Source organism: Lathyrus oleraceus, chromosome 3, assembly GCF_024323335.1.
Source record: "Lathyrus oleraceus cultivar Zhongwan6 chromosome 3, CAAS_Psat_ZW6_1.0, whole genome shotgun sequence".
Taxonomy (NCBI): Eukaryota; Viridiplantae; Streptophyta; class Magnoliopsida; order Fabales; family Fabaceae; genus Lathyrus; species Lathyrus oleraceus.
In genome coordinates, this window is record NC_066581.1 from 426669860 (window position 1) to 426814038 (window position 144179).

Sequence of the window (144179 nt, forward strand, 5' to 3'; positions counted from 1 at the left end):
GAACTTGTATTGTCACAGAAAATGGGAATACGTTCAAGTTTGAGGTTAAAATCCAATAGTTGTTGCTTAATCCATAGGATTTGAGCACAACAATTACCGGCGGCAACGTATTCCACTTCAGCGGTTGACAAAGCAACTGAAACCTGTTTCTTGCTATGCCAACTAACCAGAGAATTTGAAAATAAGTGACAAGTGCCACTGGTGCTTTTCCTATCCGATTTGCAACCGGCAAAATCGGAATCGGAGAAACCTACCAATGAACAATCATTACCTTTAGAATACCATAGTCCATACTTCGGAGTACCGGATAGGTATCGAAGTATTCGTTTGACAGCTTTTAGATGGGATTCCTTGGGACATGATTGATATCTTGTGCACATGCATACGCTAAACATAATATCGAGACGAGAAGCAGTAAGATAGAGAAGTGATCCAATCATACCTCTATATCGTTTTACATCTACGTCCTTACCGTCTTCATCTTTGTTCAGGTTTGTACAAGTTGGCATGGGGGTGTCAATGGCCTTAGCTTTTGCCATGTCAAATCTCTTGATAAGGTCCAAACAATACTTTGTTTGGCTCACGAAAGTTCCTTCTTTGAGGTGTTTAATTTGCAAACCGAGAAAGTATGTGAGCTCCCCCATCATGCTCATCTCGAATTCGCCCTGCATAAGGTCTGAAAATTCTCTCACAAGATTCATGTTAGTAGACCCAAATATAATATCATCTACATAGATTTGTACTAATATCAAGTGCTTTCCTTGACGTTTAATGAAGAGAGTTGTGTCAACCTTTCCTCTTGAGTAACCTTGATCGAGTAAAAATTTTCTTAGTCGCTCATACCAAGCTCTAGGAGCTTGTTTGAGACCGTATAAGGCCCTTTTTAGTTTATAAACATGATCAGGATACTCATGAGATTCAAAACCCGGAGGTTGTGCGACGTAAACTTCTTCATTTATGTGACCGTTAAGGAACGCACTCTTAACATCCATTTGGAATAGTTTAAAGTCTTTCGCACAAGCGAAGGCAAGGAGAAGACGTATAGCCTCGAGTCTGGAAACCGGCGCATAAGTTTCCTCATAGTCGATGCCTTCCTCTTGGTTATACCCTTGCGCGACTAAACGCACCTTGTTACGGGTTATTACTCCGTTTTCGTCCAACTTGTTCCTAAACACCCATCGGGTGCCGATTACTCGATGATCTCGCGGAGGAGGGACAAGGTCCCAAACCTCATTTCTAGTGAACTGATTAAGTTCCTCCTGCATTGACAAAAACCAGTGTTCATCGAGTAGGGCTTCTTTAGGGTTTTTAGGTTCCATTTGCGAAACGAAAGGGAAGTGATAACAGAAATTACTTAGCTTAGATCGAGTCGTAACACCCTTTGAGATATCTCCGAGAATGTTGTCAATTGGATGGTCTTTGGAAGACTTCCAAGCTTGAGGGAGATCATCGTTTGAAGGCGGATGAGCTACCTCGGTTTCCTCATGGTGTACATCTTTATCGTCCTCAATTTTGACTATGTCGGGTTGATCAATCCCCGGCTCTCCACCTTTGAGTATGTCTTCAGTAGATGTACCTGCACCATGAAAACCACTACCCTTTCCGACGTTTCTCGGATTGGATTCATAAAAAGTGACATGTACATACTCTTCTACAGCAAGTAATCGTTTGTTGTATATTCTATATGCTTTACTCGATTGAGAGCATCCGAGGAAGATACCTTCGTCGGCCTTGGAATCAAATTTGCCCAAGTTTTCCTTTCCATTATTTAATACAAAACATTTGCAACCGAAAACATGTAAGTGAGAAACATTTGGCTTTCGCCCTTTTAAAAGCTCATACGGTGTTTTATTTAGAATGGGGCGAATGAGCACCTTATTCAAAACATAACAAGCCGTACTAAAGGCGTCGGCCCAAAAATATTTCGGTAAACCACTTTCGTTGATCATTGTTCTTCCCAATTCTTCTAAAATTCGATTTTTACGCTCCACAACCCCGTTTTGTTAAGGAGTACGTGGAGCGGAGAAGTTATGATTGATACCATGATTACCGCAATATTCTTCAAATAAATGATTTTCGAACTCAGACACATGGTCGCTTCTAATTGCAACAATGTTTGTATTTAATTTATTTTGGGAAAGCTTAGCAAATCTTTCAAAGGCGGCGAATGTATCGCTCTTGCTTACTGTCGCAACCTGAAAAATACAGTGCGCGAAAAAACAACCGGCGAAAGAAAATGACAGAAGAGTCGCCACTGTGCATTATTCATCCCAAAGGAGGGAAAGGAAACGCTCGAAGTAAACCTGAAAAAGGAAAGGACAAGACGGGGTCTCGCAACCAAATCTTGGGTTCGGGAGTCGGTTATGCGAAGGGAAGGTATTAGCACCCCTACGCATCCGTAGTACTCTACGGGATCCACTTTTGTAGTTCTTGTCTAAAGGGTGTGGGTTTATCTAATGTGTTAATTACTAAAAAAAGGGGGTTAAATGAAAATGACTCGCGCGGATGTCGCATCCACCGCATACGTATCTCATCTGAGTATGAGAATGAGAGTCTTCGTAGCTCGGCTACCTAGGGGTTAAGGGTAATTGTGCTCGCTAAGACATCGCGTCTTATGCCTATGTATCTCATCTGACCTGAGAATCAGAGCAAAACGTAGTTCGGCTAACTATGGGGTTATGGATTGGGTTTTGGACGAACGACGTCACTACGCAATCTACCGGATGCTCGACCTTTGGAGACTTACTCGCCTGTAGTAGAAGGAGTTAACGTGTTGCTTTGGGTTTTAGGGTTTGGGATGCTCAAGGGCAAAAAGGCAGTCCTTGACGAAGGAACCGCGCTACCTGCAGGGATACGAACACATACAAAACAAACATGTATAAAGTAAATGTGCCAACAAGGGGCTCAGAAGTAAATAAACAAAAGAAAACAAATGCCTCCTATCGAGGTCTTCCAGCTAAGAAAGCGATAAACTGCGGAAAAGAGGTAAAAGTACCACACGGATAAAGATCCGAAGTAACAACAATTAAAGGAGTAAGAAACCCAGGGATCTCCCAAGCTAATGCCATCAAAGAAAGGTGAGTCAGTACAGGTAATCGGAATGAACCTCCAGGGGGTATCCCACAAATAAAGTGGGAAAACCACGCAAACCATCTCTGCAAGAGTCTGTGAGCCCTCACAAAAACTCAACAAAAGGGTTAGTGAAACACGATAAGCATTTTTTCATGGATAACAGTATGGTTTCAGAAACCTCAAACCCTGTGGCATACATTTCAGAAATCATGTGATTAAACATTCAAGGCATAGGTTTCACCCATTCATGCATAATTAAACCCGTGGGCAAAAACATAATGAAATTCATCCATCATACCTCATACATTCAGATGATCCAAATTAAGAGCATAAAATCATGGGAATGAGGCAAACCTGATGGGAGAGACCGGTTGAAATCAAATGGCACGGCTGGGTTTGCAAGGCAATGTTAGGGTTTGCGTGAGATGAAAGTGTGTGAGTCAGATTGAATTTTTCAGAGCTGCCTGGGGGTTGCTCTGAGTTCTCTGTCAGGTTTCTCTTCAGGTTTTGTCCAGGGTTTTGTTCCAAGGAAACCTCAGAGTATTTTGCTTCTCTTCCTTTTTCTGTCTGATCTCCCTCTTTTATAACCTGATTTTCATGGCTTTTTGGGCTCAAATGAGAGAGGTCCAAGTCCAAGTTTTTCTATTATATTTTATTTATTTTTTTATTATTATTTTTATTTATTTATTTTTTGTAAAAAATTATTTATTTATTTATTTTCGTTTTTTTTTTTTTTTAATTTTAAAAAAAATTCTTGGATCTAATTCTGATTGACATGATGAAATTCAATATGAAATGCTAAATGAATGCATGAATGAGGAGGGCAAATTTTGGGGTGTTACAGCTGCCCTTATTCAATCATCAGCTAACCCGAGTAGGATGAAAGCGAACAGCTTATCAGACAAACGGGGTGAGCTGTGATTGAATACCAAAGACAGACCGAAAATTTGCGCTCCGAGAACACCACAAAAACGCGGAAATACATCGCGCTGTTTATTTTTCTTCCGATCCTCTAGCTGAATCTGAATCAGTCTTCTGACTTAATCTGGAGTTTCGATCCTCTGGCTGAACCTATACTCAATTTAGTCCTCTGGTTGGATATTAATTTTGATCCTCAGGCTGGATACGATTTTGATCTTCTGGCTAGATCTTCTTCGATCTTCTGGCTAGATCTCCTTCGTTTCGATTCTCTGGCTGAATCTATTTCCTTTGATTCTCTGGCTGAATCTACTTCGACCTTCTGGCTAGATCTGAATTGTTTCGATTTTCGATCTTCTGGCTAGATCTTCTTTGTTTCGATTCTCTGGCTGAATCTACTTCGATCTTCTGGCTAGATCTGGATTGTTTTGATGATAAATTCCCATCATTAGGATCCCGCATCTGAGGCATGCGCTGGTTGACCCTCTTTTGAAATCTACACCCAACCTTCATATTAGATATGCAGCTTCGAGAATATTCCACTTTTGGGCTTCGTACATATTCTTCGGGCTAGAACATGTTGTAACGACTCCTCAATTAGACTTGGGCTTGCTGGGGAAATAAAGCTTGTAGGCGACTTTACTGGGGAATCTTCAAATTGAGCCTTAGGCTGGCTTACTGGAACACGATTCTCAGGCTGAATCTTCGAAATGACCCTCAGGCTGGATCACTGGAACACGATTCTCAGGCTGAATCTTTAAAACGACCCTCAGGCTGGATCACTCACGCTTGATCCTCTGGCTGGATCTCATGACCTTGGTTGTAAAGTAATTCTTCAGTCTGCTTGGAAGAACCTGTTTATCAACTTATGTGTATGCTTGATATGATATGCATGCAAATGCAAATGTTATGCATGGTGTAAAAAGAAATCTGCTTGGGGAAGCAAACTCCGGTAGGGAACAGATCGCTGTATCAATCCTTGAATGTTCTGTGGGGAATGATCCGTCTCCCGGGACCAATGAGCCACCAAAAATAAATTGGCTTCTTGAAAAGTTGACCTTGCGGGGGGAGTATCAACTATGGAAACTTTGTTCGGCGAGGCTCTGTGAGGAGAGTCTGTGGGGAAAACACTTCTTGGGGAAATGTCGTAGGAAACGACCTTTGCTGGGGATATGAACTTGCTAATCGCCCTCAAGCTGGGGATTAACAAATCTATTAAAAATAATCTGCTGGGGAATGAGATGAACACTGGGAACACCACCCTCTCATCTGTTGGTTATGCAACCACTCCGCTGTTGCTAGGAAGATACAGTCTGACACTGTCAACTCCGCTGGGGATATATAGTCTGGATACTGTCAACTCTGCTGGGGAACATGCTCTGCTGAGGAGAGACTTTGTCAATCGCTTGGGGATGAGGATTCATGACTTGGCATCCGGTTCCTGTGACCTGCAACCAAAAATACACGTATGCCTCGGGGGAATTACTCGGTTTGAATTCACCGTCCGGGATTAAGCACATTCAAAGCAATTCTAAATGTTTTCCTGTGCAAATCATCTGCAAAAGCCACCATTATGTTCATATGCAATATGTTTTATCAAAAATTCGGACATTTTTGCAAACAAACTGATAAATGAAAAATAAAGAGGCTTTTTAACTGAATTATTCGACTCTTACTGGGGAGAAAATTTGTGCCAGGAATAGGCGAGGGTATCAGGAAGCTGATCCCTGAAAAGAGGTGATCGCTATAAAAAGAGAACTATCCTAATGGCAATGGGGATACGGGGTCCCACCGAGTTTCGACTCTGCTATGGCTCGTATGTCCTCAAGACGCTTTGCTCATCTTGCTTTCTGAAGTGGATGATTAGTCGATCTTTAACCTTCAAAGATTGCCGGATTGAATAAAACGGTGATATAACACTGATGAACTCAGATCACAGTCATTCGCTTATTCCCTAACTTTTGCCTGGATCGCCCCCTTTTCGGGTTTTCAATCCACCGGGATACCCATTTTTGCCTGAGCCGCCCTTTTGGGTTTTCGACTCACCGGGTGTACTCTTTTTTTATATCCCTAATTTTTGCCCGAACCTCTTTATTCTTTTTTTTTGGTTCGTCGGGATGCCCTTTTTTTGCCTGGACTATTCTTTTTATCGTCCAGCGGGTCTATTTTATGCGAAGTATTTTTTTTTAACTGCGTCTGAGTTAATAGGGGACAGGAATCCTTCGCCATCCATGGTTGTTAGCATCAAAGCTCCGCCATAGAAAATCCTTTTAACCACGTACGGACCCTCATAGTTCCGTGTCCATTTGCCCCTGTGATCTGTGTTGGGAGGAAGAAATCTTTAGAGTACCAATTCACCGACTTGATACCCCCGAGGGCGCACTTTCTGACCAAATGCTTTCTTCATTCGTCTCTGACCGAGATACGTCAATTCTGGGTACGTAGTTCCAGCATAGCACCATTTCCCGTTGGTTTGATTGATGACCAAAGTTGAATCCCCGTATACATCCAGGGTTTTAATCTGTATATTGACGGCTTCCTCAAGTCTTAGGATACAAGCTTCGTATTCGGCTTCATTGTTGGTGCAGGGAAAAGTTATTCTGGCACCAAATGGCATATGAACCCCCTTTCGGTGTGACCAACACTACACCAACTCCGCGACCATTGACGTGGACCGCCCCATCAAACATCATAACCCATTTGGATTCAGGGTCAGGCCCCTCCTCCGGGAGTGGTTCCTCTCAATCTTTCGATTTGAGAAACATGATGTCCTCATCAGGAAAGTCAAACCTCATAGGTTGGTAATCATCAATCGGTTGCTCTGCAAGATAGTCTGACAAGACACTTCCCTTGATGGTTTTTTGTGAAGTGTATTGGATGTCATACTCTGTCAGTATCATTTGTCACCTAGTAACCTTTCCGGTAAGTGCTGGCTTTTCAAAAATATACTTGACTGGATCCATTTTTGATATCAATAGAGTCGTGTGAGTCAACATATACTGTCTTAGTCGGCGAGCAGCCCGTGCCTCACCACAAACCAACAACTCTTCATCACATAACCCTTCTCCACCATTTCACATCACCGTCATCCTCATCAATATAACAACCACGACATCACCAGTAAACCGTTGTTGAAGCCACTACACAACCCATAAACAAGCTCCACATAACACAAACTCCCTCCTTCTAACACCACTGTACCACTTCGAAAAAACTCAGCTCTCACCACCACGAACTTCCAATAGAACAAACCATTTTTTTCTCCATTGAAACACTATAGCAACTGTGTTCTTCTTTGTCGATGCGATCACCACTCACCACACGTACATCACCGGAAGCACCGTTGTCGGAAAACTTACCTCAAAACCATATCCACCTCCGCTAGATTTTTCAATTGAAAATAAGTGAGAGAGAAGTTTAAAAAACAATCACGTTTTGCTTTCTTGTTAAATTCTAATATTGTGGTTGTTTATTCATGAAACACTTGAGAGAGGAGGAGTTTAGTTTTTAAAATAAAAAAGAGAAAATATTGTTGTTGTTGTTAACAGACCCACCAAGAAAAAGAGGAAAATTCTTTTATTTTAACTTTTTTCACTCCCTGACCACATGTCACCATTGGATTGGTGGTTTTTTATTTTGAAAAAAAATCAAAATACCTCTCTCTGCCAAGTGAACCACTCTTTCCTTTCTCTTTTTGGATTGATTTTCTTTATATATATATATATATATATATATATATATATATATATATATATATATATATATATATATATATATATATATATATATATATATATATATATAGTAATAATAATAATATTTATTATTATTATTATTATTATTATTATTATTATTATTTATTAGTATTGGTTTAATTGGGATTTGGATTGGGCATATGCCCATATTTTCCTTTTACACCCTTATATCATGTTTACAATCTTGTTCTATGTTATTTTATTTTTTATTTGATTATAATTAATGTTTTAATTAATTGATTGATTAAGTTTAGTGAATTATTAAGTTTAATGGTTAATTAGTTTCTTTGATTAATTATTCCATCACTTTCATTACGTTTCGATTTTAGAGCTTAAATTCAATTTAACTTTGAGAAACTCGCTTGGACGCATAGATTTTGTTGCTGACTTTTTATCGGATGATTCCTACATGAATCCACTTTAAGCTAAAATAACATAGAGCTAAATTCATAATTTTTTTAATTTGGTTTATTTTACCTCCGTAAAGTTTTGAACATAATTCATCAAATTGTTGTTTGGTTCATTGCGTCGCGATTTCGAAGCTTAAATTCATTTTAGCTTTCAGAAACCACTTAGACACATATATTTTATTGACCGACTTCTTATAGAGTGATTCCTACATGAATTCACCTTAAGCTATTTTAACATATTGCTAAATTCACTACTTTAAATTTTATCTTATTTTACCTTTGTAAGTGTTGTACATAATTCATCTAATTGTTGTTGTGCGGTTCATTGCGTTGCAATTTCGAAGCTTAAATTCAATTTAGCTTTCAGAAATTGCTTAAACACATATATTTTGTTGCTCGGCTTCTTATAGGGTGATTCCTACATGAATATACTTTAAGTTAACTTAACATAAAGCTAAATTCATTATTTTAGACTTCGATTTATTTCTGATTCTTTATCTTTCTCTTGTGTATTTTTACATTGAGTTCCTTGTCTGTTTACAATTTGTTTCTTGGTGTTGTATTGTTAATCTCTTTATTATATCCACATTCAACAAATTTAACCCCCATTCCTGTGGCATGTAATAATTTTACCATTTTCCTTTATTTCATTGTTATTAGTTGATTGTTTATTCAAGATTAAAGTCAACCACTTTCAGAAAAGAACAAAAATAACGCTTGATCCAACGTCGAGCCTTTTCTCAAATAAAAAAAGAAAGAATGCAACACGAGTACTTGATCCAATGTCAAGTATCTTTTCAAATCAAACCATTTTTACTACCAAACTTTAAATCATTTCATCTTGTTTGAATTCAACGCAAATAAAAACCTAGATCAACATTGAGCGTCTTTTCCAAATTCAAACCACTTACTTAATCATACTTAAACACCATTTCAAAGGATGAAAATGTAGATGGTCTAGAGCTTTCGATACCTCTCCTCGATTATTTGGATACAATTTCCCTTACTCAATCATTCAAGCAATCATCGTCCATTAAAAAACTTCTAATTTGATTCAAGTTTAAGCAATTTATTTTTTGTAATAAATTGGACAAAAAAGGAAGTGGTCTAAAGTCTTCTATTCCCTTCCCTAAATACTTGGATACAAGTTCTGTTACTCGATCATTCGAGTATTTGCCTTTCATCCATAATACATTAACATATTCAATCATTTTTGCATTTAAGGATGAAAAGGGAGTTGGTCTAAAGCCTTCTTTGCCTCTTCTCGAATACTTGGATACAAGTTGACTTACTCAATCATTCGAGTAATCGTCATCCAACAAAATACTCAACCAATCTAACTTGTTTTCCTCCCTTGCACGACTTCGAAAATATTTTGTAGAAACATGTATGTTTTGTCCATATCGACGTGAAACAAACAAAGGCATCCGCCTCCAAGAGCGAGCAACAAGTGTCGCAACCTGAAAAATACAGTGCGCAAAAAAAAAACAACCGGCGAAAGAAAATGACAGAAGAGTCGCCACCGTGCGTTATTCATCCCAAAGGAGGGAAAGGAAACGCTCGAAGTAAACCTGAAAAAGGAAAGGACAAGACGGGGTCTTGCAACCAAATCTTGGGTTCGGGAGTCGGTTATGCGAAGGGAAGGTATTAGCACCCCTACGCATCCGTAGTACTCTACGGGATCCACTTTTGTAGTTCTTGTCTAAAGGGTATGGGTTTATCTAATGTGTTATTTACTAAAAGGGGGGTTAAATGAAAATGACTCGCGCGGATGTCGCATCCACTGCATACGTATCTCATCTGAATATGAGAATCAGAGTCTTCGTAGCTCGGCTACCTAGGGGTTAAGGGTAATTGTGCTCGCTAAGACATCGCGTCTTATGCCTACGTATCTCATCTGGCCTGAGAATCAGAGCAAAACATAGTTCGGCTAACTATGGGGTTATGGATTGGGTTTTGGACGAACGACATCACTACGCAATCTACCGGATGCTCGACCTTTGGAGACTTACTCGCCTGTAGTAGAAGAAGTTAACGTGTTGCTTTGGGTTTTAGGGTTTGGGATGCTCAAGGGCAAAAAGGCAGTCCTTGACGAAGGAACCGCGCTACCTGCAGGGATACGAACACATACGAAACAAACATGTATAAAGTAAATGTGCCAACAAGGGGCTCAGAAGTAAATAAACAAAAGAAAACAAATGCCTCCTATCGAGGTCTTCCAGCTAAGAAAGCGATAAAATGCGGAAAAGAGGTAAAAGTACCACACGGATAAAGATCCGAAGTAACAGCAATTAAAGGAGTAAGAAACCCAAGGATCTCCTAAGCTAATGCCATCAAAGAAAGGTGAGTCAGTATAGGTAATCGGAATGAACCTCCAGGGGGTATCCCACAAATAAAGTGGGAAAACCACGCAAACCATCTCTGCAAGAGTCTGTGAGCCCTCACAAAAACTCAACAAAAGGGTTAGTGAAACACGATAAGCATTTTTCTCATGGATAACAGTATGGTTTCAGAAACCTCAAACCCTGTGGCATACATTTCAGAAATCATGTGATTAAACATTCAAGACATAGGTTTCACCCATTCATGCATAATTAAACCCGTGGGCAAAAACATAATAAAATTCATCCATCATACCTCATACATTCAGATGATCCAAATTAAGAGCATAAAATCATGGGAATGAGGCAAACCTGATGGGAGAGACCGGTTGAAATCAAATGGCACGGCAGGGTTTGCAAGACAATGTTAGGGTTTGCGTGAGATGAAAGTGTGTGAGTCAGATTGAATTTTTCAGAGCTGCCTGGGGGTTGCTCTGAGTTCTCTGTCAGGTTTCTCTTCGGGTTTTGTCCAGGGTTTTGTTCCAAGGAAACCTCAGAGTATTTTGCTTCTCTTCCTTCTTCTGTCTGATCTCCCTCTTTTATAACCTGATTTTCATGGATTTGTGGGCTCAAATGAGAGAGGTCCAAGTCCAAGTTTTTTCTATTATATTATATTTATTTATTTATTATTATTTTTATTTATTTATTTATTTTTGTAAAAAATTATTATTATTATTATATTTTTATTTTCTTTTTTTTTCTTTTTTTTTTCTTCTTTTTTTTTTTTTTCTTTTTTTTTTCTTGGATCTAATTCTGATTGACATGATGAAATGCAATATGAAATTCTAAATGAATGCATGAATGAGGAGGGCAAATTTTGGGGTGTTACAGCTGCCCCTATCCAATCATCAGCTAACCCGAGTAGGATGAAAGCGAACAGCTTATCAGACAAACGGGGTGAGCTGTGATTGAATACCAAAGACAGACCGAAAATTTGCGCTCCGAGAACACCACAAAAACGCGGAAATACACCGCGCTGTTTATTTTTCTTCCGATCCTCTGGCTGGATCTGAATCAGTCTTCTGACTTAATCTGGAGTTTCGATCCTCTGGCTGAACCTATACTCAATTTAGTCCTCTGGTTGGATATTAATTTTGATCCTCGGGCTGGATACGATTTTGATCTTCTGGCTAGATCTTCTTCGATCTTCTGGCTAGATCTCCTTCGTTTCGATTCTCTGGCTGAATCTATTTCCTTTGATTCTCTGGCTGAATCTACTTCGATCTTCTGACTAGATCTGAATTGTTGCGATTTTCGATCTTTTGGCTAGATCTTCTTTGTTTCTATTCTCTGGCTGAATCTACTTCGATCTTCTGGCTAGATCTGGATTGTTTTGATGATAAATTCCCATCATTAGGATCCTGCATCTGAGGCATGCGCTGGTTGACCCTCTTTTGAAATCTACACCCAACCTTCATATTAGATATGCAGCTTCGAGAATATTCCACTTTTGGGCTTCGTACATATTCTTCGGGCTAGAACATGTTGTAACTGTAACACCCTTCTAAAGTACCCCAAATATTTAATTAAACAACATATAAAACTCAGAGTAATTATGCAGTCAAGGGTGTCACACACAAACACTGCGCACCATTCAACAATATAACGGTCATGCTCCTTTATTAATTCAAAACATAACATTTGCATAAAACGCAGCGGATATAAATCTCATCATTCATGTAAAACATTACATGTAAAATGGTTCACAACCAACAATAAAACATTTAAAACAAGTTAAAACATCCCATCCCGATGTTACATCTATCAGAGCACGACCCACTAAGGAGACTACACTAGACTCCAAGCATTAGCTTCTACTCAACTCATTGCTCGTTACCTGAAAAATAGTTGTAAGGGTGAGTTCCTCAATCGATATAATAAGCATTATAAATTATCATGTCATGTTAAGTAAATAACACATTTCATCACCCAAATCAGATTACACATTCAGCAACGACAATATCAACTCAATCATACTCATACTCAATGTCAACACAACCACAAGTATAATATTGGAATACATCCATTCATATTATACGTCATACATACATTATGCAATGAGACTCCACACATGCGGTACCGACTATTCTTGAACATATAGTTCAAGCTCACCGATCAAATCCAAATACGGCTACTAAGCTCACTAGTCCCACTCATTTGAGACCTAGTGACTCACTCACTAATTCCTCACCATGGGAATTAGCTACAGCCCCAAAAGCTATGCTATGCACACTAATCATCTAGCATGCAAACATCAACAACAAATCCACAATGATTCACTCACTAATTCCTCACCATGGGAATTAGCTACAGCCCCAAGGCTATGCTATGCACGCTAATCATCTAGCAATGCAACGTCAACAACAATCCATAATGGACACATGCTCACACTCTAAGCCATACAACAGCCCATTCACAAATACATGCATAATATATACATTCACAACATTATGCATATCATCATACATCATCAACACATTTGTCAAAACATCATATCATCTCAAATAATTGAACACAGTATTAGCACACTCTACTAACACCTATACTGCTCAAAACAGCGGGAAATAATCCCTACCATATCACACACTGATATAGGCAACCACCAATTAGGCACACAACATTTAAATTAACAATTTTTCCATACTGCAACAGTGTTAACCGGTTAACGCCCTGGGTTAACCGGTTAACGCAGGCAAAACACGCTTACTGCCCAAAACTTATCAGTGTTAACCGGTTAACGCCCTGGGTTAACCGGTTAACGCAGGCAAAACAGCACCAATTCTCAATTCCTAACAGTGTTAACCGGTTAACACCCTGGGTTAACCGGTTAACGCAGACAAAACAGCAGTTCCTGCGCTAACACAAAGCAGAATGCAGAGTTCTCCGCATTTTCCGCCGTTGGAGGACTTCCGGACCTCCGATTCCAATTCCGTAAAAAGCTATACGTTAGGGAATTTACAACACACTCAATTACAGGTTCAATTTCAGTTTTTACACAACATATCCATCACAGTTTTCAGCATTCAACAAATCCCAATTAGGGTCAATTCAACGGTCTATCACTACCCATTACATGCTAACCCATAATCCCCATTAAACGACGATAAACCCCCTTTACCTGGTTAATCCGGCAAATCTTTGAGCTCCAAGCTCTTCTCTTCTCCAACCTTTTCTCTCTGGTTCTTTCTCTTGCTCTGCCTCTTCAGCCGCTTCTCTGAGTTTCACGTGAAAACCTTATTTTCCAAAATGAACTCTTTTTACTTATTCCAGCTTATATATTTTCAAATAATTATTATTCCAATAATAATAATAATAATTCAATAATTCCAAATTAATAATAATAATAATCCAATTATCTAATTAAATTAATAAATATATTATTAACTTAATTTAAATAATTACCATATTATTATCGGGGTGTTACAACTCTCCCCCACTAAAAGAGTTTTCGTCCTCGAAAACATACCTCAAGCGAACAACTCTGGGTAAGACTCCTTCATCTTACTCTCCAGTTCCCAAGTCACATTGCCACCTGCTGGTCCTCCCCAAGCTACCTTCACCAAGGCAATCTCTTTACCCCGCAACTGCTTCGACTCTCGATCCTCGATCCTCATAGGCGATGTTTCAACAGTCAGGTTATCTCTCACCTGTACATCATCTATTTGGACTACATGCGACGGATCATGAATGTACCTCCTCAGCTGAGACACATGAAAAACCTCATGCAAATTCGCAAGCGACGGCGGTAAAGCGATACGATAGGCTACCTCCCCTATCCTCTCCAAAATCTGATAAGGACCAATAAATCGAGGTGTCAACTTTTTTGACTTCAAAGCTCGACCAACCCCAGTGATCGGAGTAACACGAAGAAACACATGATTTCCCTCTTGAAATTCAAGTGACTTCCTCCTCTTGTCATGATAACTCTTCTGACGACTCTGAGCAATTCTCATCTTCTCCTGAATCATCTTAATCTTTTCCGTAGTTTGTTGAACAATCTCCGGCCCAACCACAGCACTCTCACCGGACTCATGCCAACATAAAGGTGTCCGACATCTCCTACCATACAAAGCTTCAAACGGTGCCATACCAATGCTCGAATGAAAACTATTGTTGTAGGTAAACTCAATCAAAGGCAAATAACAATCCCAAGCACCTCCCTTTTCCAAAACACAAGCCCTCAAAAGATCCTCTAGTGACTGAATCGTCCTCTCAGTCTGACCATCAGTCTGCGGATGATATGCAGAACTCAATCTCAGCTTAGTTCCCAAAGCCCTCTGCAAACCTTCCCAAAACTTCGATGTAAATCTAGGATCTCTGTCCGAAATAATACTCGACGGAATACCATGCAAACTTACAATCTTCTCAATATACAACTCGGCTAATCTCTCTAACGAATAATCCATTCTGATCGGAATGAAATGAGCCGACTTTGTCAATCTGTCAACAATCACCCAAATAGCTTCATAATTCTTACTTGTCCTTGGTAAGCCAGAAACAAAATCCATACTGATACTATCCCACTTCCACTCTGGAATAGCCAACGGTTGCATTATCCCAGACGGCTTCTGATGCTCAATCTTTGACTTCTGACAAGTCAAACAGGAATAAACAAAACTCGCAATTTCTTTCTTCATTCCCGGCCACCAAAATAACTTTTTCAAATCATGATACATCTTCGTAGCTCCCGGATGAATACTCAGGCCACTACGATGTCCTTCTTCAAGAATACTCTTCTTAAGTTCGATAACATCCGGAATACACACCCGATTACCAAATTTCAAAACATCATTCTCATCAACTCTGAATTAACCACCTTGACCTTGATTCACTAGAGTCAACTTATCAACCAAAAGCACATCGGATTTCTGACCCTCTCTAATCTCATCCAGAATACCACTCGTTAACTTCAACATTATCAATTTAACACTATTGTGAGTACTCTCACACACCAAACTCAAGTCTCTAAACTGCTCAATTAGATCCCATTCTCTAACCATTAACATAGACATACGCAACGATTTCCGACTCAATGCATCAGCCACTACGTTTGCTTTACCCGGATGGTAATTCAAACCAAAGTCATAATCCTTCAGAAATTCTAACCATCTCCTCTGTCTCATATTCAGCTCTTTCTGATCAAACAAATACTTTAAACTTTTATGGTCACTGAAAACCTCAAATCTTGACCCATACAAGTAATGCCTCCATAATTTCAAAACAAATACCACAGCTGCCAACTCTAAATCATGTGTCGGATAGTTCCTCTCATGAACCCTCAGCTGTCTCGAAGCATAAGCTATAACCTGCTTATTCTGCATCAACACACCACCCAAACCCAACAATGAAGCATCACAGTAAACTTCAAATGATTCCGACGAACTCGGTAATATCAGAATAGGAGCAGTAGTTAACCTTCTCTTTAACTCTTGGAAACCTTCTTCACATTTTGAGTCCCAAACAAATGCTTGCCCCTTTCTAGTCAACATCGTCAATGGTAACGCCAACTTAGAAAATCCCTCAATGAACTTCCTATAATAACCAGCCAAACCAAGGAAACTTCGAATCTCAGCAACAGACTTCGGAGCTTCCCACTTAGATACCGCTTCTATCTTAGAAGGATCAACAGCAACGCCACCTCTTGAAATCACATGACCAAGAAAACTCACCTCTCCTAACCAAAATTCACACTTGGACAATTTAGCAAATAACTTCTTTTCTCGTAGAACCCCCAAAACCACTCTCAAATGTTCAGCATGCTCTTCTTCAGATTTCGAATACACCAAAATATCATCAATAAACACTACAACAAACTTGTCTAGGTACGGATGGAAAATCCTATTCATGTACTCCATAAATACTCCAGGCGCATTAGTCACACCAAAAGGCATTACAGAATACTCATAATGTCCATACCTTGTTCTGAAAGCAGTCTTCTGAATATCCTCGGTTTTCACACGGATCTGATGATACCCAGATCTCAAATCTATTTTGCTGAACACACTTGCACCAACCAACTGATCCATCAAATCATCAATCCTCGGCAAAGGATACCGATTCTTGATCGTCACTTTATTCAGTTGCCTGTAGTCCACACACAACCTCATAGTACCTTCTTTCTTCTTAACCAATAGCACTGGTGCACCCCACGGTGACACACTCGGACGAATAAATTTCTTATCCAACAGATCTTCCAACTGACTCTTCAATTCAGTTAACTCAACAGCAGACATACGGTACAGAGCCATCGATATCGGTCTAGTACCAGGTACCAAATCAATCGAGAACTCAACTTCACGCTCTGGCGGTAATTCATTCACTTCTTCTGGAAACACATCAGGAAAATCACACACCACGGCTAGATCACAAATCGCCAGTTTACCTTTAGCCCCTAAAGTCGCTAACAGCATAAACAACTCTGCCCCATCTACTACTGCCTCATTCACCTGCCTCGCTGATAGAAACAAACTTTTTCCTTCCTCAACTTCAGGAAATATCACAGTCTTATCAAAACAATTAATAGAAACTCGGTTAAGCACCAACCAGTTCATACCCAAGATAACATCAATCTGCACTAACGGAAGACACACAAGGTCTATCCCAAAGTCTCTACCAAAAATACTCAAAGGACAACTCAAACAAACTGAAGTAGTAGTCACTGAACCCTTCGCAGGAGTATCAATCACCATACTACCATACATCTCAGATATCTCTAACTTAAGTTTCACAGCACAATCCAAAGATATAAAGGAATGAGTAGCACCGGTGTCAATAATAGCTACAAGAGGAAAACCATTTATATAACACGTACCTCTGATCAAACGATCATCCGTAGAAGTCTCAGAACCCGATAAGGCAAAGACCTTGCCTCCTGACTGATTCTCCTTCTTCGGCTTAGGACACTGTGGACTGATATGACCCACCTCTCCACAGTTGAAACAAGTTACAGTCTTCAACCGGCACTCTACAGCCAAATGACCACCTTTGCCACACTTGAAACACCTCATCTCAGCACTGGTACACTCATGGACACGATGTCCAGCCCGACCACATCTATAACACTTAGCAGGGGCGCTAGAGTCTCCCCCACTAGGCCTCTTCATCCCACTCTGCTTCTGGAAACCTTTGCCAGCTGCATACGGTTTTCCACGATCATTCTGATTCTTGCTTTTCCTATCAACTCTCTGTTGATAGCTCTCTGCTCTGGCTTTGGAATCCTGTTCAAAAATCCTGCAACAGTCAACCAAGTCAGAAAACACTCTGATCCGTTGGTATCCAATAGCCTGTTTGATCTCGGGACGCAACCCGTTCTCAAACTTCACACATTTTGAAAATTCTCCAGCAGCCTCATTATAGGGAGTGTAATACTTCGACAGCTCTGTGAACTTAGCAGCATACTCCGTAACAGACTTGTTACCCTGCTTCAACTCTAAGAACTCTATCTCTTTCTTTCCTCTGACATCTTCTGGAAAGTACTTCCTCAAGAATCTCTCTCTGAACACAGCCCAAGTGATCTCAGCATTCCCAGCAGATTCCAACTCAGTGTGGGTAGCAACCCACCAATCATCTGCTTCTTCCGACAGCATATGCGTACCGAACCTGACCTTCTGGTTATCGGCACACTCAGTCACTCGGAAGATCCTCTCAATCTCCTTCAACCACTTCTGAGCGCCATCTGGATCGTATGCTCCCTTGAACATTGGAGGATTGTTCTTCTGGAACTCACTCAATTGACGAGCAGCTCCCATTCCCACAACATTCGGATTTCCTCCAAGTACTCCAGCTAGCATACCCAGAGCCTCAGCAATCGCAGCATCATCTCTACCTCTTCCAGCCATCTCTATTCTGAAAACCCAACAAGCTAAAACAATAAGTACTGATAGGGTTACACAACACCTATCCCGTACAGGGGAAACAGAATAATTACGACTCGACTCGACCGACTATGCTCTGATACCACTAATGTAACACCCTTCTAAAATACCCCAAATATTTAATTAAACAACATATAAAACTCAGAGTAATTATGCAGTCAAGGGTGTCACACACAAACACTGCGCACCATTCAACAATATAACGGTCATGCTCCTTTATTAATTCAAAACATAACATTTGCATAAAACGCAGCGGATATAAATCTCATCATTCATGTAAAACATTACATGTAAAATGGTTCACAACCAACAATAAAACATTTAAAACAAGTTAAAACATCCCATCCCGATGTTACATCTATCAGAGCACGACCCACTAAGGAGACTACACTAGACTCCAAGCATTAGCTTCTACTCAACTCATTGCTCGTTACCTGAAAAATAGTTGTAAGGGTGAGTTCCTCAATCGATATAATAAGCATTATAAATTATCATGTCATGTTAAGTAAATAACACATTTCATCACCCAAATCAGATTACACATTCAGCAACGACAATATCAACTCAATCATACTCATACTCAATGTCAACACAACCACAAGTATAATATTGGAATACATCCATTCATATTATACGTCATACATACATTATGCAATGAGACTCCACACATGCGGTACCGACTATTCTTGAACATATAGTTCAAGCTCACCGATCAAATCCAGATACGGCTACTAAGCTCACTAGTCCCACTCATTTGAGACCTAGTGACTCACTCACTAATTCCTCACCATGGGAATTAGCTACAGCCCCAAAGGCTATGCTATGCACACTAATCATCTAGCATGCAAACATCAACAACAAATCCACAATGATTCACTCACTAATTCCTCACCATGGGAATTAGCTACATCCCCAAGGCTATGCTATGCACGCTAATCATCTAGCAATGCAACGTCAACAACAATCCATAATGGACACATGCTCACACTCTAAGCCATACAACAGCCCATTCACAAATACATGCATAATATATACATTCACAACATTATGCATATCATCATACATCATCAACACATTTGTCAAAACATCATATCATCTCAAATAATTGAACACAGTATTAGCACACTCTACTAACACCTATACTGCTCAAAACAGCGGGAAATAATCCCTACCATATCACACACTGATATAGGCAACCACCAATTAGGCACACAACATTTAAATTAACAATTTTTCCATACTGCAACAGTGTTAACCGGTTAACGCCCTGGGTTAACCGGTTAACGCAGGCAAAACACGCTTACTGCCCAAAACTTATCAGTGTTAACCGGTTAACGCCCTGGGTTAACCGGTTAACGCAGGCAAAACAGCACCAATTCTCAATTCGTAACAGTGTTAACCGGTTAACACCCTGGGTTAACCGGTTAATGCAGACAAAACAGCAGTTCCTGCGGTAACACAAAGCAGAATGCAGAGTTCTCCGCATTTTCCGCCGTTGGAGGACTTCCGGACCTCCGATTCCAATTCCGTAAAAAGCTATACGTTAGGGAATTTACAACACACTCAATTACAGGTTCAATTTCAGTTTTTACACAACATATCCATCACAGTTTTCAGCATTCAACAAATCCCAATTAGGGTCAATTCAACGGTCTATCACTACCCATTACATGCTAACCCATAATCCCCATTAAACGACGATAAACCCCCCTTACCTGGTTAATCCGACAAATCTTTGAGCTCCAAGCTCTTCTCTTCTCCAACCTTTGCTCTCTGGTTCTTTCTCTTGCTCTGCCTCTTCAGCCGCTTCTCTGAGTTTCACGTGAAAACCTTATTTTCCAAAATGAACTCTTTTTACTTATTCCAGCTTATATATTTTCAAATAATTATTATTCCAATAATAATAATAATTCAATAATTCCAAATTAATAATAATAATAATCCAATTATCTAATTAAATTAATAAATATATTATTAACTTAATTTAAATAATTACCATATTATTATCGGGGTGTTACAGTAACGACTCCTCAATTAGACTTGGGCTTGCTGGGGAAATAAAGCTTGTAGGCGACTTTACTGGGGAATCTTCAAATTGAGCCTTAGGCTGGCTTAATGGAACACGATTCTCAGGCTGAATCTTCGAAATGACCCTCAGGCTGGATCACTGGAACACGATTCTCAGGCTGAATCTTCGAAATGACCCTCAGGCTGGATCACTGGAAAACGATTCTCAGGCTGAATCTTTAAAACGACCCTCAGGCTGGATCACTCACGCTTGATCCTCTGGCTGGATCTCATGACCTTGGTTGTAAAGTAATTCTTCAGTCTGCTTGGAAGAACCTGTTTATCAGCTTATGTGTATGCTTGATATGATATGCATGCAAATGCAAATGTTTTGCATGGTGTAAAAAAAAATATGCTTGGGGAAGCAAACTCCGGTAGGGAACAGATCGCTGTATCAATCCTTGAATGCTCTGTGGGGAATGATCCGTCTGCTGGGACCAATGAGCCACCAAAAATAAATTGGTTGCTTGAAAAGTTGACCTTGCGGGGGGAGTATCAACTATGGAAACTTTGTTCGGCGAGGCTCTGTGAGGAGAGTCTGTGGGGAAAACACTTCCTGGGGAAATGTCGTAGGAAACGACCTTTGCTGGGGATATGAACTTGCTAATCGCCCTCAAGCTGGGGATTAACAAATCTGTTAAAAATAATCTGCTGGGGAATGAGATGAACACTGGGAACACCACCCTCTCATCTGTTGGTTATGCAACCACTCCGCTGTTGCTAGGAAGATACAGTCTGACACTGTCGACTCCGTTGGGGATATATAGTCTGGATACTGTCAACTCTGTTGGGGAACATGCTCTACTGAGGAGAGACTTTGCCAACCGCTTGGGGATGAGGATTCATGACTTGGCATCCGGTTCCTGTGACCTGCAACCAAAAATACACGTATGCCTCGTGGGAATTACTCGGTTTGAATTCACCGTCTGGGATTAAGTACATTCAAAGCAATTTTAAATGTTTTCCTGTGCAAATCATCTGCAAAAGCCACCATTATGTTCATATGCAATATGTTTTATCAAAAATTCGGACATTTTTGCAAACAAACTGATAAATGAAAAATAAAGAGGCTCTTTAACTGAATTATTCGACTCTTACTGGGGAGAAAATTTGTGCCAGGAATAGGCGAGGGTATCAGGAAGCTGATCCCTGAAAAGAGGTGATCGCTATAAAAAGAGAACTATCCTAATGGCAATGGGGATACGGGGTCCCACCGAGTTTCGACTCTGCTATGGCTCGTATGTCCTCAAGACGCTCTGCTCCTCTTGCTTTCTGAAGTGGATGATTAGTCGATCTTTAACCTTCGAAGATTGCCGGATTGAATGAAACAGTGATATAACACTAATGAACTCAGATCACAGTCATTCGCTTATTCCCTAACTTTTTCCTGGATCTCCCCCTTTTCGGGTTTTCAATCCACCGGGATACCCATTTTTGCCTGAGCCGCCCTTTTGGGTTTTCGACTCACCGGGTGTACTCTTTTTTATATCCCTAATTTTTGCCCGAACCTCTTTATTCTTTTTTTTTCTTTGGTTCGTCGGGATGCCCTTTTTTTGCCTGGACTATTCTTTTTATCGTCCAGCGGGTCTATTTTATGCGAAGTATTTTTTTTTAACTGCGACTGAGTTAATAGGGGACGGGAATCCTTCACCATCCATGGTTGTTAGCATCAAAGCTCCGCCATAGAAAATCCTTTTAACCACGTACGGACCCTCATAGTTCGGTGTTCATTTGCTCCTGTGATCTGTGTTGGGAGGAAGAAATCTTTTTAGTACCAATTCACCGACTTGATACCCCTGAGGGCGCACTTTCTGACCAAATGCTTTCTTCATTCGTCTCTGACCGAGATACGTCAATTCTGGGTACGTAGTTCCAGCATAGCACCTTAATCATCGAAGACAAGGTAAGTAAAGCATCAGCAAATTGGTTTTTCTTCAAAAGAAAGTCAACAATCTTCTCGTGTAGTCTCTATAAGGAGCCAGATGAGGTTGAGGTGTATACCATTTCCCGTTGGCTTGATTGATGACCAAAGTTGAATCCCCGTATACATCCAGGGTTTTAATTTGTATATTGACGGCTTCCTCAAGTCTTAGGATACAAGCTTCGTATTCGGCTTCATTGTTGGTGCAGGGAAAAGTTATTCTAGCACCAAATGGCATATGAACCCCCTTCCGGTGTGATCAACACTATACCAACTCCGCGACCATTGACGTGGACCGCCCCATCAAACATCATAACCCATTTGGATTCAGGGTCAGGCCCCTCCTCCGGGAGTGGTTCCTCTCAATCTTTCGATTTGAGAAACATGATGTCCTCATCAGGAAAGTCAAACCTCATAGGTTGGTAATCATCAATCGGTTGCTCTGCAAGATAGTCTGACAAGACACTTCCCTTGATGGCTTTTTGTGAAGTGTATTGGATGTCATACTCTGTCAGTATCATTTGTCACCTAGTAACCTTTCCAGTAAGTGCTGGCTTTTCAAAAATATACTTGACTGGATCCATTTTTGATATCAATAGAGTCGTGTGAGTCAACATATACTGTCTTAGTCGGCGAGCAGCCCATGCCAAAGCGCGCCAAGTTTTCTCGAGCAATGAGTATCTTTGTTCACAGTCGGTAAACTTTTGCTAAGGTAGTATATTGCATGCTCTTTTCGACCTGACTCGTCATGCTGACCGAGCACACAACCCATTGACCTTTCTAACACAATCAAGTACATGATCAATGGTCTTTCCTCTCGGCCTGTAGACCTGCCCCGATCTTGATCTCTTTCTTGTCGTCTGCGGTACCGATGTTGACGGTCTCAATCACCTCCTGTTAAGGTGTAATAGCTCGGTCCTCCTGTTTCAACAATCTGGCTAACCCTTCAGGCAATTCACAATCTTCCTCAACCCCTTCTTCGGCTTAATAGATAGGATTGTCGAAGTCATACTTGGCCATAGCAGTGTCGTTAGTAGTGAGATCCGGGTGGTCCGCTCTGCATGATGGAGGATCATGCTTTACCTTAGAATGAGAGATTTTTTTTTTTGGAAAGAAAGAAAAAACGAAAAAAGAAACATTGCCATTTTTTTTGTAAAAGTAAAAAAACTGAAAGAAAGAGAACACAAAATTGTTTGCAAAAGCCGTCCTTTATGATGATAAAAATAATTGCGAAATGTAACTAAATGGATGGCCCTACAAATGAGCCGTTACACCTTGGGCAAAGTGTAAGACTTTATTATGCATGTAATAAAGGAAAACAATAAAAATCACTCTTTCAGTAGAGTAACCCGGACGGTTTTTTCAGACGACCAATTGTCGAGCTTTTCTCCCGGGACACACGGGCGAATCCAGCTATCTAATTCAAAGTCGCTGTCAGCCTTGTCTTCATCTGCAGCATTGACGATGTGGGGAGAAACCAAACCCCCGCTGGAGAGAGTACCGGTTTCATTCTTCTGAGATCCCGGAGCATACCCCAATCCAAACTTGTCTTCTTTGATGACTGGCTCCACAAATTTGCCCCAGCCTTGGGCATTACCAGCTTTAACCACTTCGACAGCTTGCTTGTATGAAGAGATAGAAGTCCCGACCTTCTCAAACTCAGGTGAAAAGACAGCTTCGGGCGCGACCTCATTGATGTTTATGGCTTCGAAGCCCTGACATAGCATCTCGTGCATCTCGCCGTCCATCTCTACATACTTAAATGTAGATAGGTGGCTAACAAAAATATCCTCTTCACCACAGACAGTGACGACCTGACCTTCTAGTTCATGTTTGAGCTTATGGTGGAGGGTAGAAGTAACAGCACCGGCAACATGAATCCAAGGCCGACCTAGCAGACAGCTATAGGCAGGCTGGATATCCATCACATAAAGGTACTCTTGAATACCTGCGGTCCAATCTTAACTGGCAACTCAACTTCGCCAAAGACAGCTCTCTTAGAGCCATCAAAAGCCCTCACAACTAAGTTACTTGGCCTCAGGATGGTGTCATCGCAATCCAACTTCGTTAAGGCTTTCTTTGGAAGAACATTCAGAGAAAAGCGTGTATCAACCAAAACATGGGAAAGCATCACCCCTTTGCACTCCATTGTGATATGCAAGGCTTTGTTGTGATTCCTGCCCTCAGATGTCAGGTCATTATCGGTGAAACCTAGCCCCCGGCTAGCGTTTACATTGGACACTACCGACTCTAGCTGGTTAATAGTTATCTCTGTGGGAACATAAGCCATATTCAGTACTTTCAACAAGGCTGCTCTGTGCGCCTCAGAGCACAGCAATAGTGAGAGAATGGAGATCTTTGAGGGTGTCTGATTTAGCTGGTCGACTACTTTGTAGTCACTTTTCTTGATAATCCTCATAAACTCATCCACTTCCTTCTCGAATGCGGTCTTAGGAGGATCTTCCTCAGTAGTAACCTCTTCGGCGGCCATCTGTTTCCCTTTAGCCTTGGCAGCTGCCTCGGCTTCAGTATTCGCGCGTAATGTTGATGGAGCAAATAGGCGTCCACTACGAGTGAAGCCACCAACCCCTCCAACATTGTCTACAGCGGAGCTACCAATGTCAATGTCTTCTTCATTAACTTTCTGCCCCTGGCAGTAGATATCAGCCCCATAGTGCCACGGGATAGCACTGTCTTTCTCATACGGAACGGGTCCTGGTATTGTGATGGTGATCGGACCAACCAAAGTCGGTTGAGGGCTGTCAGAGTAAATTGCAACTGGTGCTGAACTTTCGATGTTCACCGCTGCTGGTTCTGTACTTTCTGGGAAATATATTGTTGTCGGAGCGAGTCTCTCGGGAACATTTATTTCTTCAGGAGTGAAATAAAACGTCACCGTCGATACATCATTCTTCACTGGACGGGCCTGATCGAACTGAAGACAACCTTCATCTATCAGTTGCTGAATACCCCTTCTCAAACTGTCACATCCGTTTTCGGCAGCTTGACAATTTCTGCATTCTTCCCCAGAGCCCGGGAAAATATGTCCTTTCAGAAGTCGGTCTTTAACCACCGATAGCGAAGTCTTCACCTTAGTCACATCAGAAACCAAATTCAAAGTTTCCCCACTATCAACAGCATTAATCCTCTGCCCGCCGTGAGCCGGCATCGGGTTCTGGATAACATTAGGCACCTGAGCAAAATTGATAGCCTGGGCATCTCTCAAATCTTGTACCTTTAACTGGAGAGCCTTGCAATTATCTGTAGTATGGCCAGGTGCGTTGGAGTGAAAAGCACATTTGGCGTTGACATCATAACCTCTAGGAAAATTATTGGGATCGATTGGTGGGGCCAGAGTTCTCAATGTAACCAGATTCATGTCAATCAGCTTGGGAAGTAATACTGAATAAGGCATTGGGATTGGCTCGATGACCCGGTCCGTCTGCCTCGGACGTTGTTGATAATGTCTCTACTGACCCGGATTACCTCCTTGTTGTTGATTGTTGTACCTGGGTTGTTGTTGCGGATGATATTGCGGTTGAGGAACAGGTGTTGGAATAGTGACTGCGGCCACTTGATCTTGATAATAATTAGGGCGTCCTCTACCCCTGCCTCTGCCGGCATACACAACGCTTGCCTCGCCTTCTTTTCTTCGCTGACAGTTACCAGCAAACGGTCTCTTGGGACCTGATGAGTTGGAAGCACTATTGTCTTGAATTCGGCCCATCTTCAACAGACTCTCGATTCTTTCTCCAGCAATTACTATTTCTGCAAAGCTGATTGACGGGCAAGCAGCCAATCTCTCAATATAATTGCCTTGAAGAGTGTTCATGAACATGTCCGCCATCTCCCTTTCAGACATAGGGGGTTGGACGGACGCAGCAATCTGTCTCCAACGCTGAGCATACTCTCTAAAGGTTTCCTTGGCAGTCTGAGACATACCTTGCAACAAGGTCCAATTTGGAGCCATGTCCAAGTTGTATTGATATTGCTTGACGAAAGCCTCTGCCAAGTCTTTCCAGCTCTTGATGGTAGTACGAGACAAATGAGAATACCATTCACAAGAAGCTCCAGTTAGGCTGTCTTGGAAATAGTACATCCACAGCTTTTCATCTTCCGTGTGAGCTCCCAACCTTCCCAGATAAGATTGGAGATGAGTGCGTGGGCAAGAAGCCTCGTTGTATTTCTCAAAAGTAGGGGGTTTGAACTTGTGAGGAATCCTTACTCCCTGAACCAGACCAAGATTTGTGACATCAAAGCCTAAGGAACTTTGAGACTCCAAAGATTTGAGCTTCTCAACAAGCTCATCCATACGGCGAGTGGTCTCGAGGGCCTCGTCGTGCAAAGAAAATTGATCATACTGACAATCTTCAGTAACGGGGCGCCCGTTAATCCGAATTCCTTAATTCACATTGTACCTTCCGCCAATACCATTTCCAACATTCCCTGTGTTGCCAACATTACCCGGGTTTCCATCAGCATTTGTGTTACCCGCGTTACCAGTATTCACAGGGTTATCAGCGTTCCCAGGGTTACCAGGGTTTCCCTCAGCATTTGGTATCTCCACCTCCGGATCGGGTCTCGGTTGCTCAACCAATTCCCTCAGCTTTTCCTGGCCTTCTGCCATACCAGTCATCAATGTCATGAACTGATCCATCCTTTCACGCATATCAGCCAGCTCTTTCTGTACTTGGTCCATCGCTAGCTGTGGACGATTTTCCTTTGTCGGGTACCTGTGGACTCGCTTGGGACCAATAACTGCCTGATACAGGAACAAACATTAGACACTGCGGTGACACCTGCAAAACAGACAAGGGTTAATATGCATGGTATGCAATGCATTGCTTGTTCAGTTTTAAGGCACCCCCATTTTGAAAGGGAATACCCTGCAAATGAATAAGCATGAGATGTTGGATGCAAATATGCAGATGATGTTATGCAATGCAAAGGCATGTCAATCAGAATTGATGGATCCGCTTGAACATCTGTCAGGTTGCACTACCTGGAGAGAAATTCACTGAGGAATATAATACAAGACCAAAACTCTGCTCCAGAAAACCGGGTTGGTTGGAGGTTAAGGTTTCCTGAATTTAGCCCGCCCCTCACTGGTAGGTTCTAAGAACAGAAGTTCGTCAGCTTTAGCCCTTCAGTCGCGAATAATACGTTTACCACTGAAGGTTTGGTATTATTACGGGACAAAAGACCTCCATTGACTCCCCTCAACAGGACATCCTAATAGAAAGTTCCCAGTCTCGGGATCCTCGGATTGAGCAGCGAGAATGCGCCCACCAGAGCTAACATAATCACGTCTCGGAGGAGGGGCCTCGACTGAGTTCTCGGGAAATGGTCACCAGAGTCTACGATTTCTAGAGGAACATCCTGCCGTTACGGAACACCCGTAAGACATAATATATCCAAAAGAAACCTCGTCTGGGTGTGGTTCTTCACGAACGACTTAACGTAGCAACACGCCACGCAAGCCTCATGATTATCCACTCTAAAACATGTGTGTACACTCAAGCCTGGGTAATGGGTTTATCTCTCATAGAACACCCCATCCCAACAAACAAACAAACAGATCCAACAGATACAACAGATGCATGCAAGCAGGTAAGCAAATAAATGTACAAAAGCATGAACACCCAATAAACAAGAAATCACACAAGCTAGGAGGGACTCGCTTAGGAAAGATGGACCAGCAAGAGGTCAACTTCTTAGTGTCCCCAGAAGAGTCGCCAGCTGTCGCAACATGAAAAATACAGTTCGCGAAAAAACAACCGGCGAAAGAAAATGACAGAAGAGTCGCCACCGTGCGTTATTCATCCCAAAGGAGGGAAAGTAAACGCTCGAAGTAAACTTGAAAAAGGAAAGGACAAGACGGGGTCTCGCAACCAAATCTTGGGTTCGGGAGTCGGTTATGCGAAGGGAAGGTATTAGCACCCCTACGCATCCGTAGTACTCTACGGGATCCACTTTTGTAGTTCTTGTCTAAAGGGTGTGGGTTTATCTAATGTGTTAATTACTAAAAAAAAGGGGTTAAATGAAAATGACTCGCGCGGATGTCGCATCCACTGCATACGTATCTCATCTGAGTATGAGAATCAGAGTCTTCGTAGCTCGGCTACCTAGGGGTTAAGGGTAATTGTGCTCGCTAAGACATCGCGTCTTATGCCTATGTATCTCATCTGGCCTGAGAATCAGAGCAAAACGTAGTTCGACTAACTATGGGGTTATGGATTGGGTTTTGGACGAACGACGTCACTACGCAATCTACCGGATGCTCGACCTTTGGAGACTTACTCGCCTGTAGTAGAAGGAGTTAACGTGTTGCTTTGGGTTTTAGGGTTTGGGATGCTCAAGGGCAAAAAGGCAGTCCTTGACGAAGGAACCGCGCTACCTGCAGGGATACGAACACATACAAAACAAACATGTATAAAGTAAATGTGCCAACAAGGGGCTCAGAAGTAAATAAACAAAAGAAAACAAATGCCTCCTATCGAGGTCTTCCAGCTAAGAAAGCAATAAACTGCGGAAAAGAGGTAAAAGTACCACACGGATAAAGATCCGAAGTAACAACAATTAAAGGAGTAAGAAACCCAGGGATCTCCCAAGCTAATGCCATCAAAGAAAGGTGAGTCAGTACAGGTAATCGGAATGAACCTCCAGGGGGTATCCCACAAATAAAGTGGGAAAACCACGCAAACCATCTCTGCAAGAGTCTGTGAACCCTCACAAAAACTCAACAAAAGGGTTAGTGAAACACGATAAGCATTTTTTTCATGGATAACGGTATGGTTTCAGAAACCTCAAACCCTGTGGCATACATTTCAGAAATCATGTGATTAAACATTCAAGGCATAGGTTTCACCCATTCATGCATGATTAAACCTGTGGGCAAAAACATAATGAAATTCATCCATCATACCTCATACATTCAGATGATCCAAATTCAGAGCATAAAATCATGGGAATGAGGCAAACCTGATGGGAGAGACCGGTTGAAATCAAATGGCACGGTTGGGTTTGCAAGGCAATGTTAGGGTTTGCGTGAGATGAAAGTGTGTGAGTCAGATTGAATTTTTCAGAGCTGCCTGGGGGTTGCTCTGAGTTCTCTGTCAGGTTTCTCTTCAGGTTTTGTCCAGGGTTTTGTTCCAAGGAAACCTCAGAGTATTTTGCTTCTCTTCCTTTTTCTGTCTGATCTCCCTCTTTTATAACCTGATTTTCATGGCTTTGTGGGCTCAAATGAGAGAGGTCCAAGTCCAAGTTTTTCTATTATATTTTATTTATTTTTTTATTATTATTTTTATTTATTTATTTATTTATTGTAAAAAAAAATTATTTTTTTTTCATTTTTTTTTTTTTAAAATTTTAAAAAAAATTCTTGGATCTAATTCTGATTGACATGATGAAATGCAATATGAAATGCTAAATGAATGCATGAATGAGGAGGGCAAATTTTGGGGTGTTACACTTACTAAAAAGATAGTCCAACAAAATCTAGAAAAGTCGTCCACTATTACGAAACCGTAATAATTTCCTCCTAGACTTTTAATCCTAGACGGCCCAAACAAGTCCATATGAAGAAGTTCGAGAGGTCTCGTTGTTGAAACGATATTTTTGGATTTAAATGAGATTCTCGTTTGCTTCCCTTTTTGACAAGCATCACAAAGGTGATCCTTGGTGAACTTTATTTTGGGGAGACCTAAGACTAGGTCTTTTGAGACTATTTTGTTTAGTAAGTCAAAGTTAACATGTGCTAAACTCCTATGCCATAACCATGAATCTTCATTCATTGTTACAAGGCATTTGTCACTTGTTAACGATACTTCGTTTAAGTCAAGCATATAGACATTATTCACACGCAGGCCATTAAACATACTCTTCTTATCATCATTATGTACAATTTTGCAACAATCTTTTGAAAACGATACATTGTATCCTTTGTCACATAATTGACTGATGCTAAGTAGATTGTGTTTAAGACCTTCGACAAGCAATACATCAGAAATAGTAGTGGAAGAAGGATTACCTACACTACCTTTACCAAGTATTGCTCCACGGTTGTTGTCACCATAGGTTAAATATCCCTTCTTCTTAGCCACGAAGTCAATGAAGAGTGAAATGTCTCCTGACATGTGCCTTGAGCATCCACTGTCGAGAACCCATCTTCTCTCGGTAGTCTCGAGGCATTATACCTATGGAAATGTAATTAACAAGAGAAGGTACCTAATGGCTTATTGGGTCCTGAATGGTGAGGAACGAAATGGTTGCATTTGGGCAGCCATTGATAAATGCCTTTAGGAACTAAAAATCTCCTAAACCTACATTTAGCAATGGAGTGGCCTTTCTTGCAACAATAAAGACAAGAGAAATTTACATTTTGATTGCTTTTGCTATCTTCATCCTTTATAACATATTTATATTTTTGATATGGATTAACCATACTTTTTCGAAAGTTTGATTTGTCGATAGCAAAGGTAATCTTGGGCTCAAGAGCCTTGTCAAGTTTGGCCTTTAGGTTTCTTACCTCACCTTGCCAAATATAACAAGTATCACACCCAAAGTTGATCATCCTACTTCTAAGGTCCTCACAACTTGTTTTTGTGCTTTCCACTATGGAAGCTTTAAGTGCCTCAAGTTTCCTTTCGAATTCTTGAATTTTATGTTCCAAATGAGAAAAAAAATTCTTATTTGAGGCAAGCCTTTTAAAGGCCTCTTTCGCTTCACGGTGTAAAGTATCAAAAGCAATTTGCAATTTATGATGAGACATACTAGAGGATTTTTCATATTTAGCATGTCGTACCTGTTTCTTTTTGTTCTTTTGATGAGCAGAGAGACATAGGTTTGCATTTTCATCTTCATCACTAGAACTTTCATCATCGGAGGAGTCGCTATCGCTTTCCCAAGCTATGTATGCTCTCCTTGGCTTTGATGATTTCTTGTGTGATTTGTATGATTCCTTTTCCTTTGTCTTCTTGTTCATCGGACAGTCCGGTTTGTAATGACCCGGCTTTCCACAAGTATAGCACGGCCCTCTAGTCATTTTACCTTTTGAGTCATTATTTTTAGAGTACCTAGATTGTTTCTGGAAGTTTACCAAGTTCTTCTCAGAGTGTTGGATGTCGTTCTTTCTCACGTAACGATTGTAGCGTTTAACGAACAGCCCCATATCTTCACTCTTGTCCTCTTCTTCTTCGTCGCTCGATGAATAATCACTTTGCTCTTTTGCTTGAGACTTCGAGGAGGAAGTCTTTAGAGCTATAGATTTCTTTTCACTCACCTTTGCTTTGTCTTTCTTATCTTTCTTTTCGTGTTGTTCTAGGCTCAAGAGAACTTGTTCGTGCTCTTGTAGTTTTCCAAATAATGTTGTCAAGTCTAATGTGGTAAGATCATTTGCTTCTTTGATGGCGGTCACTTTCGGCTGCCATTCCCTGTTAAGACATCTCAAGATCTTATTAGTAGCAACATCATTGGAAACCGGCCTACCAAGTGAATGTAATCGATTGATAAGATGAGTAAATCTCTTTTGCATGTCAGCAATGGTTTCCCCTTGCTCCATGAAAAAGAGATCAAACTCTTGTGTTAGTGTGTTGATTCTTGCCAACTTAACATTGTTCGTCCCCTCATGGGCAACTTGTAGTGAATCCCACATGGCCTTAGCAGTAGGGCAATGGGATACACGATAGTATTCATCTACACCTAATGAGGAGATTAGGATATTTTTGGCTTTCCAATAATAATTGTATTTCTTTTCATCATCATCGGTCCATTGTGCTTCGGGCTTAGGCACCAATTCATTGTTCTCATTGGTCATGGTTATTTCAATTGGACCATTGAGAATAACGTTCCATATTTTTCTATCTATGGAATTTATGTGCACCCGCATACAGTCTTTCCAATAACTATAATTTTCACCATTGAAAACGGGAGCTCTATTATAAGCCCCTTTAGGTTCGTTAGCCATTTTCTATCAAAGTTATATTTTGAAGCACGGAGTGAACCGGAGCTCCTGATACCACTTGTTAGACTATGGCACGGATCTAAAAGGGGGGGGGGGGGGGGGGGTTGAATAGATCCCAATTAAAAACTTGAGTCGGCGCTACCAATTTAAAATTGTTTTTTAAAAATTTGTTTTAAGTGCGGAAGCGGCCAAGGAAAATTTTAGTCTAAAACAAACCGTTATTGGAAAACCGGATATGCGTCAAGCCTATGGATTAGAGATAATGTGAAATACGAATCACTACACTTTTTGCACAATCAATGATTTGTTTCACTTACTAGGATTCCTAGTTCCAATGATCCAAATACCAAATTAAACTAGATACACACTTAAGAGAGTTTTGGTTTAGGAAAATTATCAAACACTTGGTGTGCAAAAACACTCCAAGTGATATTTGTGTTGAGTAAGTGATTCCAATTAATCCAGTACAATATCCTATTGTACTTTGGATTCAAAAAACAGAGTTTTAACCTCTTACTCAATTAATATCAATGTTTGATAAAAGTGCTTATACTAAAATCACTTAATTTTTAAGCTGAAAATCAATTATGCAGAAAATTAAAGAAGACACAGATTTGATGAGGCAGTTCCCCCGCCGTCCTCGTTTCGGGGTACGTCTGCCCTCAATTCTAAAACTAGAATTGAGATGATTTAATAGATATCACCTGTTGAATTTAACCGTTTATACAAGGATTGCAAAGCACATATACAACAGAACTCTCAAGATGTTGAATGTAGCTTCCACTCCTTGATCCTTGATTCAAGATGAATCAAGCCCTTCGATTGTTGTTGATAGACCTCCGATTCCAGCCCCTTTGTTGAAAAACCTTCCGTTCTTCAAACCCTCGGCCCGGCTGATCTCAACCACAACAAATCGAACCTGAATTCTTCCCTTCAATATCACTGAATCCGCTACTAGACTGATGAAGACTTCCTCTTCTCAATCACCTTAGCTCAGCTGAATATTGATGAAGCAATTCGTCCAAAAAACCCCAAACACAAACCGGTCTTGGAGGACAAAACCCTAACGGTTTTATTCAATAAAAAACCTGCCACAAGCTTCAACCCGAACCGGATTCCCCAATCTCGGCTTCGAACCTTATCACCTTTAACCAATCACACAGCACTTCAAAAATGGTTGTGTGTAGTTGATGTGTTGTGAGATGTTGAAGATGAAGATGATGAATCTTGGACACCTATTTCACTTTTTCTTGTTTCTTTGAACACTTGAAATCAAATTTACAAATGTTAGTTGATAAAAGTAAGTTGACTTCTATTTATAGTAACCAACTTACCAACCAGAAATAACAGCTTTTCAAACAGTGGAAAATAATCAGAAAACTGAGTTTACGCACGAGTGGTCGACCATAGGTCGGCGTGCGCTGGCCCGTGGGAAATGCGCCGACCCCTATGGTTGACTCAAGTATTCCATGAGCTGACCCGTGGCCAACTGCACTATGCCATGCGCCGACCTGTGGTCGACTCAAGCAACCATGCGCTGACCAGTCACCAACTGGTCTGTGTTATGCGCTGACCCGTGGGGAAAGCGCCGACCCCTATGGTCGACTCAAGGCCTGCAAATCTGCAAAAACTTGTATTTTTGTGGTTTTCATGCATTTCGTCATGATCACATTTTATCCACATATGTTTTATGAAATATAGCTGTTTTAGATAAGCATAGAGAAGGATATGATAGGTGATATGTTGCATTTGTTTGTAGTCGTGGAATCGACAATGCCGATTCATCCATGATGGTCATTTGTCATCATCGAAACTTGTGATTGTATGTTGTCTGACAAATTGCCCTTACATATGGGTGCTTACAGAAGATAATGGAGTAGTCCCATAGGTACAAATTCTTCAGATCCACATCGGCTTTGACTGTGGCATTGCATATGTGTTTGCCTAAGCATGGTTTTTCATTACAGTTGGCGTGAACGATATAGCTTTCGAGTCAATCAGATCTTGTACTTTATGCTTGAAGACATTACGATTCTCGATCGAGTGCCCTGGCGTCCCAGAGTGATGCTCACAGCTAACATTCATGTCATACCCGGGAGGAAGGGGTATTGGAGGAGCCTTGGCTTCTCTTAACTGAACCAATGAATCCCTGAGCAAATAAGCTAGTAGATGATCATACGGCATGGGAATTGGGTCGAACTTCCTGGGAGGCCTCCTTGGTCCTTTAGAATCAATCAAATCTTGCACTAGGTTCTTTAGAGCTTTGCAATCCTCAGTTGTGTGCCCAGGTGCTCTAGAATGGATTACACACATGGCATTTACATCATAGCCATGAGGAAGAGGTGTTGGAGTAGGCCCTGGTTCTCGCAGTCGTGCCAATGAGTGCATAAGCAATAGAGAGAGAAGTCTATTTTATGACATATGAACGTGATCCATGTGCCTCTTTGACTTCTTTGTCTTTCTCTGACCCTGATGAGCACAACTCCTTTGCTAATTGGGATATTTATTCTGCATGGGGTTGCTCTGCTTGGGTCGGGGAACAGGAAGTAATTGCTGACCTGGAGCCTCTAAAGATTCAGGTTGTGGATAGAATCCATGAGGTAACTCTTGGTGTGGATTAGAATCAGGCGCGTTAACAGGAGGGATCACCTCTAGTACAACAACTGGCCTATGATAGCTCAACAGTGCATTTATGAGATCCAAAGCACGGCCAGACTGACTCTTCAGTTCGTTGTGTTCCAAGCATAAAGCTTCATGGCTTTCCAGCAACTCGTCCATGGTAACTCGAGACATACTTCTGGCTTGAATAGATATTGGGTAATCAGCTTGATTGTAGCAGGTTCTGGACAAAGGCCAAACAAAAGTGAGTCTTCTGGAATAGGCCTGACGAAATGCAATTATGAATGCAACATGTTTTTATGTTTCCCAAAGGAATGCATATGATGAATGATATGATGAAATGGCATGGAACATCATGGATCCAAGGGTTTACAGCATCTTGGAAAATCTGATCATGAAGCTCAAGGTAGGTTGAAGGTTTATTTCCCTGCAAGAGATAACCATGTTGTAATACCCCAAAATTTACCCTACATTTTTTCTGGAAGCATGGGATTATGTTTCACACTTCATTAGCATCATACTAGGTCATACTCATTGCATACTGCATTAGTGACTTGGAAATCAGGTTTTGATTGATCACTCATTAACAGAAGGAGCCCACACAAAGCAATATTGAGAATTGGACTTCATTCTCTAAGTATACAAGTCTCAAGGGTCTCAGGGGGCTCCAGGCATCTCATTATGGTCCTCAGTTCATTAGTGAAGGATTCAGAGCTATCAGAGTGTTCATCTGGATTTAATCAGGAAATTAGGGTTTCATCGCTACTTGCAACAGGAAATTTTTGGTTGGAGGTAGAGGATCTCATCTATGTCATGATTGGAGAGGTATCTTGGCCTAGGAAGACTCACAATTATCTCAGAAAGATCCATTGGCAAGCAGTGCAATCTGTTCCCGATCAATTTTGCCCTAAAACTAGGGTTTGGTATAAAATCAGTTTATTTCTGATTCTTTGGGTGAAACTCTTTTCCATGGCCCTACATATGTCCACAAGGGTCTACATACAAAAAAATCAGCTTTTTATTTGAGCCAGAAGTGCTTCAATTGATCACTGGAATCGGGAATCAGACAGTTTGGGAAAAGTCAATTGTAGGGCCAGAAAAGTCAACTCCTGACTTTTTGAGAGTGGAATCTCAAAATTCATGCCTAGGGGAGCCTACATGTGAAATTTAATCAAATTTGGATCATGGATTCATCATTTAATCAGGAATTGGAAAAGTTACTTAATTTGGAAATGGTTGACTTTCCATTTAGGGCAAGTTTTTATGATTTTTGCACTCACTTTAAGCCCATTTTCCATCAAGATAAAAGATCCATTTGAAAATTTCTCCAACATGAAAGTGGTTCCTTTTGTTCCAAGCTTTCTATAAATATAAAGTTTGCTCCATTTGGATCAAAATTGAGAAAGTTATGCTTGGTCAAAGTAGGGCATATTTTTTAGGACACTTAGAAAAATTTCTAAGTCTAAAAATCTTCAAAGTTTGTCAAAACTTTCTGGTCACAAGTCAGATTTCATTTCTCATCAAAGGCAAGGTCACAAGTCAGATTTCATTTCTCATCAAGTTCTTGAAGGGAGGTTCTTAAAGCACCAAGGCAACACCATTTCCTTCTAGCCTCTCCATAATCAAGAAGCAGTGGACTAGACTTCCACTAGGTAACACTTTTGTTCCTTTTCCATGGCCATCTATTGATACATCCATGCTTGCTTCATTACTATTTACCATGCTAATCATGTACTTATGCTTGCTTCTGAAGCCCTAAGTACGAGGCCATGTTCATGATGTTGATTTATGTTGTTAATTTCTGCTCATGCCCGTGTTCATATTGACACCTTATTATCAACTTTTCTCCATGATTAAGCTACCATTTCACCTAAAACAAGTTACCATGTTAATCCTTGCATTTTATACTTGAGAGCTGGGCTTTATTTCGTGTTTTTTGATGCACTATGGTGGTCGCATTTTGGTGTTGAAGTTAAGAGAAACCCACTGCATTGCCCGCGTTTTTGCATGAAAATGGCGCTATGGTTTTGGTTCCATGAAGAAGACGATCACGTGTCGTATTGAGAACCGCTGGATCTAGCGTGTATGTTTTAATCTGGTCCATCCGCTTGTTTTTATCTTTTAGTGTTTTAAATAAAAGTGACCAATTGATGTTATGTTCACATGGCCTTTCTAAATAAAACGTTATTTAAGTTGTCACACCTGATTTAAGTTTATTTTGGACTGTGGGCCTGCGCTGTTTGCTTTCCACACCCTGCGTTTCTGGCCCATTAGCACATCATTTATTTCCAGTTCAGTCCAAATGCTAATGCACCCCCTTTTCATATCCTTTTTTTATATTCCCATTTTTATTTCTGTTTTGATTTTAATTATTTAAAATAATTTCTTTGTTCATAAAAATATTCAAAAATATTTTCAATATTGCTTGATGCATTATTTAATTTTATTTAATTTTTATTTTCGCATTTAGTTAGTATTAATATTTTATTTTAATTATTCATACCAAGTGGTCCATTTTAGCATACATTTGTTTCTTGATTTTATTTTTATAACTTCAAATTATTTTTAGCTTCTGATTTTTGGGATGAAGGTTGACCACTGCCCCATGGTCAACCTGACCTTTTCTTGGATTTTTATTTCACATTTTCTATTTATTCTTGATTTATGTTTAACCTAGTTTTGTTGGTTGACTTTTGGTTTGACCTCTGTTTTATTTCAATTAATTCATGCATTAATTTTCATTATTTTTAAAATATTTTTGGGGGATAATGATGTCCTGACCCCACCTTACTTAGTTTAATTTTTCATAATTTTCTTGATTAATTTGCTATTTATTTGATATTTTTTAAGTTGACCTGAATTTTCAGTTGACTTCTTTATGATCAATGTTTGACTTAGGGATTGCTTATGGCAATTGAAGAGATCTTTTGATCCTCCCTTGTTCATCTCATATGCCATGTATTAGAGGCCTTTTATCTTGACTTTATTTGATCCTTACCTCATTTCCTGATTAAATTAATTCAGTGAACCCTTTTGTGCATCTTTTCATCTGTCTGATTCATCTGTTATCTGTTATACTTGTTTCTTTCATCCATGCTCACTATTGCTTGATTGTTTGACATGTTCATACCTCTCATGCCTTGTTTAATGCTCCATTATTTCATTCTTTGATTCTTTGATTTGATTATACACCTGTTACTTATCTGATTTGATTGATAACTGTTGCCTACTTGTATGATGATTGAGGCATATATTCTTATTGTTTGATTGCCATGAACCATCCCCATTCATAACAAATGTACCACTCTCCCATAAAGTGTATAATATTTATTCTTTCATTCTTTATTCATCTGTTAATACAAGAATTAAAACGAACATCCGATAATCATTTCAAAATAAGATCAAAAGCTCGATCCGACGTCGAGTAATCATTTTCAAAACTTAACAGAACCAGCACCAATTCATCCATCCTCTTGTAAGTCGATTGCCTCAGGCATCGTCATCTACATGTAAGTCGATTGCCTCAGGCATCGCCATCTACCTGTAAGTCGATTTCCTCAGGAATCGCCATCTACCCTTATCCGTGGCTCCTCTCCTTGCTCCCTCCGTCGACTCTTGTTCTGTTTAGGTAGCACCTATTAGGTAGAACCCTTTGTATGATAACATAGGTAGAATTCCCTTATTCTTTGCATGATAACATTAGGTAGATGTTCCTCCTTTGTAAATCCTAACACATAGGTCCACATTGCATGACAACTCTAGGGCAGAGCTTCCCCACTTTTAGACCTTCCGTGCTTCTCCGATCTTGTGGCATGTCAGTCCGTTCTATTGCAAAGAGGTAACTGCCTAAGACTCGATTCAGCGAGCTGCGACACCTACTGCTAGAACGTTGAACACATTGCCTACTTTCCTTTGACACAGCTGGTGTCCTCCTTTGTAAGTCCATGTTTAGATGGCAAACCTTAACCCCTAGTTAGCCGAACTACGACAACTCTGATTCTCATGTTCAGATGAGATACGTAGGCACGAGATGTGATGCCTTGCCGAGTTTGACTGACGACTAACAACTAATCCTTGTTTGCTTTCGCCCTTGTTGCGATCCTTTTTCTCTCGCCCTCCTTGTGATCGAGACCTTCCCTTTCTCTTGCCCTAGTTGCAATCGAGACCCTTGTTCCCGTAGTTAGCTGAACTACATTTTGCTCTGATTCTCATTCCAGATGAGATACGTAGGCATAAGATGTGATGTCTTATCGAGCACACTTCTCTTTCACCCATAGGTAGCCGAGCTACGAAGGCTCTGATTCTCATACTCAAATGAGATACGTAGGCAGTGGATGCTACATCCTTGCGAGTCATTTTCTCTTGACCTTCTTTTAGCAGATAGTACTTTAGATATACCTACACCCTTTAGACGAGAACAACAAGAGTGGATCCCGTAGAGTACTACGGATGCGTAGGGGTGCTAATACCTTCCCTTCGCATAATCGACTCCCGAATCCTAGATTTGGTTGCGAGACCTTGTATTTTCCTCTCTTCAGGTTTTCTTCGATCGTTTCCTTTTCCTCCTTTGGGATAAATAACGAACGGTGGCGACTCTTCTGTCTTTCCTCGCCGGTTGTTTTTTCGCAGTTGCGACAGCTGGAGACTCTGTTGGGGACCTGGTTTCCCTATGCGAGTCCCTCCTAGCTTTTGTGACTTTCTTGTTTGTTGGGTGTTTATTCTTTTGTACAGTTATTTACTTTCAGCATTTATCTGCTTTATCTTATTGCATTATGTACATATGATTGTTATATCTGTTGGATCTGTTGGGTTGGTTGTTTGTTGGGGTGGGTTGTTCTATGAGAGATAAGCCCACTACCCAGGCTTGAGCGTACACACAGGTTTTAGAGTGGATAGTCATGAGGCTTGCGTAGCATGTTGCTACGTTAAGTCATTCATGAGACCCACACCCAGACGAGGTTTCTTTTGGATATATTTTGTCCTACGGGTGTTCCGTAACGACAGGATGTTCCTTTAGAAATTGTCGACTCTGGTGACCATTTCTCGAGGACTCAGTCGAGGCACTCTTTCGAGATACGATTATGTTAGCTCTGGTGGGCGCATTCTCGCTGCTCAATCCGAGGACCCAAGGCTGGGAATTTTCTTTTAGGATGTCCTATTGAGGGGAGTCAGTGGAGGTCTTTCGTCTCGTAATAATGCAGAACCTTCAGCGGGAAACGTATTATTCTCGACTGAAGGGCTAGAAGCTGACAAACTTCTGTTCTTAGAACCTACCAGTGAGGGGCGGGCTAAATTCAGGAAACCTTAACCTTCAACCAACCCGGTTTTCTGGTATTCTTGTTGGAGCAGAGCTTTGATCTCTTATATGTTCCTCAGTGGTTTTCTCTTCAGACAGTGCGACCTGATAGTTGTTCAAGCAGATACAGCAATCCTGATTCCCATGTCACTGCATTGCATCACATCATTTTGCATTCACATCATTTAACACATGTTTATCTATTTCTAGGGGTTTATATCTTCTTCTTGATTCTAGTCGGGGTTTTCTGGTTCTCCTAAGATGGATATTGGCAGAAAAAGACATGTCGCATACAAATTTCCTGTGGTTTGTTTGGATCCCATTCAATAGCTGATGAAGTTAATGGATCATGATTCTCTAGAAAGATTCCGGAAGGATTACGGGTTGATTCTAAGTTTCGTTACGGTTCTCTCCAAAGATCAACACGATGCTCTCTTTACATTGCTGCAGTTTTATGACCCTCCATTGAGGTGTTTTACATTCCCAGATTATATCTTGGTCCCTACTTTGGAGGAGGTTGCCAGTTTTCTCAGAGTTCCTATCAAGCCGCAGTTGCTATTCTACAGTTCTGAGTTTCTGCCCGATTTCAGCATGGTTGCTTCAGCCACATATTTAGGGAATTATTTATTGCATCTTGGTCTCAGAAGTTTATCCACGGCTCGATCTTCTTACTTTTTATCTGATGTGAAACTGGAATCAAGGGGTAGAATACCCTTTGGAATTGATAAACATGTCATTGCATTTGCATATTCATTAGCATGTCTCACATAACAGGTACCGTCGCAGTGTTCTCATTTTGTTTGTGTAAGACCCCAATTTTGACCCTAAGATCCCTCATGGCATCATAACATTGCATTTGCATTTCCTCAAGGATCTTTAGCATCTTGGTTCCCTTTGCCTTTGGGTGGGACTCCTTGTGATTGGTTTGAGATCACCAAGCATGCTTGAATTATACATCATTTTTTCTCTTACTTTTGTTTACTAACCAAAAGCACAAAAATGTGTCACTAACATCTTTTGTTTGAAGCTTGAGTATCATCCAAGACACTTTGTGGGTTCTATTTAGATGATCAGTCAACACAAGGGAATGGCTTGAGATACTTCCAACAGGTTCAAATGGGGTCTATTCGTCAGTCAAAACGTTAATCTTGAAGGAGCAAAAGTTTGTTCATGAGCTGTCATGCTCGCTGGGCGAGCAGAATGGGTCGCCTAGCGAGTCCCAAGAAAAGCCACCAGAATCACCTACGCTCAGAGGAATTTCTTGAACTGTCATGCTCGCTAGGCGAAGCCCACGTGTTAAAAAAAACGAAAAACGAAAAAAATAATAATAATAATAATAAATATATATATATATATATATATATATATATATATATATATATATATATATATATATATATATATATATATATATATATATATATATATATATATATATATATATATATATATATATATATATATATATATATATATATATATATATATATATATATATATATATATATATATATATATATATATATATATATATATATATATATATATATATAATATATATATATATATATATATATATATATATATATATATATATATATATATATATATATATATATAAAGATAATAAATAAATAAATAAAATATAACAGAAAATTTTTGGACTTGGGCCTCTCTCATTTGAGCCCACAGGTCCACAAAAATCAGGTTATAAATTCAGAGTTTCAGTGAAACAAAAGGCAATTCTATTCCTATTACCCTGGCAGGAAAAAGATAGTGAGAGAAGAGCTAACAGAGTTCAGAGCAACCTCCAGAGACTGAAGGGAACTCATCGACAAAGAACCAATTCCCTCTCATATAAACCCTCAGATTGCTTTGCAAACCCAACCGGGCAATTCAATTTCATTCGATCTCTCCAGTCAGGTTTGCCTTATTCCCATTACTTTATGCTTTTAATTTGAATGCTCTGAATGTATGAGGTATTATGGATGAATTTGATACCCTTTTGATGCATGTGTTTGACAAGAGGTTTAGGCCTCCTACCCTTGGTTGCTTTTTGTGAGCTTTTTGTGAATTTTAATGGCATGATTCATGTGGTTACATTTTGATTTGGGGGCAACTCTTGATTACCCTATCTTGTTTCTCTACCCTGTTTGTTGAGTTTTGTTTTGTGAGGGCTCATATGACTCTTGCAGAGATGGCTTGCCTGGTGTTCCACTTTATTTGTGGGATACCACCTGGAGGTTTATTCCGATTACCTGTACTGACTCGCTTTCTTTGATGGTGTTTAGCTTGGAAGAGTCTTTGGGTTTCTTATTTATCTAATTGCTGTTACTTCAGATCTTTATCCGTACGGTAGATCTCTCAATCCCTTTCCTTTTCCCGCATGTTACCGATTTCTTAGGTTTCGTATAGCCTCTCGTGGCATGTCATTTAAGGTAGCGCGGTTCCTTCATCTAAGACTACCTTTTTGCATGAGCATCCCTAAACACCCAAAACTCATTGATTTTTCTTCTCCTAAGAACACGTTATCTCCTTCTACTACAGGCGAGTAAGTCTCCAAAGGTCGAGCATCTGGTAGATTGCGTAGTAACGTCATTCACCCCAAAACACAACACTTACCCCGTAGTTAGTCGAACTACGTTTGGCTCTGATTTTCATCCCAGATGAGATACGTAGGCATAAGACGCGATATCTTAGCGAGCACACTTCCCCTTAACCCATAGGTAGCCGAGCTACGAAGACTCTGATTCTCAGATTCGAATGAGATACGTATGCAGTGGATGCGACATCCGTGCGAGTTTCTTTTGACCCTTCTTTTACTAAGTAGTACATTAGATAAACATACACGTTTTTCTCATCCCTTCAATCATGTTTGCACAAATAAATTTTCAAAAAAAAATAATAACCTTTGCAACAAATGTGAAAAGGGCTCCCTAGGAGTACCTAGGATTCTTTGGGTGCCTAACACCTTCCCATTGCATAACCAACCCCCTTACCCAGATCTCTGACATTTTTACTAGTTTTTGATTCGATAAAACTTTTAGGTTTTTGTTCGCTTTCTAACCATTCCTTTGGATAAATAGAAGTGCGGTGGCGACTCGACTTGTATGATTTACCTTGGATTTAGTCAATATCTCTAATGGTAACGAATACCCCGCTACAGAAAAGTGGCGACTCTGCTGGGGACATGAAATCCTAGTGGGTTTTACCTACTTTTCATATTTGTTGTATTGTATTGTATATTTTTTTTGTGACATATTTTTGTGCAATTTGGGATTATTGTATTGTGTGTAATGATTGAATTGCTTGAATATTAATTCCTTGTATGCTTGGTGATCTTTGTGAGATGAGTTCTATACCCGAACTCGAGTGCAGTTAGGATAGGAGAATGGCATAGTCTTGTCGACTTGTGTGGAGTTATTCCTTAGCAAGTTGACTTGCAAGTCCATTCACTTGGTGGAGGTCATGTTGGGATCAATAATGTCACACAAGTAAGTTGTGGTTAGACATTACTCTTTCCAATATAGACCTTAGAAGCCAAGGACCTTAGTTTACCAAGCCCATCTTGGCCTATTCTTAGGATGTAGTGCGAAAGTCGTTCAAGTGTAAGATTTGATACGATTGTTACGCGATACTACACTCATAAGAGTCTCTCTTGAGAATATTTTTGGAATACGAGTAGTCGTTTCTCCGATAATATCCAAAAGATGGGATGATGACTATGGGAACCTCTTGTAGAACATGTTTGGCAGGTTTAAACCATAGTACATTCCCTTTGGGTGGTTCTTAACCTAAACTCCATGCTCGTGACTTGCAACAAACCCTTGATTCATGGTTGATCCGTTCAGGTATCCTTAATATCAATGGAACTTGGGTGTTGATAAGGTGTAAACCATAATCCACCAAAATGGATGGTTGATATTAAGGATAACATGATCCATCCCATGACCTTTGTTTAGTGTGCTTTGCTTGATCCTTGAGTGTGATTGTTGCATTCATGCACCCATTTGCATTCATATCATCAAAATAATGAGAAAATTTTCAAGGAACTTAAGAGGTCTATTTGCAAAATTTTCAGACATGGAAAGACAAAGAAGGAATACAAAGAAGTACAGTTTCAGACAACCAGACTTGAAAGAGTTAAGGAATTTGACATCTTATGTATTAGATCCCTTGGGTTTTAAAGCTCGTTTTGGGAAGCTTCTTCCTCTTCTAACTACTCAGGTGGATGAAGGATTGGTGAGTGTATTGGTGCAGTTGTATGATCCCTTGTACCGTTGCTTCACGTTTCCGGATTTTCAGCTTTTGCCTACACTTGAGGAGTATGCTTATCTTGTGGGTATACCTATTCTAGATCAGTTGCCGTTCAGTGGCTTGGAAAGGGTTCCCACTTCTCAAGAGATAGCAGACATGTTACACATAGATGATTCTCTGGTTGATGCTCATATGACTACCAAAAGGGGAATTCAAGATCTCCCTTTTGAGTTCCTCATCGCTCAAGCTACTATGTATGGGAAGGCCATGAGTGAGGACGCCTTTGAGGCCATATTTGTACTTCTCATCTATGGGCTAGTGTTATTCCCCAACATCGACAAGTTTGTGGATGTGAACGCTATTAGGATTTTCTCTACTCTTAATCCCGTTCCGACTCTGTTGGGCGATACCTACTTCTCTTTGCATATGAGGAATGCAAAGGGTAGTGGCGCCATTGTGTGTTGTTTGCCTCTGTTGTATAAGTGGTTTATTTCTCACTTACCTCAGACGGTCGCTTTCAAGGAGAACAAGGAATGTCTACGGTGGTCCACGAGACTTATGTCTCTCACTAATGATGATATCTCTTGGTATAACCATGTGTATGATGGTGTGCGCATTATTGACTCTTGTGGCGAATTCTCCAATGTACCTCTTCTTGGTACATGTGGTGGGATTAACTACAATCTTGTTTTGGCACGTCGGCAGCTTGGGTTCCCCTTAAAGGATAAACCCAATAACATTCTGTTAGAGGGTGTATTCTTTCAGGATGGTAAAGATCCCTAAGGCTTGAAAGCTAGGATGGTCCGCGCTTGGCGCAAGATTCATAGGAAAGGAAGCAAAGAGTTGGGTCCTAAGAATTGCATCGCTTTGGAGCCTTACACTGTTTGGGTTAGGAAGAGGGCGTCTGAGTATCTCATGCCTTACGAGTATCCGAGACCTACACCTATGATTATGGCTGGGCCTTCAACCCTCCCTAATCAAGGAGTCGAGGAGTTGAGAGATGAAGACCGTGCACGTGCCTGGATCCGTGAACGTGAAGAGTTGCTTCAGCAGATTAAGGAAAAGGATGCGTTGATTGAGTTTCTTGAGCATCAGGTTATTGATGACCCTGATGATGTATGGACTTCTCTACTTCCTCGGTCTTCTAAGTTCTGGAAGAGGAAGTATGATCGACTCGCCAAAGAGAAGGCCGATATGGAGGCAGCCTACGAGAGGGAGGTGAAGAGGCTTCGCGCATCTTATCTTCCTGTGTCCCGAGCTTTAGATGATTATTTCTAGGGATCCATAGGATGATTATTTTCCTTTTCTCTTGTACATGATTGACGATGCTGCACTTCTTTTCCCTGATATTATTTGATGAGATATTTTCATATGTGATAAAATGCTTAATATTTCCAGAATTTGCAAATAAAACTCAAAAGTTCCTTTGAAATAAAAAACAAATCATATGCACAAAAATTGCATGCATCATATGCATAAGCAGGTTTTGTTTCCGGTCCCTTGCCCTGTGGTCTAACTCTGTGTCCTTCATTTATTTTGAAGACAAGCTGACTCACCGGTACTACACTAGAGCCAACATTTCAAGACTGATGGATCACTTAGAGCAAGAGAACCGCGAGCTGAAAGAGGAAGTGGCCAGATTGACTGCCCTAATGGAGTCACTCATGGCTGCCCAGAGCCAGTCTTCTCTGACACCTTCAACTCCTCCCCAGAGGACAGTTATCTCCGAGATTGTCTCCTTTACTGTGCCCGCTGCCAGTGCACACTTTGTTCCAACAGCCATACCAATCGGGTTCCCGTGGGGGATGCCTCCCAATTTCATGCCTGAGGGTCCTGTTCCCACCTTTGCTTCTCTGCCGGCATCTAGCCCGGTCCTTGCCGTTCCTCCTCCTGTCGTGCATACTTTGCCCAGGGTAGACGACACCATCTATCATTCTGAGCCGTCTGAGGGTCCAGATGTTTATGAGAAGACGGATGCTATGAACAATCAATTTCTTGAGCTTCGCAAGGAATTGAAAACTCTCAGAGGGAAGGATCTTTTCGGCAAGTCTGCTGCCAAACTCTGCTTGGTTCCAAATGTGAAGATCCCTGTGAAATTCAAGGTCCCTGATTTTGAAAAGTAAAAAGGAAATACTTGTCCTCTCAGCCACCTGGTCATGTATGCCAGGAAGATGTCGACTCAAACCGATAATGACCAACTACTCATCCACTACTTTCAGGACAGTCTGTCCGGTGCCGCTTTGCATTGGTACATGGGTTTAGACAGCGCGAACATCCGATCCTTCAATGATCTCGGCGAAGCCTTCGTCAAGCAGTACAAGTACAACGTGGATATGGCTCCCGATAGAGATCAATTGAGAGCCATGTCCCAGAAGGATAAAGAAACATTTAAGGAGTACGCCCAGAGGTGGCGAGAGGTGGCAGCACAGATCGTGCCTCCGCTAGAAGAGAAAGAGATGACTAAGATCTTTTTGAAGACTTTAAGTTCTTTTTATTATGAGCGGATGATTGCTAGCGCTCCTTCTGACTTCACCGAGATGGTGAATATGGGGATGCGTCTAGAAGAAGGGGTCCGCGAAGGACGGTTAACCAGAGAAGAAGGCTCTTCTGCCAAACGTTATGGGGCGTTTGCAAAGAAGAAAGATGGAGAGGCACATGTTGTGATCTCCCATGAGAAACCAAGAAGACCCTCTGTGAGGAGGAAGACTGTGCGTCCCGCCGGTAACCAGCACCAGGTGGCTCATATAGCACCTATTTTCAGAGACAATCAACAGTATCAGCAACATAGTAACAATCAGCAACCACATTCGCAATATCAGCAACAACAGCACTGACCGCAGCAGCAGGCCTACCAGCCTCGAAATAGTAATCAAACCAACACGAGTTACGAGAGGAAAAGGGTCACCTTTGATCCTATTCCTATGACGTACGCAGAGTTATATCCCTCTTTGATAGAAAGGAAGCTGATTACTCCGAGAGACCCACCGGCTATACCTGCTAACCCCCAGTGATGGTATAAGCCTGAGTTAGATTATGTTTACCATTCTGGTGCTCCCGGCCACGACGTGGAGAATTGTTACCCTTTGAATACCAAGGTTCAAGACCTTGTGAGGTGTGGTATTCTATGTTTTGAGGACGTATGCCCTAATATGAAGAAGAACCCATTGCCCGAACATGGGAAATCTGTCAACATGGTCCAGGGTTGCCCTGGCAAATACAAGGTCAAGTATGTCAGTCATATTCAACAGTCTCTGGTCTAGATGCATCATTTGTTGTGTGACTACAGTCATTATGAGCATGACCGTGATAGATGTCGAGTCTGCTCTGTTAACCAATTGGGTTGTTGCCAGGTGCGCAAGGATGTTCAGGAAATGCTGGACAAAGGAGTCATTGAGATCCTTCAAAACAGGAATGTTGATGAAAATGAGCCCGAGGTCAACGTGATTTCCCCAGTGTTCCGGATACCCGAGCCTGTTATCATCAAGTACAATGGTAGCAAGCAGAAGGCTTCTCCCGCTCTGATCATTAAGCCTGCTGGTCCTGTGCCTTACTCTTCTGAAAAGGCAGTTCCCTATCGCTACAACACCGTAGCAGTAGAGAATGGAAAGAGGTGTCCTTGCCCTCTTCTTCTGTTGTGAATATTGTCGATGTTAGTGGTTTGACCCGTAGTGGCCGTGTATTTTCAGCACCGTCGAAGCCTCAAATTAATGCTGATTTTGTTGAACGCCCGATCGGGAACTCTGTGAATTCTCCGAATCCGGCACTTGCTGTTAAGCCCTCCTCCGTACTGAAAACTCCTACTTCTGTTGGCCCGAGTGGCAATGTGAAAGAAGACTGTGATGAGATGCTGAGACTCATCAAGAAAAGCGAGTACAATGTTGTAGACCAGCTTCTACAAACGCCATCCAAAATATCCCTGTTATCTTTGCTTCTGAATTCAGAACCACATAGAGAGGCTCTTCAGAAAGTTTTGGATGTGGCATATGTGGATCACGATGTCACTTTGGAGCAATTCGATAGCATTGTTGCAAACATTACTGCTTGTAACAACCTGAGCTTTTGTGACTCTGATCTTCCCAGGGAGGGAAGAGACCACAACTTGGCATTACATATATCTATGGGTTGTAGAGACGATGCCATGTCCAATGTATTGGTGGACACTAGGTCATCATTGAATGTATTGCCAAAGTCCACTCTCTCAAAACTATCATATCAAGGGCCTCCCATGAGGCAGAGTGGACTAGTTGTGAAGGCTTTCGATGGGTCTCGTAAGACTGTGATTGGGGAAGTTGATCTCCCAATCAAGATTGGACCAAGTGATTTCCAAATTACCTTCCAGGTTATGGACATTCACCCATCGTATAGTTGTCTCTTAGGCAGACCATGGATTCACGAGGCAGGTGCCGTGACGTCTACCCTACACCAGAAATTGAAATTCGTGAAAAACAAGAAGCTGGTGGTGGTAGGAGGAGAAAGGGCTCTCCTGGTTAGCCATTTGTCTTCCTTCTCTTATATAGATGTTGAGGTTGAAGTTAGAACTCCTTTCCAAGCTTTATATATTGTTGAGCCTATTGAGAAGAGAACTCCTTCATTTGCTTCCTACAAAGATGCAAAGCTGGCCATTGAGCGTGGTGCAACCACTGTGTCGCATTACGCGAAAAACCGGCGGGAAAACAAAACAACAGAGCCGCCACCGTGTGTTATTTATCCCAAAAGAGGGAAAGGAAACGCTCGAAGTAAACCTGGAAAGAACATGGTCTCGCGACCAAAGAGAATGGGATCGGAGTCGGTTATGCGAAGGGAAGGTATTAGCACCCCTACGCATATGTCGTACTCGACGGGATCCACGCACAAAAGGAAGGAAAATGGTTGCTAAAACATTGCTCAAAACATCAAACACAGACTGGCCGAAAGAGACACAGAAAACAACAGAAACTGACTCGGCAGGATATCACATCCTAGGCCTACGTAGTCTATCAGGCATAGACGTCAGAGTCAACGTAGTTCGGACGGGGGAAAACATGCTCGCTAGGATGTCGCATCCTATGCATACGTATCTTCTCGGACTAAGAAGAATCAGAGCACTCGTAGCTCGGCTCACGCACACAAACAAAACCACACAGGCAAACGTGGAATCTGAATGCCAATCGCTGGACTTACATCAGACTCCGAACCAAACACACCCACACTGGAAACCAAATGCCACTCGCTGGACTTACATCGGACTCCAAGCACACAACAATAGGGTACGGAATGCCAATCGCTGGTCTTACATCCATCTCCTAACACACACAAGAGACAAAACAAAAAACGGGCGCCCGGAGAGATCAGCTCATCTCCTGCCTACGTACCTCATCTGGTATGAGGATCAGGGCGACGTAGTTCCCCTACGCAGGGACACAGGACTAGCCTAACCAGATAACAAAGGGAGACACAACTAGGGAGACTAACTCGAGCCTAGATGTTATCATGCAAAATCATCCCTAAGTCAAGGTTGCTATCTAACTTGCACAGGGAGCAAGCTATCCTATACAGCACAGGCAGAAGCAAACAATCACAAATAGCACACACTATATACACACAAAGTGGGGCTCAAACAAGGGTTAGGCTGCAAAAGCAAGCCAACTGTAATCAGGTGATGTTAGCTCTTAACCCTAACATTGAGAGTTAGGGTGAAGCAGATGAAATAGGAAGTGAAGATAAGACTTCACAGCTCTTATCCCTGGTCTAGGAGAGCCTCAGACAATGAAGTGTGGGTTCAGAAAATGGGAACCCTTCTACACTTATGACACTGACTCAACTGTACAACTGTACAAGGATCTTGGGTTAATGTCCACAATGCATCAACACCAGTTATGTGAGCAAAGGGATGACTCAACAAGAATAGCAGGAGATGGACTGCACATCTCTTGTATCTGCCAATTGCCTTATCTAAGGTCTTTGATATGTACAGGGACAAAGACAAACAAGCACAAGCATTGCCTCTTAAGGAGGACTTCAGACAAATGCCTGGCCAAGTAACAGACCAGGTCTTCCAGACTACATGGAGTTAGAGTCATTATACCTCAATGCTCAAGCTATCAAGCAAAGCAAAAGCAAGTTCACAAAGGAACTATAGCAACTAAGGTACCTGAAAACAATCCAACATAATCAGTATTCAACTCAAACAAAAGCAAACAGACAATTACAAGTCCACAGCCCAAACAGATAACAAGCATCAATGCACAAAGGTGCAAGCCACAAGGCCTAAGCATAAGTCTCAATGCCTACAAAACAAACTCAAGATTAGTCATAAACAAGCAATAAACCAACTCCAATTGAGTGCACATCACCAAGTATAAGCAATTGTGCTCTTTGACCTGAAACAAAGCTCAAACATTAAGCACTAACCACTAGGACATGGCCTAGGGTCAAAATGGGAGCAATAAACCAAAACAGAACATGAAAATTATCAAGAATCAAGATTAATCAATTAAGAAACAAATCCAAGTGGTCTCATGTTCATATCATTCACCAAGATCCTTTCATGAGGCAAAGAGTACAAAGCATGCAATTTCAAAGCTCATACAATCAAACAGAATGATTCAAATCAAATCAACTCAAAAACATTTCAATAAATCCCCAAAAACTTCATGGCTAAACAACATTCATAACATGATCTACACACCAAATTTCAAGTCATTTGGACAAAGGGAAGCAAGTCAATTAAAATCCATAAGTCAAAGCATGTTCAAACAAGCTCATACAAGGCACCAAATCATGCATCAACTTCAAGCAAGCATAAAACAGAATTGGCATAAGATAAATGAACCAAATCAAAGCCATGACAAATTTCAATGTGTCTAGAATACATGTGCAAAATTTCAAGTCCATCCAATAAACAACAAGAATTTCACAAATCAAATAAGATCATGACTCACAAAAAGTCCACCATTGGTCAAATAGAAAGGAAATTCTCAAACAAATTGGAAATGCCCTCAAAAAATCCACAAAAATTCACACTCAAATTTAACATCCAGAAGAATCAACATACCAAAACTCATATCATTTCAAGTTCATATGGCATGGTAAATAAATTCCACAAATTGGACAAGCAATGGTGTGACACACATTGTCACACCTCCAATGATCAGGTCATATTTCACAAACCAGATATGCAAAAATCACAAACTCTATACCAAAATGCTCCTAAAGGTGTCTAGTTTATGCATACAAAATTTCAGCTCCATTGGATTAAGCATCATCATTCACAATCAAAATGGTAAGCAAGGTGCAAGCAAACACATGTTCACATGAACCCTGGGTAATTTAAAAATACACACGTGCACAATTTTGGTAAAAATCATCATAAAATAGTAGACATGGCAAGGAGCATCATGGAAAAAATCTCATATTAATTGGATTAATATTTTGTGAGATATGAATTTTCTAATGTGAGGAAAAAATAAAAATGACATGAACCAAGGCATATAGAACATGTGAGCATATGTGAAGAAAAATGCCAAGCCAAAATGAGAATGCCACCGCCCGGAATCGAAGGGGCTCACAATTCAAATCTGGCGCGTTTACAAGTGAAACGCGCCGTTTCACTAATACAGGTGGCAAGGTTTAATTGGCACATGGGCGAAAAACAATGAAAAGCATGCAAACACACGGCCAGGCAGATCAAACACGCATCTGGAATCAAATTTTTAGGGTTCTTCACACAGTTCATACGTTCTTCATCATCAAGAACTTTTCATCACCAAAATTGAAAATGAATACATCAATAGCTTCATCTTGCATCACACATCAACAATACAACAATAATTTGACCTAATTCGAACTATTAAACACGGATCGAGCAGAATAAGATTTGAACATCAAACTTAAAATTCACATATCTTTCTCATTTCTTGATGAAAATCAAAACCACAAAGCTCAGTGTACTCATGGATAGAAGGTCTACAAAATGCACATCACAATTACATGAATCAAGAGTATCGAATTCCAACCTCTATGAAGATGTAGATCTGGAATCGTGATTTTTTGGCCTGGTGATATGCAAACAGAACTTCCTTGATGCTTAGGTTGATGAATGGAAGGAGGATCGTGGCTCAGTTGTGCTTGATGATGCTCTAATTCTGAACTGCCATTGATGAAGCTCACTTGAACAGTCCTTGAAACAGCTCGACAGTGATGATTTCTTGCTTGCAGAAGCTCCAACAATGCCTGTGAATGATGGATCCTTGAAGAACAATGCCAGTTCTATGAAAAGATTTGCAGAAAAATGGAGAGGAAAAGTTGAGAGAATTTGCAATTTTTCAATCTAGATCTGAAATGAATGAATGTTAATTGCATTTTCTGTTAGAATTATCTATTTATATATGCTGCTAATCAACTTCCTAATCTCACTTAGCCAAAAATGCAAGGATTAATGAAATGAAGTGTTTATGGTAAACTTGCCATTCACCCCTCATGTGCATGGAATGCTGCTACAGTGCACGAGTTATGAGCCAAACACACTCCAAATATCATTTTGAGCCAAATGCCAATGTTGGAATGCATGGAAAATGCTTAGTTTTCAAATTCACTTTTTTCCCTCCAAAATTCAAATTCAAGCCAAGTGAAAAATGCGATTTTTGTGTGATGATTTTTAATGAAATGTAATGAATGATTATGATAGAGCATGTTAAAAGGAGATTGTAGCAAAAAACCCCACTCCATTTGGCCAATTGGTGCAAAAGTTATCCAAGTTTGAAGTTCAAAATTTCTTGATAATGATTTGATCATAACTTGCCAACCACACATGAGAAATGGATGTTCTTGGACTTTTTGGAAAGGTGAGAGCAAGATCTTCAACTTTCATGTTGGACAAAATTTCATCTGAAGCTCGTATGATGATGTAAATTTGAGGAGAAGACCTTTCTATTTTTGGCAGTTTGAAATTACAAGTCACTTACTATTTTTGGAAACTTTTCATCTGACCTCAAATTCTCCAATGTTGATCTTTGACATGTCAAATAAGACTTGTATGGACATGAATGAGGTCTTTCCAACCATCTCCCACCTTCAAATCCATGATTTCAGGCACAGTTGACCACAGTTGACTTTCTAGGGTTTCAGATGACATACAGCTTGACTGTTGATCTTTGATCATCCAATCCTTGGCCAAACTACTTCAAAATGATCCCTAGGTCATATGAACATGTTGGACCAACCATAGGGCTTTTCTTCAATAGGAATTGCACTTGCTTGCTTGCTCAACTGATCCTCCTAACCAGTCTTGACTTAATGACTTGCACTTGGGCAAATGGACAATGCAATGCTATGCAGTGGACTATGTAATGTTAATGACCTAATGATGAAAATGGATGTACAAAATGGGAGGTGCAAATTTGAGGTGCTACAGCTGCCCCTATTCAATCAACTAGGAACCCGAACGGATGAGAGCAACGGCTGTCAGACTTTCAGGGTAAACAGGGATTGAATACCGAAGAACCGTAGAAATTTGCACACTGCGGGGATCCACCAACGGAAACGTCCACTGGGATCTGATATTTATTACTGGGGATTTGATTTTTTTTCCTCAAAGGTACAATCACATTCAGACATCGAAAGACGATGAATGGGGAAGGAAATCACAACTAGATGCCAACGGACAACTAGGAAAAACTCGACGTTTATCGAAACCAACGGAGAGGTAACAAACATCAACGGATGACTGAGGACAATACATCTAGATGTCAACGGACAACTAGGAAAAACTCGACGTTTATCGAAACCAACGGAGAGGTAACAGACATCAACGGATGAACTGGGAAAGATACAATCATACGTCAATGGGCGTAATGGGAAAAACTCGTCGTTTACCAAAACCAACGGAGAGGTAACTCTACTGGGGACGACCAGGAAAAACTCGAAGTTTACCAAGACCAACGGAGAGGTAACCAGACATCAACGGATGAATGGGAAGACTCGACCAGACGTCAACGGACGAAAGGGAGAAGCTCGACGTTTATCGACACCAACGGAGAAGGAGAAAACACTTCACTAAGGAAGGGGTACAACAACCGGAAACTGAATAGGACGTCCACCGACGACTCTACTGGGGATTCTGGCTGGGAAGCAACCAGACATTAACGAATGACTGGGGAATAGGATACACAATCAGACGTCAACGGACGAATGAGAAAAACTCAACGTTTACCGAGACCAACGGAGAGGTAACCCCTATTGGTGAAATATATCACCAACAACCGTCAACAGACGATCGGGAAAAACTCGACGTTTATCGAAACCAACGGAGAGGTAACTCTGGGGGGAATCAACAGGCATTAATTAATGATCTGTGGGGAATAAGCAACTATACGTCATCGGACGCATAGGAAAAACTCAATGTTTACCGAAACCAACGGAGAGGTAACCCATATTGGGGATAATGAACACAACCAAATCATCAACGGATGATCGGGAAAAACTCAACGTTTATCAAAACCAACGGAGAGGTAACTCACTGGGGATCAAGGTCACGACAGGGAGCAGACAGGAAGGAACACCAAGGATACCGGGTTGTAGGCATAAAACAGGTGGCCGACCAAAGCGTGAATTGGTTTGTATTCCAAAACACTCATCATCCTGAAGAGGGCTAGAAAAGCAATCTTGTTAGAGGATGGACATTCGATTCCACAAGGAATACGAATCTTACTCAGTTGGGGAAACGAACAAAAGGTTCAACCAAAGAGCGCATGAGATATATTATCTATAGCCGTCAAAACGTAGATAACATACTCGCATGGAAGATTATCCATAACCGGGTTGTAGGTTGTTAAAGGATAAATCGACCGACATCATCCTGAAGAGAGCGAAAGCAAACTTGTTAAAGGATGGACATTCGATTCCACAAGGAATACGAATCTTACTCTGATGATGAAAACAATCAAAAGACTGACCAAAGAGCGTATGAGGTATATTATTTATAGCTGTCAAAACGTAGATAACATACTCGCATGGAAGATTATCCATAACCGGGTTGTAGGTTGTTAAAGGATAAATCGACCGACATCATCCTGAAGAGAGCGAAAGCAAACTTGTTAAAGGATGGACATTCGATTCCACAAGGAATACGAATCTTACTCTGATGGTGAAAACAATCAAAAGACTGACCAAAGAGCGCATGAGGTATATTATCTATAGCCGTCAAAACGTAGATAACATACTCGCATGGAAGATTATCCATAACCGGGTTGTAGGTTGTTAAAGGATAAATCGACCGACATCATCCTGAAGAGAGCGAAAGCAAACTTGTTAAAGGATGGACATTCGATTCCACAAGGAATACGAATCTTACTCTGATGGTGAAACAATCAAAAGACTGACCAAAGAGCGCATGAGGTATATTATCTATAGCCGTCAAAACATAGATAACATACTCGCATGGAAGATTATCCTAACCGGGTTGTAGGTTGTTAAATGGATAAATCGACCGACAAGAAAGGCATCGGGATACCAGGGCTAGGTATGCAAAGATGACCAATCAAAAGGGAAACCGCAAACATTACCAGCAAATGGCGAATGAAAGAGGACCCGCTGGGGATAAAATTGCTTACTCGGAGCAAATACCCACAAGGAAGGGAAAAGGAATATCAATACCAAAAACTAGATAGTGATAACCGCAAAGAGGGGATTACATCTACCGGTTTGTAGGCAGAAAACCACAGAAAAGTAACTGTCATCACTAGGATGAGCACAAAGGGTTAACTCCACAAAGGGGAGAATAGAGGATTCACATCTACCGGTTAGTAGGTAGAAGACCACAAAGATCGGACTTACAACTACCGGGTAGTAGGTAGAAGACCGCAAAATCCGCCAACAACCAGAATGAACCACAAAGGTTGCCTCTGTTAGGGGATGAAAGTGGGATTTATAACTACCGGTTTGTAGGTAGAAAACCACAAAGATCGGACTTACAACTACCGGTTCGTAGGTAGAAGCCAACAAGTTCCGCTGAGGATAAGATGAATGAGTGTCGGTTAGTGAGCAACTATTCATTTACACCACAGGGAAGCACAAGGGACAACCATAAGGAAGCAAGTTTAGGATCGATCCAAAAAGGCAGACTGAATCAAGACTCATCCTAATGAGGAAAGAGCTCAATAGGGAAAACCCATCCCGTTATGTGTGGGGAGGGAACGGAAACAACCTTCATCCACGAGGATATAACTCAGTGGGGATCGCAGAAGGAAATGACATATATTTTCTGCTTAAGGGGTCAACTCTATATGGAGAGATCAGACACACCCACATCTGCTAGGGGAGAATCCACTGGGGAGATCTGTATCACCAATTAGCAGGAGACAACCATCAACAGATACACGGCAACAGATGCCCCATGAGTATCTGAATGTTATGATTATGCATGTATGCATTATGCATGAGGAATGTATGATGAATGCTGACAAACAGACATGTTAACACACAGAGGCCCAGGAATCAACCGTCCGGTACTACACTTCCAGAGGGAAAGCCAAGATCACCAGAGAGACAAGAAATCCTGCTGGAGACAGGGATATCAGGGAACAACATCATCCTGCAGGGGAGGAAGGTCACAATAGGCTTCCGGAGGGATCATCAATCACAACCGGATGAAAGAGTTCAATATACAGGCAGACATGCCACAACCCCAACTCATGCTGGAGATCAGAGATACCAAGAAGAAACCAGATCTCTAATGAAGATAGATAGGCATTGATAAGGTTCATCATGCCAACAACTCCGTTGAGGAATCTATCCAAGGGAATGCCGGGTTACTGGGATGTCAAACCACCAAATACCGAATCTTCCAAAGAAAACCACCCATGTCGGGGAGAGGAGAAGACTGCTCTGCTGGAGAGACGAAAGTCGAAGTCTTCAATAAACACTCTGCTTGGGAACTGCCCCACAAAAGCGTTCCCACAGTAAACTTTGCTGGGGATGCCCCACGGTAGGGCTCAAACAGCACTCTACTGGGTATACACCACAATAGAGCTGATAGGGAATTGGAGGAAGAGTGTTGCACTGCCGGGGCCATGAAGATGAACAACTTCAACCAACACTGCATTGAGCAACCTCGCTGAGGAAAAACCATAAGAGGTTCTACAGGAAAAAGATACAGTTATGCTCGAGATACGAACAAATGTCTTACCTGTTGGTAATCATACCACCCTTGGGAGAGCACTGCGGATCTCCTAAGTATCCTTCCATCATTGTGAATGTTCACTTTGTTTAAGAACAATTTGTGAAAAATTTGTTTATTTTGAAAACAATGATACTTTATCAATTAAAACATGCAAAACATTTGTTGAGTTGAAAAAAATAAGAGTGCAAATAATTGGATAAAAGCTCAAATTGATGTGATGGAATGGTAGTCCGCAAATGGCGAGACTCCATAGATCTGTACAAGTTTGAAATCGGTGATATATATTGGAGAGGGCTACATTGAACATAATGACCTTTTCTCTACCATTCCGAATTTCGATGTATCCGGAGCTTCAGTCGACGACGAATCGAGAATTCCTGGCGGATGACAGATGTAGAACACAGTCTTGTCAAGATGCAGTTACTTGCCAAATCCCTAATTTTTGCCTAGATTGCCCCAGTGTGAGGTGATCAATCTAGCGGGATGCAAATTCTTTTTTCAATGTCTCTAACTTTTGCCTGGATCGTCCTTTCGGGTTTTCAATCCACCGAGACGCTCCTTTTTGCCTAAGTCGCCCTTTGGGGTGTTCGACTTAGCGAGCTATTCTGCTTCTTTTATTTTTTATTTTAGGCGAGGTATTTCTTGACTGCATCTGGATTCACAGGACGAGTGAACTTCTCCATCCATTGTTGTAAGTGTCAAAGCACCGCCTGAAAAGGCTCTCTTGACAACATATGGACATTCATAGCTTAGGGTTCACTTGCCCCTGGAATCGGGCGCGAGAGACAAGACTTTCTTGAGCACCAGGTCACCTTCTCGGAACACACGAGGCTTGACCTTCTTATCGAATGCTTTTTCATTCTCTGCTGATGTAACTGACCATGACACATGGCAGTTAATCTCTTCTTTTCGATCGGATTCACTTGGTCGTAACGACTCTGAATCCATTCAGCATCAGTCAACTTGGGACTTTGAGGGTGCTACTTTTCTTTTGTTTCTTTCTTTCTTTTTCTTTCTTTTGATTTGTATTTCTTTTGATTTTTGATTTCTTTTGTTTCTGCACCCTCCTCTTTTTTCCTCTTTTTTTTCTTTGTTTTTTTTCTTAATGCCCCAGTTGGCTATTCTGCTGATTCTCGAGATGCAGCTGAGTGATCTTCTTTTCTTGCTCAAGAAGTCGGGAAATACCGTCAGGAATCCCTTAAACATCATCTTCTTCCGCTTCGAATACAGGGAATTCAAAATTGGGAGATGACGTCGGATCACTATGTTCAATGGGTTTAAGAAACAACCTACATAACGATTTTGAGTATAAAAAGCACTTTGAAAATCAAACAAGACAATCTTTATGCAGATGAAAGGATTGCTTTTATTCTTGTTTTTAGGGTTTTTTGTGATCACCAATTTCATGCAAAAAGCAAAAAGGGAAAACAAATGGAAAAACAAATGTTTTAACATGAATTTATTTGAATGAAAATATCATTGCACAAAATGTTGTCAACAATGTCATCACTTCTCCTTTTGGCATGGGAGAAGGGTTTTTAAACAAAGTGATTATTTCTCTGACTTATGAACAACTGTAGGAACGCCCACAGCGACCCAATTGTGATAGATCCCACCAGGGATGACAAATGTCAGAATCCTTTGCACCAGCAGCTTCTGCTTTTGAACAACCCGTTGTTGAAGACTTCAGAAGAAAAGCCACCGCCAGCCCGAGGCTTGTTATCTTCAAGCTTGATTAACCCTGGGACCTAAGTCCTCGAAGCTCAGAATACCTGATCTCACAAGGTCCTGCACCTTATTCTTAAACTAAAAGCAGCTTTCCACATCATGACCAGGAGCACCCGAATGATACACACAATGCTGATCAGGCCTATACCACCACCGAGGGTTGACGGGTACAGCCGGCGGGTCTCTGGGAGTAATCAAGTTCCGCTCTATCAAAGAGGGATACAACTCTGTGTATGACATAGGGATCGGATCAAAAATGATCTTCTTCCTCTCATTACTTGTACTGGCTTGATTACCACTGTGAGGCTGGTAAGCCTGCTGCTGAGGACGATGTTGTTGATGCTGATATTGCTGAGCTGGTCTTCTCTGCTGTTGTTGAGTTTGAGTTGCTGGAATAGTCACAGCAGCAGCCTGACGATACTGTCCTCTGTTCACACTCCTCCGACGGTGCACAACATTCGTTTCACTCTCTCCCCTTTTGGGTGCCCCAGAGTATGTCCTCTTAGAATTCGAAGATGAAGAGCCAGGATCTTGTATCTTTCCTGCTTTGATGAGACTCTCAGTCCTCTCTCCACAAACAACAACATCAGAAAAGCTACTGAACGGGCAACTCCCCATGCGGTCCATGAACACACCCTGCAAGGTCCCGATGAACATGTCAGTCAGCTCTCTCTCCAACATCGGAGGTTGCACTCTTGCGGCTAGCTCACGCCATCTCTGGGCGTACTCTTTGAAGCTTTCCCCAGTCTTCTGACACAAGCTCTGCAGTTGGGTTTGGCTCGGCGCCATATCCATGTTATGCTTGTATTGCCTCAGAAAGGCTTCACCCAGATCTTTCCAGCTTCTGACTGATTCTTTTTTCAGATCCATGTACCAGTCCAAAGACGCTCCAGACAAACTGTCTTGGAAAAAGTACATCCACATCTTCTCATCGTCAGTGTAAGCGGAGATCTTTCTGTAGTACGCCTGCACATGGGTGCGAGGACAGGAAGTGCCATTATATATGTCAAATGAGGGTGCTTTGAATTTGTAGGGGATCCTCAACCCATCAACCAGTCCCATATCGGTTACATCGAACCCAAGGGAGTTCTGACATTCCATGGCACGGACTTTCTCGGCAAGGGCATCCACTTTTCTATCCCTCTCTCCGGTTCTCACAACTTCATCATCCTCACTGAGCAGAGTGAACATGTCCTCTTGTCTATCAACAAGCGGAGCAGGATGACGAACAGGAGCTCGGGTAGCTCTGACATTAACAGTCTCTGCAGCAAGAGGCTGTCCATTGATTCTTATCCCCCTCAACTCATCACCCACAGCATAGTCATTGGCGGGAGTAGCAGCATTAACATTCTCATGAACTGGGATGCCCACCGACGACGCTCGATTGGACTGCGGAACCACTGTCTCTTGTCTCTGAACCAGGGCCCGGAGTTCTTCCTGACCTTGCGCAACCCCTTGCATCATCGTCATGAACTGGGCCATATTCGCCCTCATCTCAGCCAACTCCGTCTGAACTTGGTCCATAATCCTCTGATGATTGAGTCTGGTTGAGTAACGATGCGGTCGACGGTCAGCAATCCTGTCTCAGTCAGGAACCAAAGTGAGAAGTCTCTCCAAACATGTTTGTAATGCAAGGATGCTATATGCATGATATGCATGATATGGGTATTATTTTCTATCATGAATGATCCTAAGAAAGGATATGCGTATGCGAGTTAACTTTTTCTGTTTTTTCATGCATTATTTTTTTTGAAAAATAAACATGCTATGATGCAAATGATGTGATCATGACTGGTCAGGCTGTGCATCTCAAGGCACAGGATCAGAGCTTCGGCTTGAACTCTGGTATCACAAAAACCATCTGAAACCCAAAGTCATCCAAGACCCAAAGTCAGAACCAAATCGCCATCTGAGCGAGTACCCACAAATTCAGCCCAGGGATCCGAAATAAACGGAACCCTCTGATCTATACCAGGGTCGAACCTTCGGCGTCCAGAAATAAAGGTCCATAAATCCGGCTGAACCAAAGTCACCAACAGGAACACAAGTCACCAACAAGTCACCGATAAGTCACCAACTGTACCTGTAATAATGATCATCCCTCCCCACTCACGGGTGTCATCTAGGCCGGGGTAAGGTCGAGAGAAACGCAGGATAAACAACCCTTTCAAGAATATCATTTTGTGCACACCCGATGTATGCACCGATAATACCCTATCAGAGTCTGAACTGCTCGTGATATCAATGTTCCGCTAAGTGGCGCATACCACCCGCTTCCCATGAATCACTCTATTCCTAGGTTTCCTAGATTTCACTCATAGCCTGGGTATTGGGCCTTTTACCTCGAGTAACTCCCACCCCAAACAGAGAGACACCACAGCACAGCCAGATGAACAGATGATGAATAATGAATGCAAACATAAATGCAAACAATAAATGTAAACAATGAATAAATGAATGCAATAAATAACAGCAAACAGCAACCAAAACCCTAACCTAGAGAGCGCTAGGAGAGACTCGCTTAGGGAAGATGGACCAGCAAGAGGTTAACTTCACTTTATCCCCAGCAGAGTCGCCAGCTGTCGCATTACGCGAAAAACCGGCGGGAAAACAAAACAACAGAGCCGCCACCGTGCGTTATTTATCCCAAAAGAGGGAAAGGAAACGCTCGAAGTAAACCTGGAAAGAACATGGTCTCGCGACCAAAGAGAATGGGATCGGGAGTCGGTTATGCGAAGGGAAGGTATTAGCACCCCTACGCATCCGTCGTACTCGACGGGATCCACGCACAAAAGGAAGGAAAATGGTTGCTAAAACATTGCTCAAAACATCAAACACACACTGGCCGAAAGAGACACAGAAAACAACAGAAACTGACTCGGCAGGATATCACATCCTGGGCCTACGTAGTCTATCAGGCATAGACGTCAAAGTCAACGTAGTTCGGACGGGGGAAAACATGCTCGCTAGGATGTCGCATCCTATGCATACGTATCTTCTCGGACTAAGAAGAATCAGAGCACTTGTAGCTCGGCTCACGCACACAAACAAAACCACACAGGCAAACATGGAATCCGAATGCCAATCGTTGGACTTACATCAGACTCCGAACCAAACACACCCACACTGGAAACCAAATGCCACTTGCTGGACTTACATCGGACTCCAAGCACACAACAATAGGGTACGGAATGCCAATCGCTGGTCTTACATCCATCTCCTAACACACACAAGAGACAAAACAAAAAACGGGCGCCCGGAGAGATCAGCTCATCTCCTGCCTACGCACCTCATCTGGTATGAGGATCAGGGCGACGTAGTTCCCCTACGCAGGGACACAGGACTAGCCTAACCAGATAACAAAGGGAGACACAACTAGGGAGACTAACTCGAGCCTAGATGTTATCATGCAAAATCATCCCTAAGTCAAGGTTGTTATCTAACTTGCACAGGGAGCAAGCTATCCTATACAGCACAGGCAGAAGCAAACAATCACAAATAGCACACACTATATACACACAAAGTGGGGCTCAAACAAGGGTTAGGCTGCAAAAGCAAGCCAACTGTAATCAGGTGATGTTAGCTCTTAACCCTAACATTGAGAGTTAGGGTGAAGCAGATGAAATAGGAAGTAAAGATAAGACTTCACAGCTCTTATCCCTGGTCTGGGAGAGCCTCAGACAATGAAGTGTGGGTTCAGAAAATGGGAACCCTTCTAAACTTATGACACTGACTCAATTGTACAACTGTACAAGGATCTTGGATTAATGTCCACAATGCATCAACACCAGTTGTGTGAGCAAAGGGATGACTCAACAAGAATAGCAGGAGATGGACTGCACATCTCTTGTATCTGCCAATTGCCTTATCGAAGGTCTTTGATATGTACAGGGATAAAGATAAACAAGCACAAGCATTGCCTCTTAAGGAGGACTTCAGACAGGTGCCTGGCCAAGTAACAGACCAGGTCTTCCAGACTACATGGAGTTAGAGTCATTATACCTCAATGCTCAAGCTATCAAGCAAAGCAAAAGCAAGTTCACAAAGGAACTATAGCAACTAAGGTACCTGAAAACAATCCAACATAATCAGTATTCAACTCAAACAAAAGCAAACAGACAATTACAAGTCCACAACCCAAACAGATAACAAGCATCAATGCACAAAGGTGCAAGCCACAAGGCCTAAGCATAAGTCTCAATGCCTACAAAACAAACTCAAGATTAGTCATAAACAAGCAATAAACCAACTCCAATTGAGTGCACATCACCAAGTATAAGCAATTGTGCTCTTTGACCTGAAACAAAGCTCAAACATTAAGCACTAACCACTAGGACATGGCCTAGGGTCAAAATGGGAGCAATAAACCAAAACAGAACATGAAAATTATCAAGAATCAAGATTAATCAATTAAGAAACAAATCCAAGTGGTCTCATGTTCATATCATTCACCAAGATCCTTTCATGAGGCAAAGAGTACAAAGCATGCAATTTCAAAGCTCATACAATCAAACAGAATGATTCAAATCAAATCAACTCAAAAACATTTCAATAAATCCCCAAAAACTTCATGGCTAAACAGCATTCATAACATGATCTACACACCAAATTTCAAGTCATTTGGACAAAGGTAAGCAAGTCAATTAAAATCCATAAGTCAAAGCATGTTCAAACAAGCTCATACAAGGCACCAAATCATGCATCAACTTCAAGCAAGCATAAAACAGAATTGGCATAAGATAAATGAACCAAATCAAAGCCATGACAAACTTCAATGTGTCTAGAATACATGTGCAAATTTTCAAGTCCATCCAATAAACAACAAGAATTTCACAAATCAAATAAGATCATGACTCACAAAAAGTCCACCATTGGTCAAACAGAAAGGAAATTCTCAAACAAATTGGAAATGCCCTCTAAAATTCCACAAAAATTCACACTCAAACTTAACATCCAGAAGAATCGACATGCCAAAATTCAGATCATTTCAAGTTAATATGGCATGGTAAATAAATTCCACAAATTGGACAAGAAATGGTGTGACACACATTGTCACACCTCCGATGATCAGGTCATATTTCACAAACCAGAAATGCAAAAATCACAAACTCTATACCAAAATGCTCCTAAAGGCGTCTAGTTTATGCATACAAAATTTCAGCTCCATTGGATTAAGCATCATCATTTCACAATCAAAATGGTAAGCAAGGTGCAAGCAAACACATGTTCACATAAACCCTAGGTAATTTAAAAATACACACGTGCACAATTTTGGTAAAAATCATCATAAAATAGTAGACATGGCAAGGAACATCATGGAAAAAATCTCATATTAATTGGATTAATATTTTGTGAGATATGAATTTTCTAATGTGAGGAAAAAATAAAAATGACATGAACCAAGGCATATAGAACATGTGAGCATATGTGAAGAAAAATGCCAAGCCAAAATGAGAATGCCACCGCCCGGAATCGAAGGGGCTCACAATTCAAATCTGGTGCGTTTACAAGTGAAACGCGCCGTTTCACTAATACAGGTGGCAAGGTTTAATTGGCACATGGGCGAAAAACAATGAAAAGCATGCAAACACACGGCCAGGCAGATCAAACACGCATCTGGAATCAAATTTTTAGGGTTCTTCACACAGTTCATACGTTCTTCATCATCAAGAACTTTTCATCACCAAAATTGAAAATGAATACATCAATAGCTTCATCTTGCATCACACATCAACAATACAACAATAATTTGACCTAATTTGAACTATTAAACACGGATCGAGCAGAATAAGATTTGAACATCAAACTTAAAATTCACATATCTTTCTCATTTCTTGATGAAAATCAAAACCACAAAGCTCAGTGTACTCATGGATAGAAGGTCTACAAAATGCACATCACAATTACATGAATCAAGAGTATCGAATTCCAACCTCTATGAAGATGCAGATCTGGAATCGTGATTTTTTGGCCTGGCGATATGCAAACAGAACTTCCTTGATGCTTAGGTTGATGAATGGAAGGAGGATCGTGGCTCAGTTGTGCTTGATGATGCTCTAATTCTAAACTGCCATTGATGAAGCTCACTTGAACAGTCCTTGAAACAGCTCGACAGTGATGATTTCTTGCTTGCAGAAGCTCCAACAATGCCTGTGAATGATGGATCCTTGAAGAACAATGCCAGTTCTATGAAAAGATTTGCAGAAAAATGGAGAGGAAAAGTTGAGAGAATTTGCAATTTTTCAATCTAGATCTGAAATGAATGAATGTTAATTGCATTTTCTGTTAGAATTATCTATTTATATATGCTGCTAATCAACTTCCTAATCTCACTTAGCCAAAAATGCAAGGATTAATGAAATGAAGTGTTTATGCTAAACTTGCCATTCACCCCTCATGTGCATGGAATGCTGCTACAGTGCACGAGTTATGAGCCAAACACACTCCAAATATCATTTTGAGCCAAATGCCAATGTTGGAATGCATGGAAAATGCTTAGTTTTCAAATTCACTTTTTTCCCTCCAAAATTCAAATTCAAGCCAAGTGAAAAATGCGATTTTTGTGTGATGATTTTTAATGAAATGTAATGAATGATTATGATAGAGCATGTTAAAAGGAGATTGTAGCAAAAAACCCCACTCCATTTGGCCAATTGGTGCAAAAGTTATCCAAGTTTGAAGTTCAAAATTTCTTGACAATGATTTGATCATAACTTGCCAACCACACATGAGAAATGGATGTTCTTGGACTTTTTGGAAAGGTGAGAGCAAGATCTTCAACTTTCATGTTGGACAAAATTTCATTTGAAGCTCGTATGATGATTTAAATTTGAGGAGAAGACCTTTCCATTTTTGGCAGTTTGAAATTACAGGTCACTTACTATTTTTGGAAACTTTTCATCTGACCTCAAATTCTCCAATGTTGATCTTTGACATGTCAAATGAGACTTGTATGGACATGAATGAGGCCTTTCCAACCATCTCCCACCTTCAAATCCATGATTTCAGGCACAGTTGACCACAGTTGACTTTCTAGGGTTTCAGATGACATACAGCTTGACTGTTGATCTTTGATCATCCAATCCTTGGCCAAACTACTTCAAAATGATCCCTAGGTCATATGAACATGTTGGACCAACCATAGGGCTTTGCTTCAATAGGAATTGCACTTGCTTGCTTGCTTGCTCAACTGATCCTCCTAACCAGTCTTGACCTAATGACTTGCACTTGGGCAAATGGACAATGCAATGCTATGCAGTGGACTATGTAATGTTAATGACCTAATGATGAAAATGGATGTACAAAATGGGAGGTGCAAATTTGAGGTGCTACACACTGGTTTAGGAAAAATGATTGAGTTAGAAGACAACGAGTCCCGGGCTGGCATAGGTTTTTCTTCTGGTACTTTCAACAAGCAAGGGTTATTCAAGAGTGGAGGTTTCATCCACACTGGTCTAGATGAGGAGGCTGCTACCGTTTTAGAAGAAGATACAAAGGATTCTGGAAACTTTATCATCCCTGGTGGGGTCTGCAACAATTGGGTCGTTGTGGATATTCCAACAGTTGTCCATAAGTCAACGTAATAATCACTTTGTTTAAAAAACCTTCTCCCATGCCAAAGGGAGGAGTGATGACATTGTTGGCGCATAAATGCAATGATATTTTCATTCAATAAATTCATGTTAAACGTTTTTTTTTTCCATTTATTTTCCCTTTTTGCTTTTGCATGAAATTGGTGATCACATAAAACCCTAAATAAGAATAAAATCGATCTTTTCATATGCATAATGATTTGCCTTGTTTGAATTCTAAAGCTTGTCATATCCAAAATCATTATGCAGGTTGATTTCTAGACCCATTGAACATAATGACCCAACACCATCTCCCAATTTTGAATTCCCTGTATTTGAGGCAGAGGAAGATGATGTTGAAGAGATTCCTGATGAGATCACCCGGCTACTTGAGCATGAAGAGAAGATCATTCAGCCGCATCTTGAGAATCTGGAAACAGTCAACTTGGGGTCTGAAGATTGTGTGCGAGAGGTAAAGATTGGGGCACTTCTGGAAGAATCTGTTAAGAAGGGGTTGATTAAGTTGCTACGAGAGTATGTTGACGCCTTTGCCTGGTCATATGAAGACATGCCTGGTCTAGATACTGATATTGTGCAACATTTCCTACCTCTAAAGCCTGAGTGCATGCCTGTAAAGCAGAAGCTCAGAAGAACTCATCCTGATATGGCAGTGAAGATCAAAGAGGAAGTTCAGAAGCAAATTGATGTGGGGTTCCTGGTGACTTCTATATATCCTCAATGGGTGGCCAATATTGTGCCCGTGCCTAAGAAAGATGGAAAAGTCCGGATGTGTGTAGACTATAGAGACTTGAATAAAGCTAGTCCGGAAGATGATTTCCCTCTACCACATATTGATATGTTGGTAAGCTAAATTCAATGTCTTCTCATTTATGGATGGATTTTCCAGATATAATCAGATTAAAATGGCACCCAAGGATATGGAGAAGACAACATTCATCACACCTTGGGGAACATTCTGTTATCGAGTGATACCCTTCGATTTGAAGAATGCCAGAGCCACGTATCAACGAGTTATGACCACCTTGTTTTATGATATGATGCATAAGGAGATTGAGGTATATGTTGACGATATGATCGCTAAGTCAAGCTCGAAGGCGGTACTCCCGGTGGAGGTGGAGATCCCGTCAATAAGAGTCTTGATGGAGGCCAAGTTGACTGATGCTGAATGGGTTCAGAGTCGTTATGACCAGCTGAACTTGATAGAAGAAAAAAGATTGACTGCCATGTGCCACGGTCAGTTATATCAGCAGAGGATGAAGAAAGCTTTTGATAAGAAGGTCAAGCCTCGTGTGTTCCGAGAAGGTGACCTTGTGCTCAAGAAAGTCTTGTCTTTCGCGCCCGATTCCAGGGGCAAGTGGACTCCAAACTATGAAGGTCCATATGTTGTTAACAGAGCCTTTTCAGGCGGTGCTTTGATACTTACAACTATGGATGGGGAGGATTTCACTCGTCCTGTGAATTCAGATGCAGTCAAGAAATACTTCGCCTAAAAATAAAAACTGAGTAGCTCGCTAAGTTGAAAACCCGAAAGGGCGGCTTAGGCAAAAATGAGCGTCTCGGTGGATTGAAAACCCGAAAGGGCGGTCCAAGAAAAAGTTAGAGACATGAAAAATGAATATAGGTATCCCGCTAGATTGAGTACCTCATCCTGGGGCAATCTAGGCAAAAATTAGGGATTTGGCAAGTAACTGCATCCTGACAAGACTTTGTTCTACAATTGTCATCCGTCAGAGATCCTTGCTTATTATCAGCCAAAGCTTCAAATACATCGGATTCAGAATTGGTGGAGAAATGGTCATTATGTTCAATGTAGCCCTTTTCCAATATATATCACCAATTTCAAATTTGTAAAGATCTATGGAGTCTTGCCATTCACAGACTACCATTCTATCAAATAAATTTGAGCCTTTTATCCAATTATTGGCACTCTTATCTGTTTCTATTCAACAAATATTTTGCATGTTTTGATTAAGAAAATATCATTGTTTTAAACGATCAAATTTTTTATAATTTGTTTTTTAAACAAAGTGAACATTCACAATGACGAAAGGATACTTAGGAGATCCTCAGTGCTCTCCCAAGGGTGGTACGATCCCCAACAGGGTAAGATTTTTGTCCATATTCCTGGCATGACTGTATCTCCTCCCTCCGGAACCCCTTGTGGTTTATCCTACCAAGTGGATTGCTTGTTGAGAGTCACCTCGCTTCCCTTCAGCAGAGTAGCAATCTTTCTTCCTCAGCAGCTTGGATCTCTTTGGGCAAGAGCGGTATTTGGTGGTTGATCCCGATAAATCCTTTATCTCCTCGGATAGATTCCCCAGTAGAGTTGTTGGTGTGGTGGACCTTGTCTGTGATAACTCTCGTCCCTAGCTGGAATGATTGATGATTCATCCCTTGCAGAGTTCTTTGCTTCCTGGTATCTCTGATCCCCAGCAGATTGGATACTCCCCGGTGAACTTGGCTTTCTCTCTTGAGATGTAGTACCGGGTGGTTGATTCCTGGACCTGGTTGTGTTAGATATGTTTGTCTGTCAGCATACATCATACATAAACCAGGCATATTCATGCATAATTATAACATTCAGATATTCATGTTGCATTATTTGCCATATATCGTTGTTTGTTGTCTCCTGCTATTTGGTGATATACTTCCCCGAGCAGATGTGTGTGTCTGATCTCTCCATATAGAGTCAGCTCCATAAGCAGAAAGCGTCTATCCTTTCTTCCATATTCCCCACCGGGTTATATCCTCGTGGATGTTGATTGTTTTTGTTCCTTCCCAACACATATACTGGGATGGTTTTCCCCATTGAGTTATATCCTCACCGGGACAAGTCTTGATTTGGTGTGCCTATCTAGTTTGATCCTAGATCGGTCTCTTGAGACTCTTTTCCTGTTTCCCCGTGGTAAATGAATAATTGCTCAATAATTAGTAATTATTATCCCCGACGGAGTTTGTGTTTCTCTACCCTCATACCGGTAGTTGTAAACCCTATTTCTTCCCTTTTTGCAGAGTAACTATTTTTGCTCATCTTTAATTGGTGACAGTTATCTTCATCCAATATCCGGTGATGATATCCCCTCATCTGCTTGGATAATTGCCCTAATTACGCAATTTATCCCCAGCGGGTCATCTCTCGTCTACCTTGTTATTGTTGGTAACGATTGTTTCTCCCCTGAATTGGTCATCATTATATACCTAGTTTCGGTATCCCGATGCCTTTTCTTTTCGGTCGATTTATCCTTTATTAACCCAGTAACCGGTTGTGGATAATCGTCCATGCGAGTATATTATCTACGTTCTGACGGTAATAGATAGTATATCTCATGCACTCTCGGGTCTGAAGCCTTTTGTTCTTCCCCAGTTGAGTAAGATTCGTATCCCCTTTGTGGAGTCGAATATCCATCCTGTAATCGAGCTTGCTTTTAGCCCTCTTTTGGATGATGAGTGTTTTGGGAATATTCCCCAATTCACGCCTTGGTTGTTCACCTATTATATGCCCAGTAACCGGTATTCCTGGTGTTCCTTCCTCTCTGCTCCCTATTATGACTTTTTGTCCCCTGTGGAGTCAGAATCCCTGAGTTGAAGTATACCCTTTAGGTTTTCCTCATATGTTTTGAAGTCTTGATATCTCTCACCCTTATACCGGTCTTAGATATTCATTCTTCCCGAGCATGTTGTATCTCTCACCCTCATACCTGGCGTTCAGATCACATGTCTCTTTGAGCTTATTACCCAGTAACCGGTAATACCTCGTCCCGCTGCTTCCCCAGGAGTGTCCTTGTGGACATCCCCAGCGAAGTCCCTTAGTGGATTGTCTTCATCCGGATTTTATCCGAAGTATCCGTTGTGGATAGTTTTTTGCTGTATTGGCATATTCCCCAATACATGCATCTTCAAGTCAGCTCGAGTCTTTCCATTGGATCTTTTCCCTTTGGAATTCTGTTCCCCAAGCTTTGAGTCGTGACCTGCTCGTGCATTTGTATCCCTTTTCTATCCCCAGGAGAGTCCCTAGGATCTTGGTCCCATGGAGTGAATTACTCATATGGATTATCAATGGCTTCTGATTTCTTTGCTTTTATGGACACATATCTCCACAGAGTGCTACCATTTTTCATACCTACATTTGCATCATGACGTCTCATAGGGACCAAAATTCGTCTCTTTGTTATTATTTAAGCCCATTCTACCCCGTCGAGACGAAGATTTCACTTCTCCGACTAGAATGACCTTAAATAGGGGCATCTGTAAGACCCCAATTTTGACCCTAAGATCCCTCATGGCATCATAACATTTCATTTGCATTTCCTCAAGGATCTTTAGCATCTTGGTTCCCTTTGCCTTTGGGTGGGACTCCTTGTGATTGGTTTGAGATCACCAAGCATGCTTCAATTATACATTATTTTTTCTCTTACTTTTGTTTACTAACCAAAAGCACAAAAATGTGTCACTAACATCTTTTGTTCGAAGCTTGAGTATCATCTAAGACACTTTGTGGGTTCTATTTAGATGATCAGTCAACACAAGAGAATGGTTTGAGATACTTCCAACAGGTTCAAATGGGGTCTATTCGTCAGTCAAAACATTAATCTTGAAGGAGCAAAAGTTTGTTCATGAGCTGTCATGCTCACTAGGAGAGCAGAATGGGTCGCCTAGCGAGTCCCAAGAAAAGCCACCAGAATCACCTACGCTTAGAGGAATTTCTTGAACTGTCATGCTCGCTAGGCGAAGCCCACGTGTTAAAAAAAATGAAAAACGAAAAAAAAAAACATATATATATATATAAAAAAAATTAAAAAAAAATTAATAATAATAAAATAAAAAATAAATAAATAAATAAATAAATAAAAAATAAATAAATAAAATATAACAGAAAATTTTTGGACTTGGGCCTCTCTCATTTGAGCCCACAGGTCCACAAAAATCAGGTTATAAATTCAGAGTTTCAGTGAAACAAAAGGCAATTCTATTCCTATTACCCTGGCAGGAAAAAGATAGTGAGAGAAGAGCTAACAGAGTTCAGAGCAACCTCTAGAGACTGAAGGGAACTCATCGGCAAAGAACCAATTCCCTCTCATATAAACCCTCAGATTGCTTTGCAAACCCAACCGGGCAATTCAATTTCATTCGATCTCTCCAGTCAGGTTTGCCTTATTCCCATTACTTTATGCTTTTAATTTGAATGCTCTGAATGTATAAGGTATTATGGGTGAATTTGATACCCTTTTGATGCATATGTTTGACAAGAGGTTTAGGCCTCCTACCCTTGGTTGCTTTTTGTGAGCTTTTTGTGAATTTTAATGGCATGATTCATGTGGTTACATTTTAATTTGGGGGCAACTCTTGATTACCCTATCTTGTTTCTCTAACCTGTTTGTTGAGTTTTGTTTTGTGAGGGCTCATATGACTCTTGCAGAGATAGCTTGCCTGGTGTTCCACTTTATTTGTGGGATACCACCTGGAGGTTTATTCCGATTACCTGTACTGACTCGCTTTCTTTGATGGTGTTTAGCTTGGAAGAGTCTTTGGGTTTCTTATTTATCTAATTGTTGTTACTTCGGATCTTTATCCGTACGGTAGATCTCTCGGTCCCTTTACTTTTCCCGCATGTTACCGATTTCTTAGATTTCGTATAGCCTCTCGTGGCATGTCATTTAAGGTAGCGCGGTTCCTTCATCTAGGACTGCCTTTTTGCATGAGCATCCCTAAACACCCCAAACTCATTGATTTTTCTTCTCCTAAGAACACGTTATCTCCTTCTACTACAGGCGAGTAAGTCTCCAAAGGTTGAGCATCCGGTAGATTGCGTAGTAACGTCGTTCACCCCAAAACACAACCCTTACCCCGTAGTTAGTCGAACTACGTTTTGCTCTGATTTTCATCCCAGATGAGATACGTAGCCATAAGACGCGATGTCTTAGCGAGCACACTTCCCCTTAACCCATAGGTAGCCGAGCTACGAAGACTTTGATTCTCAGATTCATATGAGATACGTATGCAGTGGATGCGACATCCGTGCGAGTCATTTTCTTTTGACCCTTGTTTTAGTTAGTACATTAGATAAACATACACGCTTTTCTCATCCCTTCAATCATGTTTGTCACAAATAAATTTTCAAAAAAAAAACAACAACCTCTGCAACAAATGTGAAAAGGGCTCCCTATGATGCTTTGGGTGCCTAACACCTTCCCATTGCATAACCAACCCCCTTACCCAGATCTCTGACATTTTTACTAGTTTTTGATTCGATAAAACTTTTAGGTTTTTGTTCGCTTTCTAACCATTCCTTTGGATAAATAGAAGTGCGGTGGCGACTCGACTTGTATGATTTACCTTGGATTTAGTCAATATCTCTAATGGTAACGAATACCCCGCTACAGTTTGGTATTCCACTAGCAGGATAGCTGACTCAGGCATTCACCGATACGGTACCTGAAGGAATCAACGCAGAGCAATGGAAGGCCTACAAGCAGAGCTCACTGAGATGAGGATTCGCATGAATCAGTTCATGGACGTGGTCCAAGGAGTGGCTCAGGGACAACAGGAGCTCAGACTATTAATACAGAGGAATCCCCTTACTACTCAAACCGAGATTGTGATATATCCTCCAGCTGGAGAGACTAATGGACCCAATGGACCAGGGCCTATCCCTATCCCACGTGTCAACCCTGATCAACAACCCATCCATGATGATCAGGAGGATCAGTTCACCCTGCTTCAGGAAGACTTTGGCGTAGGCCATGGCATGGACTCTATGTTTCGAAGATTGGAGGAGAGGTTGAAAGTTATGGAAAGGCAGAATGCTCTTGGTGTGGATGTTGTTGACTTGGGGTTGGTCCCAGGTGTGAGAGTTCCACCAAAGTTCAGATTTCCAGTTTTTGATAAGTACAATGGCAACTCTTGCCCAAAGACTCACGTGCAAGCTTACTTCCGCAAGATGATTGCATATTCCAATGATGAGAAGCTGCTCATGTACTTCTTCCAGGACAGTCTAGCTGAGGTATCCTTGGAGTGGTATATGAGGCTAGACAGAGCCCATATTCGCTGCTGGAGAGACTTGGCTGAGGCTTTTGTGAAACAGTATCAGTACAATGCGGATATGGCACCTGACAGGACTCAACTCCAGAATCTGTCTCTCGAGAGCAATGAGTGCTTCAAAGAGTATGCTCAATACTGGAGAGAGATGGTTTCCCGTGTTCAGCCTCCGATGTTGGAAAAAGAGATGGCCAACATGTTTATGAACACACTTCCCGGGTCTTACTTGGAGCGTCTAGTGGGTTGCAACGCCTCAAATTTTGCTGATGTGGTCTCTACCGGTGAGAGGGTGGAGAACTACTTGAAGACGTGTAAGATCCAAAGTGGGGTTGGATCATCATCGGGGTCGAAGAAGCCGTTCATAGGAGGACAGAAGAGGAGAGAAGGGGATGCAAATTTTGTGTCTACTTATCAGAGCAGGGGTAAGCGAAGGAGCAATTTTCAGAATTACCATCAGCAACCCTATGTTGCAGCTGTGACCATTCCGGCTGCAGCACCAGTACAACAACAACAACCCCAGTGTCAACAAAATCAGTACCAACAACAACAGGGTAACAGACCTGCCTACCAATAGAGACAAAGGATGATGGATAGGCGTTTCGACACTCTTCCGATGTCGTACGCCCAGTTACTTCCCAACCTTCAACAGTTGCAACTTGTGCAGTTACGCACTTTGGCTCCTCCTATTGGCAGGCTTCCAGTGGGTTATGACGCCAATGCTAGGTGTGAGTTCCACTCTGAGGCACCTGGCCACACTATTGAGAACTGCAAAGCTTTTAAGCACGTAGTTCAGGACCTTATTGATTCAAAGGCCATTAACTTTGCGCCGGCTCCTAATGTTGTCAACAATCCTATGCCGCAACATGGTGGAGCAAATGTTAACATGGTTGAAGGAGAAGTCAAACCAATCAAGGATGTGTTGAAACTGAAGACTCTGCTGGTAGAAATTAAAGAATACTTGCTAAAGGCAGATGTTTTCCCCGTTATGGGAGCAGTTGTTTGGGTTGTGTTGCGCAGAGCAGGGGTTGTGTGAGGCTGCAGCAGGGTATCCAGGCCCTGCTTGACGATGGTATCCTCCAAGCTGAAGACTTGTCTGTCCAAAAGTATGTTGAAGGGGTTGTTGAAGAGGTGGTAGAGAATGCAAATTTTGATCCTCTATTTGCTGAAGATGTTGTTGGTGTTGAAGAATTTACGAATGTTGTTCCTGTTGATTTTGTAATTCCTAATGATGTAATTAATTTGCCTGATGTTGTTGCTGATATTCCAAACATGGTGTTTGATTTTGATGTACTAGCTGAACTTGATTCCGATGTTTCAGATGTTTGTACTTCAATAAATAAGACTTATGAGTATGACTGTGACGTTACCACTATCACAATTTTCTACCCGACCGCTCAGATCAGTGTGCCAGTAACGCAACCGGTACCACCAGTGCGACCGCATCAATCCACTATGACCATCACGACCCCTGGTCCTTTACTTTTCACCAGCGAAAGGGTCATTCCTTGGCATTACGGAGGGACTGTGTACACACATGATCATAAAGTGGAGTAGCCACTGAAAATAGAAGAGGTGCAGGATCAGAAGTTTGAACTTGAGGTTGAAATAAAAGATCCTGTAGTGGAAAATGTTGGTGGAATTGGACGATTCACCAGAAGTGGTAGACTGTTCTCACCACCAGTTACCCAATCTGATAGTGCTGACGCCGCGGCAAAGGCCAAAGGCAAGCAAGTTGTGAATGAGGGTACCCCTACACCACAGGCTGGCTCTGAGCCTGCTTTCGCGAAGGATGTGGACGAGCTATTGAGAATCATAAAGAAAAGATACTACAAGGTAGTCGATCAGTTGATTCAGACGCCGTCCAAGATATCTATTCTCTCACTCCTGCTGTGTTCGGAGGCACACAGGGAGGCACTTCTGAAGGTCCTTAATGCTGCATATGTGCCTCAGGAGATCTCAGTGAACCAACTAGGAGGGATCGTTGCAAATGTTCATGCAAGCAACGGGTTGGGTTTTACTGATTCTGACTTGATGCCAGCTGGACGTGATCATAACAAGGCTTTTCACGTTTTGATGGAGTGCAAAGACACTATGATATCCCATGTTCTGGTGGATACAGGTTCCTCTCTCAATGTGTTACCCAAGAGGGCCCTGTCAAGGTTAGAGGTAGAAGGTTTGATCTTGAAGCCTTCCGATCTTGTTGTGAAAGCCTTCGATGGTTCTAAGAGGTCGGTATTCAGAGAGTAGAATTGCCAATTCATATTGGATCACAAACCTTCAACACCGTCTTCTATGTGATGGACATCAGTCTTTCGTATAGCTGCTTGTTGGGTCGTCCTTGGATCCATAATGCTGGGGCAGTCTCCTCGACCTTGCATCAGAAGATCAAGTTCCCAGTCAAAGGAAGAATTATCACTATCTGTGGTGAGGAGGATATTCTGGTCATCACCTGTCTACATTCAAGTATGTAGAGGTAGAAGGTGAGATTCATGAGACCCTATGTCAGGCCTTTGAGGCAGTTCAAATCAAGGATGCAGCTCCAGTGGAAGAGATTAAATCAGGTGCCTCTATTTCGTCCTTCAAGCAGGCACAGGCCTTGGTAAATTCAGGTGTTGCTCCCGGTTGGGGACGTCTGTTGGATTTACCTATAAAGGAAGACAAGTTTGGGATTGGGTATCAGCCAGCATTGACTTCTACAACTTCAACGTCTTAGTCTCATCAGGGGCCGATTACTTTTTCCAGTGCTGGCATCATTCAGTATGGCCAGGTCTCTGCAATCAACGAAGAAGATGGGGATAGTGATTGTGACATTGACAACTGGGTGCGTCCAAGGGTCCCAGGTGAAGTTCTCAGCAATTGGTCTTCTGAAGAGATTATCCAAGTCACTCTTCTTGAAGAGTAATTTTCTTTGTTTATTTGTGCATATCCAAGTCTTACGTTCCGCCCAGGGCGTAAGGACTCATTGTAGGGCTCATCTATGTGAATACCTGCATTTTTTATCATAAATAAAGGACGTCTTTTTGCATTCAAATATTTTGTTCATTGTCTTTCTATTTTTGCAGTTTTCAAAAATCAAAAATATATTTGGCAATGTTTTGTCTAGTTTTCGCTCCTTGTTCACACTCATAAGCACATACCATCACTCATGCTGATGCACGTCACCGGATCCTATTGATAACAGTTCTACTATGGCTCGCTTCGACTTTGAAAATCCGATCTTTCAAGTTGAAGAAGAGGGTGATGAAGAGTGTGAACTCCCTGAAGAACTTGTCAGGTTGTTAAAACAGGAGGAAAGGGTCATTCAACCGCATCAAGAGTCTATTGAAGTGATTAATCTCGGCACCCAGGACGTCAAGAGAGAAATCAAGATAGGGGCTGCTTTGAAAGATAATGTGAAGAAGGGGCTGATTGAATTGCTGCAAGAGTATGTTGACATCTTCGCTTGGTCTTATCAGAACATGCCAGGGCTTGACAAAGACATTGTGGTACACCGTTTTCCTCTCAAAGAGGATTGTCCTCCGGTCAAGCAGAAACTTAGAAGAACAAGACCAGAGATGGCTGTCAAGATAAAGGAAGAAGTGCAAAAATAGTTGGATGCAGGGTTTCTAGCGGTTACAAATTATCCGCCATGGGTTGCAAATATCATTCCAGTACCTAAGAAGGATGGAAAGGTACGGATGTGTGTTGACTACCGGGATCTGAACAGAGCTAGTCCTAAAGATGATTTCCCATTACCTCACATCGATGTTTTGGCGGATAACACGGCTCAGTTCTCGGTATTCTCCTTTATGGATGGCTTTTCTGGCTATAATCAAATTAATATGGCACCAAAAGACATGGAGAAGACAACTTTCATAACCCCATGGGGCACCTTCTGCTACAAGGTGATGCCGTTCGGTCTGAAAAATGTTGGGGCAACATATCAACGAGCTATGGTAACTCTTTTCCATGATATGATTCATCATGAAATCGAGGTTTATGTTGATGATATGATTGCCAAATCTCAGACGGAAGAAGAACATTTGGCGAATTTGCAGAAACTGTTTGAGCGTTTGAGAAAATTCAAGCTGAGGCTTAATCCGAACAAGTGTACTTTCGGGGTGAGATTTGGAAAACTGTTGGGTTTTATTGTTAGTGAAAAAGGGATTGAGGTGGATCCCGCCAAAGTAAAAGCAATACAAGAAATGCCTGAGCCAAGAACAGAAAAACAAGTCTGTGGTTTCTTAGGGAGGTTGAACTACATTGCAAGGTTCATCTCTCACCTAACAGCCACGTGTGAGCCAATATTCGAATTGTTAAGAAAAGATCAGGCTATCAGGTGGAATGATGATTGCCAAAGGGCTTCCGAAAAGATAAAAGAGTATTTGCAGAATCCTCCAATCCTTATGCCTCCAGTTCCAGGGAGACCGTTGATTATGTATTTGACAGTACTTGATAATTCCATGGGTTGTGTTCTCGGTCAACACGATGAGACAGGTAGGAAAGAGCATGCCATCTACTACCTGAGTAAAAAATTCACAGATTGCGAGTCGAGATACTCAATGCTTGAAAAGACATGTTGTGCACTTGCATGGGCTGCTAAGCGATTGAGACAATACATGCTGACTCACACAACCTTACTGATCTCCAAAATGGATCCAGTCAAGTACATATTTGAGAAGCCAACTCTCACCGGAAGGGTTGCTCGTTGGCAAATGGTACTGACAGAGTACGACATCCAGTATACATCCCAGAAAGCCATCAAAGGGAGTATTCTGTCAGACTATCTTGCTCATCAGCCGATTGATGATTATGAGCCGATGAAGTTTGATTTTCCGGACGAAGACGTCATGTTCCTCAAGATGAAAGACTGTGAAGAGCCAGCTATTGAGGAAGGACCTGATCCAGATGAAAAGTGGACTTTAATGTTTGATAGGGCCGTCAATGCCAAAGGAAGTGGAATTGGTGCTGTCATTACCACTCCCAAAGGTGCCCACATGCCTTTCACCGCTCGTCTGACTTTTGAGTGCACCAATAATGAAGCTGAGTATGAAGCATGTATCTTGGGTATTGAGCAAGCCATTGATTTGAGAATCAAGACTCTGGACATCTTCGGAGATTCAGCTCTAGTGATCAATCAAGTGAATGGTGATTGGAATACTCTCCAGCCTAATCTGGTCCCCTATAGAGATTACACGTGAAGACTGTTGACTTTCTTCACAACAGTAAAGCTGTATCATATACCTCGTGATGAGAACCAGATGACAGATGCTCTTGCTACTCTATCCTCCATGATCAAGGTGATTGGGTGGAACTATGTTCCCAAGATCGATGTTATGTGCCTCGATAGGGCCGCGTATGTGTTTGATGTTGAATTGGTAGTTGATGACAAGCCCTGGTATCACGACATCAAGTGCTTTTTGAAGAATCAAGAGTACCCTGCAGGGGCATCCAACAATGATAGAAAGACTTTGAGAAGATTGGCAGGCAGTTTCTTCTTGAACAAAGACGATGTACTGTATAAGAGGAACTTCGACATGGTTTTGCTCAGATGCGTGGATAGACACGAAGCGGACATGTTAATGCAGGAAGTTCATGAAGGCTCCTTCGGTCCTTATGTCGGCGAACATGCAATGGCTAAGAAATTGTTGAGGGCGGGTTATTACTGGATGACCATGGAATCTGATTGTTTCAAATATGCTCGGAAGTGTCATAAATGCCAGATTTATGCTGATAAGGTGCATGTGTCGCCAAATCCTCTGAATGTGATGTCTTCACCGTGGTCGTTTGCTATGTGGGGCATTGGCATGATTGGAAAGATTGAGCCGACTGCTTCCAATGGGCATCGCTTCATCCTTGTTGCCATCGACTATTTCACCAAGTGGGTCGAAGCAGCGTCATTTGTGAAGGTCACCAGACATGTGGTTGCCCGATTCATTAAGAAAGAAATCATTTGTCCTTATGGGATTCCCGAAAGAATCATTACTGATAATGGTTCTAATCTCAATAACAAAATGATGAAGGAGTTGTGAAAAAACTTCAACATCACAATTCTTCCCCTTATCGTCCTAAGATGAATGGTGCTGTTGAGGCGGCAAATAAGAACATAAAGAAGATTGTGCAGAAGATGGTCGTTACGTACAGAGATTGGCATGAGATGTTACCCTTCGCCTTGCATGGGTACCGTACGTCAGTGCGTACGTCGACCGTGGCAACCCCTTACTCCCTTGTGTATGGTATGGAAGCAGTCCTACCTGTTGAAGTGGAGATTCCTTCCCTAAGAGTCCTACTAGATGTCGAGTTAGACGAAGCTGAATGGATTCAGACAAGGTTCAATGAGTTGAGTCTTATCGAAGAGAAGTGAATGGCAGCCATTTGTCATGGGCAGCTGTATCAAAGTCGGATGAAGAGAGCCTTTGATCAGAAAGTGCATCCTTGATGCTTCCAAGTCGGAGATTTGGTGTTGAAAAGGATCCTTCCTCCTCAGACAAATCACAGGGGTAAGTGGACTCCTAACTATGATGGAAAGATTGTACGCCAGGTAAGATTGTACGCCAGGTAAGTTGAAAACCTGAAAAAGGCAACTTAGGCAAAAATGGGTATCCCGGTGGATTGAAAACCCGAAAGGGCGATCCAGGCAAAAGTTAGGGGTTAAGCGAATGACTGCGTTCTGAATATCATCTCGTGTCGATAACTGGAAACTTTCGAAGGATAGGAAACAGTCTAATCACCTTTTTCAGAAAGCTGATCATTTGGAGGATCTTGAAGACGAGCGAGTCATAGCAGAATTGGAACCCGATAGAAATCCATTTCACATTGCCATTAGATTAATTTCTGTTTTTATCTTTTGTTGAATTACCTCTTTCCAGGGATTGTTTCCTGATGTAAATGCCTATTCAAAGGCCATTCAATCAATAAAATCATTTTATTCAATATATCTCTGTGTTCATTTTCATTTTTACTGTTTTGTTTGCAAAAATGACGTCCGAATTTTTGGTAAACATTGCTTCATGAAACATAAGAGATTTACAGGTACATGCTTAATAAACATTTAAAATTGCTGTAAATTTTAAGTGCTTTGGATCGTCTATTCAGAACAGGTACACTTGGAGCAGTTCCTTAAGGTTCCCAGCAGATGGTTCGCGGATGTTTTTTCTTCAACAATTGGTATTTGGTACATTATCCCTGCGAAGTTGGTCCAGGCATTGGATTCTTCAATCCCCAACAGGTTCTCACTACTGTACTTCCCCAAGCATTTGTTTCAGATTATACATGCCCTAGTAGAGTCGACAGTGTCAGACTGTATCTTCCCAGCAGAAGCGGCTGCTACTCAGAGTTCGATGCCAGATCGTTGATCTCGACGCTAGATCCATGGTCTCTTTCCTTGAAGCAGAATCTCGGTACCGTATCGGTGTTTACTTCCCCTGATGAGTCGTCTCTCTCGCAGATTATGGTTGCCAGAACCACAGTCGCTTTCCTCAGTAGCAAGCTTTTAGTGTCATTCTCTCCCCAGTCAGAGTCTCGGTATTTTGTTATTGCCAGAACACCGAGTGGTTGCTCATTTCCCCACAGAGTTCATTGTGCTGTGTATCTCCAACAGCATTGCCAGGGTCCAGAAGATTGTGATCATTTCCCCAGCAGAATTCCCTGCTTCGGCTTGGCGTTCTCTCTAACCTAGCATTTCGCATCCCTGCATGTAGAATCATATCGCATTGCATCCTCCTAAATGGCGTAGCATTTCCATCTTCATGGAGCATTACGCCATTGAAAAATTCAAACATACGCATGTAAAGCATAAGACATTCTCGGTATCCTAAGTGATAAGCCAGAAGTTTGTTTTCAGTACTCAGACTGAAGTTTGTTCATGACTTATCCTTTATTATTCCCAGCAGGGGTCGTTGGCCCACGCGCCGCCTCAATTATCATTTTCCCTATTTCTGCCGACGCTGATAGACATGCAAGTTTCCGGTATTCAGACCGAACTGGCATTCAGGCCAGTTTTCCAATGTTCAGATCGAAGAAGTTTCCGACGTTCAGGTCGACGCAACTTGTGGCATTCAGGCCAATTTCCGGTGTTCAGACCGAAGTGGCATTCCGGCCAGTTTTCCGATGTTCAGATCGAAGAAGTTTTCGACGTTCAGGTCGACGCAACTTATGCCATTCAAGCCAATTTCCGGTATTCGAACCGAAGTGGCATTCAGGCCAGTTTTCCGATGTTCAGATCGAAGAAGTTTCCGACGTTCAGGTCAATGCAACTTGTGGCATTCAGGCCAGTTTCCAGTATTCAGACCGAAGTGGCATTCAGGTCCGTTTTTCGATGTTCACATCGAAGAAGTTTCCGACGTTCAGGTCGACGCAACTTGTGGCATTCAGGCCAGTTTCCGGTATTCAGACCGAAGTGGCATTCAGGTCAGTTTTCCGATGTTCATATCGAAGAAGTTTCCGACGTTCAGGTCGACGCAACTTGTGGCATTCAGGCCAATTTCCGGTATTCAGACCAAAATGGCATTCAGGCCAATTTTCCAATGTTCAGATCGAAGAAGTTTCCGACGTTCAGGTCGATGCAACTTGTGGCGTTCATGCCAGTTTTCCGGTATTCAGACCGAAGTGGCGCTCAGGCCAGTTTCCCGGTGTTCAGACCGATGTTTGATAATCTAGTATCTTTCGATGCTCAGATCAAAGTCATTTCCAGTATTCAGATTGATAAGCGGCATTCAGGCCATGTTTATTTCTGTGTTACCATTTATTTTGGTATTCAAGCTAACATTCTTTTTTCGGTGTTCAGACCGACTCTCAGTGTACCAGACGGATTCTTTTTTCAAGACTACCTCTTTGCCGATCCTGACAGGCATTATTACTTTATTTTTCACTTTCCTACTTCAGTGTAAATTTTCGGGCTTTTATCGTATTCAATCACTTGATACCTCGAAAGTGCAAAAGTCGTTGCTATCTTCATTTAGGGTTTCCAGTTGATTGAATAGGGGCAGCTGTAATACCCCAAAATTTACCCTACATTTTTTCTGGAAGCATTGGATTATGTTTCACACTTCATTAGTATCATACTAGCTCATACTCATTGCATACTGCATTAGTGACTTGGAAATCAGGTTTTGATTGATCACTCCTTAACAGAAGGAGCCCACACGAAGCAAGATTGAGAATTGGACTTCATTCTCTAAGTATACAAGTCTCAAGGGTCTCAGGGGGCTCCAGGTATCTCATTATGGTCCTCAGTTCATCAGTGAAGGATTCAGAGCTATCACAGTGTTCATCTGGATTTAATCAGGAAATTAGGGTTTCATGGCTACTTGCAACAGGAAATGTTTGGTTGGAGGTAGAGGAGTTCATCCATGTCATGATTGGAGAGGCATCTTGGGCTAGGAAGACTCACAATTATCTCAGAAAGATCCATTGGCAAGCAGTGCAATCAGTTCCCGATCAATTTTGCCCAAAAACTAGGGTTTGGTATAAAATCAGTTTATTTCTGATTCTTTGGGTGAAACTCTTTTCCATGGCCCTACATATGTCCACAAGGGTCTACATACAAAAAATCATCTTTTTATTTGAGCCAGAAGTGCTTCAATTGATCACTGGAATCGGGAATCAGACAGTTTGGGAAAAGTCAACTGTAAGGCCAGAAAAGTCAACTCCTGACTTTTTGAGAGTGGAATCTCAAAATTCATGCCTAGGGGAGCCTACATGTGAAATTTGATCAAAGTTGGATCATGGATTCATCATTTAATCAGGAATTGGAAAAGTTACTTAATTTGGAAATGGTTGACTTTCCATTTAGGGCAAGTTTTTATGATTTTTGCACTCACTTTAAGCCCATTTTCCATCAAGATAAAAGCTCCATTTGAAACTTTCTCCAATATGAAAGTTTTTCCTTTTGTTCCAAGCTTTCTAGAAATATAAAGTTTGCTCCATTTGGATCAAAATTGAGAAAGTTATGCTTGGTCAAAGTAGGGCATATTTTTTAGGACACTTAGAAAAATTTCTAAGTCTAAAAATCTTCAAAGTTTGTCAAAACTTTCTGGCCAGTTTTCTTGCACTTCACGGCATCAATTGAAAATATTTTCTTCACAATAATTATACCTTGCCATGTCCTCTTTCACCTCCCTTTGGAATCATCTCATTTGGATCCATGGTTTGAGAGATACATTCACTTAAAGTTGGCACCATGACTTGAAATTTCTAGGCAGATTTTATGCCTAACTTGCCCAACCAATCTTGCAATGGTGTGACATGATCTTGAGGTGGTTTGCTCATCAAATTATGTAGCCACAAAGTCACCACCTTGAACTGTTTTCTTGTTGCCAAACCAAGCCATGCATGCTGCACAAACCCAGCCCATGTTTGTTTTCCTCATTTGGCCATGCAGCATATTCCCATTCACTTAGAATTTTGCCAAAATAAGAAGCCTCACGTGCCCTCTTTCTACACCTCACCAATTGCATCATTTGCTCACCCCAAAACAGATTGATTTCAGAGCCCATTAAGGAGCATTAGACCCACCATATTTAAGCTGAAAAACCCTAAACATGAGAGAGGCCATTGGAATTTTTGAGCAAGCAAAGGCAAGGTCACAAGTCAGATTTCTTTTCTCATCAAGTTCTTGAAGGGAGGTTCTTGAAGCACCAAGGCAGCACCATTTCCTTCTAGCCTCTCCACAATCAAGAAGCAGTGGACTAGACTTCCACTAGGTAACACTTTTGTTCCTTTTCCATGGCCATCTATTGATACATCCATGCTTGCTTCATTACTGTTTACCATGCTAATCATGTGCTGATGCTTGCTTCTGAAGCCCTAAGTACGAGGCCATGTTCATGATGTTGATTTGTGTTGTTAATTTCTGCTCATGCCCGTGTTCATATTGACACCTTATTGTCAACTTTTCTCCATGATTAAGCTACCATTTCACCTAAAACAAGTTACCATGTTAATCCTTGCATTTTATACTTGAGAGCAGGGCTTTATTTCGTGTTTTTTGATGCACTATGGTGGTCGCATTTTGGTGTTGAAGTTAAGAGAAACCCACTGCATTGCCCGCGTTTTTGCATGAACATGGCGCTATGGTTTTGGTTCCATGAAGAAGACGATCACGTGTCGTCTTGAGAACCGCTGGATCTAGCGTGTATGTTTTAATCTGGTTCATCCGCTTGTTTTTGTCTTTTAGTGTTTTAAATAAAAGTGACTAATTGATGTTATGTTCACATGGCCTTTTTAAATAAAATGTTATTTAAGTTGTCACGCCTGATTTAAGTTTGTTTTGGACTGTGGGCCTGCGCTGTTTGCTTTCCATACCCTGCGTTTCTAGCCCATTAGCACATCATTTATTTCCAGTTCAGTCCAAATGCTAATGCACCCCCTTTCCATATCCTTTTTTTTTATTCCCATTTTTATTTCTGTTTTTATTTTAATCATTTAAAATATTTTCTTTGTTCATAAAAATATTCAAAAATATTTTCAATATTGCTTGATGCATTATTTAATTTTATTTAATTTTTATTTTCGCATTTAGTTAGTATTAATATTTTATTTTAATTATTCATTCCAAGTGGTCCATTTTAGCATACATTTGTTTCTTGATTTTATTTTTATAACTTAAAATTATTTTTAGCTTCTGATTTTTGGGATGAAGGTTGACCATTGCCCCATGGTCAACCTGGCCTTTTCTTGGATTTTTATTTCACATTTTTAATTTATTCTTGATTTATTTTTAACCTAGTTTTGTTGGTTGACTTTTGGTTTGACCTCTGTTTTATTTCAATTAATTCATGTATTAATTTTCATTATTTTTAAAATCTTTTTGGGGGATAATGATGTCCTGACCCCACCTTACTTAGTTTAATTTTTCATAATTTTCTTGATTAATTTGCTATTTATTTGATATTTTTTAAGTTGACATGAATTTTCAGTTGACTTCTTTATGATCAATGTTTGACTTAGGGATTGCTTATGGCAATTGAAGAGATCTTTTGATCCTCCCTTGTTCATCTCATATGCCATGTATTAGAGGCCTTTTATCTTGACTTTATTTGATCCTTACCTCATTTCCTGATTAAATTATTTCAGTGAACCCTTTTGTGCATCTTTTCATGTTCATACCTCTCATGCCTTGTTTAATGCTCCATTATTTCATTCTTTGATTCTTTGATTTGATTATACACCTGTTACTTATCTGATTTGATTGATAACTGTTGCCTACTTGTATGATGATTGAGGCATATATTCTTATTGTTTGATTGCCATGAACCATCCCCATTCATAACAAATGTACCTCTCTCCCATAAAGTGTATAATATTTATTCTTTCATTCTTTATTCATCTTTTAATACAAGAATTAAAACGAACATCCAATAATCATTTCAAAACAAGATCAAAAGCTTGATCCAACGTCGAGTAATCATTTTCAAAACTTAACAGAACCAGCACGCATTCATCCATCCTCTTCTAAGTCGATTGCCTCAGGCATCACCATCTACCTGTAAGTCGATTGCCTCAGGCATCGCCATCTACCCTTATCCGTGGCTCCTCTCCTTGCTCCCTTCGTCGACTCTTGTTCCGTTTAGGTAGCACCCATTAGGTAGAACCCTTTGTATGATAACATATGTAGAATTCCCTTATTCTTTGCATGCTAACATTAGGTAGATGTTCCTCCTTTGTAAATCCTAACACATAGGTCCACATTGCATGACAACTCTAGGGCAGAGCTTCCCCACTTTAGACCTTCCGTGCGTCTCCGATCTTGTGGCATGTCAGTCCGTTCTATTGCAAAGAGGTAACTGCCTAAGACTCGAATCAGCAAGCTGCGACACCTACTGCTAGGACGTTGAACACATTGCCCGCTTTCCTTTGACACAGTTGGTGTCCTCCTTTGTAAGTCCATGTTCAGATGGCAATCCTTAACCCCTAGTTAGCCGAACTACGATAACTCTGATTCTCATGTTCATATGAGATACGTAGGCACGAGATGCGATGTCTTGCCGAGTTTGACTAACGACTAACAACTAATCCTTGTTTGCTTTCACCCTTGTTGTGATCCTTTTCTCTCGCCCTCGTTGCGATCGAGACCTTCCCTTTATCTTGCCCTAGTTGCAATCGAGACCCTTGTTCCCGTAGTTAGTTGAACTACGTTTTACTCTGATTCTCATTTCAGATGAGATATGTAGGCATAAGATGCGATGTCTTATCGAGCACACTTCTCTTTTGCCCATAGGTAGTCGAGCTACGAAGACTCTGATTCTCATACTCAAATGAGATACGTAGGCAGTGGATGCGACATCCTTGCGAGTCATTTTCTTTTGACCTTCTTTTAGCAGATAGTACTTTAGATATACCTACACCCTTTAGACGAGAACAACAAGAGTGGATCCCGTAGAGTACTACGGATGCGTAGGGGTGCTAATACCTTCCCTTCGCATAATCGACTCTCGAACCTTAGATTTGGTTGCGAGACCTTGTCTTTTCCTCTCTTCAGGTTTTCTTCGATCGTTTCCTTTCCCTCCTTTGGGATAAATAACGAACGGTGGCGACTCTTTTGTCTTTCCTCGTCGGTTGTTTTTTCGTAGTTGCGACACATGTCCCCTCACAAGGTGAGTACTAAGACTTATGAAGATGCTTAGATTCATGGATCATGAGGAGAAAGTATCGTTATCTCCACAAGATGATTTGTGATTTAACAATACCTTTGAGATGATATCCTCTAAGTGAGGTTTCCCTCAACTTTGAAAACCATGGGTTGTTTAAGGTCCTTGGAGTCATAGACTCCCTTTGGAAGAATGGTTGCCAACGTGAACGTGACTCACATTCCAGCAAAACTCCAAAAATAATCTATTCCAAGTGGGATGTTTGTGTCTCCCTTTCAAGACAACTACGCCTGACAGGTCAACACGAAGTCCCTCCTATCTTATGTATACTCTTTAAGCATGTGTATTGGGCTTCTCACTCTATACTACCTATCCTACAAAATCAGAGTAAGACAATATATAGCAGGAATATATAACAGGAATGGATAAGTAAAGCCAGTAATAACAAAGATAAACATCCAAGGAAAATGATACATGCAAGCTAGGCTTGACTCGCTTATGGGAACTCCATATTGTCCCAGCAGAGTCACCAACTGAAGCGCCGCGAAAAATACAGAGTCGCCACCAGATTTTATTTATTCCAAAGGAAAGGGAAAATAGCGATAAAACCCCAAATAGAGAAATGGTCTCGCAACCAAGAGCGGATTCGGAAGTCGGTTATGCGAGGGGAAGGTATTAGCACCCCTCACACCCATGGTACTCCATGGGAACCACTTGCTCGTATCAAACGCGTATGGATGTTTATTTATCTGTAAGTTGCTTGCTATCAGGAATGAGAAAGAGAATAAGGTGGGGGGAGAAAATAAGTTTTAATTTAGTGTGCTCACCAAGGATTTGGCCCCTCGTGCCTACGTATCCCCATACGTGCAATAGGGAAGTCAGAGCTTCGTAGTTCGGCTCAAAAATGGCGTATTTATTTGGTTGTTTTTACTGAACAGTATTGATGTTCATGTGCTACTATTCACTTGCTTGTATACTATGTCATGGAGGCGAAAAGTATTTGCTTGTTTGCGGTAAAGTGGATATGCTTGGTTCGCACTCTAGCATTTACCCATTACTTGCTCGTACATGGAGGCTTAAGCTTCGTTCACGGTAGAACGGAAGTAATACGTCCTTATTGAAAGGTTTTGGATAGAGTGCACTAAGGCAAAAGATGATTTGATTTGTTGGGTCGATTTTATGCATTGAGATAAGCATTAGACCCTTGGTTAGATACAGTGAACGGTCCAATAACTAGGGAGTTAAGAGGACAATGTTGTCCTAACCACTCTTTTTCATCCAAAAAAGAGATTTGAATTGTGAAAGATTTTGGCAAGTCTAATCGTTAGAACTTAGAGGGAGACAAGTCTCTAACCCTTGACTAAGTACAATCAACAATTGGAGTACTTGGGAATCGAGAGGACAATGAAGTCCTAACTATTCTTTTTCATACTCATAGCACCTTGATCTAACTTGTTTGAATGATTAGATGTTTTAAGGGGGAAAGTCAAGTGTCGGGTCCTCAGGCTAGATACGGCCGACAATCCAATTACTTGAATGTTGTGTACAAACACGTACACCCCATTTGGCATTTCAATTTGTTATGACAAAGATTTTGAAAAAGGTACTTGATGTTGGATCAAGCATTTGAATTTATTTTGAAAATAGTGAGGGATTGAATAAGGCTGAGAAGAGAATGGAGAAGATGTGAATAATGGATCATGGAATTATGGAAGAATACTTGACGTTGGATCAAGCATTTACGTTTCAATGGTGTGAGTTTTATTCGAAAAACAACTTGACGTTGAACCAAGTACCTTTTGTTTCTTTTGAAATGATTTGTTTAACGTTTCGTATTTTATCTTGGTTATTAACATGCATAGTAAACTAGCTAGAAAGCAATAAATCTAAATTATTACATGACTAGGGGAGGGGGAACATTTAACCCGCAATGGGGGGATGGATCCATACAATACAACATACATGGGATGAAAGGAAAATACAAGTTACAAATTATTAACTATTTACCGTGCTTATGGCATACAAGTGACATGGTACTTCAAACAATACAAATCTAATGAATAAAAATGAAATGGTTAGGAGAATGGCTAGCTAGGAGTGAACTTGCATCTCAAAGTCAACATGTGGACACAAAACAACAAACAAGTTAGCATGAGGTGAAGTCGAATGAATGAGAATGATGCACCAATATGTAAATACATACAATGGTTAGAATCGATGCAAAAGGTAATGGATTAATCAATGAAAAACAATCAAAGATCTATCCTATGATCAGGGAAAATGAAATTAGACATACAAAGTATTCATCACCTAAATTGAAATGGGATTTTCAATTTACAATACGATCATAATACCAAAGGAATCGACTAAATGGACAATTAAATGGGAGTTAATTCTAAAGACTAAAGTCTACCTAAGCATGGATTAGGATCAAGATCAATCAAATGAGAAAATCACAATTCAAGAATCTAAATCACAACTTGAAATCTAATGAACATGATCATGACAATCATAATGCAATATATGAATCAAAATGGAAAATTATCCTAAAAAACCAAAGTATGGTGAAAATCTAAAATTAACCTAATTAATCCAAATCATGAATAAAGTCCACAAAGAGGATTATCAAACCCTAATGACAAATCATACTAGTCATAGCAAGATTAATAAATGGAGTTAACTCCTGAAATCCAAAATATAACTAAAAATGATTTAATCCTATCAAATCCTAATTAAACCTAATTAACCTACATTATGTCATATTATCAATTCACAATTTATGCACAAAAACTGGAAAAAAAACAGAAAGAAGAATTGGGAAAAAGAATAGTTAAGATTAACAAGATAAATTAAAATGGGATTAGGGTAAAACATATGAATTAAGTAAATGAGGTGTGGGGTGTGGACAAGGAAATCGCTTGGGACGAAGGGCCAAGTCTCCCGAAAACCCCAAGAATCGGGTTCAGTGCAAAATGAACACGAAGACTAGATTTTTCACATTCAAGCAAAATAACATATTCAGGTCGAGACTTTCATCGGCGCCGGAAGAGAAAACTCACTCAGTGGCATATGCGAATCAACGGAAAAGAACTCACTTCAACATCCATCAATTTTCGAGTATGTGTTCAATTCGGACTCCAGGAATTTTGAAATCAAAATCAAAATCACAATCAAGCTCACAAAATTGTTCTTACGCGCAAGTAAGGAAAAGCGAAGGGACAAAGAACCTATCGGATTCGACGTAGGCTCTAGGAGATCCGCCTTGATCTTCTTCTTCATCGTGTTTATGCTCGTTGTGCACTTGTTTGATTTGTGGTTGTTGGTTTGCGTTGCGCTTACGAAGAATAGGGACGGTGCTAAATCCTGACGGAGCTATTTCGATTCGAAGGGGAGCGTGATAGTTGCTGAATCTAAATGAAGATGACGGATTATTATCGATACGTGACGTTGCAGAACGAAGATGGATACATCGTTGTGTTCTTGATGAATATTTCCTTTGTGGGCGTTATGTTCTTTGTCGAATAAAGGTGAAGAATGATGCTTTCCTACTCGTGATTTTTTTTCTTCTCTGTAATACCTCTACTTCTGTTATATTTCTTTCTTGGTTCCACCTTCTTCGCCTATGCTTCTGTTACTTTTTCTTTTCCCGATTTTCTTGCGTTTTCTCATATCTGTCTTATGAGGAGTTATTGATAATTTTCTTCTAAATGGTTGTAGATTCTTGGTGGTTATTGAAGGAGGTTATTGGAAGGTAGTAGTTGGTTCTTGGGAGAAGTTGGAGGAGGTTGGTCTTGTTAGAAGGTTGCAGTTGAAGGGAAGTTATGTTACATGACGTTAGGTCCGGGTGAAATTGCTGGTTCTACGATGGAAGGTGGTTCACACAGGGAAGTTACTTTTGGTTCTGTTCTGTGTAGTGGAGAGTGAGGGAGATGGGTTGGTTTGGAAGTGGTTCTGGTGTTGAAGTGGGAGAGCCAATTGCAGGTTCAAATCAGGGTGATGAGTTAAGGGTGATGAGTTAAGGGAGAGGAATGGCGAATGAAGATTCCATATGCATCTGCAATAGGATCTATCATGTATGCCATGTTATGTATTCGACCAGATGTCTCATATGCTTTAAGTGCAACGAGTAGGTACCAATATGATCCTGGTGATGCTCATTGGGTAGCTGTCAAGAATATCCTTAAGTATTTGAGAAGGACTAAGGACTCATTCTTGATATATGGAGGTCAGGAAGAACTGGCTGTAATTGGATACACCGATGCTAGCTTCCAGACAGATAAGGATGACTTTAGATCGCAATCTGGTTATGTGTTTTGCTTAACGGTGGCGCTGTGAGATGGAAAAGTTCAAAGCAAGATACAGTTGTTGATTCTACAATCGAGGCCGAGTATATTGTTGCCTCAAGTGTAGCAAAGGAAGCTATTTGGATCAAAAAGTTCATTAGTGAACTTGGCATAGTTCCTAGCATTGTGGATCCCATTGGTCGCTATTGTGATAACAATGGTGCTATCGCACAAGCTAAGGAACCTAGATCTCACCAACGATCCAAACACATACTTAGGCGTTATCACCTCATTCGAGAGATAATAGATAGAGGAGATGTGAAAATATGCAGAGTACCTACACTTGACAATATTGCTGACCCACTTGAGATTTTCTGTTATGTCATTGAAATTGGCATTGCTTTGTCGTGGTTATGGTGAGGAGAAGAATGAAAGTTGTTTAGTTGTGAGGGTCATGTGAACCAATTGCTATATTATTCACTATTTTAGAGATAGCTTCAGCCTTGTACATGGAAGAGCTCTGTTGTTGTTGGTTAACACCACATGAACTATTCCAGCTACCATTTTCTGGCTCTTTTCAAGTCCATGAACAGAGGACCGAATGGATGAAATGTGAGTTTCCAAAGAGTGCTATTCTTGGGAATTGCTATCATAATACTGACCAGGATGTTGGAGATTAAAAACCATACGCTCTGGGTACCCATTACTTCCTGGAGAGTCCTGATTCCAGCTAGATACACCTTTGCGTTATGCATGTTTCTGCCAAAGCTCCAACAACAAATTTGGCCATTTGTTGTAGATAAGTTTCTATTTTTCCAGGTTGGTTTATTAGCATTGGTTTCTTTTAGTGATTCCACCAGTTAGCAATTCTGAGAAGTGTTGTCAATTGTTAGCTCTTTGGTTAACTTCTTCTCTTTATGCTTTGTACATATGCAGGTCGACCTGGTTTTTATTATGGAGAGATGTTGGTTTATGCAGGTCTCGGTTCACATTGGCTTTTTGCCTACGGAATTTTGCAACAGATGATTATCACGGAGTTGTTATAAAATTGGCTCTGAGTTCAAGTTCAGTTTAGTTTTGTGAAGTTGGTTATACCGAGTTTCCTTTTGGTTTGTTAGAGAAATTGTGCTAGTTCCCATCGTGCAACTCGAACATGGTTTGGGTTCAAGTTTGGAACTGTAGTAATTTTGTTGTAATGTAGTATGGTTCATGGTTAAGTGTATGAAATGTGAGGATGCTTTGTGAAGATGCTTTATAATTTTGTTGTAAATAAGAATATGAGGTATAATGTAGTATGGTTCACGGTTAAGTGTATGAAATGTGAATATTGATGTATGTATGGAAATTGAATGTTAGAGATTGGATCAAAAATGTTTGTGTTGCAATTTGGAATTGAATGGTTTAATGGCTTATGTTTTAGAATGGAAATTAAATTGAAAGTGGTTATTTATGTAGTTGAATGCAAAGCTTGAATACCTATATGATCATGAATGTGGTTAAAATGTAATTGAATGAGATTCATTATGGGATTTTGAGTGGTGCCATTGTACATGAAATGGTTTTTAAATGGTTATGAACATGAGATTTAGAACATGATATAGGTATTGTACAAGATGAACATGGTTTTTTTTTTAAGTTTAGAATGAACATGAACATGAATTAAAAGGTGAAAAAGGCATTGGTTTAAAGTAGTTTATGAAAATGATTAAGAATGGTTTTAACATATGAAGATGATTAGAGATGGACTTTGGTTTAAAATGGACATGTATTATGATTTGAAAAATAAGATGGTTGGAAAAGATGGGTGACTTTGGTCAACTAGTTGATCAAAAAGTCAACTTAGGTAAAAATGTGTAATTTTGGATGAAATGATACGTAATGACTTGTATGGAATGGGCTTGAATGAGTAACACAGTGCCCTTAGACCAGATGAAATGTGTCGTGTTCCGAGACTTGAAATCCAATCAATCAAAGCCAACCAAATGATACTTCGCCAAGCAACAAAATGTAACACCTTGAATGAATACCCCGTGATCAATGCATAGGGGCTCAATGCATAGGGGCATGAATAAGTAAACCTCTGATGAATTGTCGAACCAATCAATGAGCCTCCACGAATGACCAGATGAACTAGATAAGCCTTAATCTTAAATGTATTCCATAGTAAAAAAATTAGGGTTTCAAAGATTCGATTGACTCTGATGATGCTCACAATCCAACACCCCTCCTAGTTAATGCCATGTGTGATAAAAACCCTTGAATCCACGATTATACTTTTTCAAATGCAAGTGGAATATGTTATAATACAATGGATATGTGGATGAGATGAATGTTTATCAGGATATGTGAATGCTTAGGGTTAGTGGCCTAGATGAACTTTGTGAGAGATATGGTGAATTTTGGGGTATGACACATAGTAACCAATATTTTTCCCTTCCAATGTATGATAATGATGTTGTTATGTCGATTTTGTTATGATAATGATGTTAAGATGTTGATGAGTTGTTGTTGTTTGTTTATATTAGTGACGTGGTAACATGAATTTATTGTTGTATGATGAATGATGTGATGCATAAATGATCAAATATGTATGGGGATCCTTTTGGTTAATCTTGTTGTGTTAATGCATGTTATTTGAGAGTCATGCATCATGGTGTATGGGTTGCGGTCCAGATTTCGTGAGCCTCGATCCTATGGTGATTGATTGGGTGTGAGTACCTAATTCCAATTATGAGGGATTAGTTGAGCATTACCTATGGTGATGGTAACAAATTTTGGTGAGCCTCAATCCCATGGTGATGGATCAGGTGCGAGTAGCTAATTCTTATTATGGGGAATTAGTGAAGCGTTATCTATGGTGATTGTAGTGATTTTAGTGTGCTCCGGTTCTAAGGGGGAATCGATCCTATGGTGGGGATCATGGAGTGAGATGAACCTGAGTGTTCATATTTAGTACCACGTGCATGTCGAGTCGGTATCGAGTATATTGCATAAGTGTTGCATTTGTATGGATTATTGTTGATGTGTTTTGGACGAGATGTGTTGCATATAATGTTAACGATATTTGAGACTTTGTTACATATGATGTTAATACTGATTGAGATGTGGTTGCATATAATGTTGATGATAATTGAGATGTTGTCATATATGATGTTGATGATGAATTGGGTGTGAGAATGTGATATAATGTTGTGCATGATTGTGTAGATGTTGTACTCTATTCTTCATGAGAAGAAGAAGAAGAAGAAGAAGCGAGCAAGAGCCCTAAACACATATCATCTTTGTATTTCCTTATTTTTTCAGGAGTTGGAAGATAATATGTCTTTGGAGCTCTTCGTTAGGGTTCTGTATGAGTTGCTTCATTATATGTTCTTCATTAAGCTAAGCTAAGCTATATATATATATATATATATATATATATATATATATATATATATATATATATATATATATATATATATATATATATATATATATATATTAGAGTAAACAATTTCACCTTGGTTGTTGGGCAAAATCGAGGTGACAAGTGGCTTATTCATTTTACCCATCGGTTTTATAAAAGAACCGATGGAATATATTACTTACATAAAAGGGTGAATAGTAAAAAATAAAAACTAACATGTATTGTTTCCTTTTTCAATTTTTTACCATTCACCACTTTCTTTGTGTGCTATAATATTCAAACAAAAGACTTACAATGTGAAACAACAATATTGCTTGTAATTTACAGTATGTTTAGGAATAAATTTTTTAATGTTGTCAACCGAGAAAATCAATAAACTAGGGAGTGCTTTCTTTGATTGACAACATAGGGAGGTTATTCTAAAATATAAAAATGGTCTTGTAAGAGGTGGAAACAACAATGATGTGTACAAGTTTGGAGCGACTATAGATGAGTTAGAATTAAGGTAATACTTGATTTATGAGTTTATAGTAAAACATGATTATCTAACCCCTCGGTTATTAAAGAAATCGAAGGAAAAGATAATTTAATTTACAAAAAAATAAATAAAAAAGACACCACTTTTAAAGAAATAAAAACATAAACTGCGTTTGCTGGGGTTCAAAGTATGTCCTGAATTTGTTCAACCCTCGGTTATTTTTGAAAACCAAGGGAATGGATGGTATTTTTTATTTAAAAAAATATGGCGCGTCTTGGAATTATATCTGGGTTTTTTGTTCGGTAAGATGAAAGTTTTGTCATGAAATGTATTATTTCTAATAGTGAAGCCATCATGAACACGATTAAGGTCTACTCAACCCCAATTTTGTTTCTGAGCTAAGATATATCGAATGGATATCCAATGTTTTCTTGGTCATGAAGGCATTAGGGGAACGGATAATATGTGCCGACTACACCGACTTCAGTTGATCTTGCCCAAAGGATTCATACCCACTCCCAAATATTAAAAATCTTGTGGATACCTCTGTAGGCTATAAATGTTTTTTCGTTTATGGATGCATATTCCAGCTATAACTATATACCAATGCATGAGGTATACATGGACAAAATTTCCTTCATAGAGGAGCCATCTAAGTACTAATCAACATCATGCTATTTTGCTTGAAAAACACATGAGTGACATACCAAATAAGGATGGAAGAAATCTTTGAAGAGGAAATAGATGAAACACTAAAAGTCTACATGGATGACATGATTGTAAAGTCCATAAAAGAAGAGCAACATGACAGACACCTTGCTAACGTGTTCTAATAGGTTCAACAATACAATATGAGGCTTATCTAGATAAGTGCCTCATCAAAGTCAAGGTTGGAAAAATATTGGGATTATACCTGATAGAGAGATACATAAAAGAGAATCTAGACAAGTGTAAAATGATTATCAAAATGGAAACATCCATCATGAAGAAAGAAATAATTAGGCTAAATGGGATAATGGCCTCAAATAGATTCATTTTGAATGGACCCAAGAATTCAAACAGGCGTTCGTGTCTGTAGCGATAAATTCATGATCATCAAGCTATGGATAAGCAAGACATCAAATAACAAGAGTCACCACCGCGCTTTTATTGTTTCCAAGGGAAAAGGGAAAAGTACGAACAAAACCCATAAATAAGAAGTTTTCAAATCAAAACTAATAAAATGCCAGAGATTACAGGTAAGGGGGTTGGTTACACATAGGGAAAGGTGTTAGCATCCAAAGTGTCCTAGGTACTCCTAGGGAGCCCTTTCTTGTGTACATATATATTTTTGTACAAATGATGTTAGCAAGCAAATAGAATGGGGGGATGAGAAAAGAATTCATTAATTATATTTTTGTGTTTGACAATACCTTCGGACTTGTGCCTACGTACCAACATAAAAATGAGGGATCAAAACCTCGTAGTTCGGGGTATAAATTTCAAAGTGGATGCATTGCTTTTTAACAAAAAAAATTAAGTTTGAAAGGCACAAAGGCCTAAAAATTGTTTGAATGGGTTAATTCTTTTTGGATTTTGAAAATTTTAAGTCAAGTATAGTTAAGTATATGTACAAGTTTGATTGAGAAAAGAAGCTTGAAAAGGTAATGGCATAAGGCCAAAGTTTCTAGTTTGTAATATGGTCTAAGTTTAGAAAACAGACACAAGCAAAGAAGTTTTTTTGAAAGGAAGGAAAGATTTTTGAAATTAAAGAAATGGGGAGGAGATGAAGAGACTAATCCTAAGCAAAAATTTAAAAGTTGAGAGTTGAAAAGATCTGACCAATGGGTTGCAATCCAATAGACAAGAATGTCATATAGAAACTCAAATTCCCTTGGACATTAGAATCAAGTAACAAACAATGCATAAAATATCAACTTGAAGAGCAAGGCATCAAATAAAGATAGCCACATCCAAGCTTAGCAACTTCATGATCTTCTTCCAAATTTCCCATGTAGCAGATGAATTCTACAGTACACAAGTCACAGGTTCACAATAACAGCTTCACAATGATCATGTTGCGGATGAACTCAAATGGATCTTTCAAGGATGTATTAGATGAAGTTTTAGATTACAAGCACTTGGTTTCATGAAAGTTGGCATTGGCCAAGTCCTTTGCATAGGGAGTGTTGCCTAAATTCTAAGTCCAATTGTCACAGATCAAACCAACAGTCCACACAAGAAGTTTTTTAGGGTTTTTGTTCTTATTATGTACATTAGTAGTCAAAGACCATACAAACAAACACAAACAAAATATATCACAAAGTATGGTCCAAGTGGACAAAGTGAAAATGACATTAACATAAACAATTAGAATGGTATGAATAATGGAAAATGAATAAGGCTTAAAAATAAAGTGCATTAAAGTAAATGACTTGAAATAAAATGTTAGTTATTAATGAGTTAGAAGTTAGTGTTGCTTTTGCTTTTTATTTTAAGTCATTCTTTGGAGAACACTCAACCCACTTATCTCAAGAATGGATCCTTGAACCAAGACATCTTCCAAAGGAAGGAAAAAAGGCCAAGTTTCCACACAATACCATGAAAGATAGGAGACTTACAATCTCACTAACTAGAATGTTATGCCTTTTAGTGTCAAAAATTTAGCGCCATGTTAAGCAATCGTAATTGGACTTATGCAGAAGTCATAACTATTTAAGGCGGGGCAATAGAATTTTGGTGTTAATGCATGTTAGAGACATAGTATAATGGACTATGCTCATGAAACATACCACACAAAAAGAATATGCAAAAGTGGGGACCTAATCTCATCGATACTTATGTTGATTTTGCAATCAACTAGCTTAGGATATTGAGATATCATAGGTCCATGACATGAATGCATAAAGAAGGGGAATGAGATGAAGAGGGAGGGGAAATGGATCAAACTCAAATTGGACAAAGGAGGACTTTTACCAAATTAAGATCATTCATTCATTTTGGGAGATGGAATGTACATTCCATCAATCCCCTAAATCCAATGATCTTAACTTAACAAAGTCAAATCAACCTTGACTGAGGCCCAACAACACAAGTCAAACTTACAAAGTCAATCAAAATGGATCTACACAATTACTTGGCATTTATTCAATTAAAAATACTAAAAATAATACATTAAATTAAATATGGTTGGTCAATTTCCTAAAACCTCGTCAAAACACCAAAGAAATAGCCATGAGATTTATCATAGGTCAAATAAGGTTAAAGGACCTTGGAGAAAAAATTTCAGAATTTTGGAAACTTAAAAGTATTTTTAAACAACTAAAAATATTCACAAAATCAATTAAATCATGAAAAATATTAATAATGATCCAACAAATAACTTTAATTCAAAATAGGAAAGAGGATTTTATTTTTAAAAAATTGGTGAAACTCTCATATTTTTTGGATCAATATTAAAATTAATATGAATTAATGAAAATCAATGGAATAAAAACTAAAATCAAAAAATCAAAAAAAAACGTGGACCACTTGATCTCCCTCATTAATTGAGGTGGCAGATCAAGTGGTCTAAAACGTGTAATCCACGATTGTCCCTAGTCAGCGCGCCACAACAACGGTCATCCAAACCAACGCTTATGATTAAAACATTTTAAACCAAATCAATGGTTCTGAACTGTGCCACATCACTGCTGGAGCCAAAGGCCGGTCATCTTCTCCGATGACCCTGGCCGGACTGGTCCAATCACCACCATGACTAAAATGAAAAAGAGGACATAATCTGAAAGATAAAATGGCGTAGATCACGAATATCACCTCAATTTTAACTAACTCCAAATATATAGAGAGATATGTGGAGTTGAATTTTGAGGTGTGTCAACTGAGTTGCTTCGATTTGACCTCGAAGTAACTCAATCTTCTTGCCTACGTTGGTAGGACTTCAGACAACCAAAGATCCAAGAGAAATGATGAGAATTGAGTGAGAATCGAAGAGAAGAAAAAATATGGAAAATACCTTCAATGTTGTGCAGAACTTGATCTCTCTTGCTTCAATTCGTGTTTGATCTTGCTCCAATAGCTTGCAGAAGTGGCTTAGGATTGGTACAAAGCTTTGGATCCTGGAGTTTTTTAATCTCCAAACAGTGAGATTCAAACTCAATTTTCAAATGAAAATTCTCAGGTTTTCCTTTCAAATGTGAGAGTTTGAAGAGTGGAGGCAAAACTGGCGCGCAAGGATCCTTTGAAATGAGCACAGAGGGTCTCTATTTATAGCAAAATGGAATGTTATTTGCACAGTTGAAATTTTGTCCAATCTTAGCAATGTCATGTTCATGATTGCATGGGCGTGTACAGGCCCATGAAGTAATGCAATTAAGTCCAAAGTCAATTGTACTAAGGTTTGAATCAAGCTTGAATGGCAAGGCAAGGTTATGTGATCATTTGAAGATTTGATTTTGCCAACTGATGTAGGCCTGTTAACACCATGCGCAACCCTATCAAACCTTGTCCAAAATGAATGAATTAGGACTCTTTGGAAATATTAGATCAAGAGGAACAAGTCTTATGTAGAACACTTTTCTATTTGGAACTTGTATCATGGTGAATTTTGAGGTGGAAGTTTGGAAATTTCAACATGTTGAAAAAATTTCTAAGTGTCAAGTCACATACTTCATTATTCCACCTTGCTTAACTTTTTGTGTGAGCTCCAAATGAGAAACGTGTATTCATAAAAGTTGTAGCTCTTTAAAATACCTTTAAAATGGTCACCAATTTGACATCATTTGGATTTAGAATGAGTGAGTTATGAATTTTTGAAGTTGAGGAAAATCACTTGTTCAATGGTATTGGTCCAAAATGACCTATAACGTATCCTCATATCACATGCTCATAAAAGTTGATTTAGCTCTCACTCCAAACATAAAAGTTGAAGTAGACATCTTGAATTTGATTGTGCAATTTGTAAATCTTTCATCTCATAGACATTTAGCAAGTTATGGCCTTGGGAAGTTAACTTTCAAATTAGGGTTTAGACAAAATGACCTATAATGTTTCAACATAGAAAATGACTTTCCAAGAAAAATTAGCTCTAGACCTCAACATGAAAGTTGTTTGGAATTTCATTTAGAGTAACGTTTCTCTTGGAATCATTTTCATATGATGAAAATTGTAGGAGATAGGGTCTAGGGAGACCAAGTTTTGATCAGATGAATTCATCTGGCCAACCACCATCAACCAACTTGCTAACATGTAATTCTCTTGACTTTTTATTCTCATGGTAGGTCATATATGCATAAGATGATAAATTTTGAAATGTACCTTGATAAATTTGATCAATTGGTGAAGAAGCTTGTTGAAGAAGTTACTCAAGATACTCAGTCAAACTAGGGTTTCCAAGGCAAACCAACTCCAAATTCTTGAAGAAATCTTGATCAAAACAACATGTAAAGATCAATGGGACTCATATATTATGCTTAGAGACATTGTGGATCAATACTTGGTTGTGCTCTTAGCCATGAGGGTCTTAAACCCTAGATGTGAAATTGATAGATCAATGGGGATCATGCCCTTCCTACAAAAGAGTTAGGCAAATGCAAAGACATATTTTTTGGTATTTTGGTTAGTGAAATGAGAATATAAAAGTATGATACAATCACATGGTGCTTGGTGATCTCTCCCAAAATAAACCCAACGAAAGAGGGGTAAGGAGGATGCCAAGGTATGATCCCAATGCTAATGCATATGATGAGATTACATGAGGGATCTTAGGGTCAAAATTGGGGTCTTACAGTGCACTAAAAGTAACCCTTCTACCCCACCACTTTTTTTAATCCAATATCAGAGAGACCTTATACTTTTACCTATCCATATCTACAAAAGCAGTTAGTGTCGTCATCATCCGAAAAGTGGTCTCTGTTCAAAATCAGGTATACTTCGTATCCAAAATGCTCACGTGGATGAAACACACTACTTACAAATAGATAAGATTGAATTAACATTAGTGACGACCTCGAGAAATCTAAAACGTAAATTCTTGGGGCACACCATCATATTCCGAATCGACCAACCCCTTAAACAAGTTCAGTATATGTCAAATCTCACAAGATGAATGACAAAATAATCTGTTGAGATCTCTGAATTTGACATATCATTTGAGCCTATAAAATCACTAAAGGCCCGTGTGTTTGGATGATGATTTCCATAGTTACGCTCGAACCAACTGCTAGGTGGAATGTGTCCACAAATGAGTCATCCGACAGTAGGGGAAACAACATCGGTCTCATATAGGAAAACAATGTCAATTTGATAATTGAGATATCTTTACCCTTCAAGTTCCCCACAAACTTATCCGTGAATTGTTCACACCTCGAACATCCTCTATCGGTAGCTCGCCATTCTAGAGCATAAATGGTGGAACTCGGAATACGTCAGCCTCAAACCAATTTTTCATTTGGGAACATGGAAGGGGAAATGATCCTTGACTAGATGTGATTCCCAAAGACGTCAAAGTAAAGCGCGACTTCTAACTCGACCAACACAAGCCCGTGATTGGGAAAACCACGCCAAAGCAATAATGAAACAAAACCATTAGAGACTAAAATGATAAAATAAATCATTCAAGACGCGAAATGATGAAATAAAATTATTCAGGAAGATAAGTGATGAAATAAAATCATACACGCAAGGAGGAAAAGAAAGGCTTCCAACCCAACCAACCTAAGTTCAGGATTGGGTCGGTCATGCCAAAATAATGATGTAAAAAAAACGTTCAAAGAGATAAATGGTGAAATAAAATCATTTGTAACACATAATGTTGAAATAAAATCATTCAAGACAGAGAATGATGAAATAAAATTGTTCAAGGAGATAAATGATGAAACAAAATCATTGGCTAACATATAATGATGAGATAAAATCATGCAAGATATATAATGATGAAACAAAATCATTCAACGAGACAAATGATGAAACAAAATCATTAAAGACACATAATGATAAAATAAAATTATTCAAGACACTAGATGATGAAATAAAATCATCCACAAAGATACACGATGAATCAAAATCATACAAACAAAGAAGGAAAAACAACACCAGTCATAAAGAAATGTCAAAAGTGAATATTCATAAATTTGTTACAATTAAACACCACGAGCTCGTCGAAAAGATCAATACGACAAACGAAAGCGGCCAAATAATCTTAAACTTACACATTACTACAAAATAGAAAAATCTTGGAAGACAATTGTGCCAAACCGGCCAAAGGCGGAAAGCCCAGTCACAAAAGAGTCGACCTAAAAGACACCTCCAAAAAACAAGTCCAACACTTAGGGCTTGTTTGATTCAATTTCAACTTTTTGTTTTTAAAAATTATTTTATAAATTAGTTTTAAGAATTATTTTTAGGATGAAAATAAAATAAAAATTTATTTGGAAGCTTTGTTTTGTAAAACTATTTTTGAGATAATAAAAGAAAACACTTGTTTGGTTGATTTATTTTTAAAAACTAATTCAAATATTGTTTGATTTTTACTTTTAGAAATAGTGTGATTATAAGTAAATGATAAAATATTATATATATTAAAGAGTTATTAAAAAAAGTATAAAATTATTTCAATAATTAATTAAACTAATTTATTTTTTTAATTTAAAATTTTAAATAATTATTTTACAATTGAAAAAATGGATGATACATTGATAGTGTAAATTAATTTTACACTTTCGATGAATAACGATTATATCCCAGTAAATCATATTAAAAAAAATTTAATTTTTTATATGATACAACAAAATGATATATTTTTATTGAATGATCATGTAATTTTTTTTACTAGATTAATACATCTCCATTAATCTCTTTATAATTTATTTTAATTTATTATAAAATACTATTTTCAAGTTAATTTTATTCCAATCATATCATTTTCTTAAAAGAGATAAAGTTTACAAATTATTATTTTACAATTTTACAAATTTTCATTTGTTTTCTATAAATTAAATATTTTTTTATATTATTTCACCGAATGTTCATGTAAAAAACTTAAACAATCACATAATGAATACATAAAAGAATGATAATTAAATTTTATTAAAAAATAAAAAGTAGATAAATATATAATGTACATGTTATAAACATGAAAATATCCAACCAATTAAACTCTTCTCTTGTCCAAATATAATATTTTTCATTTGTTGAATTTTTCCGATACAAATAATTCTCTTACACATATGAGCATAGCAAAAACATATTTTCTATTGCAAATTCATATTTAATAAATCAACGTAATTACTATTAATAATGAAAATTTACAATTTTTCATGTGTTTTCAATTTTTTTTTTAAAAAATTCAAAAGTAAAACCGCTTTTACAAGTTTTGGTTTTTTAGTTTTTAAAATTGAAAAACAAAAACTGTTTTCAAAACTATTTTTTTTAAAACTTCTTATTAAATGAATTTTTAATTTTTCAATTTTCAAAAACTAAAAAACTGTTTTTAAAAAGGAATCAAACAGGCCATTAATCTCTAATTCCCAAAGATCAACCACCTTCATATAATGAAATAGTTCCCTACGTCTGATGACGGAGATACAAGATGATTTTAATCGTCTCCCATCTATAAGTCTCACTATGCATTATATGTATATATGGTCTCACTCTTACATGTATTATCATCCGCCTTACTCCATCGTACCAGAAACACGATGCCACCCTAACATGCTCATTCTACTTGTATCTATCATTCCTAGTTCTACCAAAGAACCATATTTAACTAACAATTGACTTACTATATAAAGATATACTATATACTTATTTTATTTATCTTTCATCATTAAAAGCGTATAAAGAATCATGTAAATAAATATAAATTAAATTAAATGTTAGACAATTTTTTTTATGCTTAAATTAATATTTAACTTATTGTGTTAACAATAATCATATATCTTTATTTAAACAAAATTATATATATATATATATATATATATATATATATATATATATATATATATATATATATATATATATATATATATATATATATATATCAATTCAAAAAATAATGTATGTTTCTTTAACCCAATCCAGTATTAATTTGTATAAATATTAGAGATAAAATATTAGATCCATATCTACCGTATTTTACTTGTTTATTTTTAAAAGATGAATCTCAATATCTGAACTATTTAACCAATTTTCTTTTGTTTTTATGTAGTATGGGCATATGAAAAATATAAGAAAGTTCAACTATACCATTTGGTTTTTCTTTAGCGTAGTATTATTTTTTATAAAATTAATTGTAGAAGAAATGCAAGAATGCACACTGTCATTATTTTAGAATAAAATTTTAAATTTATTTTAATAGGAATCATGAGATAATAGTAATAATGAATGGTTGAAATTTATTCATGCGTTTCTTGTTTTCATGTTTTATTAACCATAAGAATTTTATCTAAAGGTAAAAATTAATTTAAATTCAAATTAATTAACTATAAAACCGACATATCATCAATTAATGAGATGCATGACATCATATCCAACAAAGTTAAAGAGTATGAAATTGTTTATTCAGGCATACCTTAACTTGGAAAACTAAGTTTGATCAATTCTTTTTGTTTGTATAGTCTACATAAATATGAAAATAAAATTGATGGACTAGTTTGGTAATTTGACGTCTTTGTTTCAACTTTCAATTTTCAAACACTTAACCAATTTTAATACATATTTCTAGACTTGTAAATTCAAATACTTAACGGTTGAATTGGTCTTACAAATTTCAAATCAACTTTATTCTTCGGTCTTCATAAAGGATTTACTAATTCCACAATTTGATTTTCAAGTCAAATTTTATATATAGTATCTTAGAAGCCAAAAATTTAAATTTAGAGGATGTGGAACACGTGCATATTTAATAGTGAAAAATCATGCAAATTCCTTAAACTAAATGTAATGCGGGAAAATAGTTTAATGTTGAAAATATTTTGAGAAAGTCAATGCAATGTGATAACAAAGGGGAAAATCCTCTTTAAAATGGTAAGTATATATATAGGATCAATTTATTACGAGAGTAAGTTTTTTTATCTTACTCCAAATCATAACCTTAAAATTGAATTTAATCTAAAGATCAATTAATTAAAAATGTTAATTAATCATTAGATTATATTCAATTTAAAAGTTATAATTTGGAGTAAACTTAAAAAAATGTACTTTTAGAGTAAGTCTCTCTCTCTCTCTCTCTCTCTCTCTCTCTCTCTCTCTCTCTCTCTCTCTCTCTCTCTCTCTCTCTCTCTCTCTCTCTCTCTCTCTCTCTCTCTCTCTATCTATATATATATATATATATATATATATATATATATATATATATATATATATATATATATATATATATATATATATATATATATATATATATATATATATATATATATAACTCAACACTAGTTAATCATGGTATGTAAATCTCCTATAATAATGCTATAATAAAATTGTAATCTCTTATAACAAGATTATAATAAAGCTGTAATTTCCTATAATAAAAGGTATTCCTATAATATCTCTTAACACCCCCTCAAATTCTAGTTGGTATTGTGGATTCCAACTTGAGTTTGCTTGATAGATCTTTGAAGCGCGTCAGATGATGTGTTTTGGTGAAAATATCGCCACCTTGGTCCATAAAAGGAATATGAATCAACTGTATGGTGTCATTAGTAACATGACGACGTACAAGATGAAAGTCAATTTCAATGTGCTTTGTGTGCTCATGAAAAATATCATTATGAGAAATTTGGATAGCACTTATATTATCACAATGAAACATAGTAGTAGAAGATTGTGTAATACACATATCATTTAACAACCATCGTAACCAAAGTAACTCAAAAGTGGCATCAACAAGCACACAATATTCAGATTTTGTGCTTAAGCGAGCAAAAATTGTTTACTTTTTGCTATGCTAGGAAATAAGATAACTCCCTAAGAAGAAACAATACCCTGTTGTTGAGCGACAATTTGTTCGGTCGCCTGCCTAATCTGCACCAGAGTACCCAGATAATACCAAGGATGAATTAGTAGAGAAGTGTGAACCATAAAAAAAGTACCTTTAACATAGCGGATAATATGAAGAATTGCAGAGAAATGAGATGAAGGGGGAGTAGCTATAAATTGACTGACTTTATGAACAACATATGCAATATCAGGGCGATTGACAGTCAAGTAAACAAGATTATCCACAAGTTATCGATACAAGGTGGCATCTTCAAGAGGAGTGTCGTCGCGTGGGGTGAGTTTGAAGTTGGCTTCTAATGGTGTCAATTCAGTCTTGCAGTCTGTGATACCAACTCGAGAAAGCAAGTCAAAGGCATACTTGGCTTGGAAAAGATAATAACCTTCCGAGTCTTGGAAAACTTCAAGCCCCAAAAAATAACTAAGATAACCAATGTCTTTCATTTCAAAGTGTTGACTGAGATATTGTTATAATGTTGAAATTCTAGACTTATCATCTCCAGTTATGATCACATCATCTACATAAAGAAACATGATTACAATACCACTATCAATTTTTTTGAGTGAATAGAGAAGAATCATGTGGACTAGAGAGAAAACCAAATTGTGTTAGAGTAGAGCTTTACTTGGCAAACCATGCTCTATGGGCATGTTTCAAACCATATAAGGTTTTTTGAAGCTTACAACTCTTATGAGGAGAATGATAAGGAGGGTACATATAGACTTCCTCTTTCAAATCACCGTGAAGGAAGGCATTTTTCACACCTATCTGAAAAAGCTTCCATTTGCAAACTACATCAATGACTAAAAGACTATGAAAAAATGTTATATGAGCTACCGGAGCGAATGTTTCTTCGTAGTCTATCCCATATTATTCAGAGTACCCTTTGGCTACTAGACGAGCTTTATAACGTTCAACAACTTCATTAGAATGAGTTTTACTTTTGTAGGTACATTTGCATCCAATACGAATCTTGCAAGGAGGAAGATTAACTAAGTCTCAAATATGTGTCTTTTCTAATGCTTTCTTCAGCCATAACTTGTTGCCAAATGGGGTTAGTACTTGCCTCACTAAGAAAAAGGCCCATGAGGAGTTTATAGAAGAATAACAATGATAATCATTAAGATGAGCATGAGAATTACTTACTTTGGTGGAATGATGAGATGTAGGTACAATATCAACATTTGAAACAGGTTTAGTAGAAGCAGGTGATGATGGATGGGTATTGAGCTCATCAGAGTTATCTGCATTAGAACTTGAAAACAACTTAACCGAGGTATCGGTGAAATAAAAAGAGTCAGTGATAAAAGAATGGTTAAATGTAGAAAGAGAGGAGAACATGGTGTTTTCTCAAAAGGTAACATGACGTGAATGCGTAATTTGTTCGAAATTGGGTCCCAACAGTGATATCTTTTTATGTTTCATGCCATAACCAAGAAAACAATACAAACGGGCATGCAATTGCAATTTTGTGCACTCATGAGGTTGCAAGAGAACAAAACAAGCACATCCAAAAGGTTTAAGAATGGAATATTCATGAGGCTTACCAAAACGTTTTTCAAAAGGAGATGAGTTTTGAAGATTTATGGTGGGAAGTTGATTAATTGCATATACAACATTAAGAGTTGTTTCCCCCTAAAACTTTTCTAGACACAAGGCTGAGAGGAGAAGAGCACGAACTGAGTCAAGTATGTGACGATGTTTTCGTTCAGCTCGACCATTTTGTTGAGAGGTGTGAGGACATGAGCATTGAACCACGGTGCCTTGCTGATTAAGAAATTGGAGCAAGGAAGAATTCTTATATTCCATCGCATTGTCAGTTTGAAGAATCTTAATAGCACATGAAAATTGTTTTCTTAACCATACGAGAAAAGGAAATATACATTTGAGGTAATTCATATCGATTTTTCAAAAAATATATCCACGTAAAATGACAAAAATTGTTAATAAACAAAACAAAATAACAAAAACCATTTATTGAAGAAACAGGAGAATACCCCTAAATATTTGAATGAATCAAATCAAAAGGACTATCTGAAATAGAAACACTACGATTAAAGGATAATGCAATTTGTTTGGAAAGTTTACAATGTAAATAATCAAAAGACTCAGACTTTACAGAACCTAATAACCCACAAGATATTAAAGGTTAAATTTTTCTTGCTGAGGCGTGGCCAAGTCGAAGATGCCATTGATGAATGAGGGAGTTGATAGTAGCAGCAGATATATGATCTTTAGAATTATGAAGAGATTTGAGCTCAAATAACTGACCCAACCTACAACCCGTCCCAATGATCTTCTTCGTATATGGATCATGTACCTAAACACCAGAGGGAGAAAAATAAACATTAAGTCCTTGTTCACACAATTGACTAATAAAAATAAGATTAAGTATCAAATTAGGAATGTAATGTGTGTTAGGAAAGGTGATATTTGAGATGGATACATGACCAGTATGAGTAATGTTCATTGTATTGCCACTAGTTGTGTGGATTGATGGTAGAGAAGAGACAAGTATTGCAGAAAGTAATGATTTAATATCAATGGCCATATGATTACAACATGAAGAGTCAAAGAACCAATGATAATTATAGTGAGCCACAAATATATCAGTAGAGGTGTTGGAAGATATAACTTATTTGATTAAAGCTTCAATATCGCTCATAGTGATGGGAGTGGAACCCTCAGTGGTAGCAGCAGAGATGGATGAAGATACCGACTTTGGAACATTCTTAGACTTGAAGGAGCCATGATTTTGTTTTGGAGGTCGCGTGGGACAATGTTCAAGAATATGTCCAATACCATGATAATACATACATTTTATAGTAGGACAACTAGCAAATACATGACCTGCATATTTGCCCCTCACCCTTGTACATTGTTGTAGCTGGGCATCCAAATATCTTGATGGCTTTGCCAATGTTTGGAGCCATATAAGTATGTATGGGTTTGCAAAATTGCAGTCAATTAATCATAAGCTTAACTTTTATAAAGCTTGCATTTAATTATAATTTGTGCATGGATTTCTGTGCGATTGCAATTCTTACACGAATGATGATTCGATTTCTGGTGTGAGAATCGAGTAGTTGAAAGAGTAGTATTCATTTGAGGAGTTTTATCTGGATTCAGATGTGTTTCTTCAAGATGATATATTGAATAGGTGAATTCAATTGTGGAAGCGGATTACGGTGAGGCTCGTACGACTTCATATTCGGGACGAAGAACCATAAGAACTTAAATGAGATGCACATGATCTTCACTAATTTTGGCCATAGATATTTGATGCCAAATTGGTTGGACTTGAGCAATAAAATCATTCATTAATTGATCACATTCTTGCTTGATATTGAGAAGCGTGGTCCACAATTGATAATAATTGACAAGTCCATTTGTTTGATAACGATTCTTCAAGAAATCCCAAAATTCTTTTGCAGAATCATAGTCCTCAAATTGAATATGAATTGATTGTACGGACGTGTTGCGTAACCACATGATGATCTGGTGATTTTTGTTGTCCCAATCCTCAAGACGATCATCAATTTTTGTGGCAGATTCATCTTTTTCTCTAGTTGGTTTGACGACATCTTCGGTGACTATACGCCAAAGCTTGCGTTCGATCAGAAAGCTCTTTATTCCTCGAATCCAAAGATTGTAATTTGAGTCGGTCAAGGTGGTTGTAATAGGTTTAACGATCTCGATTTTTTTCTATGTAGAGATGAACAAGATGAAAGAGGACTAAGTTTTTACAAATGCACAGAAAGAGACAGAAAGAGACAGGTCCGCACAAAATAAATACAGGACAATGAACCGATACCGATGGAGAAATAGAGAGAAAAAAAACAGAGGATCCATGACCTATGTTCTATATACCATATTAGCAAAATATATAGAATTAAAAAATAAATCATGCTTCTGTTTTCTTATATTATATATATATATATATATATATATATATATATATATATATATATATATATATATATATATATAACACTTAGCACTAATTAATTATGATATATCAATCTCTTATAACAATGCTATAATAAATCAATAATCTCAATAGCTATAAGAGGTATCCCTATAATATATCAACAAAATTAATAAATCTACCCTTAGAGTTGTATAATGTTAATCAAAATAGCCGGCTTATTAATTTTTATATTTAAAGACCTTATTCATAACATATTGTCTTTTTTATTATGAAAATCATTATTTTATTTACTTATTTTGTTAATAGCCTAACAACAAATTTGTTTTAATGAAATTTAGATAATTTATACTTGATATCACATTATCATATTAGGCTTTAACTTTCAATAAAATCATGTCTCTTAAGGGTTAATTTGTCAATAATTAGTCTTTTTAAAATTGTGATTATTAACAAGTTTGTTTTTAAAATAACTTAAATCTTATAGACTAATTAGTTTATAGTGAGCCAAATTGATATATAATCAATATACAATATACATATTAAATAATATTTTACAATTTTAAAGATATATTTATCTATTTTTGCAAAAAATGAAGATGCTATCAACTTGTGTATTTAAAAAATAAAACTGTTTTTTTACCCTTTTGTTAATTAAATAATGTATTAGTGTGTATATTCGCCTCCTCATGAATGTGAAAATAAATTATACAAATTCAGAACACAATTTTCATAAACTACCAGTTTTTGAGCAAGACATTTGATTGGATCATTTATGCACCCATTTTTTAAAATATGTCCTTTAAATTAGGTTAAACATATTTCGATCCCTAATAAAAAAATAGATATTAATATTTTTTCTCCTCGTAAAAATAATGTACATGTTACAGTATATTATTTATAATTTTCCAAATTCGGAATTAGTAAGAGTCACACGTAATTGACCGGATGTCAATCATATAAAAAGTGGATATCTCCTTTATGTTTGGTGATATCTAATTTTTATAGAACCTTTTTAAATTTGAGTCTTTATGTTGACTCAATTGTTATAATGATACATGCTCCTTTGTCTAGCTAAAAGTAGTAAAGGGAGTTAGTTAAGTTCCCTATTTCGTTTTTCAAGGGTGACCTTTTAAAGTTATTCAATGGCTTTGATGCTCGGTTTGCGTGTATAATAGGCATTCATCAGAAGTGAGTTGCATTCGACCCTTAGTCAACCTTCAAGATATGGTCTATTAAGGACGATTTGTCCAAATCTTTTCTTGTGAATGGTTTATATCAGGGCAAACTATGTTATGTTGGGGGTTTGGATCCGGCTATATGCTTTTGGAAAAATACCGAAATGTACACAATCTCTCAAGCACGAGCTTATAAGGACGGGATGCTTTAAAGGAGAGCCTTGGATGTACATAGTCCCTCAAACATGAGGCCCGTAGGGACGGAATCCCTTAGACGATGATCCGAGAATACACCTTAAGATCGATGATGTCTCATATAATTCTTAGAGCCGGGAGCAAGCTTTCTTAAGTTCGAGTATAAATTAGACCCAAATTTCTCGAAAGGCATTGACAATTCCTTTATTACTTTGCTTTGATTCCCAAAGGCATTAACATTTTTCCCCTCATAAAAACAAATAATATGTGTACATGTTGAGTATATTATTGATAATTCCACTGATTCAGAATCTGTAAGAGTTACAAGTAATTGACCGAATGTCAATCATATAAAAAGTGTATATCTCCTTTATGTTTGGTGATATTTAATTTTTATAGAACCTTCTTAAATTTGAGTCTTTATGTTGATTCAATTGTTATAATGTTACATGCTCCCTTGTCTAGCTAAAAGTAGTAAAGTGAGTTAAGCTCTATGTTCCATTTTTTAAGGGCAGCCTTTTAAAGTAACTCAATGGCTTTGATGCTCTGTTTGCGTGTATAGTGGGCATTCATCAGAAGTGATTTGCATTCGCCTCTTAGTCAACCTTCAATATATGGTCCACTAAGGACGATTTGTCCTAATCTTTTCTTGTGAATGGTTTAAATCAGGGAAAACTATGTTACTTTGGGGGTTTGGATCAAGCTATATGCTTTTGGAAAAATACTGAAATGTACACAATCTCTGAAGCATGAGCCTATAAGGACAAGATGCTTCAAGGGAGAGCCTCAAATGTACATAGTCCCTAAAACATGAGGCCCATATGGACGAAATCCCTTAGATGATGATCCAAGAATACACCTTAAGATCGCTGATGCCTCATATGATGCTTGGAGCCCGAAGTGAGATTTCTTAAGTCCGAGTGTAAATCAGACCCAAATTTCTCGAAAGTCATTAAAAATTCCTTTATTGATTTGATTCCCAAAGTTGAGAGTCCTCAACGTCTATCGGATTTTCGACCTATTTCTTTGGTTATTTGTCTGTATAAAATTTGACCTAAGGTTCTTGCTAATAGGTTGAGACAGGTGATTGGAAGTGTTATTTTTGAGTCTCAATAAATTTTTGTTAAAGATAGGAAGATCCTTGACAACATTCTTATAGCTAATGAAATGGTGGACGATGTGTGTGGTTTAAAAAAAGAATTATTAATCAAGGTTGATTTTGAAAAAACCTATGATTCAGTGGATTGCCGATATTTGGATGATGTTATGTGTAAAATGAGTTTTCTGACTCTATGGCAAATGTGGATTTTAGAGTGTATTAATACAGTAACAACTTCTATACTTGTGAATGAGAGCCTAACTGATGAGTTTAAGATGGAAAAAGGTCTTTGTCAAGGTGACCCACTTCCCATTTTCTCTTTCTGATAGCAACAAAAGGGTTACATGTTTTGATGAATGTTGTTGTAGAAAAAGGAATGTATATCAGGACGTTGGGGTCAACGTCTCAAAATCTTGGTTGCATGAGGCAACAATGGTTATGAACTGTAAGCACAATCAACTACCTTTTTTTGTATTTGGGGCTTCCTATTGGTGGATATTCTAGGAGCCTTAATTTTTGGTATCCTTTAATTGATCGTATCAAAAGAAGATTGTCGGGATGGAAGAGTCACTTTCTCTCTATGGGGGTTCGTCTGATTCTTATTAAGTTTGTCCTATCTTTAATTCCGGTCTACTTTCTTTCCTTCTTCAAGGTGCCTTAAGGTATAATTTCTTCTCTTGAATATATTTTTAATGCTTTTTTCAGAGGAGGGAGTGAGTAAGTGAGAAAAAAATTTAGATTAAATGGAATACTATTAATTTGAAAAAGAAAATGGAGGTCTCAGGTTATAAGGTTAAAGGGGTTTAACTTAGCCTTATTTGGTAAATAGTGTTGGTGGATCCTAAATGAGATGCAAAGTATTTGGTATAGGATTTTGTATGCTCGATATGGTGAGGAAATGAGGTGGTTATGTTTTTGGGGTAGTGGTGGTTTTGTTCGGTGAAGGAGTTTGAAAAACATAATGGAGGGTGTCAGGTTGGATGATGGAGGGTGGTTGCTTGATAACATTGATCGGAGAATAAGAGATGGATATTTTACTCTATTTTGGATAGATTCTTGGCTTTATGGTATGTCTTTGAAGGTAAGATTTAGTAGGCTGTTTGATTTAGTTGAGAATAAAAAGGAGACAATAGGAGAAATGAACGAGTTAGGGTGATGGGAGAACAATGAGGTGTGAAAGTTGTAACACCCCGATTAAAATAAGAGAATTATTTAATTGAGTTAATATTATTTTATTAATTTAATTAAATAAAGTTGAATTATTGGATTATTATTATTATTATTATAGATATTATTTATTTTAATAATAATTAAATAAATAAAATAATTGGAATATGAAGAGTGGAAGGGTAAAAGTGGAAATTGGATAAAAGAGGCCAAAGTGAGAATTCAGTTTTTCACGTGTTTTGTCTCAGAGTCAGAGAAAGGGGAGAAACGCTGAAGAGAAAAAGAAGGAAGAGGAAAAGGCCAAAGATTGCTCAGAGCTTCCTTCAATCCAAAGAGGTAAGGGGTCTGAACCTTATTAAACAATAATATGCTGAAAATGGTGAAATATTGTGTGAACGAAATTGGGATTTTAGTCGAAGGAATTCGTAGAAATTATATGCAATGATGTTAGGATTGTGAAATCGAATAGGAGACTAATCGTACTAGATGATATGAGTGATTGTGTGCGAAATTTGGACTGTGGAAGGATGAATTTGGATAGATCTCGTAGTAGAGAAAGCCATGGCAGATCTGGAGATCTGGTCTCTGGTCATACGCGTATGGCACTAGGCAATACGCGTATGAGATGGCCTGGTACGCGTATGGCACTAGGCAATACGCGTATGGATGAAGAAGATGAAATTTTGAACGTGAAATGGTCTCTGGTGGTACGCGTATGGGGAAGTGATACGCGTAGCATACACGTATGGGAATGGCCAATACGCGTATGGATTTGGTCAGGCGTGGGCAATACGCGTATGAGCATAGGCAATACGCGTATGGGCAGACTTGTGGTCTTTCCTGGCTGTTGTTGTGCAGTTTCGGTTGTTTAGGCTGAGCGAGGTAACTTAGCTGATGCATAGTATACGAGGGATCAATTCCCGTTGCTTTGAGTGGTATAGATATTAGTAGAGTGCGATAATACTGTGTTTGATTATGTGGCATGATGTGATATGCTTTTATGATAGAATGTGTTAATGATGATGATAACATGACTATATGATGCTGTTGTTGCTATGTTGATTATGATGAATGCTTGGTGTGCATGCATTCATGAAAGGCAGATGCCTAGTGATGAACGGACTGAGTTCCAATGATGTTGTTGACTCCGGGCTTGTTGAGAGGCTTGGTTCCTTACGGGGAACTCGGATTCTATGGTGATGAATCTGGGAGTGGTGATCCTGTAGTTGGTCACAAAATGGGTATACCGAGTCGTGTTGAGTCATGCATGGGTGTGTGCATTGCATTGATATGTTGTTTTGTTGATGTTCATGAGTATGTTGATTATGATGATTATGATGAGCTGTGTTGGTATAGGTGAAATATATTTATGTTTATATTTCTGTCGTTATATTATTGTTTAATAATGTAATTCTCACCCCTTCTGCATGTGTTTATGTTCATCTATGATGAGCAATGTGCAGATAAAGCGGAGTAGATATTGTTGAGGTTCCAGGAATAAGTGTAGAGTTATTCTACAGAGTCGAGTCAAATGCTCTGGTCATGTGACACCGGGGATTATGGGATTCGATAGCTAAATTATTATTATTATTTACGTTGTTTATGATGACTAATTGTTGAGATAATGTTGAAACATTTTTATAATATTTATGTTGTGTCCGCTGCGAAGTTTTAATAAAATAAATAATATGAATTATGTTGTGATGCGATAAGTGTTATGTTTTAAGAAATGTAAACTCTTCTACATGTTGTACTCTGATAATCTACTTAAATATGTCGTTTGGGGTAGAAGGGTGTTACATTAGTGGTATCAGAGCATAGTCAGTCCAGTCGAGTCATAATGTGATGTTTTCCCTGATGATCGATTAGTGTAAATGACACTGTCGATATTTAACGGTTGTGGTGGTGTTGTGCAGAGTATGGCTGGAGAAAATGACCGTGTGATTGCTGAGGCTTTGGCTGTTATGGCGCAGGCTATGCAGGCGCAGCAGAATCCGCCGGTCGACGAGTTTAAGAATTTGGGAAGGTTTCTGAAGAATAACCCTCCTACATTCAAGGGGCGCTATGATCCAGATGGTGCTCAGATTTGGCTGAAGGAAATTGAGAAGATTTTCCGGGTGATGACGTGTACTGAAGCACAGAAGGTGCAGTTTGGTACGCATATGTTATCTGAAGAGGCTGAAAACTGGTGGGATAACACTCGCCAGAGAATTGTAGTACCAGGTGCTGAGATGACTTGGGAAAGGTTCAAGGCGGCCTTTCTGGAGAAATATTTTCCTGCTGATGTGCGATGTAAGAAGGAGATGGAATTTCTGGGACTGAAGCAGGGTAACATGTCTGTTGCTGATTACGCTTCGAAGTTTGAGGAGCTGGTGCAGTATTGTCCTCATTATAATAATGCTGATGCTGAGGAATCCAAGTGTGTCAAGTTTGAGAACGGGTTGCGTCCCGAAATCAAACAAGGCATTGGTTACCAGGAGATTCGTAGGTTTCCTACACTGGTTAATAAGTGCAGGATATTTGATGAAGATAGCAAGGCTAGGACTGCTCATTACAAGAGTCTTAGTGAGAAGAAGAATAAGGATCGTGGTAGTCCTTATGCATCTCCGAATGGTAAAGGTAAGCAGAAAGTAGTAGATGAGAAGAAGCCAAGTGGGGGAGGATCTCCCATAGCTGGTAAATGTTTCAAGTGTGGCGAGCCAGGCCACCGTGCTGATAGCTGTACCAAGAAAGTGCTGAGATGTTTCCGATGCGGTCAGGCTGGTCATAGAGTTACGGAATGCAAGGATGCTGGTCCTACATGTTTTAATTGTGGCGAGAAAGGCCATATCAGTTCGCAGTGCTCGAAACCGAAGAAGGCGGCTACTGCAGCTCATACTACTGGTAGGGTGTTTGCTCTGAGTGGGACTGAAACTCCTAAAGAAGATAATCTGATTAAAGGTACTTGCTTGATTAATAATGTTGAATTGCTTGCTATTGTTGACACCGGTGCTACTCATTCGTTTATTTCGTATGAGTGTGCGACCAGGATTGGTGTGATTATGTCATCCCTAGGCGGAAGTATGGTGATAGATACTCCTGCTAATGGTTCTGTGAAGACTTCTGTTGTCTGTCGAGGTTGTCATTTGACGATCTTTGAGAGAGAGTTCGTGGTTGATTTGGTGTGCTTACCCTTGCACCAAATTGATATTATTCTGGGAATGAATTGGCTAGAATTCTATGGCGTGTTTATCGACTGCTATAGGAAGACGGTGCGGTTTTCTGAAGTTGGTGAGAATGAAGAGGCAAGATTTCTATCTGCTAGGCAGGTGGGGAAATTTGTGAAAGATGAAGCGCATATATTCGCTTTATTTGCGTCTCTGCAAGCGAATAAGAAAGTGGTGAGTGTAGATTTGCCTGTTGTCTGTGAATTTCAGGATGTGTTTCCGGAGGATGTAAGTGAATTACCTCCAGAACGTGAAGTTGAATTTGCCATTGACTTAGTACCAGGTACGAGTCCGGTGTCGATGTCTCCTTATAGAATGTCGGCAACTGAATTAGTTGAATTAAAGAAGCAACTTGAAGAATTGCTTGAGAAGAAGTTTGTGCGTCCAAGTGTTTCTCCTTGGGGTGCACCAGTATTGTTAGTGAAGAAGAAAGAAGGTACGATGAGGTTGTGTGTCGATTATCGGCAGTTGAATAAGGTGACTATCAAGAATCGGTATCCATTGCCGAGGATTGATGATTTGATGGACCAGTTGGTTGGGGCGCATGTTTTCAGTAAGATTGATTTGCGGTCGGGTTATCATCAGATCCGAGTGAAGTCAGATGATATTGCGAAGACTGCTTTCCGTACGAGGTATGGTCATTATGAATACAATGTAATGCCGTTCGGTGTGTCTAATGCTCCAGGTGTGTTTATGGAATATATGAATCGTATATTTCATCCGTACCTTGATAATTTTGTTGTGGTGTTCATAGATGATATATTGATATATTCTAAGACGGAAGAAGAGCATGCAGGACATCTGAGAATTGTTTTGCAGGTGTTAAGGGAAAAGAAATTATATGCAAAGTTATCTAAATGTGAGTTCTGGTTGAAGGAAGTGAGTTTCCTTGGCCATGTGATTTCGAGTGGTGGGATTTCTGTTGATCCTGCTAAAGTTGTTGCTGTATTACAGTGGGAGACTCCGAAGTCTGCTACTGAGATACGCAGTTTTCTGGGGTTAGCTGGTTATTATCGCAGATTTATTGAGGGCTTCTCTAAGTTGGCATTGCCGTTGACGCAGTTGACTAAGAAGGGTCAAGTGTATGTGTGGGATGCCGCTTGTGAAGCGAGTTTTGTTGAGTTGAAGAGGCGGTTGACCAGTGCTCCAGTGTTGATCTTGCCTAATCCTGGTGAGTCCTTCGTTGTCTATTGTGATGCTTCTTTGATGGGTCTTGGTGGTGTCTTGATGCAGAACGGTAAAGTTGTAGCTTATGCTTCTAGACAGTTGAAAGTTCATGAGAGGAATTACCCTACGCATGATCTAGAACTTGCAGCTGTTGTATTTGTGTTGAAAATGTGGAGGCATTATCTGTATGGTTCCAGATTCGAAGTGTTCAGTGATCACAAGAGTCTGAAGTATCTGTTTGATCAGAAAGAGTTAAATATGAGGCAGAGAAGGTGGTTAGAATTACTGAAGGATTTTGACTTTGAATTGAGTTATCATCCCGGTAAGGCTAATGTAGTTGCAGATGCGCTAAGTAGGAAGTCTCTACATATGTCTATGATGATGGTTCGGGAGCTTGAGTTAATTGAACAGTTCCGTGATATGAGTTTAGGTTGTGAAGTTTCCGCCAATAGTGTAAAGTTGGGTATGCTGAAGTTGACTAGTGGAATTCTGGAAGATATTCGGAATGGCCAGCAAGTTGATGTCGCTCTAGTCGATCATATTACTATGGTTAACCAGGGTAATGGTGGTAATTTTGAGATTGATGGGAATGGCATCCTGCGATTTAAAGGTAGAGTTTGTGTTCCTGAGGTGTCTGAATTGAAAAAGAGTATTCTTGAAGAGGGCCATAGGAGTGGATTGAGCATCCATCCAGGTGCAACTAAAATGTATCAAGACTTGAAGAAGTTGTTTTGGTGGGCTGGTATGAAAAGAGATGTTGCTAAGTTTGTGTATGCCTGTTTGACTTGTCAGAAGTCAAAGATTGAACATCAGAAACCGGCAGGTATGATGCAACCTTTGAAGATTCCTGAATGGAAGTGGGATAGCATTTCCATGGATTTTGTGACGGGATTGCCGAGGACGACGAAAGGTAATGATTCTATTTGGGTGATTGTGGATCGATTGACTAAGTCGGCGCATTTCTTGCCGATGAAGATTAATCACTCTTTAGAGAAGTTGGCAGAGTTGTATATTGAGGAGATAGTGAGGCTGCATGGTATTCCATCCAGTATTGTGTCTGATAGAGATCCCAGATTTACTTCTAGATTTTGGGAAAGTTTGCAGAAAGCGTTGGGGACTAAGTTGAGGTTGAGTTCAGCTTATCATCCTCAGACTGATGGTCAGACTGAAAGAACTATCCAATCCTTGGAGGATTTGTTGAGAGCTTGTGTGTTGGAGCAGAGTGGTTCTTGGGATAGTTATTTGCCGTTGGTGGAGTTTACTTATAATAATAGTTTTCATGCTAGTATCGGTATGGCTCCATATGAAGCATTGTATGGTAGGAGGTGTAGAACTCCATTGTGTTGGTATGAATCAGGTGAGAGTGTTGTACTCGGACCTGAGATTGTGCAGCAGACGACTGAAAGGGTTAAGATGATTCAGGAGAAAATGAAGATTTCTCAGAGTCGTCAGAAGAGTTATCATGATAACAGGAGAAAGGCACTTGAGTTCCAAGAGGGAGATCATGTGTTCTTGAGAGTTACTCCGACGACGGGTGTGGGTAGAGCTTTAAAGTCTAAAAAGCTTACTCCGAGGTTTGTGGGTCCGTATCAGATTTTGAAGAGGGTTGGGGAAGTGGCGTATCGGATAGCTTTACCGCCGTCGCTTTCTAATCTGCATGATGTGTTTCATGTATCTCAATTAAGAAAGTATATTGCGGATCCTTCGCATGTTGTTCAGTTGGATGATATCCAGGTGAGGGATAATTTGACCGTAGAGGTGTTGCCAATTCGGATAGATGACCGAGAAGAGAAGACCCTGAGAGGTAAGAAGATTGCTCTAGTGAAAGTTGTTTGGGGAGGTCCAGCTGGTGAGAGCTTGACTTGGGAGCGTGAAGATCAGATGAAGGAGTCGTATCCGGCTCTATTTGCTTGAGGTATGTTTTCGAGGACGAAAACTCTTTTAGTGGGGGAGAGTTGTAACACCCCGATTAAAATAAGAGAATTATTTAATTGAGTTAATATTATTTTATTAATTTAATTAAATAAAGTTGAATTATTGGATTATTATTATTATTATTATAGATATTATTTATTTTAATAATAATTAAATAAATAAAATAATTGGAATATGAAGAGTGGAAGGGTAAAAGTGGAAATTGGATAAAAGAGGCCAAAGTGAGAATTCAGTTTTCACGTGTTTTGTCTCAGAGTCAGAGAAAGGGGAGAAACGCTGAAGAGAAAAAGAAGGAAGAGGAAAAGGCCAAAGATTGCTCAGAGCTTCCTTCAATCCAAAGAGGTAAGGGGTCTGAACCTTATTAAACAATAATATGCTGAAAATGGTGAAATATTGTGTGAACGAAATTGGGATTTTAGTCGAAGGAATTCGTAGAAATTATATGCAATGATGTTAGGATTGTGAAATCGAATAGGAGACTAATCGTACTAGATGATATGAGTGATTGTGTGCGAAATTTGGACTGTGGAAGGATGAATTTGGATAGATCTCGTAGTAGAGAAAGCCATGGCAGATCTGGAGATCTGGTCTCTGGTCATACGCGTATGGCACTAGGCAATACGCGTATGAGATGGCCTGGTACGCGTATGGCACTAGGCAATACGCGTATGGATGAAGAAGATGGAATTTTGAACGTGAAATGGTCTCTGGTGGTACGCGTATGGGGAAGTGATACGCGTAGCATACGCGTATGGGAATGGCCAATACGCGTATGGATTTGGTCAGGCGTGGGCAATACGCGTATGAGCATAGGCAATACGCGTATGAGCAGACTTGTGGTCTTTCCTGGCTGTTGTTGTGCAGTTTCGGTTGTTTAGGCTGAGCGAGGTAACTTAGCTGATGCATAGTATACGAGGGATCAATTCCCGTTGCTTTGAGTGGTATAGATATTAGTAGAGTGCGATAATACTGTGTTTGATTATGTGGCATGATGTGATATGCTTTTATGATAGAATGTGTTAATGATGATGATAACATGACTATATGATGCTGTTGTTGCTATGTTGATTATGATGAATGCTTGGTGTGCATGCATTCATGAAAGGCAGATGCCTAGTGATGAACGGACTGAGTTCCAATGATGTTGTTGACTCCGGGCTTGTTGAGAGGCTTGGTTCCTTACGGGGAACTCGGATTCTATGGTGATGAATCTGGGAGTGGTGATCCTGTAGTTGGTCACAAAATGGGTATACCGAGTCGTGTTGAGTCATGCATGGGTGTGTGCATTGCATTGATATGTTGTTTTGTTGATGTTCATGAGTATGTTGATTATGATGATTATGATGAGCTGTGTTGGTATAGGTGAAATATATTTATGTTTATATTTCTGTCGTTATATTATTGTTTAATAATGTAATTCTCACCCCTTCTGCATGTGTTTATGTTCATCTATGATGAGCAATGTGCAGATAAAGCGGAGTAGATATTGTTGAGGTTCCAGGAATAAGTGTAGAGTTATTCTACAGAGTCGAGTCAAATGCTCTGGTCATGTGACACCGGGGATTATGGGATTCGATAGCTAAATTATTATTATTATTTACGTTGTTTATGATGACTAATTGTTGAGATAATGTTGAAACATTTTTATAATATTTATGTTGTGTCCGCTGCGAAGTTTTAATAAAATAAATAATATGAATTATGTTGTGATGCGATAAGTGTTATGTTTTAAGAAATGTAAACTCTTCTACATGTTGTACTCTGATAATCTACTTAAATATGTCGTTTGGGGTAGAAGGGTGTTACAAAAGTGCTGTATGAGGTTGCTTGCTTATGAGGAAGAGTTAGTGAGGGAGTTATTGAGCTGTTAACCTCAGTTATTTTGCAGGTGGACGTAGAAGGTCGTTGGGTTTGGATTTTACATCTCTGTTCATGCTACATAGTCAACAATGCTTATAAAAATTTGTCTGAAGTTAATGCAAATAATAATCAGGCTAACTACAATTTTTTATGGTTGAAGAATGTGCCGCTTAAGGTATCTATTTTTTTGCTGTTGTTACTGAATCATAGTTTGACTAAGGAGTATCTGGCTAGGAGGCAAAATCTTGCCACAGACGATAAAAAATGTGTGGCGAATTGTGGCGTGGATAAAGACAAAGATCATTGTTTGTAACATGTGATTTTTTTGGTAGGCCATGGTCAATTATACTAATTGGTTAGGATTCTCTACGGCATCCCAAGGAATGATTTAGGATCATCTATTGCAGTTTGGTGGGCTTGGTGGTTTTCAAAAAATACTCGATTGACTTTTAACACTATTTAGTTCGCGATGATTTGGGTTATCTAAAAAGAGCAAAATAGGCGTATTTTCCAGAATAATGTGGAGCATTTGCAGGCGCTATCTAAAAGGGTGAAACTTCAGTCATTTTGGGAGTTAAAGTCGAAATATGTTTTTTTTTAATTATGATTGCCAGTTATGAAGGTTAAATACTTTATCTTGCTTATCAACGATTATGTAGACCTCTTTCTTATTTTTTCAAAATTTTGAATTGTAACTTTGAATTTTTTCTTATCATTCTTGATACATCTTGTATTGGATTGACTTATTTTTATGCTGGATTGACTTGTTTTAGTCATTAATATATATTTCACTATGTATTTTTCTAAAAAAATAATAGTTATTTTAAATGATGAAACATTGTCTAATTATCTAAATTATTTCGAGACATTAAAATTTGAAAGTATTTCTAAAAATATATTCTTAAATCATATAAAAATCCATCTTTATTAGTTTAAAATTCTTTTTCTTTTTATAAAGAAAAATTAAATGAGTTGAACTCCGATTCACTAGGATCATAAAGGATTTTAAAGATAAAATATATATATATATATAAACAAAAAATTAATATATATAAAACAAAAATTACATTCATGACTTTTTAGATATATAAATTAATTTGTTACCAATTGAACAAATATTTCTTTATAAAATGATTCTTTTCATTCTTTCCAATTTAAATCTAACAAACAAAAAGAGAAAATATTTAGTTATAATATAAATTTAATAAACGTTTAATGAATAATTCTTGTTTTTAATTATATAAATATATATATATATATATATATATATATATATATATATATATATATATATATATATATATATATATATATATATATATATATATATATATATATATAAAATAAGATCCCGTGGGATCACATTTATGTCCATTAAAATCTAAGTCATTCATTTTATTTTATTATATTAATTTAATTATAAAAATTAAACTAAATAATATGAAAGTTTATTTAATTTCTTGAAAACTTTGATGATAAAATGAGTGATGTAGAATGTAACGAAGCGGAGTATAACTTTTATTCTATTGCTTAAATAGTTTGATAAATTTTTTCGGAAACAAAACAAATTATTTATTCCGTTAAATCAAAAATAAATGAATATGATTATGAAATGAGAATGTTACCCATCTAATTTTATATTATATTAATAATAAAATAAATTTAATTGTTATATATCAGGATTAGTTATTCATAACTATTGATTTATTTAAAATGTTTAATTTTTATTTTAATCATTTAAAAGTAGTACAAACAGATAATTGTAATATAGATTGTATAAATTTTTTTACACTGATAATATATAATAATTAATCTTTAATAAAATATTATTTACATCTATTCCATTCCAGATCATCTATTTCATCAATCCAAACAAAGAAGAAATTTAATCCGTCCCACCTTAATAATTTATGTCATTTTAACTCATATTTAATTAAATAACACCAAGATACAAGGTTTGTTAAATATTTAAAGGATTCAAACATAAATTTTTAGCATTTAAAAGACAATCTTTTTTAGATAAAAAATATGTATACATTTATAGAAAATAGTTACACAAAAATATAACGTTATCCTTTACTAGACAATCTTTTATAAAATTATAAAAACAATCTTTTATAAAATTATAAAATCAATCTTTTCTAGACAAAAAAAAATAGTAATTTTATAAAATTAAAAATATTTTTAAATGAATGATGGAGTATCATTTTTCCACTAGAAAAGGTGTTTGTATTATTCAATTAATTAAAAATCCAAAAACCCAACTAGACACACCAGCATACCAGCTAAAAGCTGCATCTAAAGCAAATCATCCAAAGCCATCACACAAACCAACGAACGCATCTCTTTCTTCTTTCTCTTATCTCTCACCTCACTCAACCACCTTCCAAACCAGTTTCTCTTTTTCATAAACCCTATTCCCAATCTTCTAAACTTCAACTTCAATTTCCCCAGTTTCCATTAATCAAAAATACCATATTATTATTATTCAAATATCCAAATCCAAAATTCAAAACTGGAGTTGTTTTTTTCTGAGAAATGCCAAGTGTGGCTGTAAAACTCTACAGCGTATTCTTCAAGTTCCTCTTGAAGCACCGTTTACAAAACCGGATTCAAGCCCAACCCGATAACTCTAACTCATTCGGTATCACTTCCCGACCCGAAGAATCCGTCGCTAACTCTAACCCTTCTTTCACCGACGGTGTCGCCACCAAAGACATTCACATCGATCCTTTCACTTCTCTTTCTATCCGAATCTTCCTTCCTCAATCCGCGCTTTCTCCACCCGAGCCTCATTCCAAACCTAAGTCTAACCCTAAACAACTAGATCCCGAGCCTGGATCTGTACGGCGAAGTAGCTATGGTCCTCCGTTCAGGGAAGAGCTCCGAGGGAATGTTTTTGGAGGTAGTAATGGTGTTGAGGGTTTGAATTTGATGGGCGCTGGTGTTGTAACCGGTGCTGGATTGTACCGTGGGTACTCGCCGGCGTTGGATAATCGACGGAGGAAATTGCCGGTGATGTTGCAGTTTCATGGGGGTGGTTGGGTTAGTGGGAGTAATGATTCGGTGGCGAATGATTTGTTTTGTCGGCGGATCGCGAAGCTTTGTGATGTGATTGTGGTTGCTGTTGGGTATAGGTTGGCGCCAGAGAGTCGGTATCCGGCAGCGTTTGAGGATGGGTTGAAGGTGTTGAATTGGTTGGCGAAGCAGGCAAATTTGGCGGAGTGTAGTAAATCTATGGGGGTTGGGAGGGTTGGTGGAGGAAGCCATGGCGGTGGTGGTGGTGGTGGTGGTGGTGAGTTTAACAAATCCGATAATCATAGGCATATTGTTGATTCTTTTGGTGCTTCAGTGGTTGAGCCTTGGTTGGCTAGTCATGGAGATCCAACAAGGTTTTCACTATTTCATTGCTCTATTCTATTATTTTTATGTTAATTGTCATGATCATAGCCTGCTTTGTTTGCATTACCTCATTAAGCATTTCAAGATTTAGAATTTAAGATCAAAGAGTAGTCTTTTTCTTAATCTGTTAGGCTAAATTGTTATATCCGCCATTGAATTTGACAACATTTTGTACTAAATCGTGTGGCACAAAACTTTAGTGGTTTGTTAAGTTCTGCTACTCTATAGTGCCACTATATCCCCTATTTCACCTTTTCTTTATACTATGCGTCATTGTGAGTGAAATGCCTTCTCTTATTGTTTTCTCTTGTAGATATAGTTAGTGATTCATTATAGACTGTACTAAAATAAGGTAGGTCAAGGGATCCTTGAATTTTTGGAAAGAGGTGGGGAAGGGAGTATACTGTATGAACAAAACTCTAATTATGATTATGATGAATGCTAGTTTAAGTTGAATCCAATTTTTCTGTTGTTTGACATGAATTGATTGAATAGAGGTTCTGTCTGATAAACAACTAACAGCCTATCATGTGACTAATCTTGGCACATTGTTTTATTTATTTGATAGTCCACATATTTCGGCAGTTTCTGGTTTGTGGGGAAAATTGTTTGCTATTTAACCTATTTTTAGATTCTTCCGATGTACAAGTTTTCACATGGTCTCACTACTGTGTTTAGGGAAATTATAGGCTCTCTGTTAATAGGAGAAATTATAGGCTCTCTGTTAATGGAATGGAATGCCAGAAAAACTTCTGGTTGGTAGGTTATGTGACGGCTGGCAGATGTCATTCTGCTCTGCACTACTGTGTTTAGGGAAATTATAGGCTCTCTGTTAATAGGAGAAATGAACTAGCAGATCCGTAGTTCGTTATTTCTTGCTTTTGTCTGATAGTTTGTTTACTAGACACGTTATTGATTTATGGTTGGGGTATCAAATTTTCAGTTTTTCTAGAAGGAAGTGTCATCCATACTATGCCTGTGAAGTGCCTTTTTAAAAAAAAATTTATTTCCATCTATTTAGTATGTTTATGCTGTTTTTTAGCTGTGCCCACAGGATGTCTCTTTATACTTTGTAATTTATTGGCATCCATTGGCATTATTATAAGTTTTTTGATCAGTGTGCCCTTTTAATGAAGTCAGGTGATTTAAATGCATCCCAGAAGGCCTTATTCTACTTTATCCATTTTATTGACAAAGGGGTAAGTAGAGTGTTGTCAATTGTGGATAGCGGAAAATAGAGGACTGTTGAAACTCCGCTATGCAATAGTGCTAGAGCGGCTATTTGACAACATTTTGTACTAAATATTGTGGTTTGTCTAAATTCTGCCACACTACGCCGATATAGTGCTGTTATCCCGTCTATTTAACAATATTGCCTAAGAACTTACTATATGTAGTAGACCCATAGTAGGGGCCCACAAAGAAGAATAATGACATGCCTCCCATTTAGTTTCTTTTCTTCTCTCTTTTATAGTTGATTCTATAACCATTTTTAGAGTTTTCTGGTTTACTTTTTTCCGATGCTCTTCTTTATCTTATAGATATGGCTAAGAATATCATGTCATCTTTAATCTTTTCTCCCCTGTATCTTGACACCCTATCCCCACACTATCTTCTATACTAAGCTGATTTCTAGGATGCCTTTTTTTAACATCCCAAATATTTATACTTCAAAGTTTGGTTAGGGAAGTTGATGATCAAATATTATAATTTTTATTAGGACCCAAGCCAACAATTTGGGAATTCATTACAGAAAAAATAAGAGAAAGAAGGAAATGATAATGTAGCATGGGGTGAAGAGAGTGTTACCCAACTTAGGGGATACAGTTATATAGGTGCTGAGGAGAGAGAAGGAAGGAGTATCTTGGAAAATTATTTCGGGGTTTATTACGGGCATAGTACATTGTTCTCAATAGGAGCTCAACTCTGGACAACATAATATTCATTGTTCTGGAGTTGTTTTTTTTTTCCCAGCAATAATACACCTTGTTTTTCCGCTATTGATCTGGTTTCTCTGTTAAGTACTACTGTGTGCAACCAGTTTGCATCATTTTTTTTTCTTGAAGTTGTGATTTACAAATAATAAACCGCTTATTATTTGAGTGCATATTTTGCTATTGTTTAAGTGATTAGGTGAATTAAGACTATTGTTTGGGCATGTGGTAGAACATATTGTGATACTGATAGGTAACCCTGATTAGCTAGCCAGTTAATGGATTGATTAGTTAAGGGAAAAAGTGAGTAATGAGTGTATATAAATAAGAGTAAGGGTTTATAGGGAAATCATCTTGTCATTTAGGAAATAGTTGGGGCCTTAGAGCATTTGGGAGGTAGGCTGTGCCTCAAATGTCTGCTGTAACTTTTCTTTATCCAGAGTATTCTTCCCTATTTTCTCGCAGGTTAATACTCTATTAGTTCTATAACTGTTCAATTCAACTTTTATAGTGATTTTTTTGTTCCAACATACATTGTTGGGTATATGGTGTTGCATGTTACATTCTTAGTGGACCGGTGTGATACTCTCCAAGACTTGGAATACCTAAAGACTCTCTCCTCCAACAGATCCCTTCTTTGTCTGAATTAAAAACTATAATAACATCATAAGTTGCAGAATCACACTTTTACATAGATGCTGTTATATTGTTTGTCATTTCTCGCTGTCATGATTCCTTTTTGTTACAGTTGTAATTGACCTTTTTTATTTCTTTTATATTGAAACAGATGTGTTCTTCTTGGAGTGAGCTGTGGTGCGAATATTGCAGACTACGTGGCTCGAAAAGCTGTGGAAGGAGGCAAGCTTTTCGACCCTGTCAAGGTGGTAGCGCAGGTTTTGATGTATCCATTTTTTGTTGGCAGCGTTCCCACGCGCTCTGAAATAAAATTGGCAAACTCCTACTTTTATGACAAAGCTATGTGCATGCTTGCATGGAAACTTTTCCTACCCGAGGAAGAATTTAGTTTGGACCATCCAGCTGCAAATCCCCTGGTCTCAGGCCGGTCTCCTCCTTTAAAGTCGATGCCTCCAACATTGACAGTGGTGGCAGAGCATGACTGGATGAGGGATCGTGCCATTGCTTACTCAGAGGAGCTCCGGAGGGTGAATGTTGACGCACCTGTTCTCGAGTATAAAGATGCAGTGCACGAATTCGCAACACTTGATGTACTTCTCAAAAGCCCTCAGGCCCAGGTTTGTGCCGAGGACATTGCCATCTGGGCCAAAAAATATATTTCACTTCGAGGTCATGAATTCTCGTATTGAGTAGGGTATAAAAAATTAAGATGATGATTCCGTGGTAGATATTTACCTTCCCTCAACTTCGAAATTAGCTTCAGATCACTCTTTTGCTGCTATTCCCTGGAACACGTATATTATTTGATTGATTTTGATGCTTCATAAGGTGTTGGATATTGACTAGTTCCATGTTTGTACTAGCTACTGTTCTTTTGTAAGATAGATTTAGTAGAATTAGTTGAGTCATTGAGATGCATATACCTCATGCGTACGAACCACCTTAGGACATTCCTGTGCATTTTTTTCCTGTGTATTATGTGTCATATTTCTTATTGAAATTTATAAAATTTAATGAGCTATTCTCTTGGCATGTGCGTGTGTGATGTCTAGTTCATCTATCGTTCTAGTAGTACGCCCTTTATTGTTAAATGATTTCGTTGGCCCGAACTACTCAGACTTTTCTTTTTTGCTGCAAAATCTCCATGACTCTTGAAAATGATATGATATGCATGACGAGAACTCTGTCTTATAATTACTGGGGTCCTTTTTGCCTGGTATGGTAAGAGCTCTGTCCTATAATATAAGATATCCTTCTTTCCTGGTATTTTGGTGCACACAAACTGTGCACGGAGTCAGACTCTATGTAAACATTAAACCTCATCGACAATTACCTTCAAACAAACTGAATCCCATTTTCCCATTATTATTCGTCAGTATATTTATATGATACTATAATGTGTTTGGGAGGTGATGACTTTGTTCTAGCATAATATTAGCTAGAGCTTTTCGTTTGACGATGATAAAGTTGCTTTAGTGTTGGGTGTTAGCTTAGCTTCTTTCTAATCTATAAGCATTTGTTTCTTTCTTTGTTTATCTTTTCTTTCACTTATGCTGAAATTGAGTCCTAAAGACGACAGTTGCTTTTCGTTTGACGACGATAAACTTGCTTTAGTGTTGGATGTTAGCTTAGCTTCTTTCTAATCTATAAGCATTTGTTTCTTTCTTTGTTTATCTTTTCTTTCACTTATGCTGAAATTGAGTCCTAAACACGAAAGTAGGAACGTTTTGTTGGAATTTGTCAAAGTGTAGTCGTGCATGCTATTGATAAATCCATATTTGTTCTAGAATGTGTGACCAACAATGAAATTAAGATTCTAAATTGAGAAAGACTTTTTCAATTAAGTTACAATTTAGTGAAGCCCTATGACGATGTAAGGGCCTATGCTTCCTTAGTAAACGTACGTGCATTGTTGGACTCAATATTATATATTTTTCCTTGGTGATTATTCTTTCTAGGAATAATTTGCTGACTATAAATACGGCAATGTCTTTACATTAGTGCCTCGGTGCTTTTATCTCAAACCTTTTGAGGAGATTGCCCCACATAATCAATGTCTGTGTGAGGGGGTTGCATATGATGAAACTCTCACAAAGTATGTGTAGTCTTATTATGCTGGCCAGCCAATGTTTAGTTTTGCTGGGTGGCCTCAAATACTGGAAGCACTTTGAGGGTTAGGGTACCAACCCTGTGGTGTGTGCTCATGTAACCATGCTGATCACTCTTTGATTTTCTGAGTGTATACTTCAGATGTAAAGGTTGTACCTCTATCGATTGTTGTGAAATCATTTATTTATTTGATAATATAGATGAATTTTGTTAAACAATTTAAACACATCAAATGTGGTAAAGTATGCATGAATGTAAAACTGGATTTTTAGTGAGGCTAATCGCATTAGTGTTATCACACTTAATTAGAATTCAACAAAATTTTAAATCGTAATCTAGCAATTGTTACTATAGTCAAAGGATTTTGTGGGTAATTTAGCAGTTGTTACTATAGTCAAAGGACTTTGTACGGAATAGTTATAGGTTGCTATTATTCAATCTCTTGCTATTATTCAATCTCGATGTAGAAGGAGAACCACTATGCTGTTTTTTGTTGTGTCAAGAAGCATATTAAACTACATTAATTTCTTTTAGGAAACCAATGACAATGGTTTGAGGTTCCATTAACATACATTAAAATACGTTAACATTATTAATTAAAGTGGGATTGTTGCGGGGAAGCTTGAAATTTAATGTACATGCGCACACTGAACATAATATTATGTCAGCTTACAACAGTTAAATAATATTTGGTGATCTGTCTTTTATCAGTTAGAAAGTTAGAAATCATTGATGTATGTAGATTTGAATTTTTAATCTTTTGTGTCAAATTTTTTGAGCAGCTCTAAATAATGTTTTGTTTGACTAATGAACATGTTTTTTATTTTCATTTGATTAATTTGTATGCCTAATAAATAATTGAGTTCTCCTATCAAGGACATCTCAAATTCAACCTACATGATACTCTACATACTAAAAGAATGTGTAATCCTTTACTCTTTACAAATAAGTTAATGTCTACAATGCCATGATTAAATCTTTCATTTAGTAAGAAGTCTCTAGGGCGCTCATATCAAGTTTCAGGAGCTTGTTTGAGATCATATGGAGTTCTTTTTAGTTTAAAAATATGGCCAGAATTGTCACAATCCTCAAAATTAGAAGGTTGAGAGACATATATTTCTTTGTTTATAAAACCATCACAGAGGACAAATTTAATGTCCATATGATGCAACTTAAAATCCATGCATCATCCGAATGACAAAAGAGCCGAATCTCTTCGAGACGAGCTATAAGAGTATATGTCTCTCCATAGTCAATCTCTTCATCTTGATTGTATTCTTTTGCCATCAACTTTTCTTTATTTCTTGTGATTATGTCATTCTCATCAAGTTTGTTTCAAAAAATTCATCTAGGGCCTATGATTTTGTTGTTTTGAGGATGTTAGACAAGATCCCATATGTTTTTTTAAAAATTGATTAAGTTCTTCTTGCATAGCAAGGAGCCAACCTTTGTCAGTCTCATGCTCACTTTTCTATTCATCAACTTTAATGTCCTTATATTTAAGATGATCCATTTTTGGATCATCATTCTTGAATAATTCTTATGTGATTATACATGAAACATCAGAACTGGAAGAAATATTGTCAGTCTCATGCTCACTTTTCTATTCATCAACTTTAATGTCCTTATATTTAAGATGATCCATTTTTGGATCATCATTCTTGAATAATTCTTATGTGATTATACATGAAACATCAGATCTGGAAGAAATATCACTCAATCTCTTGAGGTTTGGTTTCATAAAAAGATACACACATAGACTCTTTAACAATAAAGGTTAGATTATTGAAAATCTTATATGCTTTAATAGATGAGAAATACCCTCGAGAGATTCCTTTATCATCTTTAGCATCAAACTTACCTATTTTGTCTTTACCATTATTTAAAATAAAGTATTTGTAATAAAAATGCCAAAATAAAAAATATTTAGATGGAGAAGCTAAAGAGGTTTAGTTGTGAAAATATAATTTTTTGGTTTAAAAGACATTCTTGTTTGCATTCCCATTTGACAATCATCACATAATTTTTCTTTTGAAAAATTTATTTTAGGTAGACCAATTATTAGATTCTTGGATGCTATCTTATTAATCAAATCAAAATGAACATGACCTAAACGTCTATGTTAGAATCAAGAGTCTTCACTCCGGATGACCAAATATTTGGGCCCCCTATATGAGACACAATCTATGTTCAACATATAGACATTATCAATTCTAGAACTCCTAAACACTCTTTCCTTATTAGATTTATGTTAAATTAGACAATTAAGGTATCAACTGTGATAGAATAGTCTTTGACTCATAATTGACTAAAGCTTAAGGGATTGTGTTTAATCCCTTTAATTAAAAAAACACCATTTATAGTGATTGTTAATGGATTTCTCACATTACATCCACCTAAAATCTTACCTCTCTTATTATCCTCATAATTTTTATAGTTGCACTTTGTCGCACCTCGAAAAAATGAGAACACAACTTAGCGAAGCGCAATCGTACGCTCGCAATAATGAACTAAACAGAGTCGCTATCAAACATATATTTATTCCTAAAAAGGAAAAGGGAAATATCAATAAAACCCAAGAAAGAACGACAATGATTATGGTCGTCGCAATCAAATCAGGGTTCGGGAGTCGATTACGCAAGGGAAAGGTATTAACATCCCTCACGTACGTTGTACTCAACGGAAACCATTAGGTTAATTGTGCACATCAGTGTTAGCTGGGAATGTTAGGCTTCTCGAGTTATTAGGTGGGAAAGAGGAAAAGAAAAAGAGAAAATGTTTTTGGATTTTGAAACGAATGAGACTAAACCTAAGTTTTTTATTAATGGGCCTGACAAGATTCCGTAATCCTGCTTCTACGTATCTCAATAGGGAACTCAAGGCACACATAGTTCTGAGTATAAAATGTTTGTTTGTTGGTCGATTTTAGCGAAAGCTATCTTGTATTAATTGATGAGAAACATTATTTTATCCAAAACAGATGAGGAGCGAACATATACATCATATCGAATGGACTTACAAATCAATATTCGGAAAAACGTCCCTTATCTTAACTCAACAATTATGGATGAAGCATTGGTTTGCATCATCTTAATACAAGATGTATTTCATTTATGAAAAAGTTTTTCTAATCAATCGCACGTCGGCGAAAAAAGAGTTTGATTGGTTGAATATATTTTTGGGCTTGAAAGACGAGTATTTATGACTTGCAGACTCTTACAACTTGGATCTAATACTCGGGACTACGTATGGACCTTTCACCCAGGTAATCTTTTTCTTTCAATTTTATTGAGAAAAGAAGTTTTAATATTTACAAGTATTTTGAAGGGAAGACGGACACTTATGACTTACAAGCTCTTACAACTTGAGCCTAGCATTCAGGACTACATTTGGACCTTTCACCTAGGTAGTCTTTTTCTTCTAATTTAGTTGTGAAAATGGTTTGAAGGTAGTTGTAAATGGTTTTGAAAATAGTTTGAATTTAATTGAAAACTATCTCGATATTGATCAAGAGCTCATTGTAAGAAGGCCAAAAACTAAGTCACGGGACCGGAATCTAAACGAAATCAAAAGCCAACTGAATTTAGCTATAAGCTAAATTAGAATGGATTCATGCATGAATCCCTCTATAAAAAGTCGAGCAACTGAATCTAAGCGTCCAAACCATTTTTGTAGGTAAAATTAAATTTTAACTACGAGATCGTAACACAATAAAGTCAATTCAACAATCAAAATATTATTAAAGCAGTGTTACACTTTTTTACACCAACTCAAAATAATTGAAAAATAAAAAATTAAACATAATACACATACCCTATCTATAATGAATCAACATTACTACAAAATCAAAATAGAGATAAAATTAAAAAATAATAATAATATTAACATATATATATATATATATATATATATATATATATATATATATATATATATATATATATATATATATATATATATATATATATATATATATATATATATATATATATATATATATATATATATATATATATATATATATATATATATATATATATATATATATATATATATATATATATATATATATATATATATATATATATATATATATATATATATATATATATATATATATATATATATATATATATATATATATATATATATATATATATAAAACTAAACAAATATGTACTTAAAAAATAAAAAATAAAATTGTATAAAAAAGTCCATAACACAAGTAGAGGTTTGTGTGAGTGTGGTTTGGTTTTTGTGTAGTTATTATTGTGAGAATAGAGTGAGTTTGCTGCAAGTGAGTTTGTATGGAAGAGAGGAAGATGATAGGAAGAGTGAGGTGTCGTAGTTAAGTGGGTTATTGATGTTGGTGTGATGAGTGGTTGTGTAAAAATATAGGTAAGAAAGGAGAAAGATGAAGAGTGAGACTACATGACAACATGTTGGTTTAATGAAGAATTTATTCTTTTGCCTATTCTCTCTCCCATCTTCTTTGTTTCTAACTTTTTGAACTTGAATTTTGACCGGGAGAGTGAAATGAAGATGAGGGCGACTCTAGCTTTGGCTATGGGTTCCCCCTTTCGTCTATCATTGACCCATATTATCTAATAGGATTTTAGGGTTGCAAAATTTGTCAAATTCCACAAATACCCCTTGGGATATTTTGTGATTGAAAAATAGTTTATTAACATTTAAATGTAATAAAACCACACCAATTCAAATGATCAAAATAAAATTAAACAAAAAAATACGATTAATCCTATTTATTTTTTATGAACACATTGAGATAGAGATAAAAATAAATGGAAAAAAAATTATGCGCAAAAATGTTCGAAAAATTAAACTGAATACATCAAAATGATCAGCGTGAAATAAAACTCTCGGAAACATACACGTTTTTATCAAATTTTAAAATAAAAATTAACTAGTTAAAATGCTCAGACTGATCAAAATGCTGCCAAAAAATGATCGAAAAATTAAAACGAAGACGTCAGATTAAGCTGCGCGAAAAGTAGATTAATAATATTAACGTCTGCAATCTCGATTTTGAATTTTTTTGCCCGCTAATTTCACTTGCAATTGAGAATCAGTTTGATCGATTTGTCTGTAAATCCGAGAATTATTTTGGTTGATATTTTGGGCATTGTGTGAGATAAAATACATGTTATGCTATACAGATGATGCAAATGTCATGATAAATTCATTGATTAAGTAGTTCAGGGTCAAATTTGGGGTATGACAGTTGCCCCTATTTAAGTATCTTTGACTAGAGAATATGAAGCAGGACACTCTTCATATGATCATAGTGGGAGATAGTTAAATACTAAAATGACCTGAATTTTGATCCTGAAATGCAAACGATATGATATAATATGAGATGCTATGGATGTATGAATGACTCTTTTTGTTTTTTATTTGTTGGAGATATGATCAGACATAAGATAAACCCTAGTATGATGCTTTATGATGGATGCTGAATGAAATAAAGATTTGTGGGGAATGATGGAGACATATGGTAAAGGTGGCCCATAGAAAATAAAAAATGAGGGTAAAAATTCATAAGGGATAACAATCCTGCTGGAGGAAAGACAACCGGGGAATATGCAAAGAGATTTTAACAATAGGTTCATACATGACCAAACAACACCAGAATATTCAAAGAATTTTCAACAACAGGTTCAAACATGACCTGACAACACTTGAATATTCAAAGAGTGCTCAAATAACAGTTTTAAACATGACCTGACAGCATTAGGGAACATATAAAGAATGTTTGAACAACAGGTTTAGACCTGACCTGATGACATCTAGAATATCAAGGAAATTTTAGTCAACAGGTTCATACATGACCTAACAACACTAGAAAAAATCAAAGAGTTTCATCAATAGGTTCATACATGACCTGACCGTTGGAATATTCAAAGAGTTTCAATAACGGGTCAAACATGACTTGACAATATTGGGGGATATCAAAAGGCTCCACCAACAGGTTCAAACATGACTTGACAATATTGGAAAATATAAAAAGAAAGTTCCATCAACATGCTCATACATGACCTGACAACATCGGAAAAAGAAATCTGCTTGGGGAAGCAAATTCTGGTAGGGAACGGATCGCTGCATCAATCCTTGAATGCTCTGTGGGGAATGATCCGTCTGCCAGGACCGGGGAACCACCGAAAATAAATCGGCTTCTTCTTGGAAAGTTGACCTTGCTGGGGGAGTATCAACTATTGGGAACTTTGTTTGGCAAGGCTCTGTGAGGGGAGTCTGTGGGGAAAGCACTTCCTGGGGAAATATCGTAGGAATCGACATTTGCTGGGGGATGTGAACTTGCTAATCGTCCTCAGGCTGAGGATCAAAACAAATCTGTTAAAAATAATCTGCTGGGGAATGGGATGAGCACTAGGAACACCACCCTCTTGTCTGTTGGGGATACAACTACTCCGCTGTTGCTGAGGATACAAGGTGCAACTCTACTGGGGGACATGCTCTGCTGAGGAGAGACTTTGTCAACCGCTTGGGGATGAGGATTCATGACTTGGCATCCGGTTCCTGTGACCTGCAATCACACACGTATGTCCCGGGGGAATTACTCGGTCTGAAATCACCGTCCGGGATTAAGCACATTCAAAGCAATTTTAAATGTTTTCCTGTGCAAATCATCTGCAAAAGCCACCATTATATTCAGATGCAATATGTTTCATCAAAGATTCAGACATCTTTTGCAAACACACTGATAAATGAAAAATAAAGAGGCTTTTTAACTGAATTATTCGACTCTTGTTGGTTGAAAAATTTGTGCCAGGAATCGGCGAGTACATCAGGAAGCTGATCCCTGAAATGAGGCGATCGCTATAAATTGAACAAAAGAAACTATCCTAATGGCAATATGGATACGTGTCCCACTGAGTTTCGACTCTGCTATGGCTCGTATGACCTCAAGATGCTCTACTCATCTTGCTTTCTGAAGTGGATGATTAGTCGATCTTTAACCTTCGAAGATTGCCGGATTGAAAGAAATGGTGATATAACACGGATGAACTTAGATCGCAGTCATTCGCTTATTCCCTCTTTTGCATGGACCGCCCTTTTGGGTTTTCAATCCACCGGGATACCCTTTTTTGCCTGAGTCGCCCTTTCGGGTTTTCGACTCACCGGGTGTACATTTTTTATTATTTTTATATATCCCTAATTTTTGCCCGAACCTCTTTTTTTTTTTTGGTTCGTCGGGATGCCCTTTTTTGCCTGGACTCTTTTTCTTTTGTCCAGCGGGTCAATTATGCGAAGTATTTTTTAACTGCGTCTGAGTTGACAGGGGATGGGAAGTCTTCGCCATCCATGGTTGTTAGCATCAAAGCTCCGCCAGAGAAAACCCTTTTAACCACGTATGGACCCTCATAGTTCGGTGTCCATTTTCCCCTGCGATCTGTGTTGGGAGGAAGAATTCTTTTGAGTACCAATTCGCCGACTTGATACTCCCGAGGGCGTACTTTTTGATCAAACGCTTTCTTCATTCGTCTCTGATATAGTTGGCCATGACATATAGCTGCTAGTCTCTTTTCCTCAACTAGGCTCAGCTGATTGTATCAACTTCATTGTTGGTGCAGGGAAAAGTTATTCTGGCACAAAATGGCATATGAACCCCCTCTGGCGTGATCAACACTGCACCAACTCCGCGACCATTGACGTTGACCGCCCCATCAAACATCATAATCCATTTGGATTCAGGGTCAGGCCCCTCCTCCGGGAGTGGTTCCTTGCAATCTTTCGATTTCAGAAACATGATGTCCTCATTAGGAAAGTCGAACCTTATAGGTTGGTAATCATCAATCGGTTGCTCTGCAAGATAGTCTGATAAGACACTTCCTTTGATGGCTTTTTGTGAAATGTATTGGATGTCATACTCTGTCAGTATCATTTGCCACCTAGCAACTCTTCCGGTAAGCGCTGGCTTTTCAAAAATATACTTGACGGGATCCATCTTTGATATCAATAGAGTCGTGTGAGTCAACATATACTGTCTTAGTCGGCGAGCAGCCCATGCCAAAGTGCAACAAGTTTTCTCGAGCAATGAGTATCTTTGTTCACAGTCGGTAAACTTTTTGCTAAGGTAGTATATTGCATGCTCTTTTCGACCTGACTCGTCATGCTGACCGAGCACACAACCCATTGACCCTTCTAACACCGTCAAGTACATGATCAACGGTCTTCGATTTTCATTGCCATGTCGGGATGAGTTCGGCGTAACTTCTGCTTCACCGGCGACATATCTTCATTCAACGGTAACCTGTGCACAACGATGTCTGTATCCAAAACTAGAATATCTTGATAGGACCAAGCAAAGATGTCGACGTACTCACGATGCAAACTGATCAACTGTTCTTTCACCTCGGCCTGTAGACTGGCCCCGATCTTGATCTCTTTCTTGTCGTCTTCGGTACCAAAATTGACGGTCTCAATCACCTCCTGATAAGGTGTAACAGTTCGGTCCTCCTGTTTCAACAACCTGGCTAACTCTTCAGGCAATTCACAATCTTCCTCAACCCCTTCTTCGGCTTGATAGATAGGATTGCCGAAGTCATACTTGGCCATAGTAGTGTCGTTAGCAGTGAGATCCGGGTCATCATCTCTGCATGATGGAGGATCATGCTTTACCTTAGAACGAGAGATTTTTGGAAGGAAGAACGAAAGAGAAACAGTGCCATTTTTTGTAAAAGTAAAATAATTGAAAGAAAGAGAACACAAAATTGTTTGGAAAAGTTGTCCTTTATTGATGATGAAAATAATTGCGAAATGTAACTAAATGGATGGCCCTACAGATGAGTCATTACACCTTGGGCAAAGTGTAAGACTTTATTATGCATGTAATAAAAGGAAAACAATAAAAATTACTCCTTCAGTAGAGTAACCCGGACGACTTTTTCGGACGACCAATTGTTGAGCTTTTCTCCCGGGACACACGGGCGAATCCAGCTATCCAAGTCACAGTCGCTGTTAGCCTTGTCTTCATCTGCAGCATTGACGATGTGGGGAGAAACCAAACCCCCGCTGGAGAAAGTACCGGCTTCGTTCTTCTGAGACCCCGGAGTAAACCCCAATCCAAACTTCTCTTCTTTGATGACTGGTTCCACAAATTTGCCCTAACCTTGGGCATTACCAGCTTTAACCACTTCAACAGCTTGCTTGTATGAAGAGATAGAAGTCCCGACCTTCTCGGACTTAGGTGAAAAGACAGCTTTAGGCGCGACCTCACTGATGTTTATGGCTTCGAAGCCCTGACACAACATCTCATGCATCTCACCATCCATCTCCACATACTTAAATGTAGACAGGTGGCTAACAAAAATATCCTTTTCACCACAGACAGTGTCGACCTGACCTTCTAGTTCATATTTGAGCTTCTGGTGGAGAGTAGAAGTAACAGCACCGACGACATGAATCCAGGGCCGACCTAGCAGACAACTATAGGCAGGCTGGATATCCATCACACAAAAGGTGCTCTTGAACACCTGCGGTCCAATCTTAACTGGCAACTCAATCTCGCCAAAGACAGATCTCTTAGAGCCATCAAAAGCCCTCACAACTAAATTGCTTGGCTTCAGGATGATGCCATCGCAATGCAACTTCATTAAGGCTTTCTTTGGAAGAACATTCAGAGAAGAGCCTGTATCAACCAAAATATGGGAAAGCACCGCCCCTTTGCATTCCATTGTGATATGCAAAGCTTTGTTGTGACTCCTGCCCTCCGATGTCAGGTCGTAGTCGGTGAAACCTAGCCCATGGCTAGCATTTACATTTGAAACTACCGACTCCAGCTGGTTAACAGTTATCTCTGGTGGAACATAGGCCATATTCAGTACTTTCAACAAGGATGCTCTGTGCGCCTCAGAGCACATCAATAGTGAGAGAATGGAGATCTTTGAGGGTGTTTGATTTAGCTGGTCGACTACCTTGTAGTCACTTTTCTTGATAATCCTCATAAACTCATCCGCTTCCTTCTCGAATGCGGTCTTAGGAGGAGCTTCCTCAGTAGTAACCTCTTCGGTGGCTACCTATTTTCCTTTAGCCTTGGCAGCTGCCCCAGCTTCAATATTCGTGCGCAATGTTGATGGTGCAAATAGGCGTCCACTACGAGTGAAGCCACCAAGCCCTCCAACATTGTCTACAGCGGAGCTACCAATGTCAATGTCTTCCCTGTTAACTTTCCGCCCCTGGAAGTAGATATCAGCCCCATAGTGCCACGGGATAGCACTGTCTTTCTCATACGGAACAGGTCCTGGTACCGTGATGGTGACCGGACCAACCAAAGCCGATTGAGGGTTGTTAGAGTAAATTGTAATTGGTGCTGGACTTTCGATGTTCACCGTTGCTGGTTCTGTACTTTCTGGGAAATATACTGTTATCGGAGCGGGTCTCTCGGGAACATATATTTCTTCAGGAGTGAAATAAATCGTCACTGTCGATACATCATTCTTCACTGGACGGGTCTGATCGAACTGAAGACAACCTTCATCTATCAGTTGCTGAATACCTCTTCTCAAACTGTCACATCCGTTCTCGGCAGCTTGACAATTTCTGCACTCTTCCCCACAGCCCGGGAAAATTTGTCCTTTCAAGAGTCGGTCTTTAACCACCGATAGCGAAGTCTTCACTTTAGTCACATCAGAAACCAAATTCAAAGCTTCCCCACTATCAACAACATTAATCCTCTGCCCGCCGTGAGCTGGCATCGGGTTTTGGATAACATTAGGCACTGGAGAAAAATTGATAGCCTGGGCATCTTTCAAATCTTGTACCTTTAGCTGGAGAGCCTTGCAATTATCTGTAGTATGGCCAGGTGGGTTGGAGTGAAAAGCACATCTGGCGTTGACATCATAACCTCTAGGCAAATTATTGGGATCGATTGGTGGGGCCAGAGTCCTTAACGTAACCAGATTCAGGTCAATCAGCCTGGGAAGTAATACAGAATAAGGCATGGGGATTGGCTCAATGACCCGGTCCGTCTGCCTTGGACGTTGTTGATAGTGTTTCTGCTGACCCGGATTACCTCCTTGTTATTGATTGTTGTACCTGGGTTGCTGTTGCGGATGATACTGCGGCTGTTGTTGCTGTTGAGGAGCAAGTGTAGGAATAGTGACTGCGGCCACTTGATCTTGATAATAGTCATTAATGTCATGAACTGATCCATCCTTTCACGCATATTAGCCAGCTCTTTCTGTACTTGGTCCATCTCTAGTTGCGGACGATTTTCCTTGGTCGGGTACCTGTGGACTCGCTTGGGACCAATAATGCCTGAGACAGGGAACAAACATTAGAGACTGCGGTGACACCTGCAAAACAAACAAGGGTTAGTATGCATGGTATGCGATGCACTGCTTATTCAATTTCAAGGCAACCCCCTTAAAAAGGGAATACCCTGCAAATGAATAAGAAAGAGATGTCGGATGCAAATATGCAGATGATGTTATGCAATGCAAAGGCATGTTAATCAGGATTGCTGGATCCGCTTGAATATCTGTCGGGTTGCACTGTCTGAAGAGAAACCCACTAAAGAATATAATACAAGATCAAAGCTCTGCTCCAGAAAACCGGGTTGGTTGGAGGTTAAGGTTTCTTGAATTTAGCCCGCCCCTCACTGGTAGGTTCTAAGAACAGAAGTTCGTCAGCTTCGGCCCTTCAGTCGAGAATAATACGTTTACCACTGAAGGTTTGGCATTATTACGGGATAAAAGACCTCCACTGACTCCCCTCAACAGGACATCCTAATAGCAAGTTCCCAGTCTCGGGGTCCTCGGATTGATCAGCGAGAATGCGCCCACAAGAGCTAATATAATCACGTCTCGGAGGAGAGGCCTCGACTGAGTTCTCGGGAAATGGTCACCAGAGTCGACGATTTCTAAAGGAATATCATGTCGTTATGGAACACCCATAGGACAAAATATATCTAAAAGAAACCTCGTCTGGGTGTGGGTCTTCATGAACGACTTAACATAGCAACACGCCACGTAAGCCTCATGACTATCCATTCTAAAACCTGTGTGTACGCTCAAGCCTGGGTAATGGGCTTATCTCTCATAGACCATCCCACCCCAACAAACAGAACCAGCAGATACGGAAATCATATGTACACAATGCAATAAAATAAAGCAGGTAAAGGCTAAAAATTAAACAACTGTACAAAAGGATAGACACCCAACAAACAAGCAACCTACAAAAGCTAGGAGGGACTCGCTTAGGGAAACCAGGATCCCCAGCAGAGTCGCCAGCTGTCGCAACCTGCGAAAAAACAACCGGCGAGAAAAGAAATGACAGAAGAGTCGCCACCGTGCGTTATTTATCCCAAAGGAGGGAAAGGAAACGCTCGAAGTAAACCTGGGAGAAAGGAAAGGAAAAGACAAGGTCCCGCAACCAAATCTTGGGTTCGGGAGTCGATTATGCAAAGGGAAGGTATTAGCACCCCTACGCATTCGTAGTACTCTACGGGATCCACTCTTGTGGTTCTTGTCTAAAGGGTGTGGGTTTATCTAATGTGTTATTTACTAAAGAGGGGTTAAGGGAAAATCACTCTCACAGATGTCGCACCCACTGCATACGTATCTCATCTGAATATGAGAATCAGAGTCTTCGTAGCTTGGCTGCCTATGGGTTAGGGGGATATGTGCTCGGTAAGACGTCACGTCTTATGCCTACGTATCTCATCTGGAATGAGAATCAGAGCAAGCCGTAGTTCGGTTAACTACGGGGTTGGTTGTGTTTTGAGGTGAACGACGTTACTACGCAATCTACCAGATGCTCGACCTTTGGAGACTTACTCGCCTGTAGTAGAAGGAGATAACGTGTTCTTAGGAGAAGAAAAATCAATGAGTTGGGGTGTTTTAGGGATGCTCATGCAAAAGGCAGTCCTGGACGAAGGAACCGCGCTACCTTAATAGACATGCAAACGGGAGACTATCAAACCATACAAAACAAACATGCATAAAGTAAACAAACAAAAGAAAACATTGCCTCCTATTGAGGTCTTCCAGCTAAGAAAGCGGTGAAAAGCGGGAAAAATAAAGGGATCAAGAACTCTACCGCACGGATAAAGATCCGAAGCTACAACAAATAAGGAAATAAGAAACCCGGGGATCTCTCAAGCTAGCATCATCAAAGAAAGCCGGTCAGAACAGGTAATCGGAATAAACCTCCAGGTGATATCCCACAAATAAAGTGGAACACCAAGCAAGCTATCCCTGCAAGAGTATGTGAGCCCTCACAAAAACTCAACAAACAGGTTAGAGTAACAGGATGGAATCAGGAGAAAACAATTCCATGCCAAACACAAAACAGATTAGAGCAAACAGAAAAGCAACTGCTGTCGCGATCGCTGCTGTGTCGCTTAGCGAAGGCTTAGCGAAGCCTCGCTACAGGCTCGCCTAGCGATGGTGCTAGCGAACGCCTGCGGGTTTTGGGTTCTTCATGGATAACAGTATGATCTCAGAAACCCCAAACCCTGTGGTCTCCATTAGCAACGAAACGATTAAACATTCAAGGTATTGTTTACACATTCATGCATATCTAAACTCGTGGGCAAAACCTCACGATAATACCTCATACATTTAGAGTACTCAA

At 39.1% G+C, this 144179-nt stretch overlaps 1 protein-coding gene and 1 pseudogene across 1 annotated transcript; one reads left to right on the forward strand and one right to left on the reverse strand.

Annotated features, from left to right (window-relative positions):
- Positions 1 to 16920: 16920 nt before the first annotated feature.
- On the reverse strand, positions 16921 to 110070 carry LOC127131545 (uncharacterized; annotated as a pseudogene).
- Positions 110071 to 124735: 14665 nt separating this feature from the next.
- On the forward strand, positions 124736 to 129488 carry LOC127128032 (probable carboxylesterase 11). Its single transcript, XM_051057292.1, has 2 exons — positions 124736 to 125876; positions 128608 to 129488. Exons 1-2 carry the CDS (start codon positions 125023 to 125025, stop codon positions 129143 to 129145), a joined length of 1392 nt encoding a protein of 463 aa, XP_050913249.1. The 5' UTR covers positions 124736 to 125022; the 3' UTR covers positions 129146 to 129488.
- The last annotated feature ends 14691 nt before the right edge of the window (positions 129489 to 144179 follow it).

Excerpts from the sequence above, each read along its gene's own strand:
- LOC127128032 (XM_051057292.1), top strand. The coding sequence starts at position 125,023 with ATGCCAAGTGTGGCTGTAAAACTCTACAGCGTATTCTTCAAGTTCCTC. Across the intron at positions 125,877-128,607 it reads AGTCATGGAGATCCAACAAG|ATGTGTTCTTCTTGGAGTGA; the intron begins GTTTTCACTATT and ends ATATTGAAACAG.